This window comes from Argiope bruennichi, chromosome 2 (assembly GCF_947563725.1).
Source record: "Argiope bruennichi chromosome 2, qqArgBrue1.1, whole genome shotgun sequence".
NCBI classification, from domain to species: domain Eukaryota; kingdom Metazoa; phylum Arthropoda; class Arachnida; order Araneae; family Araneidae; genus Argiope; species Argiope bruennichi.
In genome coordinates, this window is record NC_079152.1 from 62,644,940 (window position 1) to 62,789,118 (window position 144,179).

The following is a 144,179-nucleotide window of genomic DNA, read 5'->3' on the forward strand; positions in this document are numbered from 1 at the left end:
TTATAGAGCCAAATTTAATTGAGGTTAAAGACAATCGATTGTCTAATTGGAAGAAAAAAAACTGACAAAAATGATACAAATTTTTTGGAAGAAATGATATATACAGTATCTAAATAATTTGGAACAGAGGTTCAAATGGATGGTAGAAAAAGATAATGTGAAAGTCAATGAGTTAGTGCTTCTTAAGAATGAAAACCTATCCCCCAAAAATGGGCATTAGGGAGAATAATTGAACTTTATTTTGGTGAAGACAGATGGGTCTTCACCAAAGTAGTTAAAGTGAAAACTCAAACTGGAATTTACAAACGACTCATTTCACAAGTCTGATTTTACCTAATAATGTATAATCTTATATTAGTATTTCTTTGTGAGTTACTTAACGTTATTGCATTGTGTTTATTTTTTATTTACATTTGAAATAACTGTTGAGAGATAGAGAGAGAAATTGGTATTTCAAGATACAAGCTCCACCATGCATGATTTTCTTTTTCTTTCAGCTAATAATTCAGATATAAATTTATTTCTCATTCGAAAACACAGAAAAAAGAATTAACTAAATTTTAAAAAATTGTAACAAACAAAGGCTGAAATATATGACATTGTTCAAACTATTAAAGAGCATTTCATTCTTATCCTTGATCTTATAAAGTATATGTTATGTTTAGCTACGGTTAGGGAATTGCTTGATTCGTCTTTCAGCTATTGAAGATTTCGAAAACAAAGGAGTGACGACTATGAACTTTTAGAGAGATTTATGTGATTTGTTAGTTTGCTTTCTTCTCCCGCATTTTGGAAAATTTATATATTCTAGTGCGTGTGCGATGTACTGTACTTAATTCAAAAGTATGTTTCTATCATTCCCGTGTAAATACACTCATGTCCATGAATTAAGGATAATGCAAGTTCAGGAAAAGAAAGAGTCCGAAGCAAAATAAATGTGACTTATTTGAATCTTGAAGAGAATAAAACTTTCAGCAGATAAAATATTGTAGAAAATGCTGCGTACGTATTTTATTTGTAATGACTGCAAATGAAACTTAAACTAATACCTAGAAGGATTTCCATATCTCATAAAATATAAATACTAATAAATGGAAAACAAAATTTATTTAAGTTCAAAGTTTAATGCACTTAAATTTGAGCTTAATTTGTAGATTTCATACAATTTTATTAAGACGAATGAAATTCAAGACTGGAATTTTGATTGATAATTTAATGAAAAATTTCATAATATGAAATATGAATGAATATTATTCATAATATGAAAAATATAAAAAAAAGCAAAGTAAAAAAAAAAGCAAAATATTGCATTTATTTCATAAATAAATATGCAGATACACTGTTAAATATATTGGAATTTATGAAGAAATGAAATTATATACATGCATACTGAAAATATTTATACTCAAAAATGACACTGAAGAAAATCTTACTAAGTATCATCATCCAAAAATATACAATCCATATCCACTCCTAAAGATGATAAAAGAAAATAATTACAATTGATTTACAAAATACAAGATATTAGAAAGAAACCATTATACACATACAGACAGGAAAGGAAAATTAATTTTAAGATTAAAACTGATAATCAATAGAAAAAAAATCAATTAGGCTGATATTTTATTAGTTTTTTTCTTCATAAAATAGTACAAATTAGATTAATGTTAATTAAGAAGGAATAAAACTACATAACTAGTATAATATATTTCTCAAAGAATTTTTACATTAAAGTAGAAAATAAAACAAAAATATCACTTATAGAAATGCATAATAAAGTAGGTACTAGTTCAAGGGTGGCAAACCTTTATGGATCAACGTGTCATCTTTTCCAAAGAAATGTCTAATGAGGTATAGACGTGCGTCAAATAATTTTGGCCAGTGATATTTCGGTAGATAATAAAACTAAATACCAACAACTCAAAACTCTTTATTTACTCTTTATTATTATTGAAAAATACATTTTGCACTGTATAGTAGTAAACATTTTAATTATATGAGTAATTCAAATTAAAGTAGCATGTGACTTATGTTGCTGCAGATTAGATGACAAATAATTTATATTAGGACTGTAAGATGTTCAGAACGCACGCTGAATTGGAGTCATCTGCCAAACGGTTTCTAAGCGAATCTTTAATGTTATTCTTCTCTGAAAATGACTTGCAGGCGTAGATGAAAATATGCTTAAAATAGAATGAGCCAGCTTCTTCAAATAGTTAAATGTTTGAATCAAATTCCATGTTTCCAAAATTTCGTTACTGGAATTTTTACTTATGTTGCTTGTTAACCTTTCTGTTTCAATCAATTCCAACTTTTTCCTCGTTTCAATAAATTTTTTAATCCACATTGAACTAGACTGGAAATCAATCAGTTGCGTTTCAAATTCTTCAATTTCCAACCAATCGAATTGGCACAAATTCAAGCAAGCAAACCGTTTTGATCGGCGGCGTGCCCAAAATATTAAGTGCCACTGGTTCGCCATCCCTGTACTAGTTTATAGCCATATAATTCAGACAACAGTCTCACCTGCTAATAGTTTCTGTTTTTCTTGATTACAAGCAGTTTTATATTTTTGAAATATCACATTAGGAATTTTGCCAATCCTATAATTCAAAATAGAATTTTTACTTATAATAGAATTAATATATATTTCTCTTTTAGTTTGGACAAAATGGATCAGAGGAGACACAAATTCAAAACCAGTTTGATTTTTACCTGTGCAATTCTTCAATGAACCTTTCTCTTACATCAGGAACTGTAGGGATCTGGAACAATAAAATAAAAATAGAAATGTAAAATGTTCAAACTGAATATCAAATCTATTATCTTTTGGTATAAAAGAAAACTTAGTAGCTTTGCATGCTGATGCTCACCAATTCTACCAGATTTCTTGCAGAAATCTTACTTTTTTCATCAGGATATGTGTCCAAACATAAACAATTACGACTGAGTTTAATAAATTTTGACACAAAATAAAATTTGTTGGCTTCAAAAAAAAATTTTTTTTTTATCCCTTTCATTTTTTAAAGTAATTAGGAAACAAATTCAATAATAATAATAAAACACAAGGGGAAAAGAAAAAAAAATTATGATACATAAAAAGATTCTTAAAAACAAATTAGTTATATTTATTAATAAAAAATTTCTGAAGTGATGCCTTTGCACAATAATCATAAAAAAGAGACAATTTTATGAATTAACAACAGTCCTAAATTGATTTCCTTTTAATATCTTTACTTCCATCAATTCAGAATGCCATTTTTTGGCTGTGTAAAAAAATGGCATTTTTGTGTTTCAAAAAAAACAAAAAAAAACATAGCTACCATGCAAATAAATTTAAAAGAAAAAATAGTAGAGTTACAAAAGTGTTGGAAGAAGAGTGATAAATATAGAAATTTAAGATGAATAACTTGCCCCAGATCAACATTCTGATTCTTTAAATATCTGATTTACATGAAGAATCAAGGGAAGAATCACAGACCATAAAGTAACATGCATACTGAAATATCTCATTAGGCTTATATTCACATTTATAGAACTTTTTGTAACACCTTGTTATATAGTATGTATACCAAAAAACTAGGTATTATATAAGTATATGAATACCTTGGAAACAAATTATTTCTACATCACTTTAAATCTTTTTGAATTGATTCTTTTGTACATTGAATTTATTTTGTACCATCATTTCAATAATGTATAAAATCACAGTTGAGATTCATGCTTAATTCATTAAAAAGAAAAATCACACCAAACTGCACTGTTTTTTTCTTTCTTTATTTTTGCATTTGAAAAAGGAAATGACATGATTCACCAATTGTCAAAATTCTGTAGTTAAATTGCTTTTCAAGAAATCTTATGAGAAAAATATTTTTACAGATTAACTTCATGTGAGTCAAATTTTTTTAAAAAAAATTAAGAAACCAATCACTAAGATTTTGAGAATAGATAGGAATTATAAATCATAAGTATTAGAAAAATTCTGTGATATTTATTTTGAAAAAAAATGTGAAAATAAATAGATATAAAGGAATAATGAATCAAATAAATATCATAATAGGCAATTAAAAAGTTTAAGTGGTATTATTAAACTAGAATACAAAATACTAATCTTGATTTATTTCCCCCTGCTTTAATTACAAGTATTATTGCATGCTTTTAGTAAAAATTTTCTTAGTTGTCACCAAATTACATATATTTTTTCTCATATATGTTTTTATTTTACTGATAAAAAAACATTTTAGGATAGAAATAAATTTTGTAACATGAATCCTAAATTGCACTTAAAGGTTGGCAAGATTTATTTGCAAGGAAGAATATATTCTCTAAACATTATCTCTTCACTTAGTGATATCGATTTGCCTTGTTACTTTCAGTAAGAATTTGAGAAACATTATACTTATCTTAATAATAATCTCTATATTATTAAGTTATTGCAAAAGTTCATATTGATTTTTTGACAACTTTCAAACAAAATTTAAATAATAAAACGTTATTAATCAAGAATATAAACTCCTTTATTCTGTAAGGCATAATAATAGAGATTATTCAAATAATTATAATGGATATTTCCTTCTATCTATAAATTTGTCAATTCCATTTTTGAAAAATAGGAGAAAAAAAATGTGAGATACTTTTCTACATTTTTCTCAGATTTTAAACCTTTATCACTTCAACTGACTTAAGATGGAAATAAGTAATAATCAGATAGCACAAGAGAGAGAGAGATAATATGTTGAACGCTGAAGTCTTTTCTATTTCAGTACTATTAGTTTTCAGAACTTTTCTTGAACAACAGGTAGTTCTGAAAACTACCTGTTGCAACATCATGGAAGAAAAATACAAATTTTCAGTTCGCCATGATTGGACATTTTTCTCCAATAGCAGAATCGATTTTAGCAAGTGGTTCATAATACTTGTCTAACAAAACAATTTCAAGCAATGCAGTCAGTTTATGTGAAAGATTCTGCTTTTTCAGTTGCTTTTTCCCACGTTCTTTTACACTGAACTTTGCTATATAAAATTTATTTCTCATAGTCTTTTACTGCACAGTCCAAACAAGGCTTCTTAATGTATTGCTGAAGAAGAAAATGGCAATATTCATGCAATTCACTATCTTTTTTATGCATTGAGCTTAAAAACATAACCAAGTTTTTTTTTTTTAAATGGTGAAACATAGGCAAATGATCAATATTCAGTAAAGTAAAATGAAAATGGCTTTTTTAAAAAATTTTTAAATTTAAATTTTAATGTAAATTTTTAAATTTTTTTTTTACCAATTTTAGTTTGGTTTGGTAATAATACATAAAAGTTGTCTTTTAGGTTCAAAAACAATATTTAAAAATTTGGTTGCAATATTACATTATCTTAAGGTGCCGCAAAAAGCATAAAATTTGCAAAATTTTTTTTTTTTAAATGGCCTTTAAAAATTTTTCTTACATTTTAGTTTGACAATAGTGGTGAAAAGTTAGCTTTTAGGTTCAAAAAGAATTTAAAAAAATTCTGGTTGCAATACAACAATATTTCAAGGTGCCGCAAAAAGCTTAAATTTTGTAAAAAAAAATTGAAAAATTATAAACTTTGATAAAATATTTTTATGAATTTTTCGTTCATATAATGCTACAAAATACGATTTTAAATACATATATAAGCATTACAATTGGAAAAAAATTATTAATTACAAAGTATAATAATAAAAACTATTTTTTATGTCCAATTTTGCATTTCTTAGTTAGTATCCTTAATGATTACAAATGTTACAGTTGCAAAATATTTTTTTCTACTTCATTGCCAAACACTAAATTTCCCCCAAAAAGAACACTCTGATATTTGTATTGTCTTCATTAACTTAGACTGAGCCATTTTCCCTCACAGCAAAGCACACAAGCACAAACTAACAAATCAGTTACACAATTGACGGAGGAGAGACATCCACTCAACTGAATGCAGCATTGCTACTAATTTGAAACCAGCTCTGTTCTTGCCACCGAAAGCAGTCAAATCTCCTCCTTACCCCAACAACAACCGCTCAAGGGATGACTCAGTGCCATGCCAGTGCAATAGTAAAACTATTTTTATACTTTTATTCATATGATATACTAATGAAAGCTTTTTATTTCATAATCAGGACATGCAAAAATCCATGGTTGCAAAAAGTAGGTTTTTAGGAAACTTTAATGTTCTTGCGGCCCCTCAAGATCTACTCCAATATTTTTCATATTTATAATTTATTTTATCTACACCAAAAGGCAACTTTTCCGTGCTATTAAAAATTAAAAATTGAATTTTTCATTCTACGATAGTATTTAGTTTCTCTGCAAATAGAGCTTTCTCAGAATGAAGTACCCACAATAATATCATCAATGCATGAAGACCATCCTGATCTTAGTTGATTCCCCCAGTGTAAAATTACAATTCCGAAATCTATCACATCCTTTTCTCGTAATCTGCAGGAATACGATTTAAATAAGCAGTTTATTTATTTTTAAAATTTTTTTGTTCAATTCCAACACTTATACCTTCTCGAAACTCATGATATATTATTTGTTAATAATTAATCTTTTCAATGTTAATTTAAAAAAAAAATTGTCATACTTAAAAATCAACCAATTTTATCAATATTTAAGATATAGGCACAAAACACACTTTTATCCCTCAAGCGCAAGCAACATAGAATTACCGCATCTCTATAACGTACACTCTGGCATCATCTTTGAAAATTAGGCAGAAACACATTGCAATGGCATGATAAATATAGAAATTACTATGGGTAAAAAACCTTTACATATTTCAGACCCTTTAACATATTTCAGAAAAAAATAGAGCCGAAATTTTTATTAAATATGTAAAACAATTTTTTTAATGTATGGAAAATTGATTTTATCTCTTTTAATGCAACAAAATAGAAATTAGAGCTTTTGCAGATATACTATCATAAATTTTTAGTAGGTATTTGCTATTATAAAACTAAAATTTTTAATTTACTTTCAACTACTAACAGGTTTGCTACTCAAATCTGAAGGGAAAAAAAAAAATTCCTCGTGTTTTCCTGTATATATGCAATGTTGGAGGAAATGTATGAACAACACTAAAGTGCTAATTGGAATAACAATACTCCATAGTTTTAATAAGTGGGAAAAGCATGATTCTTCAATAAATAGGGATTTAAATAAGATGCTGTTTTAAAACAGTAAAATTTTTGGACATGTATTCAAATATTTATTTTTTTACTAGCATTTTTTCACAAGAATAAATTACTTTGCTAAAAAGCTTCTTTTCCTTTCTTTCTTTTTTTCTTTTAGTAGCTTTACTAGAAATTAAGTAGCGCATAGTCACTATTCTAATACTGGTATTTCTTTCAGCCTTAGAATTTTAAGATCATCAAGTTTTATCAAAAATAAATATTAAATGTTTTTGGTCCTTCAATTATGTTTCTTTTGAAAAAGTTTTTTCATTAACTGTTTAACAAAAATGGAAAAATAATATATATATATATTATTAATAACCATTGGTTCAGATGTCTGCATTTTTTAAAGAAATGGTTGAAGAATATTAGCAATATAACAGAAGCTAATTTTAGAATAATTAATTTATCCAGACAGTATTTATAATATCACTTGTGGCAGATAGGGGAATATATTTTTTAAAATTGAAATCTATGCAAAAACTGACATTTTCTACCCAGTGGGAAAGAGTAAAACACAATGAAAATTCAGAAGAATTAATAACTTCCAAGAAATCAGCACATCTATCTGGATTAAACATTTTATACATTGATCTTAGAATAACATTCACTTTTCATTCAGTAGATTTATGTTCTACTGAAATACTCAATGGTAGTGAGTTATTCAGTATGAAGATTCTACTTAAGTGTAGTCCACAAGGACCTAGATCTAAAATTTTACAGTCATTTTTGAATGGAAGTTCTTTAGACATATTTAAAAAAATTTTAATTTACACTTGGTCCATCCATACTAATTTGTAAAAGTAACTGTATATTTAAATTTGATATAACTTTTTAAAAATTCTTAAGCAATGATATGCTATAAAAATATTGAAATCCAATCTTGTGGAAACCCTACTGATTGATTCACAACAATATCTTAATAAAAGATCCATTTGGTGTTTTTGAGAAATGCAGCACAAAGCTTTGTCAAAACGTATTACAATTTATTGTTGTTTAAAGATTTATTAAGAGATATTTTGAAAAATGGAGATAATCCAGATAATGTACAGCATTTCTTAAGACTTAAAGTACACTTTTGGGCTATTTCGTTATCAGTGAACATATGTGAAAATACTTCCGATATATCACTGAATGCATTAAAGAACATATGTGACACAACAATGCCCATAAAAGTTCAGCTAAAAATTATTGTTCTTGAATTAAAAAATTCAAAATCGGTTTATTTTCGGCCATCAAATGTCACATGTCCTCTTTTCCTGTATTCCTTTCAGATACAAAATCAAATATCAATTATGATTTTTTTGAACAGGCACACAATTTTGTATGTTCATATTTGGCAATGACTAAAATGTGACTATTTTTCTATATTATTTAAGCTTTTCATTTTCTTAAAAAACGAGTAGTATGCAGCAAACAGATTTTCCAACTCTTTCATCAAAGTGAATGCATATTTTTATCTGTCCAATTTGAATTAAATATGGATTTTGGAGAGCTCATTGATTTTAAAAATATTCTCTAATCTACTCTGAATATTTTATTTATCATTTCACAATTTCTCAAATAATAAACAAACTATTCAATAAATTCATGCATGAGTGATTAAACACTGTAGCAATGCTTCCGCAGATTAAATGTAACTGTTCCCATTAGAGAAATTTAATCTATTCTTTCATGCAGTTATAGTGTAGTCTTGCGCATCCTCATTAGCTGCAATTCAGGAATCTTATGGAAAGATTCTTTGATATGAAAAGTTTTGATTGTTAAAATCATAATTATTAAACTGAAGTTTTGTTATAATCTAATAAGAACATTAGTTTTAGTCAGCAGATTTAAAGCAGAAGGTTCTTGATTGAAACAATGATTTCTATTGAAATCACAATATTCAGAGTAGGTTAAATAAATAAAAAAATTGCCAGAAGGAGAAGAAACATTCAGAATTCTAAAAACACTTAAACTTATTTCATAGATTCTATACACTAAAATAAACAAACATAAATTGATTTAAATAAGTTATTTTCAAAAAATTAAAATTGTAATTAATTAGTAAAACTATGGTACAACTGATAAAATTGGAAAAAAAAAAAAAAAAAAAAAAAAAGAACAACGAAACTTACTACTCTTGGAATCAGAAGAACTGGCAAAAATACATTCAAGAAATAATTTTTCTGCATAAGACTGTAAAAAGAAAAACAGTTATTAATCATTATTATAGGACTCGTTAATTTCACCTTTTCCAATTGCCTCCAAAAACACATTTTTCCTTTGACCCTTTTTAAAAGAAAACAATCAATATGTCATTTCTTCATAGACAAAGACATTACATAGAACTATATAATTTTAAAACAAAAATTAAAGCAGCTAAGCCAATATTTTTGGATCTAATTATCAAAATCATTATAAAGTGAGAAGGATAGGAAATTTTTGATAGATTTAATTAATACTGTGTATCATAAGCAATTCATAGCTTCAATAGTATAATAATACATCCATACAATTAATTTGCTTAATTCTATAGTAGAAGAAACACGAATTTCTGTAATAAATTGTATGGATGTGCAAATTCAGTTCATTATTTTTAAGAAAATTTGAACACAAAAGTGAAAAAATATATTTTAAAAAAAAGCAGTTATTTTAATCTCTTAATTTTGCAAGCATTATTAAGTTATAGTATTAAATATTATTGATTGATTCAAATGTAATTTGAAAAAAAAAAAAGTTATAAGGAAATGTTTTAAAATATTATCTTGGCAGTATTCATTTCTATCTGATATCTCTGTGCAAATAAAAAATCTACATGACTAATTAGTGAAAAAATTTTGTGAAAAAGATATTTAATTCAAATAGATCTATAATTAGTTTTACCTTGCTTCCATGACATATGAAGGAATTTTTCCTGTTTCTTGGTAAGCTACCAAAAGTTTACTAATTATATCTTCAGGTTGTATTTGAGGCTGGAATAAAAAAAGAGGGGAAAAAGCTAATTCACTAAAAGTAAATATCTTGAAAACTGACAAAAGTTATTTCCATTCTACCTATTTCCAAAAATAGACAATTTCTAAATAAATGAGTAAATATCAATTAAAATTATTTAAAAATTTTAAATAAAAAATGTGTAGATATTAACATAAAGAAAAAACATATTGAACAACTTTGGTAGTATTCTTTAATCTTTTAGGTTTATTTCTATCTATTACATAAAAAATTGCATTGTGTTTTATTCACTTTGTGATTGGTAGATAGCGAGTCACCTTACTCATAATATTTTACATTTGTTTTGCGATAATTGTTGAAACATTTAATGAAAAATATTACTTAAATTATCTAACTAGAATAAATTATAGAAGTACATTATCACATTTCAACCAGCATAGTAGATACTAGAAAAGCATGCAAGCATCCTAAAAATAGAAACAAATAATAGTAACAAAAATTCTCACATTTCATTACGTATTGTAATGTACTAAGCATTTCTTTGCCTAGTGTTTTTTGGCTAAAGGAGGCCTCAGGGAAGCTGATTAAGGGGAAAAAATATCCAAGATAGCAAATTATTAGGCTAGATACCAAATAAATAAATTTGTGAAAATGTACATGTTGCGAGTTATAAAATTTTAGGAATAGTAATTATTTTTAAAGTATAAATACTAAAATCCATATTTGTTTTAATTTGTTTACTTTGTTCTTACAAAATCACAAACACTGAACATTTGCTGAAATAATATTGAGTAAAAACACAGATGGTGTGCAACCTCGAATCATTATGAATAAATAAATGATGACATATGCATTCAGCGTTCCATAAAGTTACAAAAGCGTTGAAAAGTGAAAATTAATGACGGTTTATTTGGAGCTTCATTGATGCATCTTGTCTAGGATCACAAAATGCTTAAATTTTGCATTGGTGGTAGTTGAGATTTTTAGTATAAATATTGGAAATTGGTTAATTAAGAAAAAAAAAAATTTGTTTTTGGTATCACAGATTTATTTACTAAAAAGAATAATAATCACATATAGAAATTTCAATTAAAGCATACTTCTAAATCTTTTATCCTTGTTTTCAGTAAAGCAGTATAGTCATTATAGATGGATTGACATTCAGAAGGAATAGTTAAAGGCCTTTCCAGAGACATCTAATAAAGAAAGGAAAGAATATAAGAAATGAAACATAAAAATAATAAAAGATACAATAATCCAGCACTAGAATATAATTAAAACTTAAATATTAATATGGTCAACAAACCTTTATGATTGCTATATTTCTTTCATAAGGCACTAACTCAGATAACACTTGAATAAAAAATGAAACATATTGTGGATTTTTAATATAAACAGAGTTTCCAAACTGATTCTGAAAATATAATAAATAGAAATAAATAATTTTAGTTGAAATGCAAAAATTAGTTAGAAAATGATTTGTACAAAAAGTGTGAAAAGATAAATTAAGAATATAAAATACAGAATTTAAATTCTTAAATAGGCTTTTATATCAATAGAATTAGAGCAAAAAGACACATGTGGTCTTTCTTGTTAAGATTACAGCAATAAGCAACATTAAATATCACAGCAATAACAGGGACTATTTTCAAGAAATCTAAAATTTTTAGATTTTACTATAGCATGAACAAAATTCTAAAATGAGACTAATACAATGAGTGCTATCAGCAAAAATATCACTAATGTTAGTGTCATGTGTGTTGTATTGTAAAGGATGAAAGGAAAATGCTGTATGATCTCGTATAACTATCAGAAAAAAACTACTATTAAAAAGTAATTCCACAAAGACTACATATTTAAGGGCAAATTTAAATTCTTCAATAAATTTTAAATCAATATCGATATAAATTTGAACACTTTATAAGTGTTCAAAAGAATTATTCAAATCCAAAATAAAATTAAAGATTTACTGTACCAGAAACCATTGCTTGTAAGCCATGGGAAATGCTTCTTTAGAATGTAAAGCTGTTTGGCGACCAATGATAATAGCTTTCTTCAAAGCATTTTGATTCAAATGCTGGAAAGATCTTTTTACAAGATCTTCATTATTTCCTAAGACAAAAGGAGAAATTTAGTTGAAGGAATTATAACAAATGCCTTATTGTAAAGTAATTGAGAAACTCCATATACAGAAATATATATAAAAAATTAAATTTTATTCAAATATTTCCTAATTTTAAAGAAAAAAGAAAAAGAAAATGCTCTAAATGTATGCTATCTTGCTGTTTACAGTAAAGTAATGAAATAATGTTAGGTATGTTGCAATTCTTTTGTACCACCAGAAATTCAAATAAAATGTCTAAAACTTGATTTGCTCATTAATTTAATATTTGATTTTTTTGTTTGATTTTATATTATCTTTTATTTCAAACTTCAATAGTCGTAATCTTTATATTAGGCACACTCAGGTCATACATAAAATATTCAGCTTAATTTTTAAGATCTAACCATTTAGATTAGATTAAACTAATAAAGATTATTAATATCAGCCATAGAGATTTGTCATATTGGGAAAACTGCAGATATTATGTAGATAATATTAGTTGCACAATAAAATCATGTATAACTACAGATATAACTGAATCCAAAATTATATGTAACTAAAATTATTCTGCAATCCTATTCTGTTTAAAGTAATAGCCAAATAAACAAACAAAAAAAATCACAATTTGCTTACATTGCTATAATGACAATGACTAATAAAACCAATCTTCAGCACTGTTTGGCCAGTATTAAATTGTTATTTCCATGCACTGGATAGCATCTGACATAGTTAATATTAAACTTTTTGGATCTGTTTATATCTATTCAATGTCTTATAAAATATACACTTTCAGAAACTTTTAAAAATACCATAAAGAGTTGATATTTTTTAAATTTTTAAATTATGTAGTCCAGCATTATCCAGTCTTAATCACAAGAACAACAATACAGCTACGAAAAAAAAAAAAACATTGATGTATGCTTAAAACACTTTACAGGAAATTATTCTTTCGTTCATTTTTCAAATGATAATAGGAGACTCCATCACAATAAAGTTACACAAACATTGGAAGGAAATAATGCAAAACAGCAGATGATAAAATAATTTATAGTCTACATTATAGTGTCCACAGAAGAAAAGAAGAGCATCATTTATAGAAATGAAGTCAAATCATTTTGAAATAAAGACATAAAATATGCAAAAAGAATCTGAGAAAATTTGTATCCTGATTGTATAACATTTCTTGTAGAATATTAAATAATTATTATAATGTGAATTTTGTATGATATCAACAGTTATGTACAAAATCAGCAAAATTAAACAGAATATAAATAAGAGTATTTATATTCTGTTAAATAGAATTTAAATTTAGAACAAATTAAGTAGAAGACAATGAAACATTTATATTTGAGATTGACTAAATGAAATTTTATTTTATATATGACCAAAAAGTAGCATCAAGATATTTTTATTTCACTTTTGGAAGGGCCTAAAGTTAAACTATAACACTATCAAAACCCTATGAAGCAGATTAAAAATTTTATTTAGTCAAAAGCAACCCAGTAATAACATTCAATTAATGGAAGTAATACAATACAACAACAACTTACAATACAAAAAGTTTGGATTGGTTCAAAGGAAGGATATAAAAATAATGCAAAAGTATTAAAAAACGCTGTTCAATAAAAACTTCACTTTGATATTTAAGTCTTGATAAACCACCTTACACTTACATACAAGTTTATGGTACCATTAAAAAAAATGTGCTTTGTATTATCAAACAGATAAAAGCTTTGACAGTTTTGGTAATTATTTTATAAATGATACCCAATATGTAATTTTGATAAAATTCATTAAATTTTGAAGTTTTGGTATCTATTAATATATGCTTAAAACAATACTATCAATGTAAATATTCAACTTTTCATATATATATATATATATATATATATATAAAAAGTAAACAGCAGTCTAAGCACTTTAAAATAGATGAATATAAACAATTAGTTCCTATGATATGGAAAAAAGATCTGATTCTATGAGAAAAATTATTTACTTAAAATTATTTTGGATTCACAATCATGTATTCTAATGAAAGCTTCAAGAATAACAATATAATTCTTCCAATTAATAGTGTTTTCTAAGTCAGCTTCAAATAAAATGCACACTACATCATCTGGCATCAAGTTTTTGATTATCTATAAAAGAAATATTTGATTTATTCAATTTATAATTTATAAAAGAGTATTTTATGCTAATAATGATAAAAAAAACAAGGTTTAGCTAATAAAAACTAAATGAATAAGTAAAAATTACTATTTAAACTTATGAAAAGAGGTATTTGTGTGCAGTATCCAGAATTTATTTCACTTACTTTGATCCACATGTTACAATGTGATTAAATGCACCACAAATCCCAAAAAATTGAATGCAGAAATTTTTTTATTTAATAGTTTGATTTGTTTTCAATACTTCTCACATATATTTCCCATAGCATAGGTAAATTATAAAAGAAAAAATATTGAACGGTTAGATAGTCAAAATAATGAAATTTGTTTTGATGTTTACCATAATTTACTGAACATTGAGAAATTTTAAAAAAATAACGAGTTTGTTAAACAGTTAAGAATTAAAACTGAAAAATCCTAAATCCTTCTGCTTTCATTACCTTTAAATTAAAAAATAATAATAACTATAATAATTTCCTTTAATTCAAAATAAGAGAGGTTAAAACATCTTTTTTAAATGAATTTTATAAATGATATCTAAGATTTTCTACCTGGATCTGTGAATTACAAATGAGAAAAGGTTCTTTTTTTGCTGAATTTTTATTGGTTAAAAACCTTTCCAATTTCAACATGATAAGCCAAATGAGAATAAGAGTTCAAATATCATAAGAATTAATTTAACAATTTAAATTCTAATAACATCATTGTAATAAATTTTCTCCATTACTTGCCACTTTCTTTTTAAATGTACTTTTCATTTGCTTTGATTATTATTATCTGCAGTTATCTGCTAATTTCATCACTGTTGATTCATTATGTCATGGGCAATGTCATGTAAGTATTATCACCAGTTCCTGGGAAAATGTATGATAATCAGCTGAAAAGGTATATCAGTGCTAGTATACCATATTTAGAGGATGCCATATTGATCAAATAAGGAAATCATAGTCATCAAATAAAGAAAAGTTAGCATAGCAAGATATTGGCACTTGAAAAATTAAATGCACTCAAATTATATTTATATTATATATAAATATTATAAAAATTACTGCATATTTATTGTTTTGCACTTGATTTAAGAATGGCAGAGTTCATTGCCATTCTGAAAATAATTGTAAATTACTTTTTATTAATTTTTGTCCATTAGAAATGTACATTTACATATAATACTCATTAGCTGTTTTTCAATAATTTTTACAACAATTAATCGAAAAAAATATCATAAGAATTAAAATTACTTAAAAAACAATGAAAATTAAAATAAAGTTACTGTGAGCCCACCATAAGAATTCTTGCTGCCAAGTATCGAGGTTTATAATGCTACAGATTTCGCTATATGAATAAGTTTTAATGGAAAATACATATTTCGAATAAAAGGAATCTATCAGTTTATATTATTCTTAGTGGCTGGAAAAGAGCCGTTGATCATTTGTCTTCCCAGTTTTATCAGATATGTATATCTGTATTGATTTCATTTAGCTGGATTCTTTAAATTTTTACTAACCTTTTTTCAGTTAATTTAAATGCATTTTGTTATTTATTGATTTATTTCTTATTTTATAAATCTTGGCATTTTTAAACACACCCTACAATTTAAGAGAGGAGACTTTAAAAACTGAAAGCATGTAAAATTGTGCATAAAGTTCAGTTTCTTCTGAGAACTATTCCTTTACTGTTATGTTGATAAAGACTATTAATAATCATTGAAAAGAAAAGCTAATTTTTCACATTACTATTTGAAGCAACAATTCACGAAAAAGAAAATATTCTTTGTAATTTTTTTCTTTTTCAAGTCTGGGAAAATGAATATCTGGAATATTATATAAAGTAAATTTTTGCATCTTTCACAGTACAAATAATATAAGGCGAAATTTAAAATAAAGATATTGAAAAGCCTTTAAAAAGGCTTTTAAAACCTAAAAAGGTCAAATAAGAGTGTGTTTTTTGCCAGACTGTGAAGTAGAATCCCTAAAATCAGAATATTTTTGCATATAAACTTTGAAAAAATTAGGCTTTAAAATGTGTGTGCTTACTAAAATTAAGTTACAAATCAAATTCAGATTAAAACAATTTTTAGATTTTTTTGGTATGATAGTTACTAATTTTGTGTATTAGAAAATATCTATTTCTGAGAAAGTAAATAAATATAGATTTCTAGAAATTTTTTTATAAAAAAATATGAAATAATTAGGATTTATTTTACTTTCATTTTTATATTTAACTAAATGAGTCAAGCTGTGTTTTGCAGATAATTTGATGTTAATTATTTGTTTGGTATGAACTGATTCGAATGTTACTTTATATTTCTTAATTGATTATTTTTCTTTCTTTTGCTTTATTATGCAGCTGTTAGACATACAATTAATTATTTAGTTTTTCAACTTGATTCGTGTCGTTCATTATATGCATATAGTAAGGATAATCAAAGTTTTCAAGACTCCAGGTATTCTAATAATTTGCCTCCAAAAATGAAATATAATAATTCTATATGAAACCAATTTAGTGTTAGCATGCCAATGTAAGAAACTGAATAAACTTCAATTTCTGAATTTAATAACATTCGAATTTTAGTCACAAACATATTGAAAATGCAATATCTTAAATATACAAAACCTGCTCTATCACAAATGTCATATGGAAAGGTTCATCATGACTTTTACAATGTTCTTGCACAATATAAGCTTCCAACACTATAAAGAGAAAATAAGAATATATATTTAATTGCTTTGTTATTTTCCATAGCAATAAAGACATTAAGAAATAAATAAATGCCATTTTGAATAAAATAAATTGAGGTAATCTCCATTTGTAAAATTAAATTGTTGAAAAATTAAAAGAATCTTGAAAACAGAGTTGAGCAAACAAAAAGATTATATATTACATACTTTATATTTCCATCGAAAAAATTCTGATATGAATATTTTAAATGTACATAACTATAACAGATGATAATGATAAAAACAGCACACATAATATATTCATTCATGTAAATCTTTACTATTAAGTTCATACTGTTCCATATTCAGATTCCATACTGTTAAAAGTCAGCAAGGAATCTGACTATTATTATGAATTATTTTTACTATTTCTACTCTTCTTGAAATAATATATATAGCAAAGATTACCAATTATCACAAAAAGCATTTATCAGGGGGATTGTGTTTATATCTGACTACAGAATTTGAACAAAAATATTTCTTATTATTAACTCCATTTCCCAGACAATTAAACATTAATATTAAACCAGAAACATATTGAATTTTCAGACTTATAATTTCAATGCAAGATATTAGGAAGAAATACCCGATATTCATGAAGGCACTCATTTTTTTCCAGTATGTATATATTATAATATAATACATTAGTAATTATTCCCATATTATGAATTGTTAAATTGTTTTAAGTATAAGAATCAAAATGACAGGAGATTGCTGATTTGATCGGTTAAAATTCCCTTTAAAAACTACAGAAAGGCTTAGAACACATTAAATGAGAGAAGCAATTATGATAAGCAGAAGAGCCCATTATATACTCCATAACATATCAAAAGATAATGGATACAAATTGATATTTAATTCATAAAAAAACATTATTATTAAAAATCAGTAAATTCATGCAAATCTTTTGCACATTTAGCATACTCCTTATATCAAAAATGATTTTTTTTTTATGTGAACAAATATCAGCAAAGTATAAAAATCAGCAAAAATATAAAATATCAACAAAGTGTTATAAAAAGCAAACAAAACAAAACAGCAAAGAAACTTTATTAATTTGGACATATTGATAATATCATTTTGTACACTATAACTAATATCAAAATACAATCACTTTTAATTTTTTATTATCAGATTTTAGTAAATAATACAAAAATATTGTTAAATTTAGTGACTCCTGAAAAGGCTACACAGAACTGTTCACAAATAAATATGTTATTTAACAAAACAATCAAACTATAAAATGCTTGTTCTAGAGATATTAAAAATCAATGCAACAGCAACTTTCATTAAGAATCGCCTTCTGATCAATGGAAAAGGTATAGTTTTATTAGTAAGGGTTAATTTAAGGCCCATGCTTAGCATTTAAAAGTTTGTCAATATGACAAGAAGAATGTCAAAGTGATTGGAGGATGTAAAAAGGATGGAGAAATTTGGGTGTCAAAACACCATGTATATGGTTCTTTAAACATCAAATGTAATGAGGGAACAAAAAAATAATATCAAGCCTGATACCATTTACATTTACTAAACTAATGATGATGACTCAGAAAGAAAAATTAGGTCATATCCCAGATACCACTAATGCTTGCTATGCCACTGGATAATAGTGGTTTCCTTTAAAATTAATAAATGTATTAGCAAGCATGATGGATTAAGCTAATTAAGAATTCTAAAGGATAGATGTCAGGATATTAGAATGCATGAAATTCCAACTGTAGCAAATTTTGCAATGTCCTTCCACTCTCTTCTGCATAATATGTTCGCTAATTTTTATGTGCTCGTCATTTTTTGCTTTTCAGTATGGTAATATTGTTAAAATATCAAGCAGTAATTTTTTTTTTCTAAATAAAGAATTATGCATTTATTCTTATTTAAGGATCACAATAAAGCAAAACTGGACATGGTTAATCCATGAGATGATGACAATTTAGAAGCACCATATTTTTCTTTAAATTTCAATTTGAAGCAAAATGTATTTTAACATAAATTGAATACAGTATATCAAGACAGTAAAAAAGAATTATATTCACAACTATCTTATTTATCGTAAGTTTTGTATTAGTTAAGAAAAGGAGATACTGAAAAACAAAAATATGTAGATCATGTAGCCAAAATAAATTTAGTAGCACTAGAATAGAACAAATAAATTTAGTAGCACTAGAATGACAAAAATAGAATTATTCAAAAAAATTTGTTAGAAAATCAAAATAAAACCATTCATTATTAGATCAACTGATACATTTACTACAATAAATTTACAGCATTTTTAAACATATTCAATGGCTTACTTGCTACAGTTTTATTTTTCAGAAATTGATGAAGAAAATAAGTACAGAACTCAAGTAAAGTTTTATTATCAATGAGTCCACACTTCCATAATGAAAAGAGAGCCTTCATTCTGAACAAAAACCAAAATTATCAATACATAAATGTTAAATTACAACACTAGAAAATAAATAGTATTAAAAAATTTACAGAGATTAATTGCTCCCCCCCCCTAATGAAATGTGAAATCACATTTTTATCCACTTAAAATGACTTTACCATTTTAGTAAATACCATCACTAATTAAAAACATATATGCATTGCAATAAAAATACAAGTCCAATGAAAAAAAAAAAAAAAACAAAAAAAAAACACCTCATTATATTGCAATGAAAATTTTATATTTGTAAAATAATTTTTTTTTATCATTTGAAATCCAATATAAAAACAATAATCTTCATCAAATAAGGAAAGGTTTATCTAAAAATCTTAAACTTCTTACAATGTAAGATAATTTTTTGAAATATATATATAGGGATAAAAGTAACTAACATATTGCATGCATGGTGTATATAAACTGTTGTCACACAATGCACATTTTAAATTATTTTATACTCTAGTAATTTGCATGTATTATTTTGTGTAAAAAACAACTAATTGAATTTTCCAATGAATTATACCAGCTAATTTACTATTCTTGTTATATTCTTAAATAAGAAACTTGGAAATGTCAAAATATATGACAAAATACCTCATGAACACACTCAAAATATCACTAATGATGATGTAAATATGAAATAATTTCTAAAGCCAGTCTTATTATCAGCGAATAAAACTAGCAGGAATATATTCCCCTCAACTTTTGCATATATTAAAACAAAATAGGCATTTTGTGTTTGATAGAACATTGCAAAAAATATGAGCATGTATTATGAATGTCTTTACTTCAACCACTGAGTTCAAAATTTGATACCTATCTACATTGTTGATGATAAGACCTCATACTTTTAATATTGTATAAGTCACTGCATTTTTAAGTAACTGCATTCACACACAAGTAAATATGAATATAAACAATTTATGACAATATATATTTGGACCCAATATGGCAATCCTTAGACATATTGGTTCTTAAATTTGATCTAGATCTACAGTTTTAACGATAAACCTATATATTTAATTTCAAACATCTAGCTAATTGAATTTTTGGGTGAATGAATAGAGAGACTTCCAATACATGGAATCCCCCCCCCCAAATGAAAGGAATCTGCAAAATTTAATGAAAAGGCCACATACAAAATTTCATCCTTGTTAATAATTGTATCTTGTTCATAAACTGATATAATTCAATTTTTTTCCTTCTCTTGTACTCGGAATTTGTCTGAAATATGACAATCATTAAAATTTCAAGACCAAGTTTTCTAATAAATATATTTTCTTTTTATATGTGAAAAGGTAATAATGCAGTATCTAATTCATCATAAATTTTTTAGATCAAAATATTAAAGCAATCAAGGTTTTCTTTTTTCCTTCCATTTACCAGTCTACTTCAAAAAATATAAAGGAAAATGAAGAAGTGTTTGAAAGTGGTAATGATGTGTTTCAAAGATGGTAATGAAATAGATCTTTCTGAATCTAGATATTTATGTAAGTACTAAATATATATTTATGTACTTCAAATAACAATTTAAAACAAGTAAAAGAATAATAATTAACAGCATCAGTAATTGAGATAGTGAAAAAAGCAAATAACAGGCTAAATACAATTCTAAACATCATTTTCGATTTTGAGTGATATATATTTTATATAGCAGACAATTATTTTTGTAATGAAGAGAAAACTGATTGAAATTAATAACCAAATATAAGTAGTTGATAGTACAAAATTGCATGCATTAATTCATTCAAATACCTATTTGTATGATTGATCCTTTATTCTAAAAAGAAACAACATTCCTACAAAAGTTGTTAAATAAATTTATCATATATCTTAAACTTTATTCACGAATTTCTTACATAAACTAGACATACTAGCCTTCAAACTTACTATTCCTGAAATATAATTATTGAGAAACATTTCAAATTTCTATAAACATTTTTAAAAATTCCACATTTAAATGAAAAAAAAAAATTTAAAGAATATTGTAAGATTAGCTCACTTCTCTTTTGTCATATCTTCTTTTCGCAAAGAGAAGAGTTCTATCAAGAAGGAAAAAATAAGTGATATTATACATATATGTATAATATTGATAAAGAAATTGTATATTATATAATATTAATATAAATGAAATATTATATATATATATATATAATCAGAGAAATTTACCTTTCAAAAAAACTTGTATTATAGATAAGCAAACCTAAAAGATAAATTATATAAATTATTCATTTAAATAGGATTATTGGATTCAGTAGATAAAAAGTTATACAAGAAACAATGCATGGTGACAAAACTTTTTCAATTTCTTCTCCAGTACCATTAAAAGCTTTATTCACAAGATAAGTAATCAAACCTAAAAAAACAGACAAAAAAAAAATCGATAGATGGAGATTTCAAAAATAAAATAAATAAAAAAATAGTTTTAAATTGCTGAAGGCATTGGGAAATAAAAATGGCACTACTTACCAAGTTGAATAAATTCCAAAGCTTCATTATTGGTAGTATCCATTAAACACAAGTTGCAACTACTCTGGAGAAATTTATCAAAAACTGCTTCAGATTTTAGCCTAATAAACAAAAAAATTGGAAGTGTGCAATTACAACTTACTTTATTCCATAAAATGTTCATTTTTACTAATTATGGAAGAAATGAAAGTGAGTTTATGTTGGCAAACTACTAGACAAACCAGTTGAAAAAGAGTAACCAATATTTGCATGAATGTATTTTAAAGAGTTAGAATGTGTAACTTGCAGCAATTTTTTTTTTTTTTTGAAATTGAAATTAAGTAAAAATTAATCTGGTCTCTTTTGTGTCATAACTTTCAAAGATATAATAGCACAAAAATGTTTTTTACATCACTTTACGATTTAAAAAATTGTCTTTTTAATGATATTAATTTAACAGCTCTCTCTCTCTCTCTATATATATATATATATATATATATATATACACACACACACCTATATGCCTGAATATTGACAATCGTTTAAAAATACTTGTTTGCATAGTATTCAAAATACTTTTCATTGCTGTAATAAATTTCAGACAGTTTCCACTGTTCCGTTAAATATTTATTACAGGAATTATAAAGGATTTCCTTCCGTTTTTGAAAGTTAAAGAAGATTTTGGCTTTTTATATGACCAGCTTACATACAGAATAAGAATACAAAGTTACAATATTGCAGAAGATAGATTACTCAGACAATTAAGCTTTTAATGGTTTTGTGATAGCCTGCCATTTGATTCTTGCTAAGAAAGTTCATGTACACTTAAGCAGAACAGGAGGAAGGCTCTAAAAATAACATAGCTTTAATGTCTATTTTAATTTGATGTGCTAAAACAATTCATTAAGGAAATCATGAACATCAAGTTATGCACAAGAGATTTATTTTTTAAAAATAGCCAATATGATAAAAATATGATCAGGTGACTGCCAATAATAGCTGTTAAATAATAAAATAGCAATATATATTTGACTTTTTTTAAAAAATCAACTTAACTTTAAAATAAAGTTTTAATGACAACTTATCCAGTCTGCAAGGCAAGGTTTTGCTAAGCACTTATCTAATTTTAGGTGCCAATAATAGCTGTTAAATAATAAAATAGCAACATATATGTGACTTTTTAAAAAAAAATCAACTTAACTATAAAATAAAGTTTTAATGACAACTTATTCAATTTGCAAGACATTTATTTGGTTTTGCTAAGCATTTATCCAATTTTAGGTGCCCTTAACATAGCATTTTTATATCTACATTAAATAATACTGATAATATAATTGCCCTTGTACTAGAAAACTTGAGGCAGGCAAGCTGAAGAAATTTTAATGTATCTAGTATATTTACAAAATTATACTATAAAATTATAACTTCACAGTAATAGGAATCTGTTAAACCACAACAAAGAAATCTAATTAAAACTTCGAATTTCAAAATTCATTATCATAGATGCAAAGTTAAAAGATAAACTCACTTTGTAAGAGAGACATCAAACGGCAAAACTTGCAAAACATGCAGATTCCATAAAATATCAATTTTAATATCAGGCTATAAAAGATTTTTTTAAAAAAAATTGTTTTAAAAATATGCTTAAGAAAAATAACAATGTTAAAGCACTATTATGAAAAAGATTTCTACACATCTGAATTTACCAAAAAGTAAAAAAGCTTTTCCATATTTATTTGTTTTTGAATAACTACTAAAGTATCAACTGATAAACTTTAACATAGTAAAAGGGTTACCACTTAAGCCTGGAAAAAAAAAAAAATGCCTGTGTTTTTCCTACATGCATATGCAGTATACATATGTGAGAACATATGCAAAAGTGAGATGTGTAGAGGAAATGCCCGAACATAAGTTAGGAACTAGTTATAATAATAATGATAGGAAGTGGGATTAAGTGGTGGCTCACTACTGCACCAAAAATGACGACTTCATCTGCCATAAAAATAACATAACTCTTTCCACTCATTTTTTTTCTTTTGTGTATAAAAATAAACACATAGCTTATTTACAACTGTAAAAACATGCGGTTAAATCTGACTAGTCATGTTGTTATCGACAATTATTATTAACCATGACATCATAGCTAAAAAATTTACATAAAACAATTCAACAATGAAAATAAACAATACATTTTTTTAGATGAGTTAAACAAAATAATTTTAAATCATAAAAAACTTATAAAAGATAACAAATAATAATACTCCTTGATTTTCAAATTAATTTCATTGGTGGAAAAAACAAGTGGAAGTAAGCACCAATTCAACATTATCAAAAATAATGTATATTAAATGAATGGTCATATTTACATATAGGGAAAAAAAGAAACAATTTCATTTTATTTATTTTCTAGATTTTTGCAAGATAAAATTCACATGTTATGTGTGTGTGTGGGGGGGGGGAGCTTTCTAATGTAATGTTTCTAATGTAAATTCACACAAAATTAAGGACTTGAGTGAAATAAAATATAAAATAACATTTTTGTTGTTATGATACAAACCATTTAATGATTATTTAACAACAATAAAAAAAATGTACAAAGATTTTTTTTTTAATTTATGTATTTGGGCATCAATTTTTGTAGATTTTCATTCATCAGTTTCATCTTTTCCTTTTGAAATAATTTAATCTGCAAAGTTTCTGCATGATTTTTTGACTTTTCTTCGTAAACTTTTTTCTGCTTTCCTAAAGCTTCACAATACAAAAGTAAGTATCTTGAAATCAGAATATTTAAGATATCTCCATAAAACTTTTTTTTTTTTTTCATCATTCACAGTTCCCTGACCAACTAAAGAACTTTATTTCAGATTTTCAACATGCAAATCTTTAATGATACTAAAACCACTTTCCACAGCCACAGTGCCATGTAATAATACTTAAAATTATTTTTATGGCTCTCCAAAATATAAAAAATTCTTTGACTTTAAAATGCTAGAAAAGAAATAATGAATTTGTTAATTAAATTAATCAGTGGTTTATTGCATTTATGCTGCAATTCTTTCAGGAAAATTTCAAATTGGATTTTTGCATTTTTTGTATTTTGGCATAACAGTTTAAAAAAATTCACCATTTGTTTTTCACATGATATTGCATTATTTTTTAATAAACATGGATTTAAACGAGATGCAGCTTTTAAAACTGCAAACTTTTAGACATGCAATCAAGCATTTTTTATGTAGTATTCTTCTCAAATATAAAACTCTCACCAGAAAAGTATATTTTTTTTTCAATTTCAGTAGCTCCATTAGTATTCAAGTAGCTTGCAGGTGTCATTTCAATTTTAGTATTATCTAAAAATTTTGGAAATTAGACTGATCTATGCAAAAGAAAAGGAGAGCAGGCAGAAAAGTGATGATCTTCCATAATTTAACAATTGCGAATGGTATCGTTTTGTTTTTAAAACAATGACAAACTTTTTTTATTCTCGTAATGCTTAAAGAGCTTTGCATTTCTTAAATGGGGGGAGAAACCCAAGGCACTCTTGGGCACCCAAGAAATTTAAAAGGACCAGTACTTTCCTGGTTTAAAAAAAAATGCTGAAATTAACCCTTTTTTTGAGATGATTTTAAAATTCCTTGTATTTTTCTGGTGTTGTGGCAACCTTGAATAAAATAATCAAAGACAATAATAATAATAAATTGATAAAAAAAATAATAAGTCAAAACAAGGAAACAAATTACATTATCAAGTAGAAAAATCTTCATTATTTATGAAAAATAAAACTTTAATTGTGCTATATGCATAATAAAGAGAAAATTTCCGGCAGATGCGTTACTGTAAAATTATTTTAATTTTTATTATAATATTACAAAAGCATTCATATAAATAAGATGTTTTAAAAGTTATAAGGAAAAAAATACTGTAATTAAATGTGTCACCAAATGATAATTTTTAATTTAAAAATGGAATCATCATATGGCATTGGATTTTCAGAAGACATAGCTGAAAAGAAATAAAGATATTGCTTATTCGTTATAATTTTAAGATTTATATTTTCAGATTTTGAAATGTTGATGGTGATCTTTCTCTTGTTTTGAAGAACATGAATGCAGAATCTCATTAAGATTGGACAAGAATTATAGATTTGCATAAACACAAAAAACACTCTGCTTTATCTATACAGATTATGGCAAGAATTATAGCATTTATATAAATCATCAATTTCTATGCATAATTGGATTGCTGTCTTACTTACAACTTCAAAAACAATGTCCATGAATTCTTTAAAGTTGAAATTCCAATTCATCATACTTCTAATATCCATGCAAACTTTAAACAGTGAATGCTAAACATAAGAAAAAGGAAAAATAAAAGAAATAAACTTTACCAAAAAGTAATTATTTAATAAATAAAAAGAAATACCAATTTTGAAAATAATCTGAAATTTGTTGGTTATAATAAAAACAACTACATTTAAATATTAATCAACTTAAGTAAAGAAATATATGAAATTCCAATTTTGCCAATTTCAAACAATATTGCTTGCACAAGAAAAAGCAAGATTTAATTTAATTAAAGGCAATGAATGATTCGCAATAATAAAATAAACATTTATTTACATTTTCAATACTGTTACATTTTTTTTTTTTGCACCTTTTAAAAAAGAGTAGCCTATTTTTTGCTCCAAATTAAAACAATTTTGCAAGTTTTAGGATCACTTTGGCAACTTCTAGACAACACAGAAGTAACATTTAACAGAAATCTCATGTTAAAAAAGCATCAATTATACAACAGAACAGTAATATTTAAAAAGGACAAAAAGTGTCTAAATTTGCAATCATAAAGAGATCCTAGATAGTATTTGAAAGTATGCAGATTATTCTGTAGCACACATCATGCACTAGATGATCAGATGATAACATCGAAATTATTTACAATATTAACCAGTATTTATATTCCTATTTTTAAAATTTTCCTATCATTTATAAAACATTTTGTTCGTCTTTTCAGAAATCAATCGTTCATCAAATAAATCTTATTGAAACCAACTCCAGACTTTATTACTTCCTCACTTACACATTTTTCGATAAAATTTTAGTTGAAGGAAAATTTATAATATAAATAAGACAAATCTTGGATTTTTGGAATTATTTCAATAATCATGAAAAACAAATTATAAATGAATAACCTTATTAAATAATATATAGAGGTTAAAAAATCACACACATGTAATCAATTACACAATAAATCAGATGTTTTAAATAAGAGATGGGGGGGGGGCTTATCTATACATAATTTAAACTTTTATTTTAAATTTAAGCAATAAGTGAAACAGACTTAGACAATAGCATTGAAAAGTGAAACTTATATTTCGATAAAATCATTGACGTTTTTGCCTTCAGAATAGTTAGTTATAATGAGGTGAGGAATTCTATATGAATGAATTTGAAAAGATATACAAATTATTTAACATATGATGACGTTTAATCATTAAATGCATTGGGCACTAATTTTAATACTTCGACATATTAATCTATGGGCTTTGCATTTAATATCTTCCACTTAAATTAAAATTAAAAAATTGGCCACTTCTTCCCCATTTGTTTAAGACATATTGAACAATAATAAGCAAGAATTTTATTATATAGTTTTATTATAAAGTTATTCAGGTATTAATAATAGAAAACTGCAAAAAGTAAATTATTTACATCTTCTTTTATATTTTCAATTGCATCAACCAACATTTTTGCAGCAACTAATGAATTCTGAAACGAAGTCATTTTTTTTTTTGGTTCGATTAAGTAACAATTATGATTAGCTATAATAAATGTGTTCTTTTTTTCCCCATTTGACCACAAGGAAGGATAAAACGAAAGTGTGTTCTCCGACGTATGCTCCAGAATCGTTTCAAATTTACACCAAAACATGTACTTTTTGTTGCCAAATATTTCTTGATAAGGTTTCATGAGATAAACTTAAAGCTAACGTTAATTACCACCAGTATAAGACATATACAATTAGCGTCTTTTCTTGAAACACAAAATTCTTATTTAGCTGTAGAAATATTACATAGAATTATTAGTTTATTGTTGAGAATCCGTTCGAAAATATCAAGTAACTTCTTTCAGCGCAATAAAATAGAAAACTTACATGAAAAATGAATGAATTGAAGTGAATTTATTTTATAGTAATGGCTGCGTGTTTGTGTTAATTGTCGAATATAATATTTTTTTTTTCTGAAAAAATGGCTGATTTAGATCCAGATTCACTTAATAAATTGCGAGTGATAGATTTGAGAGAGCATCTATCAAGTCGTGGTTTATCAACATCAGGTTTGAAAGCTGATCTAGTCAAACGACTCCGAGAAGCTATACTAAATTCTGATCAGAATGACGGTATGTTTACATTTGTTTCCGTAATTCGCCGGTAAATAATTGTTGAATTATTGCTAATTACATTGTATCCAGTCTGATGCTATTTACTTATAGATGAAGTTTGCTGTCGTGTGTAAATTATTACTATTTGTGTTAAACTTTTTCGTATAGTTTTATGCATATTTCATTATTATTTCTGATTCATGAATGATTGTTCATATTTTTCTTTCTGGATTATTTCGATGTATTATTTCAAACGAATCCATAGTGTTTTAAAAATATAAACAAATAGTCTCTTTTATAACCGTTGACTTGATTACTAAACTGATTATTCTCATTTTTAAAAAGTGAAGTAAAATGGAAGGGCACTCCAAAATTACTTGAAAACTAAAGAGATTTTGTAAAGCTCAAACATTTTATTATTAATCAAAATTATCTCATTTAAAAGAAATCATATTCACATCCTAAATAATTTTTAAAATCAGTTTTCATTCATTAATTTTTAAAAATTTTCAATTCTTTTGAAATTTCTCAGTTGAATGCCACTCAACAATGAAACATCTCCATGATTTTGTCTACCATTTCTTCTAAATATTGGTAGAATTATTTTGCTTGTTTGAGTTTATGTATTAGTGCAACTCAGAAGGCACCATGAAGTAGTTTTCCGCATATTATTATTATGTTAAATATATGTGGCAAATAGTGAAGTAAGAATTTGCCACACTTAGTTGTAGTATTAATAGTAATAATTCGAATTTGACAGCAGTAATGAACAAAACAAGGAGAATTTATAATTTCAAGCCTGAGTTACATTAATAATTTTTTTCCTTGTCAACTGAGGAGTTTTGATACTCTTCATTATTTTTGAAAAAAGTATTCAAAAGTTATGAAACTTATCAATTTTTTTCATTTAAATATCAAAATGTTTTTGTTTATAATAACAAGAGTATTGACATGTTTTTATACATATATTTTTTGTAACCATCTGTATTTTTTTAAACTAAAAAGGTCACAAATAATATTTAAAAGAGCCATGAACATATACAATAAAAAAATTTATAGGTCAGATATTTAAAAACTGACCCTAAGAGAAATTTGAGGATATTTTGCTTCACTAAGTTTAGCATCCTAAATAGTACTCAGGCTTGAGCCTTAAAAGTATTATATAATTTACTTGTATGAGTATTATATAATTTACTTGTTTAAGTATTATATGATTTTTTTAATTGTTTATGTTATCTACTTTTAGAATTATTTTTTAGGAATCAAAATAAAAGAAATTCAGCATTTAAAGAAACAATTGGAGAAAAAAATATAAATCTGCAATGGAGGTTCATAAGTATTCTCAGAAAACAGTAGCACAGCATTTATTTGTGTTTTAAACTTTCCATCACAAAATTACATTCCTATTTACTTCTTCCTATAAAAATGACTGTCACCTAAGTTTTAAAACAAACCTAAATAAATAGTTGTTAGAGGTTATAAGGTTTGGAGAGTAGAATGGATGAATGAAAACATCTCAGTCAATTTGTGTCTTGTAATCAAAAGCATATGTAGGTATGCAGACTAATTTTTATATTAATTAGCAGCCATCTTTATATTTTAATTCTGATCTCCTTTGCTTAACCTTAATACAATGTTCATTTTTCATAGCCTGTAATTATCCTTTTTAGGGAAAAAAAATATTTGTTTTATTTCAGCAGATTTGCAAATGTTAATTTGGACCCATGCTAATTATTTAAAATTGGCACAATCATATTTACACTGTCCACATATTAGATTCTGTATATTTATCCATAAAAAGATGTATTATCAAGATTATAATTGTTTTCATAAAACCTTCTGAATTATTTAAAGCATTAGCAGTACTCTCCCTGTGTTTGATTTTTTTATTATTTTCATGTATATGAAATTTATTAAGGGAAAGTATTGTCATAATAAAAAAATCAAATTTAAGATTTTGAAGAATTATGTCTTATCTGTCTGTGGACATGATAATTCACAAATGCTTTGAGCTAGTCCAATGAAATTTTATTTGTGGAATTTATAGATTCCTATTAAATTTTGAGTAAAATTCATTCATAAGAAATCTGTCTGTCTTTTTGTCCAAGTACTAGAAAATATAATACCTACATTCAAAACTTAGAGCTAGATTAATATAAATTTTTCCCCTTACCTATTAAATTGTGTATTTGTATTAAATTTTGATTGAGATCCATTGAGGGATTGACTGTATCTATATATGTAAATTCAATAACTCAAAAATTCTCATTTTACATAAGTAAAATATGGTATACAGTTTTAGTATCAAAGATAATTTGTATCAAATGCTGAATTAAACCCATCTAAGTGTTGCTGTCACCCATGTTTGTCTGTATATTCTTATATATGTAAATATGATAATTCAAAAATGCAATTTGCTATGTGATCTTATTACTACAAGTGAAGTTTTGTGTCAAATTTTAGTTTTAATAAGTGTGGGGGGGGGGGGGTTCAAAATGCTGATTAGTTTCCTTCACACATATATAGATATACAGTAGACTCTCGATTATCCGCGGAGCGGATTATCCGCGCCTGCCGCACAAAGTTTTTTTTTTACTTCCAAGCAAAGAGAAAATGCTTCCAAAGCAAGAAGCAAACACAAATGACTGATTTCTTCAAAAAGGTGTAGTTTTACAGTTATGCTTTTGTAATTACATAATACATTACAGTATTAAAACAGTACATATGTATTCATTTTTCTGTGTATCCTTGACGCCTCTCATAACTACAAAGCACTTTTCTGTTTTCATTAACAAAATGCATTTTAGGTTAGTTTTGAGTGATATACTAAAATGTTAAGCGTTAGTTAAACATTTCCTGCTGTTTATTTTACATTTTATTGTACATAAAACGATTTTTCAAAGCTGGAATGACTGTCTTCTCTTTTGCTATACCCGTTTTTAGCTTTTATCGGATTATCTGCAATTTTTGTTATCCGCGGCGGCTGCGCCACCCAATTCCGCGGATAATCGGGAGTGTACTGTACTCAGTTTTCCTCATATGCTGTCTTACAACAGAGCACGAAGTGTTCGAGTGCAGGATAAAATTCTGAGTACTCATGTATTCATGACTTAACACTGAAGGTCCACAGTTTTATACAAGAAAGATAAACTTTTATTAGTTAGTATATAAGAAGGTTTTATAGACGTTACAACTGCATTTCCCCCCTTCCATCTGCAAAAGACTTTACTTTCTAAAGATAAAATAGCCTGATATATCAAAATTGGCTTATTTTTAGCCAATATTTGAGGCTTTTATAAATTTTTAAAAAAATAATAAGCCTAACGATAATAGTTTTTTCCAATTACTCTCTGGAACTTTTTTTGGGGGGTGGGGGATTTGATGTCTTTTAATTCTAAAAATGGCACAGAATTTTGCAGCTTATGAATTTAATAATTATGCTGCCAAAAAGATATTTTGAATAACCCCAAGTAAATATGAAATATATAATAGAAATGGAGCTTAAAATTTTTAATTTTACAGTCTAATGTATGATAATTATATTATTTTTATTTTTTAATTGTGAATAAAACAAAGGAAGCCAAAGCTATGAAATTTATAGATTAGTATAGCTTATCTATTGAATAAAATTGAAGCATCTTCTGCATCTTTTTTTTTTTTTCAAAAATTTATCTTCCCTTGCCCCTTTTTTACCCTTTGTATCATTTTTGATTTTTCTATGAAAATGTGATGATCTAGTTCATATATAGTTGAAACTTTTAAATAATCACACAATTCAACTATTTTGTGCATAGAAATCTATTGTTGTTTTGCAAATCATCTGTGCAAGTTGGAAGTAAAAACAAAACATCTTGTTTTAAATTGTTTCTTATTCTAATTGAAAATTGTATATAATATTCACATAGTATTTTCAGAAAATACTATCTGGCCTGGTCTTATTTAGACATCTTAGTTGTTGAACCAACTTTTATAATTTTTCACGTTCATTTCAAAAGTAGGTCATTCATGTTCCCTTGAAGATTTCCTTAAAATTCCATGGATAAAATATTTTAAAGTTTCAGATATTTATCAATAAATACAAAAAAATGGGTTCATCCTAATTAAAAGTAAATGTTATATATCTTAAATTTATTACAGCAGAGAATTTAGGAACTTTACTGTGTGAACTCTACAGAGCTACTCTCTCTCTCTCCCTCTCCCTCTCCAATCAATTACCATTGTTTATTCAAACTTTTCTGAAACTGTTTTCTGTGACTTTTATTTTTTTTAATTATTTAAATTATTTTGTTTTATTATTTGGACAAACTCCAGGGAGAAAACACCTCCAAATTATCACACCACACTACATTTTATCTTTGTTTTTATTTCCTTTCTTACTTGTCAGTTTCTAACTAAAAATGAAATATAATCCATCAAGATAAATAAATTGCAGTTTTAAATGTATGCTTTAGAATTAAATATAAAAAAACTGCAGAAATTTGTTTACTCATGAATAAAAATCATATTACTTACCTAAATGTAATTCTTATATATATATATATATATATATATATATATATATATATATATATATATATATATATATATATATATATATATATATATAACTAAAAACAATAAACATAAAAAGCTGTTCATTTAATTCAGATAAAATCCAAAGATTTCATATTTTATAAAGCATATTTTTAGGACAGTTGTTGATGGTGAGGCAACTCTTTGAAAAATATGTTTAACTGCTTATTTATAGCTTGACGATTCACCAACGCTTTTCTTTTATTTCAATAATAACTTCTTAGGACATTCCATTATGACTAACATAACATTGGAAAGATTTTAACAAGCTATAATATAACAAAATATTCTTAAATAATCTCTGAGAAAACTTTTTATGCTGCATTAATTAAAATAATATATCTATGAAGAAATTATCTAAAAAGCTGATGATTTAAATAAATTAAATTTTTAGCTTTGTGACTAACATAACAATTTAGTTACCACATAAAAAATGGTTTAAGTTTTAGATAATTCATTTAGAGTAAAAAAAAAATTATAACAAAAAATTCTACAATTAATAAAATTGTAAACATGGGAATGTTAAGTTATAGTAAGAACAATTTGAGATTGATTAATAATCAACAATAATTATTTATTGATTTTATTATTTCAATGATGTGATTAATATAACAGTTAAACTATTAGTAATAAAATGTTTAAAAATGAAGAATTGATATAAAGCAATTTTAATACATATGGAACCCTTTTTTTAATTTTATTTTTATAAAGGTCAGTAATACTTTTCCTAGTTTCGTATCTGATGTATAATTGCAAATTTTTGCTTGATTCAATAGATCATGACAAATGTTTTCTGAACCATTTGAATATCATCAATACTTAGACATTTAAAGTCCTTTTTTTTTTTTTTTTTTTTGCAAAAAATTTATTTTGCTCACTTCTGAATTAAACATCGTATTTTATTATTCATCCTACATACTTTTTCCTTGGTTCTTTCACATGATTCAAAGCAGTGAAATTCACTCACAAAATCCTGCATTGGAAAACAGCAAAGATATGCTGTTTTCTAATGCTAAGATTCTTAAAATATGTTGATGCATCATTTGACTAAATTATTGTCTTTTTGACACTGAAAGGTGTTTTTAATATCTAGAATGATATGTTAACTGAACATTTTTATGTTGGCTAAAGTGTGCGGTAATCAAATATGTCTGCGTAGGCTTCCACTTTTAAATTTACACCAATAAGACATTCTAAAATATATTGTCATAGTGTATATTATCATTGGTCTGTCTTTCATGGGCATCTATCTCTTCATTTTGGTGTTTAATTTTATAGGCTTGGGAGAAATAAATGTCTGTCCACTTGTTACATAATTTTTAGTAGACAGATGCCAGTGGAAAGACGGCCCACTGGTGACCATCTTCAGTGGCCTGACAGGAAGCTATGTAAAAATAGTGTTGCATTCAACATGTTATTTGCTTAATACAATTTAAGCCATTCTCTATCACAAGGTGTCAAACTAAAATGTTAGCATGATCCAGATAAACAAGATCTAAATTAATGCGGATAGTAAAAAAACAACAACAAAGAAATAGATTAGTTTTAAAGCACTATGCAGAAAAGATTAACAGCAGAAAAAAATAATGTAAAATTAATGTTTTCTTTCTTTTCTGGACAATCCCCCCCCCCCGTTTCTCGGAAATCTTTTTGTTGAATTATGAATTATCGGACGTTATTGCTAATATTATCTTAAAATATTTTTTTAGTTTACTTTTAAACATTATGAATTTACTAAATTCTTTTTATTGGCGGATGTTATGAACGATATGGAATGGACGTTATTTCTAATGTTTTCATTTAACACTTTTTTTTTTTTTTAAATTTGTGCTATGCTTTTCCATACTTTCAACAAAACGCTCTGCAATTTTAAAATAATATTAAACACCAGAAATTAATTTGTTTAATACATTATAGGTAGTAATTTTCTTTAAAAAAATTTTTTAATGAAATAAAAGGGCAGCAAATTTTCTTATACATTTTGTGATGTATAAGAAAAATGTTACGCAAAATTTTCAAAATCCATTCATGCTGTCTTTTTTTATACTTCGCTAAAACATTTTTTTTTTATTAGTAACAAAAAAGTTGATGATAAGGACCAATTTTCCACTTTTTTCTCTATTTTAAGGTTAAACATTCAAGCCTTTTTTTACTATAGTTGATGGGCTAAAAATCCATGTAATTTTGCTGTCATTAAAGAATATAGTGATTTCTTTTTGCATTTGTGTATGAATTTATCTTTCTGCTAGTAAAATTATTGTTCAGCTCTGATTTGTATGTTGGTAAAAAGTGTGGAAAGGGGAGAACTCACTGGAAAAATACAGATCATTTCATTCTCAAGCACACTGGTAATGCCATGCGTTTTTGTATTGCATCTCGTAAGTGAATTTGACAAATAGACACAGTTATGGTGATTGGCTAAAAATCTGTCTAGTGATAGTTAATATATATATATATATATATATATATATATATATATATATATATATATATATATATATATATATATATATATATAAAGGGGGAGGGTTTTACATAATTGAATTTTATCTGAAATTCAGTCAGTGGAAATGGTGGGTGTTGAAATTTTCATTTCGCTATAACGTCTTTAATATTGAAGATAGAAAACTTAACCAAATTAGCGCCTCATTAAGACGAACAACTTTTGTATTTAAAGTTTTTCGATAGGCTGCAATTGCTTCGAAGTTAGGATCTAAAAAAGTGATTTTCAAGTCTCTAGTGAAATCTTCTACTTTTCTTTTATTTCTATAGTTTGAAACTATTTAAATGCACGTGGAGTCAAGATTAAAATCTTGAATGAAACTAAATAAAATAAAGGGGGGGGGAGATTGAATGGCAGCGTTATGAATAATGATCAGCTTTTTCAATTTTCATAAGCTGATGGTTTCTGATATATAAAATAAATCTCATTATTCTGGGGACTTTGTTAATTTGTTGGTCCTTAGATTTGATGCCTGTCGTATTATTGAGAGTATACCGCATTAAAATATATTGTAATAATAAAAGACAGCCATTAAAATTTCATACTAAATGCGTTTTCACCAAATTTTTAGATTCTATTAAATGGTGAGCAAAATCAATTCAAAGGAAATATGTTTGTCAGGCTGTTTGAGTGCAAATGTATTCAATAATTACAAAACACAAAGTAAATAAAATTTGATACACAGGTTTAATGTCTAAAATAGATAGATTTTCGTACGAAATTTTGAGCCAAATCTCTCAATCGGTTGACCATCTTTTGGTTCGTACATTCTCATGCGTGTAAACCCGATAATTAATAAACGCATTGATTTAAATAAATGAAATTCGTTATATATTTTGTCGCTACAATTGTAGTTGCGTGTCAAATTTTAGTGTGAATCGGCCTGAAAAAGAGCGTCCAAAAACACGTATTCAAATGTCAATACGTATTCACGTTTAAAAATGCTGGATTCATGTTTATGATCTGTATTTTGTAACTATAACTAGATCTGTAATTTGCAAGTATTTTCCATGGTGAACGCCATTCAAGGTATTCATGGCCTTATCCAAGGTTAAGGTCTATAATTTTATGCCGGGAGACAGGAGAAAATTAATTGGATGTTAGGCGAGAATGTTTCGGGAAGACCGTTCACATTGGATTTTGTATGAGGATTGAAAGAAATTAGAAAATGGTGAGTTAGATGAAAAAGAATCTACGAAAGCTTGCCGAGAGGATCCCTCCTCTCCCCATCTGAGCATTAAATTTTATTTTACATTGATTTTAGTTAAAAGAGTAGAACAATTTTTCAAATAAAGAACATTTTATGCAGCAATTAAAGAAAATAAAATAAAGTGACATCGTTTTGAGAATATTAGATACAACCGAAAGAAATCAGAGAAATTTCTTTAAAAACCTGGAAATGTCAGGGAAATTCAAAAATTCAAGCAGAAGAAATGATGGTCATCCTATAACTGCCTTCAGAACTTATCGAGTTGTAGCAAATTGATCTAAAATTTAGAAAATTGAGTATTAGTAGTTCTAAAAATTACTCAGTGATTCTGAATGATAATCAAATGAAAATTAGGTAATTATACTTTAGTTGATAGTGTTTCCTCCAACTGCCTTTTTTATAAAATGCTAATGGCTAGAGATACATTTTTTATTATTATTTTATGGAATTAATTTTAATTTAAACATTTGAGTAAGTAATATTCGTTTGCTCCTCTTAATTGAAGGTCTTGTATTGTGTGTTTATATTAGTTTTTCAATTTTTAATTATAAACGACATTTATTGATCTGATTGTAATTTTACATTTCTATTATCCCAAAAATTTTTGTTGAAATCTTTTGTTACTTCTATGCTTTTTATTTTTATTTTTCAGGAAATATTTCTGAAAATGTACAAAATTCTGATGAAGAACCTATGGATATAGATGAGCAATCTAATGAAAATGAAGATAATCAATCAACTGATGAGGGAGAACAATTGGACTCAACCGAAAATGATGGACAATTAGATGAAGAAGAAAATGCCAGATTAAGAGCAGAAGAGGAAGCAAAACTTAGGGCAGAGGAAGAAGCTAGACTCAGAGCTGAGGAAGAGGAAGCTAGGCTCAAAGCAGAAGAAGATAGGCTTAGAGTTGAAGAAGAAGCTAGGCTCAGAGCAGAAGAAGAAGCTAGGCTCAGAGCAGAAGAAGAAGAAGCTAGGCTCAGAGCAGAAGAAGAAGCTAGGCTCAGAGCAGAAGAAGAAGCTAGGCTCAGAGCAGAAGAAGAAGCTAGGATCAAAGCAGAAGAAGAAGCTAGACTCAGAGCTGAAGAAGAAACTAGACTCAGAGCAGAAGAAGAAGCTAGGCTCAGAGCACAGGAAGAAGCTAGACTCAGAGCAGAAGAAGCTAGGCTTAGGGCAGAGGAAGAAGCTAGACTTAAGGCAGAGGAAGAAGCTAGGCTCAAAGCAGAAGAGGAAGAAGCTAGACTCAGAGCAGAAGCTATGCTCAGAGCAGAAGAAGAAGCTACGCTCAGAGCAGAAGAAGAAGCTAGACTTAGAGCAGAAGAAGAAGCTAGACTTAGAGCAGAAGAAGAAGCTAGGCTCAGAGCAGAGGAGGAGGAAGCTAGGCTCAGAGCAGAGGAAGAAGCTAGGCTCAGAGCAGAGGAAGAAGCTAGGCTCAGAGCAGAGGAAGAAGCTAGGCTCAGAGCAGAAGAAGAAGCTAGGCTCAGAGAAGAAGAGGAAAAAGCTAGACTCAGAGCAGAGGAAGTAGCTAGGCTCCGAGCAGAAGAGGAAGAAGCTAAACTTCGAGCTGAAGAGGAAAAGGCTAGAATCCGAGCAGAAGAGGAAAAAGCTAGAATCCGAGCAGAAGAGGAAAAAGCTAGACTCCGAGCAGAAGAGGAGGAAGCCAGACTCAGAGCTGAAGAAGAGGCTCTACATGAAGCTCAGGAAGAAGCTAGATTAAAGATTGAGCAGGAAAAAATAAATGAAATGAAAAAACTTGCTGAGGCAGAAGAAAATAAAAAGGCAGCAGAGAGGAGAATGGAGGTAGAAGAAGAGATGAGATTAGAACAAGAGAAATGGCTTGTTGAAGAACAAATGCAGCGTGCTCAAGAAGAACACAGAATGCGAATGAAAGCAGAAGAGCAGAAACGTCTTTTAGAAGAAGAACGCCTCAGGAAAACTAGTGTTGCTGAAGATGAAGAAACACAGAAAAGTGCTGATGAACAAAAGCAGTTTCTAATTGACGAACAACCAAAATTATCTGAAGAAGACATAAAATTGCCTCAAGCTATTGAAAAAGTTCTTGCTCTTAAAAATGAAAGAGCTCAACTTCTTGGAATAGATCCAGATGCAGATGTGCAACCTGCTCCTACTGCAGATGATAAAGGTGCATCCCAAAAATCTGCTTCTGTAATGTTAATTCCTGTTGATGAAGAGGATGCTTATAATGAGGAAGAGGATTCTGTTATGAAAAACAAAGAATCTAAAAATAAACGTCGCAAAAAGAAAAAGAAGAAGAATCGTCATTCAAAAATTGAAGAAAAAAATGATATATTTATAGAAAAACATAATGATGCAAATAAAGATATTGATGTGGAATATGTACAAGAAGTCATAGATGTTTCAGATCCATTATATTCTCAGTTTATGAAAATATTTGAGAGATTTAAATTAACAGATGCTGAAAAAGATAAAGAAGAAACACCAGTAGATGTTGCTAAAGATCAGACTAAAGAAGAAAATATTAATCCTATGGCTCTAAGAAAAAAACCAGTTGATTTAGATGATGATGATGATGATGATGAAAGAGACGATGACGATAAAATAGAGGAAGAAAAACCAAAGTTATCTAAAAGGAAATTGAAAAAACTAAGTAGAATGACAGTTGCAGAATTAAAACAAAAAGTGAGCCGACCTGAGCTGGTGGAAATGCATGATGTCACTGCTAAAGATCCTGTTCTTTTATTGCATTTAAAAGCTTCTCGTAATACTGTGCCTGTACCTCGACATTGGTGTTTCAAACGAAAGTATTTGCAGGGGAAGCGGGGGATTGAAAAGCCTGCTTTTGAACTGCCAGATTTCATCAAACGAACAGGTATCATGGAAATGCGACAAGCGCTGCAAGAAAAAGAAGATCAGAAAACAATGAAAGCTAAGATGCGTGAAAGAGTAAGACCTAAATTAGGCAAAATTGATATTGATTATCAAAAGCTTCATGACGCATTTTTCAAATGGCAAACCAAACCTAAAATGACTATTCATGGAGATTTATATTATGAAGGAAAAGAATTTGAAACAAGATTAAAAGAAAAAAAGCCAGGAGATTTGAGTGATGATTTAAGAACGGCCTTGGGTATGCCCACTGGTCCTAATGCCCATAAATGTCCTCCACCATGGCTTATTGCCATGCAGCGTTATGGACCACCTCCATCCTATCCCAATCTAAAAATTCCTGGTCTCAATGCTCCAATACCTGAAGACTGTTCGTTTGGTTATCATGCTGGTGGTTGGGGTAAACCACCTGTTGATGAAACTGGCCGTCCATTGTATGGTGATGTATTTGGAACTCAAATTGCTGATAATCAACCTAATATCCAAGAAGAAGAAATCGATCATACTCTTTGGGGTGAACTTGAATCTGAGTCTTCTGAAGAAGAAGAAGATGAGGATGAAGAAGAAGATGAAGATGAAGAAGAAAAAGCTGAAGATGAATCTGGCTTAGTGACCCCTGCTGAAGGTCTTATTACTCCAAGTGGGTTTAGCTCAATCCCTGCTGGCATGGAGACTCCAGACATGATAGAACTGCGTAAAAGAAAAATAGAATCTGAAATTGAAGGTGGTGAAACACCAGCATTGTATACAATTCTGCCAGAAAAGAAAGGTGAACGTATTGGTGCTGCTATGATGGGATCCACACACATATATGATCTAGCTGGTGCCATTCCTGCAAACAAACTTAAAATGCCAGGAACTTCCTCTGTTCCTCCACAGGGAATAGAAGTTGCTTTAGATCCTAGTGAATTAGAAATGGACAGTGCTGCTATGGCTGCTCGCTATGAGCAAACCATGAGAGAACAACAATCGCAGTTAGAGAAGGAAGATTTAAGTGATATGGTTGCTGAACACGCTGCTCGTCAGAAAAATAAGAGAAAGAAGCAGCAACTTACAAGCACAAAGCCACCAAAGAAATACAAGGAGTTTAAATTTTAAAACTTTCATTTTGAATATTTCATCCTTTTTTTTATGGAATTCAGGATTGATCATCATATTGAATAGTTGTTTAATAAATAAAAAATCTTCCTGTTACTTTTATTTTTGATATAATTTTATTTTATTCATTTTATTACTAGGAAATTAAATTAAAAAGAATTTTCTTTAGCCCTATCTATTCATCAAACTGTAATAAGATTGGCATAAAAATAAAATGTAATGTGCCTTTTAAATTGAACATGGAGTTATATTTTTAAACAGTGTTTAATTATTAATACTTCCTGTCATTTGATTCATATTTGAACCCTCCTCCTTCTTTAAGCAAATGGTTATTTATCCTGTATTCTTTTTTCTCTCTCTTCATTTTTTCTCTCTGAAAATGTTACATTTTTTAAAAAGGAATGATGTATGAAATAGTTGCTTACATTTACTGATAAAAATATCTATTCATAAGTTAAAAATCTTAATAAGAAATAAGATATTTGAATTAAAAAAAAGATTTGAATAGCAAATATTTATTTTTGATCTCTATCCACAATACCAGTTATTGGTAAAAGACCATGTATTCTTTTTGTTATACATTGACAACTTAATTTTATTTATAAAAGGCAATGGTGTTCTAATTTTTTACTCTTGACTACTTTGTTTTTCTTTGACTACTCCTAATAATAATACATAAACTAACTTCAATTTGCATGGCTTTCTCAAATGAAGTATCAAAAATTTGTTTGGTTTTATGAATTAAAATTTAAAAGTAAATATCATTTTGTTTTTATAAAAATCAAAGGAATATGCAGTTAATATTTTTAAAATAATAAAATTGAATATTCATTAAATTCATTTACTGTTTTTATTTTACTTACATCACAAAAATTAGTATCACAAACTTGAGTAGTTAAGAAATCTCTTGTTTTATGTACTTTTTGATTTTTTTATTACACCATATAATATTAACTATTACTTTTTATGAAAACTACTTTACTATGTTTATATAAATATAAAATTTGTTTATTAATATCCATTCATATTGTTTATCATTTACAGAACATTTGTAATATTTGTACATATTCTGTATTAAATGTCATTCTGCTCCAGAGCATGAAATTGCTCGTAAAGAAGTTAATGAACTTTGAAAAATAAAATACTTTTCTAAATTGGCTCGTTCCATATTTATTTAATTTTTTTCCCTAATTCCTATTATTTTCTATCTAATTTTTATTAAAACTGATGAGAAGTTAACTATCATTCTTTATCAGAAGAAAATAATGCAATCTTTCCTTTATTTATTAAGAAATTAAATGCTGCACTGAAGTAAATAAGACATTGCTTGTTAATTTTTATTTTAAATTGTATAATTGCTTATTCATTTTTATTTTAAATTGTATATAAAATTTCTATTCTTAGTACTAAAAAGAAAAAGTTTACATTTTGTGAAATATTCTGATAAATTCATTGATGTGTGTAGACCAAGCTCGTTAAATTAAATTCAGTTCACTTTGACACTGAAAGGTTTGAAAAAACAGTGCATTATAGATTAGTTATTCTGAATGCAGTTCATTGGTTACTGGTTACTCATATTATTGGTTCATTGGTTACTCATATCTGGATACTTCCAAATTTAAATATTTTTCAGAATATCTCCAGAAAAGTTGGATGAATTGGCTTTGAACTTCAACCATGTAAAAATTGTACTTGAACTCTCGTTTTATCGAGAAGCTACGGTTAGGAGATTATTTAGAATACCGACCAGCAGTTGGTGAAAAAGAAAAGAATTTACTCTCTCCAACTCGCAAAAAGGAATAATGATTTGAAATTTCCAACATTCGTTTTATTTGTTGCAGGAGCACATATACATGTTTGTAAAAGTCATACATGTATTCGGAAAAGTATAAGAATATTTTTTTTTAAATCCACAAATTTCTTCATAAAAGGTACTTTCCCATATGAAATGCACAGTTTCAATCAAATTAAAAGGAACTTATAGAATATGTGACTAAGTAGTTTTAAAGTAATAAACTGAAGTATGAAGTGAATTTTTTAATCATCGGGATAAATAGGAGTATTTTTTGTGAATATGTTTTAGATGCGCATGTGTGAAATCTAGCACAATTTTCTTCTTGCAATTTCAAAGTCAGATATAGCCATTAACACTTCACGGATGAGTCGAATCTGCTCCTCTTGCTTTCCAAGTTTTTTTTTTTTTTTTTCCTTTGTACACCGGAAGAACCAGGAAAACGTTCTATTGACATTAATTTGCCTCGAAGATCCCATTCACTTGCATCTCGAGGTTCACATTCGCCATTCAAAAGCACTACTTACAAATTCATTTTCTGAATATAGTAACCTTCCGTTACTTTTATACATTTTTACGGTTACGAAATTACTTAATAAATACTACCAAAAATGCAAAACTTCACAATAGAATAAACGGAAAGGTCGAATTATAACTAAAATTATCATGAAAAAAATAATACAGTGTGCATAAAATGAAAAACTAACGCAGCGTACCAAAAATTAAGCAAAAATGTAAATCTACGTGATCCGTATTAAGGAAGTAACAGTGGGAAAACGTAAATTTAAGTGACCCATCAGTTAAGTGTTAAAATTCAATAAGATATCATTGTTCTGAGTTGAATTTATTTTTCTCTAAGAGAAACTAAATAATGTGAGCTTTTCCGGAAATAAATAGTTTTTAAATTTGAAACATTTAGCATAATATACTCTGGATGTGGAACAAATATAAAGCTTCTAGATTGATACTTAAAAGAAGGGAACCTAAAAGGTTTTTTGGTCTCTGGTATTTCGTACTTACGAAATATATGTAGATTTTTAATGTCAGTTGCTATTAAAAACAAAATTCTTATAATTAAAAAAAAATCAGATACGATGAAGAGAATAATTTTCATAGAACAAGCTGATAGAGCGTGTAATATATTAACTTATTGGTGAATTTGTTCAAAATTTGATAATGATTACGTTTCAGATGTTTGCATAGGAAATTCTAATTATCTGCACTTTGTAGTTACCGTGCTCAACTGTATTGAGACAGATGTACAGATAAGTTTTCTCTGAATGGATTTTGTGCAAAATTTAATAGAAATCTCTAAATTTGATGTAAACTGACATACCGAATTTCATCCGTCTTGCTTAGAAGCTTTCTTATGTTCACAGACGAATAGTCGGGCATAGTCCCAAAATTGTGCTTTCTGGACCCGTCGAGGTTTGAAACTTAACTCAGTTAATCAATGGGAATAGTCTCCTCGAAACTTTCTAATAAAAGTGTTATCCTCCTTCCTTAAAAAATTAAAAACATTGGGCAAGAGCCTGACAACTGTGAGCGCTCGTAATTTATTTTCATAACCCTGTCCAAAAGAATTGTGTGCTTCACAATACGGTAAAGTAAGTCGAATATTTATTTTGGGCGTCGTTTCTGATCGATTCAAACCAAAATTTGAATCGATCAGAACAATTTCAATAATACATTTACATATCAAATCTCATTCATCTAACTTGCTGCATTTTTCAGTTATCTTTACATGCATGCGGAAATAGAAACCGATGACGATCAACTCCTTGACGAATTTAGTTTAAAAGTTGATACGGAATTGCAATTTAGATGTTAAATCTATGTACAAAATTTTATTCAAACCAATATTTAATCAACTCCTTGAAGGATTTAGTTTAAATTTTGATACGGAACTGCAATTTAGATGTAAATCTATGTATAGTCCACCTCACGATTGTTGGCGTTCGACTTCAGACGAGTCCACTTCAAAACGGGTTGGAAACAAGACGAGCCAAGGTTGCTATAATCATGCGTTGGCGAAAGAAGTTTCCTTCGTGAAGCGTCATTATTTGTTTACGATCGGCTTTGCGAGTGCCTTGTGTTTATTGGTGCTTTTCCGACTTCTTATATTTCTAATCTAAATCCATCTAAATATCAGTGCCATAATGCCTGGGAATCGCATTGTTTCCAAAGAAAGAAAAATAATTATGAATGTTTTGAGGTATTTTGAAAATGAATGTTCTTAAAACGAATTAAGTATCCCACTTTGTCAACGGATCAAAAGAGCTGCAGAAGCGACCGGGGTTTCGACTAGAACACCGTAAAATTGAACATTCATCAACTTTGTGGCTTTTTTTTTTTTTTTTTTTTTTGCATCCTGGTTTTTTAGTATATATAGCTTTCTCTGTTGACGGTTCTTATGATGCTTAAATATTTTTGATGCTTAAATAGTATAGATTGTTAATATTCAAATTAGAAATTCTTTGTTTTTGATAGAATTAAGACAAAAATATCTCTGAAAAAATGATTTGGTTTGAAAGCTAATGCGTAATAACATGAAATTTCATCTGGCTAATGTAAAACTTGATTAAATAATATTGAATTTTATTATATAAGTCAATAAAGATTTTTCTAAAAATCAGAGAAGCAACAGCTTTTTCTTTCGATTAAATTATTTCAATAAAGTTGCAACACATTTTTTTTAAACCTTGAATTACTTTTCGGGAGGAAGTAGTTGAGTATTTCACGGAATACTCGAGTATTTTACTGTTTTCTCTTAACAATGTAATCGTATTTATCTAGATGTCATCGATATTGCAGAATAAAATATCACGTTCGAGTTCCTTTCAAATATTACCGATTTGAAGCCAAATCTAGGGGGAGCGGTGTACCCCTCATCCCCTCCTCTCACTAAGTTTCTGGGAATCTATATAAAGTCTGAAACTGCATATGCAAATACCAGCTATCTTGATTGATTATAGTAATGCTGAATTAACTTAATCATATGATAATTAATTAATTAGATAATAAGATAAATGATTGATTCAGCCATATAACTGTAGTATTATTTCATCCGCCACGACTTTTTATTTTCACAAATATCGTATCATAGAAGCTGAAAAAATAACTGAATGCTTGAGACAAATCCCCCCGCTAATGCGCCAACTATGGAAACCTTGATTTGCGGCTTGCTTTTATGGCCCTCCCCTTTCCTGCTAATTCGATGTTTTCGACTCAACCGTCGAGCGCCAACAATACTGAGGTGGACTATACAAAATGTTATTCAAACCAATAGACGCTCAACTCTTTGACGGATTTAGTTTAAATTTCGATACGGAACTGCAATTTAGATGTAAATCTATGTAAAAAATTTTTTCAAACCAATAGATGATCAACTCTTTGACGGATTTAGTTTAAATTTTGATACGGAACTGCAATTTAGATGTAAATCTTTGTACAAAATTTTATTCAACCAATAGACGATCCACTCCTAGACGGATTTAGTTTAAATTTTGATACGGAACTGCAATTTAGATGTAAATTTATGTACAAAATTTTATTTATCAAACTCGTACATTGTAGTTATCGAGTTTACTTATACTCTGGCTTTCGAGTTACTTATAGCTCTTTTGGAATAGATTTCGCTCAAAATTGGTAGATATCTACAAATGTGGTCCTAAGACCACATACTATATTCATCCTTCTAGTTCTGTTTTCAAGTTATCCCATGTTCACAAATAAATATCATTTCAAAAATATGTTTTTTTGGATTCAGAGAAGTCTTTATCAAAATCTCAAGTTCGAATTTTTCGACAATGACGATTCTTTCTCTTTGAATAATTAATATACGAGAAAGTAAAAATGCTTAAATTTAATATATATTTCGAAGATGACATTTAAATAATTAAAGATCTATCTTTCAAATTGTTGATATCATTCAACATCATTTTTTTTTTTTTATTTTCAGAAGTTTATGAAAGATAATTTAGTGCAATGAAATTGATTTTCAGCTGTATTTAAATGAACATAAATTATTAATGTTTCTCTTTTCACTAAAAGACATAGCGATAGACGTGTTTCATCATATTGTAAATAAATACTCTCAGTTAAAAGTTAGTAAAGTAAAGCTGTAGAGTAAAATTTGATTAAAATAGAAACTTCTTGAGAATATAGGGTGTTCATTAATTATTGTCGGGGTTTCCGTACCTCATAACTTTCGAATAAAAAATATTACGCGAAACCCGATTACATATTCGTAAATTACAATTCAAAGAATTTTATTAATGATAGTAAAAAGATTAATGAATTTGCACATGGCTGCCCTTCGTGGCTCGTAACACATTGAGACGAAATTCGATTTCCCTCCAAGTGTTCTCCATCATTTGTGGGGAAACATTTTGGATCGCAGTAACAATTCTGCGCTTCAATTCATCAAGAGAGTGCACAGGGGTCTTGTACACAATGTTCTTGACAACCCCCCCATAGAAAGAAGTCCAGCGGTGTTATATCTGGTGATCTCGGAGGCTACGGGATTGGTCCACCTCTTCGCATTGTTGCCACGTAAAATTCTTTGAGTTGTAATTTACGAATACATAATCGCTTTCAGCTGAATGCCTACAAAGTGCAAATTGTGCAAGCTTTACACTTTAATATCATTAATAAAATTCTTTGAGTTATAATTTACGAATACGTAATCGGTTTTTGCGTAATATTTTTTATTCGAAAGTTATGAGGTACGGAAACCCCGACAATAATTAATGAACACTCTGTATTATATAGTTCAAATTCATGAAATTCATTCAAGATAATTAAAGAAAATATGCTGCAACGATGTAATATTTTTATATAATCATTCATGAATTTTTATATCATTTCATCGAATATTCTTGAAGCTTTTTTAACCACTCCTCTCTCATTATTTTGAAATTTTTTTGATAATATATGATGCAGCAATAGACTTCGTAAAATATTTATCCAATTTTCAATCAAAATTATAATGATACCTCGCAATACGCGAGTACGATTATAAGGTAGACAATATGACAATATTTCCTTTTTAAGTCGAAAGCATTCATCACAAGAATCAGCATTTTTACTATTTCATTTCTCCCTCCTTAAAAAATGAGATGCTCGTCACACCCTCGTAAATAAGACCTGTTGTCTTCAGTGTGCAATGAATAAAACAGCGAATAAAAAAAATGCAACTTTTAAAAAATATCCTCCCACAAAAATAAATTTAACACTGCTTCTAAATTTAAAAAATCATCTTTTAAATTATGCCAATTTAATAGTTGTGTGAATTTTTACTGAATGTTGGCAATTTTTTTCGCTTGATTTCCAACAATGGATTACATTCTTCCATTGTTTAAAGTTAAGGAAAAAGGATTCTGTTTAATATCTGTGCAATTTACGAGACGTATAAAAAAACGAAGTTATAATATCGTAAAATTTAGGAGACAGATGACGCGGATATTTACATCTTTAACAGTGCCATGGAACTGATCTCCATAAGAATACAATAAACAGAGCATATGCAAGAAACAAAATAACACGGCTTTAATGCCTGATGATTTGGCGAAAGCATTGACAAAGTTAAATCTATGCGAATTAAAGAAAATTAAATATAACCAATATTTCTAGCGAATCAGCTGATCGTCAAAGATGAATAGTTTTAAATGAAAAGAAAGGTCCACTCTTTTGTGACTGAAATTGAGTAAGTTTAGAAAATTTGCATATTAACTGTCTTATAAAAAAGTCCGATCGATCATCTCAGAGAAGATATAACACCGTTTCCCCAAGTCTGAATTGGCCTAAGAAATGTTGATTGTTCTAAAATTACAATATTCAAAACTTAATAATTCAATTAGATTTTATCGCAGAAGACAGAAACGGTATTATATAATTTATTTAAAAGTTGGTGTATCGAGAATAGTTCACAGAATATGATTCCTTAAGACCAAATGACTGTATAGAATCTAAACTCCATAATTTGTTGACGCATATTGAATATTATATATATATAATTATTGATGTCATTAAAACCCTTTTGAAAGTAAAACCAAAAATTGAGTTTAATGGTGAATCAGTGAAATTGTTAATGATTAATTCTATGAGATATTGCATAGATTACAGAAATTATTCCATATTGCACGAGATTTTAATGCCGAATGATTCTGTTTTTTTTGTAGTTGTGTTAAAAGAAAAAAACTTGATTTTAACGTTTTCCCCCTCCAAAAAAAAAAAAAAAAAAAGTTTTTGCCTTAATTGAAATCCAAGTCTCTACTGTATTTCACACCAATAAATGAATCTCTTTGCTGGCTCTTCTATTTAAGGTTTCTAGAGAAAAGGAAATTCAATGATAAGCATCTAACCCATATTTTAATTAAGGTATCTTTCACCTGTTCTTATGTACATGTCTTTTTACAGATCTGTAATCCTAAAATATAAGCCTTAATGAGAAAGTCAAAAGAATTTCTTTAATTAGCTGTCTTGGTTAACCATAAAAGAACAGAAATATTTCATAATTTAGTTTAAAAAAAGTTTTGCTAACAAATAAAATCATAAAATTAATTTTTTATATTGTATTACTACAATTAGAATACAATATCAAAAGTGTAAAAGCAACAAATGGTTTTTATATATAAAATTAGATAATTTACATGAACAGTAAAGTCATAAAAATCAGATTATTAAAAAAAATACTATCTTACTTTTGAATAACTTAACAATATCAATTATTTAACAACCAAAAACTTGCCACTTCTTTTCTTAGTTTTCAAAATGAAAAAGTAAAATTAAACATGACAAAAGATATAGAAAAAGTTAGGATTAACTAAATGTAATAATTAACACAAAAAATAATTGATTTATTACTAGAGTAAATAGATTTTAAAGCATGCTAAGGTACATTTACAGCTAACACTTTAAATCCAGTTCCGGAAATGATAAATCAATTAATAATAATAATAATAAAAAAGATTTATGATGAAACAATTGGATCCATGAGGGAAATATGTATATATATACATAATCCAAATTCTAATCATTTAAGAAATTCAAATAGTATAAAAAATATATGACAGTGTATATATTTTAAAATAAAGTGAAATGTTTGGTTTGGATTTAATATTCTTAGAAAGCATTTTTCCCCCATTTTAACAACTGCAACATGTGATTAAAAATATGAAGAAGTAATAATAAAAGTGTTGTCAGAAATCATATTTTATTATTAAAAATTAAATTTTATTTTGAAAAAATTACTGATATTAAAAGAAAAATAGTTCAGGAATTAGATTGGTATCAAAGAAAAAATGTTTTGCATTTTAAAAGTGTGTTTAAGTTTCATTCAATTATTTTTTCAAAATTATAGCTAGGAAATGCCAAAATTCTCTTATTTTCTAGAAAATTTAAAACCTAATGAAAATGTCAATTTGAGACAATTAATTATCTATAAAATTATAAATTCTTAAAATTACTGCATTCAGAGTTTCCATGTTGAGGAAAACAATCGACAGTAATTGCTTTTTATATACATATTGAACATATTAAAAAAGATATATGGTATTTAGAGCAACATACTTTAAAATGGTTCTAGTGTTAAACAAATACAAAAAATAATGAACTGACAATTAACTAATTTGCTCATAAAATTAAGAGAAATTAACATTTTGTCCTTTAAGTAAATAAATTTTAGGTCAAAATAAATTCTTCAGAGAAAAAGACAGACTATTTGTATTTCAACACATTTTATTGACAAGCATTTTACCTTGAATAAGTTCTAATGATTGTATCACTCAAAGATTTTATTTCAATTATAATATATACAAAGACTACTCAAACTTTGAGCAAGATTGTTAATCATTGTGCACAATATTAAAGCCAGTCAAATTAATAAATTTAATAAATACAACAAATAAATACAGATGATTTTGTTCTAAATATTAGAAAATGTAATATTAAAAAATTTTTTTACAGGACAATTACTCAAGGTCAGATGAACAATGTATATTTGAGGTTTTAAGGCATTTTCATGAAAAATGAGTACAAATGAAATGATCCGGAACAATTTAATGATTTAACTTATGCACTAGTATCTTTTATCAGAATCCATCTTATGAACTGATTAATAGAAAACATTCAGACAAATAACATTGAATATATATGCAGTCAGTTAAGATTAATACTTTCTGATAATTTACAACATGTCAAGCCTTCAATACAAAAGAGAGGCTCCAATTCAAATATTGTGATCTTCAAAAAATATGTATGATTTTTCTTTTAATGCTGAATACCAAAAATAAACATCCAGGTCTATAATCTGAGCTATTAACAATCCTCAAATATTTTTTTTAAATATCTGATATTTCACTACAAATGCAAATAGTCTTTATGTACATTCTGCAGTTCATTCCATTGTCAGGTACAAAAGTTTTCAATGAAATGAATAATGAATTCCATAATAGCATCTGAAGTTAAATTGAGATCTTGAAATGAAATCAAACAAAAATTTCTGAAGTCACAGCCATTTTCCCTCCATATATATACCAACTTAACCAGCAAAATCCATTTTAATACTAACAACTACTGCATGACAAATTGATTCAGAAATCGTAAAATTAAAGAGACCAAAACTTTTTTATTATGGTACAAATTCTCATAAATCAATAATTATATAAATAATTTACAAAACCAATTAGAACGAGCTGATTTTACTTGATTACTAATTTAAAATGCATTAAAAATTTCATTTTGATATAATCTCTTTTGAATTTTTTAAAGATATGCAAATACACTTTAATAACAAAATTCAATTATAATATTTATGTCTTTACATTTCCTTTATAACATATATTTGAAATACAGATAAGATATAGATACAGATTCTCTCATCCCTCCCCTCCCTACCCATTATTTTTTAAACCCTATTCAGGGTATATTGTGCCACCATGGAAATGTAAAATATATTTTGGAAATATTAAAAAAAAAAAAAAAAAAAAAATCCTGAAAAAGTTTATTTAACAAATCAAATACTTTTAACACATTTTAATGAAATTAAAAATTATTTGGTGAATCAATCAATGATATAATGAAGTAAATCTTATTACCGAAGCTGTCAATAAACCAAAATACCATAATATGAAAAGCAAGCATAATCGCTTCACAACTTTGAAAGAATTTTTCTTAGTTTTTATTACCTTTAGAATTCTATTTGAAAACTACCAAATTTTAAAATAGTATATGACTAAGATACAACTGATTCTATAATACATTTATCCTCATAACCAATTTTCTTTTGAAAATTGTAACATAGCTGCAATTTTAGTACATTTTCAACAAAATCAGGGTTGCCACTCATCTGGAAAAAGAAAAAAAAAAATTCTTGTGTTTTCCCTGCACATATATTCCAGATATGAGGAAATGTGAGAACAGCACTCATGTACTATAATGCAATATGGTTTTAAGGAGTGGAAAAAGTAAGGAAAGGAAGCGAAAATTTAATATTATTCAAAACAATCGCATACTAAAAGAAGGTTTATTTTTACATACAAAAAAACATTTTATTTCTTATGTAGAATTTAGTAAGACAAAATTCATATAAGGGGGGGAAGGAAATATATTACCCCTCATGTTCTTTAATTGTAAGTCACTGAAAATTAAGGACTCGGGTAAAATAAAACAAAATATATTTTATCATGATATAAATCATTTAATGATTACTTAACAACAACAACAGCAACAGAAAAACATTATAAAGCAAGATTAACTTTTTAGTTTATTCATTTTTGTCAATTCATGTATTTGGGCATCAATTTTACCACCTCTGCAAATTTTTCAGCCTTCATTTTCATGGAACTAATCTAACAAATAAAAGCACTACATTTTTGCATGGCCTAGCATACATTTTTTAGCTATTTCACTTTCAGTGAACATATGTGAAAATATTTCCAATATATTATCAAATGCATTAAAAGAATGAATGTGATGCAACAAATTTCAATGCCTATAAAAATTTAGCTTTAAATTCAATAATTTTTGAACTAAAAAGTTTGAAATCAGTTTATTTTCAGAGATTCAATTTGACATTTTGGGATTTGATATGTTATCTTTTTCTGAGTTCCTTTCAGATACTTTCAACATCAATGATGATGTTTTTGACCTTTCAGGCAGTCTTGTATGTTTTTCTCTTTTGGCATGATTAGTAAGTGTTTGTTTTCTCATATTAAATAGGGTTAGTATCTTAAAAAGCGAACAGTATACAACAAAGGGATTTATGGAACTTCTCGGACCCATTCGGTCAAATCAAGATTGACTCAACTCAAATATGGTAGACTAAACACCACAGCAGATAGAATGTTCCTGCCAGAGAAATGTATTTGTTTCTTTCACACAGTTATAGAAGTCTCAAGCATGCTCATTAGCAGCAATTCAGGAATCTAATGAGAAGAGAACAACTATCTTGTAAATCAAAACTGGGCTGATCTAAATAGAAAAAAAGGGCAGAGAGTAGAAAAGGGACGAGTTTCCATATTACACAATCGCGAATGGTATTGTTTCATTTTTGGAAGCTATAACCACAATCTTTTATTCTTACAATCTTTAGAGATCTGCAATTTTTAGATGGGGGGGGGGGAAAGAAAAGAAACTTAAAAATTTTTTCAAATTTTCCAGCATTTTTTTAAAGACGATTTTTAAATTACCCGTGTTTTCCCAGTGGCGTGGCAACCCAGAAAATTGTCACTTATAGTAATAAGCAAGCTACTTTTAGATAAAATTAAATACAATTTTTAAAAATATTTATATTTTTAAAAAAAAAGAGGTTATGTGTATATTCTTGACTAATATAGTTATGTCAATTATTTAAATAAGTTTTATTGTTTTCTTCCAGACTATCCATTTTTGGTATTGATACAAACATAACATTTAAGTTCATATAAATAATATGTATGAAAAAAAACTTGCATATTCCTATTTGGCAGCCCAAGGGAACGAGAAGGATAACATACAAAATTATGAACAAATATAAAATTTTAAAATCCTTATAATGAAGCTATAAAACAAAATAATTGTAAATTCTTATATTCAAATACAGTAAAATCTCTGAAGCGCCCACTCCTGGAAAACAACAATACACAACCTTTTAATGCTTATTGTCTGTCTAGTATGAATTAGCAACTCTTAAAAGGCATGTAGTTTTTTTAAACAAATTACTTTGCAATATAATAATATAGAAAAACTTCTTTAAAAGACTCTCCTTCCATACACATACAAAAGTCACTTCTCTAAATAGCTACATTAGTTTGGCATGATATTTTTGGCCCACAGACACATAAAAATATTCTCTAGAAATGGCCACCAAAACTACCTAAACAGATGGAGTAAGTTCATCCATTCAACTTCAATGAAATTCATTCCTTGGGTCTTCTGTGATCAATTATTTAGAAAAAGAGGTGAAAAGAAAGGTGGGGAAGTACATGCACCCTTTTCCTCCAAAGAAAATATCATCAGAAATTAAAATAAAATAAATAATGCCTTTTACGATGAGGACAGAATATGAATTTCAGCCTCTACTGGTTCCCTCAATCACTCTCCAATTTATACTCTTCTGTGTAAGTCAGACCAGGATGGTAAATTCTAGTCTCTATTACGTTGCCAGATTCAAATGGTTGTTGTTATACTGAATACAGAGTAAAAAGCCTTTTTTGCTATAAATATTATCTCTGATCTTTAAAGAATGCTCAAACGTTCTTTTCTGAAGACAAATAAGTGTGCAAAAAAGATACATTAGTATGACAACAGGAACTTGGTTAAAAATCGGTTAGGGATTTTCTTTTCCAATTTAAGAATAAAATTGTGGGGGAAAAAAACTAAATGATGTTTTTCATATAAGTCTTAGAATTAATTGCATCAGAAACAATGAACTAAGTTTCGTTTTAACAAATATTTGGTTTTAAAAAATGAGACCCCCTGCTTGGAAAGGAGTATGGCTACTGCAGAGAGATTTCACTGTATTTCTAAAATGGTAAAAAATAGAATAAGATCAATATTATTAGCATTTCGATTATTAAAAGCACTGATAGATGCACAGGTACAAGAGAACAAATTTTAAAGAAATGATCTTTACAACTCGAAAGTATTTCCAAACATACTTTTTACATGTTGTTCATGCAGTTGTGATAACTTTTTTTTTTTTTTTTAACATTCCCAATTCTTTTGAATAACACAATTTATTAAATACAGAGAGCTTTTGTAGTTACTTTATATATAAAAAAAAATCTGATGATGCACTGATTTATTACTCCTTAGACCTGCTTTACACATTTGAAGGGGGGGAGGGGGGAACACCTTCAATAACAGCCCAATATAAAGTGATGGAAAGATGACACTGTATGAAATGAAATATGTAAATCTGTTAAGTTTTAAAATGAATGTCCTTAAAATAAAAACGACAATTTAATTCACAGCCATAATTATTCAAATATTTACAACTATGTAAGACCAAAGGTATTATTAAAAATTAAAACAGTCCCAGTTTAGTAACATTTCAAATCATTGAGGAACTACTGAAACTGTAATTTGAAAAATAAAATAATTAAGACACCATTTCAAAACAAATGGTGTACAAGCTCACAAATGTCATTGCAGATTTGAGTAACTATAATCTATCAGATTAAAAATGCTTCACCTGTTATGTTTTTTTCTTTTTGCAAAAATAAATTGATGAAATTGTTAAACAGCAATTATTATCTCAATGTTTATCATGATTCTAATCATGCAATTAAAATCTTCAATCTCATGCACATAATTACGAGTCCTCAATATATACAAACTTTAATAATAAAGGACCAGATAGTTAAAAATATAATTTCACTTTCATGTACAAGATACACACTGATTTATTTTTAAAAAAATGATCACTCTGCCAAGAGCCATGTATGTGAAGCATTCTGTATAGCTTCCTGACATGACCGAGAGAGCCACATTTTGGGAAGTAATTTCACTTCATTTTCCAGAACCATAAGAAGCTCCACATGAAGTCGCATTTTCGACATTGCTTTTGCAGTTTCCATTCCCTATAAAATGAAAAGGATAAAAAGAACCATAAGCACAAGCAGAAAACGAAGTTTAATATTAATTCATGCATACTAATAGACTTATAATGGATTAGAGCAACAGTTTTATACATTACAATTTTGCGTGAACTAAAAAACATAAGCAAACATAATTTACATAGATGAATAGTCAGTTCAAACAAATAACAATTATTGTTGCAATATCTTTATCAAAAATAGAAAATAATGAACTTTATCATCAATAAACTAGAAGGAGTATTCTCCACAAAAATGTTTTACATACTGCTCAACAAAAGCATTCTCCTTCCCTTGACAAAACTGTGAACTTTGGAGAAGTTTTGAATATCATGAGCACTCAGTTATTATTATTTTAAGAGGTGCATTTTATGTTTCACATACATGCAAAAGTAAAGACAGCAGACAATCAATTGTTTGAAAGTTTCAGCTTCATATAGATCTACATTTCAAATGCGTAAATAGTGTATTAAATTTCACTTATCTAAGTCATTGCATTTTTGAATTATCATGTATGTAAAAGTACTTACTAACAAAGGATCAACTACCAGATACATCTACACTGCAGACGTTAAACCTGTGCACAAAATTGTACGTATCTAGCTCTTGAAATTTTATAATTTTTATGTTTCTGTACAGTCAGACTTCCTGATGAAGAATTTTCCAAAATTTGACAGGAATCTGCAATTTAGTGTATATGCCAAACTATACCAAGACAGTATACCGAATTTCATCAATCTAGTCGAAAATGCTAGACGATGAAAGTTAGCGTAATTGTCACGTTCACAAACATGATAGACATACATAGTTCCAAAAATGAAATTTGTGGAATTGGGAAGGTTTGAAATTTAGAGATTTCTCAAAACAATAATAATTTTTCAATCTGAAACAAAAATATTTTTTTTATATACACACACTATATAAAATATTAAAGATTAAATTTGTTATAACTTTTTTTCACTAACTAAATTGATTAATTCCCTCAATCATGACAAAACAATAATTATTATTATAATCCTAAGATATTTTATTTTAAATATTTTGAAATCTGTAAAATAAACTGAGTGCCATCTACAATGTTAATCCAAATTTATATTTTAAATATAATGTTTTTAAATAAATTATCATGTATCATTTTTTTTTTTCACTTGCTGGTTTTTGGAGTTAATTGATTTGGTATGTGAGAGGCACATACATGTGCCATAGTTTTTCAGATAAAATTTCTAATCCAAGATTCACCAACAAGAACACTGTAATTCTTGGCTGAGAGCAGAGAGTCACTTTACTATTGGTAAACATTACTTCTAAAATTCTAATTTTCTACATTTAATCTTGTTTCATCTTTAATTTTAATCCATAAAGACAAACTCTTTATATTACTCAGGAATGTACTTGAAAATATCACACTTATGAGCAAATCCATACAAATGTAATGTTTTGCGAAGTGCAAATACAAAGAATTAGATTACTGAGCCATCAAATCACAGACTGTCCAGACTATTGTTACGAACATGTAATTTTGCTTTCCAGCACGAATAGTGTCATCATAAGAAAGACTGATTTACAGTCATCCGTATTGGATGCTGCCGGATGCCGAGCCAGTGATCTAAGATCTTGGCGATCATTTGGCGACAAAATGAATACTCGAAACAACGAGAATTTTGTCGAACCGTCCATTAGGAACTGAGATACGCCCGATTGGTCTAGAAGATTCTAAGCCCGTTCCCCAGGAACTATAAAAGGCCGGCACTCTCACGTCGTCGTCGTAAATTATAGTCGGAGTCGCTGACAAGTAACAAGTCTTCCAGAGGATAGCAAACAACAGCGGAGTGCCAACGTTGTGTGGAACGAGTGCTGAGCTGAGCTGAGAGTATCGAGTCCTGTTGTCTACTGTGGAGACAGCGTTGTATATTGTGTGTATAGCCCGTTGTGAGAAGTAGCGAGTCTGCAGCTAAAGAGAGAAAAGACAGTGAGAAGTTCAGCCGTTGGAGAGACCGTAGTTCGAAGCTCCAAGAATCCCCTCTCCTGCTGGATTCTGTCTGGTCGCTTCGAGTGCTGTGGACGATTACTACTTGTGGGCTACTATCGTCTGTAGTGTGCTACTATGAACTGTCCTGTGTTCGCCTCTGCTGCAAATATCTGTCGTCTGTGTATTCGTCTTCTTTGTGTTTGTCTCTTCGTGTAAATAAAAGTTGTTGTGTTCTACTGAGGTCTGCTGATTGTGTTCTCTTCACCATACACCCACTATCAAAAAGAACACGGCGGTGAGGAAAATCCGTACCACTATCATTCACCCTTTTAATTCTGAATATATTTTTGAAATTATAGGATACAAGACAGTTGAAATAAAACTGTAAATATATAAAATATTATTCTACGTATTATATTATATAGAAAAGTATCGACATTTAAATAAATAATAGTTATTAATCAAACCTGACAATCCCGAAACTTATCAAACAAATGGTCAAAGACATTTTCTTAAGTAGTTTCACAATTACCAAGACAGTTCCATTTGGGAAGATTAATTATATATATTTGTCATTTTCCCAGTTTAATATTCCAATTAATGATTAATAATTTACTACTATATACCTGCAAAATATATAAACTTTTTTACTATATAATTAACAATTATATAAAATCTTGAGTGACTTAAAGTTGTAAATTTATATATGATCATAAAATTATTCCTTTTGTTAATTTCCTAATTACATAATATTCAATAATTACTTTAAAAAAATCCTACAAGTATCTTATAATGATTTCATTAAAAAGCTGTTATGAAATCATTTCATCATATATCTCAACAACAAATTCAGAAATTTGCTAACATCAAGACACAATATTGAAAATGATATTTAGTCAGTTAAATGTTTCTAAAAAATTCAATTCAGATAAAATTGCTTAGTGCAATTTCTAGGATATTTAAGAAATTTTTTTGACAAAAGTGAACAACCAGAACATGTCTATTTAGTGAAGGTAAGCAGTACATAGTCCAAAATTTTATTTTTTAAAAAATATGTTCCAAATAAAAACAATTATTACTGCTAAATTTCAGGAGAAATTGTTTTTATTTATTTCTTTAATAGAAAAATCTGAGTATTTGATATGCATAATACATATATTAACATAATATTTAAAAACTAAATATTATCTATCAGATCATATTCCATTATACACTGCTTGACAATTGCTAAGGAACAGTTACATTTTTCGGAATAATTAAGTATAGACAATGATTGAAGAAATGAAACTAAGTACATATTTAGTAAGGAGGATGTGCATTTACTATAGTGGAAAATGTTGCAGATATCGACACATCAAAGAATTAAAAACTTAAAAATAAAAAAGATGCTCCTTGGATGATTTCCAAACAGCCCTACAAGAATTGATCTTCAGGTCAGAATGATGCAGACATGAGTACCTTAATAAGATGTGTGATGACCATGGACAGTGATGCACATTTTGCATCAGTTTTTCATGCTCTCCACTAAACTATCGAGGAGTTCTTGGGGGATATTGTACCACTCCTATCTCAAGGCGATTTTGAACTCTTGCACTGCTCGGGGAGGGATGGTTCTTTGTGAAACACGTCTGCCAAGAGCATCCCAGGCATGTTCAATGGGATTTAGGTCGGGAGAATAAGCAGGTGATTGCATACAGTCAATATTTTCACTTTGCAGTGTGTCCGATACCTCAACGCTTCTGTGTGGCCACGCATTAACGTGCATAAACGAAAAGTCTGGACCTACTGCACCCCTATAAAGACGGACATGATCCAGAATAACCTCTCTGCAATACCGATGTGATGTAACTATTCCTAGCCTAAAGATGTGAAGCAGTGTTCTGCCATTGTGCATGATGCCTGCCCACATCATCACGCCTGGGCTGTACCGATCACGTTCACTAACAAATTGTTGTGCATAACGTGTTCCTTCCACGCACTCGCCACAGTAAATGGTGGCCAGAATCACTTGTCACACTGAAATGAGATTCGTCTGAGAACATCACTTTAAATCAAGTTTGAATATTAAAGCCAATGTTCCTTACAACGGCGTAATCTCTTGCCACGATGGCGTGTTTGAAGTGGGATGCAACGAGCAGGCTTGCGTGCATACAAACCAACTTGATTTAATCGCCGTCAGATGGTTCTTATAGAAACATGCATATCAGTAGCGGTTGCAAGGTTTGCAGCTATCTGGCCAGGAGATAAATTTCTGTTCCTTTTGCCACGACTGCTACATAGCGATCCTCTAAAGGTGTGGTGTATCTACCACGACCCCCGGCGCGCTTTTGCAAAGTATTTCCACCTTCAGCGGCCTTCTTTAACCGCGAGATGACACTCTTTGATACAACCATTGCAACAGCTACAGTGGTGACACTTTCACCTGCTTCCAGTCGTCCAACTGCTCGTCCACGATTGCAGGCACTCAAATGATGTCTTGCTGACATTTTGCTCTTAATTATTGCAAGAACCAAACAGAATTTCAGAGTTCTGTTCAAACAGTTTTCTATAACATCCTGCCATACTTTGGGTCAAACATCAAATAGCATGAATTTTCGTATGAATCATGAGCGTGTATGTAATGTCTTTTATACAGATAACGGGTACTGGTATACCACAGGGGTGTTTGTGGGACCCCAAAAAATCCCCTGAAACTTTTACGGACTTACTACCGACATTTTGGAGTTTCGAGAAGGGGGGGGGGAGAGAAATGAAAAATTACAACTATGAAGTATTGAATGACCTAATTATAAAAGTTCAATGAATTACTTTTTTTGCAAAATTAATAACCATAAATTTTCAAACATATAAATTACTACATTTTATGTAAATATTTTAAATTACCTGAATTAATTCTTTAAAAAAAATTATCTAATTTCTGCTGCTTTTTTTTATTTTCTGATGTTTGTGGGCTTGTCTTTCTTTTGTGGTGAACTTCATAATTGCAGGACGGTTGACTTTTATTTTCCTCATTTACAGTTGAAGAAATTTTCTCGAGAACTGCACATGCAGAGGTACAAGCAGTTTGCTTTTCTGCTAATGTAGAAGGTTTTTCAGAGACTTTTATAGGTGACTCATCTGAAATACATGTTTTTAAGTCCTCTTGATATGTTTTCCTTCTGTTCATATTCAGTAAGAGATCTTTGTGAATTGGATCAGTCATTGGATTTTTTGAGCCATATTTTTCACATGAAGTTTCTTTAGAAGCCATTAAATCATATTTAATAGTCTGCACTGCATCTAGGGAATCAATCTTAAGAGAGGTTCTATAGTCAGTGACAAGTGTATCCATTAAGTTGAATGCACTTTCCACTAATGGGCCATGGAAGCAGCTAAGGCAGGCTTTGACCAATTTAGCCAATGTAGGATACTTATAATCATTTGTGAAATCATCTTTTAAATTAAAAACTTTAGACCAATATTTATCAATTGTACACTTGACTTGATTTCCACTTTCATCAGATGTGTAGAGCATTTCTTTGGTGATATCAATATCACTCTGGTATAACCTTATTTCAGCTTCTACTTTTGACTTTTCATTATCACTAAAAATATGGGACATAAAAGATGATAATTTTTCAAAAGCTAATATTGTATTGGTTTTACCTCTTAGCTCTGGATCTAATGCTGTAAAACTAATTAGATATGAATTTTTAAGGGGTAATTTCTGTTTCATATGCTGTGCTGTATTAGTATAAGCTTTCATCAGAGAAATTTGGAATTCTTTTGCTATTGGATGATTTTTTGATAATTTCTTCAGGAGAGTGGAAGCTTCTGCACCAGTTAATATTACTTTGCTAGGTAGATGGAATTCTGGATTTGTGACATCAACCTTTAATAAATCATTATAAGATGTGCACTCTATATTTTCTGGCTTCATAAAAAAAGAGAAAAATTTTGCCATCAATTTATAAATACTGGAATGTATTAAATGAAGCATTGGTTTTTTTGTTTCAAATAATTTAATATATGTGTTGAACTCTGGTAATACTGCTGAATATAATGCCATATGCAATAAAGTTTTGTTTTGCATAAGAAATAACCCATTTAGTATTCTTTTTTTCCGAGCTAAAGCATCCTTTGCGAGTTGTTGGGAATGCAAGCAAGAATACACCCCTTCAACAATTTTTTTCTGAGCTGCAGAAATATTTCTTTTATTGTATACAGTTTCAACATAAGAAAAATAATCCCCTTTATCAGTTTTATCCAAGTAGTGAAAATAAAATGCAATAAGAGCATCCCACAGATCTTTGATTCTTTCTAAAACACATAAAATGTACACCCACCTATGGTCTGGTCTCTTCAAGGGCTTAAGTTTTTTAATGGCAAGGGATTAACAGATTTTGAAAAAATTTTCTCTTTTACTGCAGCTTTTCATATCAAAATAGATGTCATCAAACAAATCTTCTAAGTATCTATCAAAACATGAAGCAAATTTTTTTTGCACAGTTATTAGCTGTGTGACATGTGTCACCATCAATATCTAATAAGTGGGGTGCTTTGTTTGATCGTAGTCTGGTTTCAACACCCTTTTTTTTTCCACGCATGGTGTTACATGAGTCCATTAATACACTAATTAAGTTTGCCCATGGAATATTATTATCTTCAATAGTATTAACAACTGCTTTAAAAACAGCTTCTGAATTGCAAGATTCCATCTTGAGAGATGCAAAATGATGAACTACAACTTCATTTTGATTGTTGTCATAAAACTGCACCAATATTGCCAGTATACTTTCTTGAGCATTGCTAGTACTTTCATCCAAATTTAGAGAAAATGGAGTCTCCTTTAAAGTTTTAATGATATTTTCCTTAATAGTTTTTGAGGGCCCATATTTCATCTTATAACATGCAGTAGTCCTGGACATTTCCAACGAGTTTCGTGCCGTCTGATCGCGGCTCAACTGTTTGCAGAGTTCAATTAAATTGGGAGCTACATTGAAAGAAAGAGAATTCTCGGCGATAAACGAAGTTATTAATACCTCTTGGCGTGCTTTTCTTGTCACTATATCGAATGGCCGAGCATCAGTCTCCAGTAAGTCATCAGTATTTTTTAAATTAGCATAATTACTTAAAGTCATTGAATGTCTAATGCACTTTGAATATTTTATGTGCGTCACAGTTTTAGAATGATTTGTGAAAGCCTTGAATCCTTCCTCACCATACTTCAGCAGTGAGTTACAAAAAACACAATATGCTTGTCCAGCAACATTTATTTTCTTGCACCATGTGCCGATGGTATCCCCATTACCATCTCTCCGTTCAATCCAATTCCACCTAAATGCATTCTGGACACCTTCTTCTAATTGTATAATATCACTATTTATATCGAGAAATTTCATAGTGAAATTCTCTTGCGTACATAAATAAAAAAATATTTCAATAAACGAAACGAAAAATTTACATGTGCATCAATAAATGAAACGAAAATTTTACACAGGGGAGAAAAAAAAGTTGCAAAGCGATCAATGACAATAGCTAATACGGCGAAAAATCCCACTTCTCTACTTATTGGCGCCACGCCAGGAGAGATAAGACCTTCGAACCTAGAGTCACGTGATCGCACATCTGGTCGAACGAAGTCTCTCTTTTTTTTCTGCCGCGCCTACTTGCCGAAAAGAATCCAGAAGAGAATGTCCGAGAACCGAGGGAATGAGTCATAACTCGCAATAAGGAAAGAACAAAAAAGAAGTTTTTTTCCCCCTTTTCACGCATTATCACTGCCTTTGGAGAAAGAAAGGAAAAGTTTTCACCACACACACTGACCTTGCGTTTTCTGCTTTCAAAGCAAACAAAATTACCCAGATCAAAATAAATAATTCATTATTATTCCTACTTCCTTTTGAACGACGATCCCCGGAATTTCCGGGTATCGAAGTTCAAAATCCCCGGAATTCCGGGGTTTCCCCGGAGCACAAACACCCCTGATACCATGCACTCTCAACTTGAATTTACTTTTATTGGTCAGCTGTCTGAGACATAATTTTGCATAAATCACTTGTTCCTTAGCAATTGTCAAGCAGTGTAATTTTTATTTGTTTTTTCTACTGCTAATTTTATGAATTTGTTGACAAATATTATGAGAATTTCCAGCATTATAGCTTATCGATAATAAAAATTTTAATAACTCTGCTTATGATATTTCAGTTTTTTATTAAAACTAACTGTAACATGTTGGATCAAATGCATAATGCAAGTGCACAAAGAAAAATCAACTTGATAACTATTAATACCTATAAATAGTTTAATGCATGCAATTTCCAAGCACACACTGAAAGCTGTTTTGAAATTTATATCTATTAAGATTTAATTCTCAAGACAGTTGTTTTTGATATTATCTTTAGATTATAACATGATTTCATTTATTTATAACTTGAACACATGGTAAGAAAATACATAAGGGAGACAGAAATAATAGGTTTTCAATTAAGTGTCTTAAAAAACATTTAATGTCTAATCATTTGAATCACCAGTATGTAAGCTACTAATTGCTATCTTTAATCAAATGCATATACTAACTGTTGTGGAATTTTTAGCTAATGTTTTCACCCGTGAGACAAGATTATAAGGAAGATATTTTGCTTCCATAACTTCAGACACTAGGCCAATGTTTTTTGCTTCATGGGCTGTTATAGTACGTCCTCTTAAAATCAGATCCATAGCCTAAAATAAATAAAAATTAATATATTAAACTTTGGTTCCAAGTATATTCAACTAAAAACAATGTTAATAAAAATTTTACCAAATTAAAACATAAAAGATATTGAATAACAAGAAATAAATTAAAACATTTCAAACAAAGACCAAAAAGCATGTTGAAAAATACATGTAACTTGTAGTTTTATAAAAACTTTGATTATAAAAAAAATAGAATAAATCTCATTTAAAAATTCTAAAAGGGCTATTTTGGGATGGACTGCATAATTTTGTAGTAAAAAAAAAAATTAATACATAACTGAGACAACACACTACTTTTCTAACTATAACAGTGTTAGGATATTTGATCCCAAGAAAGTGAGCATGAACCAAGCTACTACAACCCACCTACAAATCCTATTTACAATCACCATTCATACAATTAGTACAACCTGAATTCGATATATTTATCACAAAAATAAGGAAATATAATAGCAATAGAGAAAAAAATATTAAGCATCTTATAAATACAATAAAAAAGGGAAGTGAGGAATAAGGAAAAAATGCACAATAATTTCATATGTGTATGTGAGGCATACAATACGCATGTATGTTTAAAGATGCATATGATTTTTTCAAAAATGCATGTTTTGAAAAAATAGTATTAAATTATATTACAACGCATCTAATATTAAAACAAAATTCTGTCACTCATAAATGACCACTTAACTTTTAAACATTAAATAGCCTAAAAAAATAGATAAATTTGTTAGAAATTCTGTAATTTTTACTAAGCATAAAATTTTTTAGAAATTTAATACAAACATCGGAATTAAAGACTAATCATTACAGTTGCAGTAAAATATAATCTAAGCACACTCATTATAAAATAAATTTAAATGTTCATAAAAAGTCAAAACCAAATACAGGCATTTACACTTCTAAATAAATAAATAAGAATCAATTTTTCATTTTAGGCAGGATTATATAATATTTATGGAAGGGAAAGGGGGGGGGAATGCATGATTAACCAATAAAGATTTTAATTCTGTATTAAATACTATTTTATGAATATATTTTACAATTTAAGCAAAAAGCCATTTTTATCAGCTCTGAAAATACAATTTTACAAAATAAAAGGTGCAGATTTAAAATATAAACATCAGAAAGGAAACTAATATTTAGTTCACTTTATTTTAGATTAGATAAAAGATGCTTCTAGACAAAATTTTGCATATTACAATACTAAAAAAAAAAAAAAAATAATAACTAACCACAGTAGAACCCACAGCTTGTGGTAAGGTAAGAGTAGCCCCACCTTCAGGAAAGTAACCTAGATTTGTTTGTGGCAAGCAGAATTTAGCAGTATCACTTGCAATGCATACATCAGCATGATTTAAGATTGTCATGCCTAACCCAAAAGCAGATCCATTTGCAACTGCTACAAAAGCCTTTTTATAACTGGATAATACTTCCATAAATTCTCTAAAAAGAAAATATTTGTAAAAGTGAATTAAAAAACTTTTAATGAGAAAAATTCATCTTTCAGATGAAATACGAGTTTAAACAAAATAAGGAAAATTAGAATTAACATAAAAAAGAACCAAAACTTGTATTTCTGCAAAAAATATCTAATGTTAATTTTTATTTTACACATATTTTATATAAGTCATTTTTAGATTTCAAGGTGTTGCGCTTCCAAATAATTTATGAAAAACTGAAAAAAAAAATCTTAACTTTACTTTCTTTTTTTAACTACAGTCTAAATTCACATTCACGGGCAGGGAAAACTTGGAACAGTCGTTTTGGAAGTGATTACAGAAATAAGATCTCAATCAAAAAAAATTTTTTATTTGACCTATGCCTAGCTTGGTTAGATGCCATTTTCCCCACTTCTCCCCAAACCTGAAAAATTTTCTATAGTAGAATGTTGGATACTTTCAAGATTTCTCTTAAATAACATAAATAACGCTTTTGTAAAAAGTAATTTTTTTTTTCTGAAAAAAAAAAAAAGAAGCCAAAATTACAGGGCTATAACTGCATTTTGTAATTCAATGGTAATGTGGTTCCCATACTTCAAATAACATGATTTTTCATCAATTTGAAATACATCAATTCATTGCTAATTACTTTAATTTTAATTGCCATTTACTTAAATGTAATTTTTTGGAATGCATGTCTTAATCGTCTAAATAAATACAATGCAGCTTGTATATCTTTTCTGCCCTCCATTTTATATCACATGTTCTATGTTTTCTATTCTAGTAACACAATTGATTTTTTTTATTACCATTTGGAACAATTTCTAACATTTTTATAAACAGTTTTCATAATTTATAACATTTTTATAAACTAAGAAACTTTTGTAATAACAAGCAAGAAAAATACTTAAAACAGCAATCAGATATTAAGTCTTTTAATAAATTTGAAAAATGCTAAAAGGCTTATATACAAAAAATATCAAATAGAAAAAAATAATAATAATTTAAGAATGGATCTATCTTTTATCATGAAATAATGATTATATATGAATTTCAACAATTGACTTAACATTAAAAAATAAATATAAGAAGGCAAGTAAGAATTTGTATCTTTAAAAATAGAAAATTCTATAAGGCAACAAGAATATTCTTACTCAGAATAGCTTATGCCAGTAAATTAAAAAAATAAATGCATAAATAGGATATATGCAACAGATTTTTTAAAAATAAAATTAGGATATGAAATTAATTATTTAAAATGAGGGGTGGGAAGAATAAAAAAAATGATCAAATATATGCATTCAAAAGCAAGTTAAATAGCTTTAATGAATAATTTGTCCAGAAACGGTCTATCTGTATGTTCAAATCCCCCTCTCCCTGTCCATTTTCTTGAAAACTTTTAAAGATGAATTGTTTACTCTTTTTATTATTATTAGTATTATTATTATTATTATATATAAATGTGCACTACTTGTGAATGGAGAATAAAGAGATAAGATAAAAAGAATGTGGCAGTACAAATCTTAAGAGTGAATACAACTTCTTATCAGTATTTATATTTTCTTAATCAATTACGAATGTGATGAAAAAAAAGTCACACATGCTTGCAGTAAATAAATCTCACTTCATCTTGCCATTATGAATGTTTCTGAAGTTCAGGAAGAGAGAAAAAGCGAATTATCATCAAATTTATTTTAATATTTTGAATGATGTTGAAAATCATTTTCTTCATAGAAATTTTAGAAATGAGTATTGTGGACCACAGTAATAAAAACCAATGATACGATAAAATGTAAATGATGTACCTGAATTATTTACAATAGGATTTGTATGAAATTTTCTATAAATATCACTTCTCTTTTAAGCTAATATACATTATCTTGTCTCAACTGCAAGGAGGGGGCGGATGGGGGAGAGTATTTTAGTACTAAAGAGGATTAAAATAAAAACTCTTGAAATGAAGTCAGGGCAAAGATATTAGCAAATTTAACAATGACATTAATTAGATCTCATCTCTGAAAGCAATAAAAAGGATAAGCAACTTTGATAAAATAATTTCAGTATTTGGGTTTCAATATATATAGAGCTCTTGTTTCACAAAAAAAGATTTACAATTTTGATATCAGAACTTAGTAATTCTTTGAACTTAGTAATTCTTAAGAACTTAGAACTTCATACATTTAACAAAGGATTATGCAACATAAAATGCAACTTACAATTCTAAATTTGCAATAATATTCATTTATAATGAATGATATTGTCATCAGAATTATTTATTATTATAAGAAATATATGTATATAAATAATATGTTTAACCCCTGCACTAAAAATTCTGACTAGTTATTTAATTCTTCTCAAAATTGAAATAATTTGATGAGTCAGGACTAAAAAATACTTAAAAGTTTTGATAGGTGATTAATAAAAAAGTTGATTCTTTTTGCAGGAAAAACATATAGATTTAGCAAAACAAGGAATTAATTGTTTAGTTATTTAAAACAGCCTTTTAAAATCCTTTCTAAAATTGCAACAATTTTAAATACAGATGTAAATTATTTTCTTCTGTCAGAGTAAGATTCTTGAGGATTTATGAGTAATCATTTATTTGTTCCAAAAATTCATTTATGTTTTCTTCCAAAAATTCATAAATTATGTTTTCATAAAAACATAAATCTTTTCCCCATTAACCTGCGTCATTGACTACAACTAAACTGGTGATAAATGCATATATTTTATGAATGAAAAACCGAAACATTTTTATGGCCATAACAGTTTCTTACTTGTAGCTCACTTCCCTTGCTCCTAATTCAAAGGTCAAGAACTTACATTGAACTTATTTATATTTCTCTATGGACACAAAATAAATTTTCCCTTTTAGTAAATTGCTCTCCTTGTTTTCACACTTAGTATTTCATACATGTAATTATTAATGTCTCTCCTTTCTTTAAAATCTGCTAATTAATGCCATTAAAAAAAATTTTAGAGGTACTTTTTCCCTTATTTATTTGATCTGAGAATTTCTCAAAAATTTAATACCTGTATGAAACTTTCATAAATATTCCTCATTGATTTGAAATTTTTTAAAATTTTGTAGTGATTGGATTCTGAAGCGTTAGGAAATAAACCTTTATAGATGGCGCTAGACAACTAGTGCGAGTGTAATTAAAAGAGTGATGTCATTCGAATGTTTGCTCTTGGAGGAGAAGGAGTTACTGAGCAGAGTAACTTGAACGAATGTGCAATAAATTTGTTGCTAAGTTTTCTATTTGCCTATTTATTCAAAGTACTCACAAACAAACAACAAATAATTAGTTCAGATTAATTAGTACTTATAAAATAAAAATATTTTGCAGTTCATAACCTTTATTACACTTCCAAATAGCAAGAAGGGTAATAATTTTTCATATTTTTAAATATAAATCTTACTTCACTGCCACTGCAATCTCAGTTGATGCTTTAACCTTCTGGGGTCCTAAAAGAGGTAGTAAATCAAGACCTAAGCAGAAGGAATCACCAACACCATTTAAAATAAAAATACGACAATTTGGGTCTTGACTCGTTTTTTGCAATGCATCTTTTAATTCCGCTAATGTCTGAAAATGGGGGAAAAGCAGTCAGTACATGAAATATCAATAAAAACATCAACATGTATGTGAAATGGTTGTATATAATTAATTGAAATTTTTATAATAACTAAAATGTTTAAAAGCTTGAGTCAAAAAAATTGCAGTAATACATTAAAATTGTTAAAAATTACATTGATAAAAAAAACTTTAACTAAATCTGAATAATACATGTAAATAATAAGCTAAACCTATAATACATGTAAGCACTTCTGCAATTAAATAATTAATTTTGCAAAGAAATTAAACTTATCTGCCAATCTATAAGTAATAATGACTTGCATAAATCGATTTATTTGATTTACTAACATTAGCAATTATTGTTTCCTTTCCAATATCTTTTATTAGAAATAAAATTTGGATAGTTTCTATCAATGTTAAATAATAATAAAAAAGAAGAAAGTTGCTTTGGGAATTTTGGCTGAGATAGTGAAGAAGAAAGAAAATGTAATTAAAAAAAAGAATTGAAATATATTAAACCTCTCAGTTCAGAATGCTCATCAACTGATTATACAATTCTGCACATAAACATACAAATATTTTTTGAATAGCAATACAAATAATAAACAAATCTGATTATTATTTTCTATTCTCCATTTAATTTGCTGTTTGTTAATATGTTCCTATTGTTAGTTACTCCTTGTTCATATCAAAATGAAGCACTATCATGCACCTCAAGTCATCACAGAATTGGAAAAGATTCAAAATCATTACAAAATTAATCTGATGAACAGTGAGAACTTTGAAATGCGTACAACTCTGATTGTCAGTATGCACACAAGAAATTAGAATTACTAATATCAAATTTTATTGTAATTTGGAAGCTGAAAAAGGTTTTGCTTTATAAATTTTTTAAACAGAATTTATAAAAACAATTTTAAAATTACAAATAAAAAATAAATAAAAGCTCCAAAGTATTATCCATATATGGCCAGGAATAAGGAAAATCACAATTCTTTAGAATATGCAGGGTGTCCCACAAATACCACCCAAACTTTGCACAGCCAGATTCCTTGTTGGGAGTACATAAAAATTGCCCAAAGAACTGTACCTAAGTTTTCCAGAAAAATACGAAAACAAAGTACGATGTCACATCCAGTGCAAGAAAAACTTTAACTTTATTTGACACATCAACAGCACTATTTGCAAAATACCAAAGCAAATATTCAAAGTGCCCACAGTCCATATTAAGGCAGGCTTGAGAGCACCTTATAATGGATGCCTATAGTAACGAACAGGAGCACAGAAAGCATTGGAGCACTATCATGTTAGAACCCAAGCCTTATATTGCATCTAAGGGTATGTCATCAAGAAAATCAGGTAACATATCATAGAGAAATATCAAGTAGGAATGTCCCGAGACCCATTCAGGCAACAGATATGGTCAAAGATGGTGCTCTCTGAGTATGCCAGTCCACACATTTACAGACCAGCGCTCCTGATGTTTCTGTGGGCAGATTGAATGAGGATTGAACTGGGACTACATATGGTTTGTGTGACAGTTGCATACCACGTCACAAGTGAAACATGATTCATTAGTCCATAAGGTATGAGCAATGAAAGCACAATCTGTATTATATTGCAGAACAGCCATTCACAAAAATCCATGGGTTTCTGAGAGTCATTTAATTTTAGACCTTGCACAGTTGTGTATCGAAATCGACACATGCATGATATGATATAATCGCCGAAAATTTTGAATATCATCATCAGGAAAAATATGCAAATAGTGCTGCTGATGTGTCCACTACAGTGTTTCCCCCTTGCACCGGATGTGACATCATACTTTGTTCTTTATACTTTTCTCAAAAACTACGTGTTGTACAGATATAGTTCCTTGGGCATTTTTTATGTACTCCAAAACGAAGAATTTTGCTCTGCAAGGTTTGAATGGTATTTATAGGACACCCTATATATTATACTGATCATGACATGAAGATCACTTATCTTTTGTCTCGCATATTCTATTTCATATTTTAAAATTATTAAAATAAATTGCAAGTAAAAAAAGAGAAAAATGGATCATTTTCTATTAAGGAAAATATAATGGCAAATTAATTTATTAAAATAAATTTTAAAAATCAATCATAATAATTCATTAATTTAAATATCAAACACAAATCAAATTCAATTTCTACTAATACTAAGCTTCCATGAGAAAAATGTTTTGTCTTATTAAAAGTTTTAGAAACATTTTATGAATAAAAAAAAATTTCCACCATGTGATATAATAAAATAAAAATGCCATTTAGGTTAAAATATTAAAATCTTACGAAGTATAAAGAATGAAATTTTACCTCTACAGTAAGGAATATAGAACATCCTCTATTTAGTTTCAACTGTACTTGCAGACAACCGCTCAGGTGATACACTTTTATTGTCTTATAATGGCAAGTGAAAGTAGCACCAAGTAGCCTTGGAATTTCTTCTTTCACTGGCTTTTTTTCGTTTCCTGTAGCTAAATAATCATAAATATCTAAGTATTTACATTAAAAATAAACAAATTCACTTTTTTTTTTAATGACTAGACTATTACAAATGCTGTACACAAAAGAACATATATTTGAACCTACTTTTGGTAGACAATAATTTTGTCTTTCAGCATTTAAATTATTATGATACTTGCACAAGAAAGGTAAAGAGAGCAAAAGATAATGCAAAAAAAATGATACAGCTAGAATTTTTTTTCTATCTTTATTTCCATGTTTTATTTAAAATTTAGTAGTTTGCAATGGGAAATATATTAATTTCCAGAGGTATTGCCCTTCAAATATACCTCCAGGATGCTTTTCTCTTATCTTCCAAAATTGGAGAAAACAACTTAATAGAATTCATAGTCCATGTTTGAAAAATGGATCTGTTAATGCTCAGCATTCTATTTATAAGACAGTTTACATTTCACTCTTATGATTAATTTGAACCTATTTCGCCTCCCCCCCTTTTTTTAATACTTAACAAATCAATATGTATTCACAAATTCTTAAACAATTTCCAATTTCATATATCACCCATTAGCTCTCATTTAAAATTAAAGTCTTATCCTTTTGAATTTTTTCCCTTCTTTGAAATTTCCTAATAATTAACAGATTATATTTTCACTTCAGATAAAATGGAAACAATACTTAACATTCTGAATAAACATTGTAACGTTTCCCCTTTTTCCTCACATTGTTAAGCGCATCCAGACCAGATGCAACGTCTCCTGCTCCCACACATATTTAAATGCATACGGACTTTCAGATGTGGATTCTTTTCATTAGGAGTCATTATGTCTGTTCAATAATTACTATAACCAGGTGTGGGAAAACAGCTGTGCATCCCATCATTTCAAATAGATGCCTTCATCATGTCTTCAAAGAAGAGGAACGTTGAAACATCCAGATGCTAAACTTTTTTTCCTTTATGAAAAGAATCCTCAAGTCATCAAGAACCAATCAATCAATAACAACTACTTTCATTAAGTGTCAAACCCAAGTTCAATTCAGCCAGCGTTAGCTGCGAATTGCTTGTAATTGACATGTGCTCAGGAGGTGTTCGACCACTAAGATGGTACCTTAACAGACACTCCTTCGGTCAAATTTAGACCACTGAGGAAGCATTGCTGAGCAGCTACTGGGTGATAGGGATCTCAATGAGAAACTGGAAGCGGATATCTGATGAAAATAAAATGCGCCCCCCCCCCCAGAGAAAAAGAAGAGAAGGGCTTCGAAGGAGAGTTCGGAAAAGTTTCTAGTTTTTTTGGAAGCTCCGTGTGATTCAGGCTTCTGTGTTAGGGTCCAAATAATATTAACCTAGATGAGTACACGTTGTCCCTTGTAAATATATATGGCTGTAAATAAAAGTATTATTTTTTTAGGCTACTCTCTTATTTGGTCAGCCTCGGCCAAGATATTACAACATTAGTAGTATTTTAGACAAAAATTATAAATTTCTTAAACTCAAAGTTATTAATTAAAACCATACCATTAAAAATTAAAACCAATTAAATTAAAACCAATTAAATTAATTAAATTAAATTAAAACCATACCATTAAAAAAAATTTTTAACTTTTTGAACACTTAGGATTTTTATTTTGCTTTATATTTTGAGTCCCAGTATCACCTGAGATACTGATTTTGGTGTAACAGACTAAATCAAGTATCTCTAGAGATCAATTTTTAAGCACGTGAGGTAAAATATTACTTACTATGCTGTTAATAATTTTCTCAGATTTTATGGACTAAGATTTAAATTTAAAAAATTATATATGATACAAACAATATATACATTTCAGAAACAATTCTCAAGTACAGCTCTAAGCACTATGTCTCATCCATGATTTTCTTAAATTATCAAATCAGATGATTTAGTTCATTAAGTTTTTATTTAATTTTTAATTTTATTAAAAAAATTTCTTATGCAGAGCTTTTTGTTCCTTTAAAATACACTATTTTCAAAAATTCATTATTAAATAGTTATTCTTAACTCATTAATAGTTCCCGAGTTATGAATAAAAACAATTTGGAATTTTTGGTAAAATAATTTTCAAATTTTTTTTTAAATCATGAGAAGACCTTTTATGATCAAATTATAATTTAGATCAGAAAGTGTTAAAGAACGTTTTGGATAAACCAATGATATTTCCTAGAAAATTCAGTTTGCAACTGAATACATATTAAATGTTGACAATCACCAAAGAAAAGCATACTTCACTGTTACAAAGATCTTAATTAGCTAATGGCAATTAGCAATATAATGATGAAAATAAAACATGTGACTTTCTGATCCTAACTATAAATAAAAGCACAAAATTCTAATAAAATTTTCATTCAGCTTCATTAGTTATTTTCATGAATATTTTTTTATAATATATAAATATTTCCTCCTCTTTTATAAATAAAGAGTAGAAAAACAATAGAAATAATCACGTCAATTTGAAATGATTAAATAATAATTCTTTAATTAGCAAAAATAAAAAAAATACTTTTGAAAATTTGCTATAAAATTTATATAAGATGTTTTAGGTACAAGAGCATTACAAAATTTGCCATAAACATTTGCAAAGCTTGGATCTAACAGAGAACACAGTTATTCACTTGCTGCTATTCCAGCTGCAAAATACACCAATCATGTTGAAAACAGCAGTTTGTAATATTAATATCGATACCCATGACTTATCACACACGATGTAGCTTCAGTGAAATCTGATCTCAACCCCACAATCTTCCAATATAAAAGACAATTCTATCATCAGGCCTATCAAGCAAGATAGGAGCAAGACCCTAGTTCTAAGATTTTTTAAAAAGATAATACAAATACTTAACACAGTAGAAGTTCAAAAAAGTTTTTGCTTCAACAGGCATGGATATTAAAAGCAACTATATGAAATTAAAATTAACGAAAAAAAAAATGCATCAGTTTTTTTTTTCTTTTTCTTAATAACATTTTAAAAAATGACATTTCTATTTCTTGAAAGTTATTATTCTTAGAAATGACACATCTTTTTCATCAATACATTTAAAAAGAATATTCTAAAACACTTTCAATAATTCACAATGTAAAACAACTAAGATTCCTGAAATTAATAATGATTATTTGATAATGTGAACAATCAATTCAAACATTTAGCTCTTTAAATTTTTCAAAATATCAAATTAATTAAACCAATTTATCTTTGAATTTGAAGTTTCATCAAAAATAAATAAATAAATAAAATAAAATAATGAATCGTAAGTAAATATTACTTCTTTGCCCTCGACATTAAAAATTTCACTAATAAAATTACTGTAAAAAGAATTCTAAAGTTTCATTTGATGAAGACGAAGAAAGATACAATATATTAATAATACAAACAGAAACTAGAATAAATTTTTATATTTATAATGATATTAAGAATTTTATATCATTTAATTAAACATTAATCATAAAGTTACCATAATCAATAATGATAAATATTTCTACTATTTAATTTCCCTTGACTTTTTCTTGTTCTTTTCCTTTTCTTTTTTAATTTCCTTGACAATATTCGGAAACAGACAAAATGATTTAGCTTCAGTTTTGCCTTCATATATATTGCACAGTACATTCTTAATAGTATGTGAAAAAAAGTATTCTACTCTAGTTGTTTAAAATCAATACAGAATAAAAATTTAATACTCACAAAATAAAACAAAAATCAATATCAATCATTAAGTTCCAGATAAGCATTTTTGTAAACATTTCCCCAATGTTTGAAAACATATTAATCAATATATATAATGTAATAGAAAATATGTTCTAATCTAGTTAGGCTTTTCTCAGAACTGATTATCATAGCTTAACTCATGAAAGATGTAACATCACGCAATTTTATATTAACAAAGTTAACATAAAATCACATGCAAGTACTTGGGAGAGTGAGATAATCTATTTCCTTCTAGTGGGATCTCCTCAAATTATCCTAGATATCTCTATCAAGAATGAACCGGAATTTAACTAACAGAAGGAAGGGGTGGAAGCTGATCTATGAATTAAAAAAAAAAAAAAACTGAAAGACAATATTGGCAATAATAGCATGTACTTTTTAAGCTTAAAGGTGGTATTGAGTCAAAATAATAGAAATTCAGTGATGACAGAATTGCATTAATAATAATAAATAAAAATCTGCATATGGGCAGAATGCTTACCCATTAGTATCATACAAAAAAAAGTGTGAAATGTGGTTCTTATTACTAATTTTTTGTTATCGCATAAAAAATTATTTGCATCAATTTAAAAAAAAGATGGAATGAATGATTTTTGCAAATTTTTTTTTCATATATTTTCGATTCTCAGATATGGAAGGAGGTAATGATATTACCAAAATAGAGGAGTGATGAAAGAAGGAAGGATATATTTATATTTAACAATTAGTTGCCTCAGACAACCAGCTAGTTTGCCAGGAATAATAATTATATCCGATTTCAGATAAATCTTAATTCTCTAATTTAACAAAATGTCTGAGAAGGGAAAAAAATTATTTCTGTATCAAACTTATTTATTTACAATGATTATTTATTTTATGTTTAATTTAAAATAATTGGACATTAATAACATAAAACTTGCACTTCCATAATAAATAATAATCTGGTGGTTCAATGTCGAATTGAAGATAAAATGTCAGACACACTGTAACTGCCAACTCGCTTCTTGCAATTCAGGAATACAGAAAGCCTTACACTGTATAGTAGCTATCTTACTCACAACTGACATCAAAATGAAATGCTTGCATATTGGCAGAAACACTCTATACTCTGTTTCACCCTAATTTGGCAGTAGTGTATATTCTAGGCATGCCGAATCGCAGTCGCTGTGAGGGGAACTGGGTTACTTTAAACTATAAAGTTACTAAAAATGCAGATCGCTGGCGGAACTTTATCTCGCAAATTTTTCGCCAAATAGTAAATATTTATTAACTTTATTATATTATCATTTTAAACCAGAGAATTAATTTTTTCCTTATTTTCATTATTTTTTTCAATATTATTGATGCATTATTTTAATAAATCATTAAAGTTATTTCATTTCGTTTCATCGTTTCTCAAAAGAAAACCCTAAATCTTTCAATATTCTGTAAAGCTTAGTTCGGTTAATGTTTTTAGAAAAGATATCTGTATCATCGTTCACATCTTTTAAAACTTTATCTATTGCTGGGATCTCATTTCTACGAATAAATGCATGGATTTTTCGTCAGATACAGGATAATGTAAAATCATCATTTTTACATCATCATATTTACTTTTTCATAAGATGACCTGAATGTTTACCTACTGAGACAGGTTGCTTCTTTCCAGGGGTACTTAAAGGACTGGATGCCTTTATTTCTGTTTTCATGTTGCACTTTTTGTTGATTTCACTCGTCTTAAAGATGTACAAAGCGTATTAGGTGATAACACTTTTTCTTTTTCAGACATTTTAGAAGTGAATAGAAATGACGAATCGAATAAATATTCAACAATCAAAACTAATAACTACTAATGTGATTAATAGTATCAAAAATATCAGCTGGTAAAAAAGCGAGAATAAGAAAGTACGAAAGATGATAATGGTTGGGAACTAAATGAAGCTGAGTTGGCGGAGACGTAAAAGAAAAGCGCGCCAAATATTTGACCTTGAAGATCGGTTCTGGCCAAAGTGGAATTCATTATGTCAATCGTTTCGTTTTATTCGTTCGCTTTATTTACAAAATACTTAACAGATAAACACTTCTAACTTGAGAATAATTTTAAATACATACTGATAAAAAAAGGATTTCTGTAATTTATGATATTATTTGATAAATTTCTGAGCATTTTAACTATTTTAAAGTCGGAATTGATGGGGAACTCTTTTCCAACGCGGAGCGTCACATTTTCTGCCTTTTACAATACTGCCAAGTTAGGGTGAAACAGAGTATAGTGGTTATTTATGTAACCACCATAATAGTGGCCATACACTCAACTAATACCACCCAAGAAGCGGAAAATAAAACTTTGCAACTTCCTCTTTCCTTCAGTATGTAAACTGTTCATATTCAATGAATATTTCATGAAATACAAATTAATTAAATTGGATCCTTGTTTTCGAATAACCTTGTATATAAATAGATCAGGAAATAATTGTATCAATGTAAATTTCTTTTTTAAAATCACTTTTTGATAAAATTATTTTAAAAGGTCCCACATAAACCTTGAATTTTATTTCCTCTATTTGCCAACCTTACATTACAGAAATTAATGAAGTATAGAGATTAATATCTTGAAACTGTACAATGTACTGTACAAACCTTACAAACAAATTACAGATAACAACAACAACGTTAAATCACCATCAAATAACATACATATAGCTTCTTCTAATTAGAAAAATTATGTCCAATTGCTGATTTATTATGATACACTTCTTACATTATAAATTTGAATAATTGAATATAATATATTTAAGTATAAAAACATTTTAAATGGTATAATTTAAATTACTTAAAACTAAAAAAAAAAAAAAAAAATCTGAATTTATTTTATCACATTCTTTTGCTAACTACATTTTTATTTACAAACTACATAGTATTGTAAAATTAATACAAGAAAGGCTGAAGGGAGGTAAGGGAAAATGTATCATTTTTAGTTTAGCATCGAAATTATAAAGCCCACGTCTTTTCTTTTTTTATATACGCAACTAAGCTGTCTAAACCTATTTAATAATACAAGAAAATTAGAATAAGAGAAAATACAAAAGAAAATTATGTTGAATTGATTAGCAATTCACTTCAATATCATTCTAACACAATAAAATACATTTAAATAAACTTTTGATGTTAAATTTGATTTAAAGAATTATTTCTTACAATAAAATTTGATCGACAGAACACCAAGGAAATTTAAAATTATGAAATACTTTAAATAGTTGGAACTTACTTGCACTTTTAAATTCCACATAATTTATTGCTTGCGGAGGACGAGCATGTTTCACATGTAAAAAGTTAGTGCTACTTTCTTCAACAATTATTGACTGATTTCTTAAATTTTTGGTACTTGTACTAATATGACTGAATGATTTTTTGTCATTTGAAACTGTAAAAGAATTGGAGGTGCTCTGGTTAAAGGCTATCCTTTTAGGAAAATTGGAATAGGATACACTTTTATTTGATGTCTGTGAAATTGTAGTAGTTAGGGGCTTTTCACCACCAGTTCTAAAACTCAATTCTTTTGAGTCAAAAGGGATATGACAAATTGTAGATGAATTTGATGCAACACTGTTATCCTGGCACAAGGTTTTGTTCATGGTGATATTAGGGTCAACTGCCCTAGTTATAGATGAAATGGAAGAACTTTTCTCTTTTTTAATAGGTTCAGTTTTCTCAACAGACAAAGTTCGAGATTTAGAACGTAAAAGTTTTAAATACTTATTTGAAATCTTTTTACATGTATCTTTAACTACTGAATTATCTACATGGCTACTTACAGAATTCGTATGCACATTCTTAAGACCATTAATAGTTTGTTCTGGATTTTGGTCTTCATCACTGATTAAACTTTCTTGTAAGGAGTTCTGAGTAAAAATTATTTTCTCATGCTTCGGGGAACAATGTATATTTTTGTCATACCTATATTTGAGAGCAGAATCTGATTTGTCAGAAACTGGAAAATCAGATGCCACTTTACATTCAATATTCTGTAAGCGCACATGGTCTTGAAGAGACACACATGGTTCCAAAACAGGTGGTCCATCATCAATAGGTGAACATTTGTCTAACACATTATCTCTAATAGCAGTTAATCGAGGTAAATCATCATCTTCAAAACAAGTAGAAACAACAACTTCAGCTCCAACTTCTCTAAAACAAGCATCAATTGTACGTATTCCTTCTTCAGCTATGTCATAAAATGTAGAAGAATAATCAGACATTAAATTTGGACAATCAATTTCTATATCTGGATTTCCTTTTAAATTTAATACATAATTTATTGGCAAAGAAGATGATTCAGCTTTGGTAAATAATGGACATCCTTCATTCTCTCCTTTATCTAAGAGTTTCTGTTTTTTCTGTATAACAGAAGATGAACCTGAAGGATCAATACAATTTCTTAAAGAAATGCGTGCACTTTTAAGTGGAGAACAAATTATAGCTTCATCATTAGATTTAAGCATATTTGACATTTTAAGGCCTTTAGAAGATGATTGCTTACTAACATTTGTATCAATTGAAGAGTCTATTTCTTTTAAAGCAGCATTTTTTAAATGACTTCTGAGAGTAAGATTTGTTCGTACATGATTTTTAACAGTTCGATTAGATTTCTTTTTCACTGAAGAAGCTTTAGAATTAGATAGGCAAGCCAACTGATTATTAGATGGGCTTAGTGAATGTTCATTATCATATTTTGGTCTTTTAGATGGTTTAGAAACAGTAGAATTTGATTTTTTAGGGGAAGTTTTACCAAATACAGAACATGATGCTGCTTGCCTAATATTAAGCTGCCGTAAAATGTTATCAGGAGAAAAATTTTTGGCCCATTTAATCTCATGGAGAGAATCATATAATTTTTCAACCTCAGACCTACGTTTTCTGTTATTTTCAGTTTTTTCTGAGGAGAAATTTTTATCAAATGAAGCATTACGAATTCCTTGAGTGGCATTACTCTGAACACATGTCTGAACCTTTGTGCTTGATATGACAGTTTCTTCTTCTAAATTTTCTTCCTTATAACGTCTGACAACAAGGGTTGTGCATGTTGTAGTACAATCACAGCTGCAAGTTTTCTTACGTATCTTCCTCCTCAAATTATGCCTAAATGGCAAGATAGAACTTTTGGAACTTGAGCATGACAATAATGTCTCATGCTTAATGTTAAAACTGTTAGGACTTATTTCAGGACATGATAACCTTGACAAACTTTCACTCCGTATTTCAGTTTTGACAACTTTAGGAAGAGAAGTGGATGTTATGATGACAGAAGTGTTCTTCGTGCCTCCATCACTTGCAGATGAAACAGTACTAGATAGAGAAGAACCAGATGAATTACGATTTCTCTTAGACAAAAGCGAGGAGTGTTGCCCATCATTCATTAAGTGATTATCAGCTTGAAAAATTGAATTTTGTGAAGGACGATTGCTGCAAAACACTGATGAGTCATTAGAACAGGAGGAAAAAGAATTGCATCTAGTCCATTGAGATTGCTCATCAAGAATTGCATGACCAAGTGGAAGTGATGCAGAACCATGTATTTTTGTGAGATCCTGTGTTCTTTTATCCATGTTTATAAAGCAAACCAAGAGTTCAGAAGATTTTAAGCTGCTGAACAGAATTCTCAGTATCATAATGAATCAATATCTTCATTTTGAATGTAAATAGATATTAGAAAACAGAATCTGAAAAGAGAAGACATAAAATTATCTTAAATATCAAAGTATAATTTTAATACATACTATCAACTTACTACTGTTTAATACATACAGTCAACTTTTTAATACATACTAATAGAAAAAATACAGGCTTTAAGAAAATGAAATCTGAACTTCTAATTCAGCAATTCAAATACTACAAACATCTTATACCAGTGTTACAATTATATAATAACCATTTTAATTAACTTAAAATAAGAATACAATATTTGTATTAATAAAAATATCACAGTATTGAATTTGAAATAAAAATATCAGTAAATAGGTAAAAAGGGGAAAGCAAGTGAGTGAGAACGTCCAAATATTTTATTGTGTAATAACTAATAAGTGTTTTTCAATTTTTTTTTTTTGAACATATGACAAAGACATTAGATTAGTTTGCTCTTTAGTTATTATTTGTTTTTTTTTAAGAGCAATAATTAAAACTAAGTGGTATACTGAGGTACAACCAATACAATTAGTTTTATTGGTCTTAATATTTCAATTAAATACAAAAACAAATAATGTACTAAATGCTCATTTAGTGCACTCAATGTTTCATTTTAATGACCAACAAGAACATAAAAAATAAAGTTACAAATTTAAAATACACTCTCTTGAAGAACATATCTACATATCTTGACGTGCATACTAATATTAATAATATGTCAATTGTTACAAATTTTAAGAAATTATTTCATGACATTATGAAATTAATTGATTCCGAGTATGTTGGTATTTTTTATAATAGAAACATTTTTTCTTTTTAAGAAATAAGAGACAGCAAAGCCGAAAATCCTAATTGTATTATATTAAAAGGTATTTCTTCAATGTTGAAGGCAATGGTTTAACAAGGATGGAGCAGCTAAGACAAGTGCTTGTGGTAGCATTATCAAGAGGCACAGTATTAAAGAATCCGTTCATTGCAAGAGAAAACTATGCTGTTTTTTTTAAAATTCTTAATTCCCAAATTCTTTAAAATTAAAATGACTTCAGTCGCATATGGGAGTAAATTTAGGAAACAAATCTTAGAAATAGATGGAGAAATAATTAAAGATTTTTCATAATAATATAAAAAAAAATTATATTCACAGAAGACTGATAATCAAACCCCATTTGTGAAAGAGGTCTTTTTAAAGAGTTCTTTCTCACAATGGATTATAGCAGGCTACTCCCAGATCTTTTTAAAAGCCCTGCTCCCATGGTCAGTATTGTAATAAAACTGTCATCTTACCTGTTGTGGGATCACCCCTCACTAGTCTTTATCATACTATTCCACACACCCTCAGGAGTTTTCTGCAAATTGTCAGTAAAATGAATGGACATTAAAGGCCTGAGAATAAGTCATGCCATGAATCTGTTCCAAACATTGTGACATCCGGAATTGCTGCTCAATTTTCACGTCATAATTTTTAAGAAATCTTATATTTTCAAGAATTTCATTATGGAGCGGAATAATGAGATAAATCTGAAGTTTTGGGTGCCTTCATATGGAATTCAAATTAATGCCATAAAAATTGAATCCAGGTTTATAATGCATAGTGATGCATTCAAAAACAGCTTAAGTATCGAGTGCTCTTTGAATGTACTAAAGAAGAAAGAAAATATGATGTCTACTTCATGGAGTTGCTGATGAAAGTGGGAAACAGTATAAGAACTGGGGCTGAAATCAATGAAATATAGAACCAGAAAGGTTTCACATTAGAAAAAAAATGACCTTTTTTTCTTTTTAATTTTATTAAACACCAAGGGGGAACTAAAATATTTGAGGCTTTCTAAACTTACGGTTTTTTCTGATTAACTTATCCCAAATTTTTAAATGTTTGAAATGGCTTTAATTTAATAATGTATAAAAATGATTAATTGTTGCAGCAAATGAGAAGTTTTAAACTTAAATAAAAAATTTTAAAATATTTCTTGTTGACATGAACATTTCTTAGAGCTAAGTTATTAAAACTAGAGAAAAAAAATGTGCAACTTTGGCATAATAGATAGAACAAAAGGAATGTTCTTTCACTATAGATTTTTCTAGTGGGTATTCATTGAAATTGCAAGAATATTAACATAAATTTATGTCAAAAAAAGATATTGTAATTTAAAGCAAAAGTATATGTGCAAGAAAAAAAATTCTCATCCATGTCAAAAATAATGTTTTATTTAAAGAACCAGTAACAGTGTTTTCTTTTTAAAGTGTTACATTTTCGTTAACAATACTTGTAACGAATAGAATAACAATAATTAGGAATAAAGGTATTATTCTATTTTTACAGAGCAGAATAAAATAGAGAAAGAAATATTTACACTTGTTTGGTTAAGTGTTATAAAAATCCATTCCAGTATTTAACAGTGTTTAAAAATTAATCAGTAATGTATATAATTTTTAATTATTTACATTTGTCAGTTGTTTGTTCTTTTATTATAAAATTAATGGAAAGCATATTTGATTTTATGTTTTTCTAAAAGATTAAATTTTTCACACAAGAATTCATTTTTTTTCTATTTCTTAATCGAGATATTTTTTTATAAGATTAAAGTTATATTGTATTAAATTTCCTAATTAAGCCTACAAAGTTTCAAGCAATACTTCATAAAATTTGTTTCCAAAATATTTTTGTGATATATCTTCATGATGCCTTTTAGAAGAAAGACTAATTCATATTTAATGTTCTGAAGTTTATATTATTAATAATAAAAGTGCATGCATGTACTGGTGCATTGCATAGCAAATGACAAGACTTTAAATTAAAATCTAGCACAAATATATTTTTAATTTTACTGAAAAAAAAAAGGAAATTTTCAATGTTTTTTTTTTTGGTGTTACCCTCTTCTAATGTTAACAAAAATAATTTTTACAACATCTAAACATTCAAAATGTATTCTTTTAAATGCCAGAAGTTAATAAACACATATTTTCTATAATTTTGACAAATTTCCAAAGTTAATTGCAATAATAGGTCTCATTATTGTCAAACCCATTTATTTACAACTTCATCAAGGTTCTAAATTGGTTCTTCTTTTATAGAAAAGATCATTGCATGGAAAATTTATTCAATCAATTTCTTTGATCTTCATTTCTAAGCAAAGAAAATGTGTTAAGTGATTTTATAGCCTATGAATATTAATTTTCCTTCTTTTATTTAATATGATTTTAAGCATAAGATGAATTTTATTTCAGGATTGGATTTGCCCTGTCATATTTATCAAGAAAACAAAAGGTTAATTTTCACAACTCAAAAATCTATAAATATTTTTAATTATATTTATGTGTGTGTGTATATATATATATATATATATATATATATATATATATATATATATATATATAATGTAATTTTGTAATTACCTAATAAACATAATTGCAATAATCATCAGAATTATCTAGTAATGTGATTTTTTATAAATTTTTTAACAATAATTTTTTTAGAAATTTTGCTGTTACATGTACTAGAGTTCTTTTCCAACATGTGTTATCATAATTAGCATTATATTTATAATTATTAGAATGAAAAATTTACATTTTAAAATTATATTTAGCAAGGAATGCATTTTTTAAAGTAGATGAATTATTCAGATGATTATTATGATTATTTATTTATTTATTTTACTTACTAGATATATTTGAGTATTTCAAAAACAGCAATTTAATTTAACTGCTGCAGTTAAGTCAAATATAAGAAATAAATTCAAATGATATGTGTTCAATGAACAATATTAGCAGTTTGTCATTACAGCTGTGAAGTTAAAAAACTTATAAAATCACAAGAACAGAAATTATATAATCTCCAAATTAGTTACTTAAGAAAAATTCTTAAACCATATTGGTCAAATAAAATTTCTCCCAAACCTATTTCCAACGAAATAAAAAAAAAAATCACTGAACATGAATTGGACATATACTTAAAATGCCAACAAATGACATAATTGCATTTATATAGACATTGGATGAAAAAAAAAAAAAAAAAAAAAAAAAAGGGGGGGGGGGAGAAATAGAAAAAAAGGACACATAGTTATAGAAGAGAGAACTTGCTTTGAATCAGAGATGTGCTTGGGAGACAGCATTAAACCAGGTTAAATGATATACAGCTGTTGTGGCTTCACACACCAACTTGATGTAACAAGAAATAATGTTGACACATAGCAATTGTAATATTATAATAACTAGTGGGAAATGACATAGTTATAAATGAATAAGTAATTTTTTTTTAAAGCTTTGTAAATAGAATTCCATGATTTACAGAACCTAGGTTTTGCTCCAACTCTAATGAAATATCAATTCATTTAGCTTAAGTCAATTTTTCAGTCAAGTTTATCTCATTTATTTTGAAAACTTTAAGTAGAGTCAATGCATTATCTAAAAGAATAGTATCTATAAATACACGATGCTCAAAATTAACTATACAAAACAAATATCTAATAAATTATGGAATATATCCTTACATTAATTACTTACTTTTTTGCATTTGTATATATTAATGATCTCATAATTACAGTGGCAGTATTCATTCTTTTATTCAGTATTAATTGCTGTAGGTGGTAGCTAGTTAACTAAGTTTAAAAATGTGCATTAAAATATTACCTTAACTAAATATGTCTGCCAATTTAATAAATATATCTTAGATATTTTACTTATAGATAGAATTTAAAAATTCAATTAAAGATAATAAGTAGGGAAACATCAAACAAAGTGCAATTAAATTTCCTAGATATCACATTCATTAACATTATAATATATTAAGTAAATGCTAAGAAAGGATAGGTGCTTTTCATTAATAAGGTAATGTAGTCAAAAAGGGTGAAAAAAATGCTTAATGTCAAACCTTGTTATTTACAAATACATTTATTTAGGAAACAAAAGATGTATTACACAGTTCCTAATTTTAATAATGTAAAAAATAAAACTCAGTTTATAAAAAAAACATATAGTTACGACTGTTTGATATTATGGGAGCTTCCTCCCCCCCATATAAACATAACATATATTTTCAAACATATATAATTTTAAAGGTTAATCTTTTTAACATGAAGTTCAACAAAATGCTGTATGAAATGTAACCTGAAAGCCATCAGCCAGAATTCACTATAACAAAATGAAAGTTCAATATTTTTTTGTAGTATAACAATGCTAGGTTGACAAATATCAAGAGAATTTTATCTACAGTTATTTCAATAAATGAAAGTATTTGAAGATAAGTGGAAAAAAGAAGAATTTGCAAAAGACATTTTATTCACTAACCCTAAATCTTAAAAATAATATATTTTGACTAAAATTGTTTGAAATTTAACTGACTTCACTACATGCTTATTTTTTGCAAAAGACATTTTATTCACTAACCCTAAATCTTAAAAATAATATATTTTGACTAAAACTGTTTGAAATTTAACTGACTTCACTACATACTTATTTTAAAGAAACTGATGAAATATAATTTGAGGAACCGTTTTTGAGCAATACTTTTAAAAGAATTAAGAAAGAATTTAGAAACTTCCCAAATCAAAAAATATGTCAAACCCTCAACAAAGATCATATTATGACATTTGCTAAGCAAAAAGACAGGATTAAAAAATAAAATTGATTAAATATAATATAATTGGACATATTTTATGACTATTATGGAGCAATTATAAAATGTATCCTTTGTATTCTTACAAAGTAAACTCTCTCTAATCTCACACATACAAGATCAGACACCTTGCTGCAATATATATATCACTAAATTACATGAAGATACATTTTCCCAAGATTACAAAACAAGCTAATATATCAAACAGAAAATATGTTATGACACTAAATAAGAGCACTTTAAAACAGACAAATCATGTGCTGAAATGGGAAAGGTTTCAAGTTTTATCATGAAAGAATGGCTCACCAATTGGTGTAGGTACAATGTTTGAATAGAAAAACTCTACTATTTCAAAATAAGAATGTATGATGATAAACTGACATCTGTGCATGCTGAATATATTGATTTAAGACACAAATCAATGTACAAATATTTGTGAGTAATATAGCATATTTATAAGATACAAATCAATGTATATATATTTTTGAACAAAATAGCATATTTATAAGATATAAATCAATGTATACATATATTTGTGAACAAAATAGCATATTTATAAGATATAAATCAATGTATACATATATTTGTGAACAAAATAGCATATTTGTAAGATATTAACCAAAGTATATATGTATACAAAATAGCATATATATAAGATACAAATCAAAGTGCATATATTTGTAAACAAAATAACATATTTATAAGATATAAATCAATGTATTTATATTTGTGTACAAAATAGCATATTTATAAGATATAAATCGTATTTATATTTGTGTACGAAATAGCATATTTATAAGTATAAATCAATGTATTTATATTTGTGTACAAAATAGCACATTTATAAGATACAAATCAAATTACATATATTTGTGAACAAATATAGCACACTTACCTATGAGTGTATAAACAAACAATCACCATCTTAAATTAATGATGAATCTTATTCAAACCCAACATGGTAAATTCAAAATCTGCAGAGCAAAAAATTAACTTAATAATCATTTTGTTATAACACACATGTTTTAATGACCAAAATATACAAGTAAGTAATCAACAACATTTTGCTTTGAAGTAATTAGTTGGAGGGGGAAAAATATACATCAACGTACAATGAAAGTATTCAGCACTAAAAAAAAATTGCAAGACGCGATTAGAAGCAAAATAAAATATTTGAAATAATAATTTACAAAAACACAATCTGTTATCTAAAAAAAATCTAATAAAAAGCTTTTAAAAATTAAAAACATTAAAAAAGAAATCCTCAAAATGAAAATCGTTTCAGAAATGTTTATTTTTGTCTTACCCAATCTCGATTAAAATCGAAAGTGTACGGGACAAAGTAGATGGCTTTGAGTATCAATTAAGAGATAAATACCAAACTGACATTCAATTTGATTGGAAAAATTATTGTTACAACTCAATTAAAAGCATATTAATTTATAAAATCATTACCTATAGTGATCAGAACTTTTTACATACTACAATTTCCTTACAAATTTCATTTATTATAATGTACGTACATACATAAGTCAGATGATGCCAACCCAGCTGTTAAACTACTAGTAAACATATTGATTTACTTTTTTTTTAATACTTCGCTCATTAAAAACAATATAAGATTGATAGGATTCACAATTTGAAATATTTACAACCGTGAAGACTTAAAATTTTGAATTCTCACAATGGCACATTTCAGACAAGATGTGGGTAACAGACTGAAGGATAACTGATTGACATCGTAATATAATAAATTGTTACGTTCTTATCATATTTTGATAAGTTCACAAAACGGGAGTGGCAAACGAAAGGAATATCAGAGAACAGAAAAAACTTTAATGATAAGAGTTAATATCAAGCACTGCCTCATTTAAAATTATATTGGATAGATACCTAAAATCGTGCACAACATGAAAATCAGTATGGTGCTATTCTTCCTGCAGATGAATTCCTATAAAACATCATCTTTATTTTAACCATGCACCTCTATTCGTCTCAATAATAAGCAATTAGCAAACAATAATTACGTAGTTAAGTGTGTGATTAAAAAAATGATCATCGATTTAAAAATTATAACATGAGGAGCAAATAAATGTAGTGATATAGTGGAGGTGTGGTGGAAAATCTATTCAAAAACACATGAGTTCCATGTAAGTCTACAACAGTGGTGGATTTGTTAGGTTGCTGCCTGCCACAAGAAGGAACTTTTCAAATAAGATAAAATAAGATCCCTTGGGAATGGTGTGTGAATGAGAGAGAGAGAGCAAGAAAAGGAAAAACATGCTTTACCAGAGCATTTATTTGATCATGTTTACAATGTTTCGAGAAGGCAAAAGCTTCAATTTTATTGAACAGATTTCTGGATATCTTTCCAGGAGGAACAGTTGGAGAAAAATGTGCTTTGTGAGTAGAAATTAATCATATGGGTAGTTTCATTCTACGTATAAAACTCTCTAATAAACAAAGTTGATGACACCAGTAATCTGCAGTGAAACCACATCAGTTTTACAACAGAGATGCACTGAAAATGCGAGCGGCATTTTTAAAATTTCTCCTCGATGTCATGGATAGTCAACAATCTCCAGGGTAGGCACAAATTAATGGAAATGAAACATACATTAATTTTGAAATGTATCAAAGTTATGTTCTTGTTATTTAAATTTTTATCACAAGAGAAAAATTGATAGTTTTGATAAATAAAAATGTAAATGTTCTTTTGTTCAAAATCTTAAATCCCCAAAAGTTCTTTACTGATTGTTTTGAAAAATTGACACAACGCTGCATTCAAATATCTGCATATTTTTATATACTATCATATAAATGCCGCACCTATATAGGGATGAAGAATATTTTACGACCCAATATTACGTAACCAATATAAAAAAAAGTCACAAATACCAGTAAACATTACTAGAGATGCATAACTCATAATTTTTTTTAATAACAAATACTTTTACTATTGTTATTTTTAAATATTTGTTCCAAACAACTGTTTTATTTTAGTCACACTTTTAATTATATTTTTAAAAATTAATGTTAATACTAAAATTCCGTATTTCTAATTGATAATTAATTTATTATGTTAAATAACATTTGATTGACTTTTTTGCGATATGTTATGCGCGAGGATAGAACCTGGCACCTTGTGGTTCGCAGTCCAGTAACTAAACCACTATGCAAAAACAAATAATCGCGCGAGTCAGTTGTTAACTAACTTATATGATATTTACCACAACTTAATTTATCTATTTGACCTAAAGTTTTAATTTCGATTTTTTTTTCGAAACCATTTATTTAATTTATTCAATGAAATAAAGCATTTTCTGAAAAAATTGAAATAAAAAAGTGTCCTTTTTAAAAATTTTAACTTTAGTTCTGTATTCTACCAATAGATGGCGCCAACAGAATAAATATCAATTGAAGTTTGCGCTACAGGCAATTAGAAATTATCTTCATGCGATACTGGTATAGAGATGCATAATCCACGATTTTTTGAATAAAAAATAATTTTGCTTTTGTTATTTTTAAATATTTGTTCCAAATATCTGTTATTTCAATCATATTATTAATTTAAAATTATTATTTAATATTAAATATAAAATTTATTAATTGTAATTAATACTGATTTACTAATTTAAGTAACGTGTGATTGAATTAATTTATCTATTTCAGCTTACTTCTTAAATTTTTTTTCGAAACTATTTACTTAATTTCTGTATTGGAGTAAACAATTTTCTGAAAAATTTGAATTAAATATAAAAGTCATTTCTTTAAATTGTTTACTTTAGTTCTATATTCTACCAATAGATGGCTCCAGCAGTAAATGGAATATATGCAAAGTCAAATCAGAAGCAATTAAGAACGATTTGTATGGAACAGTGCATCAACACATACGAATACCAGTAAGACCGGTTACTCTCATGAAGTGGAGCGGCGACTTTACACTTCACTGTGAAGTCACCGCTCCGATAAATTTCAGTGATATGCAATTCAGTGATACGATGATTCCAATAACCGGTCAGTTTCACTTTTCAATCCGTTCACAGATTTCTCCTTTTCTGTTATGTTCGAGAGCTTCCATTGGACAGATCATATGGATTGTTACCTTCCAGTGAAGTCACCGCTCCGGTAAATTTCAGTGATATCGTATCGATTGTTAGTTTCTATCCTGATCCAATACCTGTAATCGAAATATCACCAGTAAGATCGTATCAAGGATTTGAATCACACCCCTCTTTGAAAAGTATTGATCAATTGTATTTGTGACTTTTTGATATTGGTTACGTAATAACCGCTCGTAAAATATTCGTCATCCCTATACTGGTATTGTTCAGTAGAGATGCATAATCCACGATTTTTTGAATAACATATAATTCTGCTATTGTTATTTTTAAGTATTTGTTCCAAATATCTGTTATTTCAATCACATTATTAATTAAAAAATATTAATAAGCATTAATTAAAAATTATTAATTAGTATTAATCATGAAATTTATTAATTGTAATTAATACTTAATTTACTAATTTAAGTAACGCTTGATTGAATTAATTTATCTATTTCAGTTTACTTTTTAAATTTGATTTTTTCAAAATTATTTTTTTAATTTATTTATGGGAGTATTATCGGAGTATTAATATATTTATTAATTTAACCCTTTTCTGAAAAAGTTGAATTAAAAATATACATATGTCATTTCTTTAAAATGTTTACTTTAGTTCTATATTCTACCAATAGATGACACCAGCAGTGAAAAGAATATATGCAATCAAATAGTCATGTCACAAGCAATTAAAAATTATCTTTATGGAATATTGCATTACCAAATGCGAATATCGGAAAATCAAGGTCACTACCATTAAACGGAGCGGTGACTTCACTGGAAAGTGTGAAGTCACCGCTCCGATAAATTTCAGTGATATACAATTCAATGATACGATAATTCCAAGAATAAGCGGTCCGTTCACTTTTCAACCCATTCATAGATTTCTTTTTTTCTTTTCATTCGCGTTAAGGGAATGGGACCCTCAGGACACAACAGAAGAATGTTTTGTGTTTCTGGGATTTCCTTTCCTCTCTCTGGAGGGTCGGGGATCAGCTGATACCCTTTCTTGTCTTTCAGAGATGACGGCTCTGGCCACTTAAGTTTTGATAGCGTAATGTCAATATGGGGAGTTCTTCATATTGACATTACGCTATTAGATAGAAGGGACGAATTACGCTTTAGATTGAAGGGACTCCACGACTCTTTTTATTCCTTTTCCACTTGCAATATATTTGCCTATTGCCGACTTTAAGATTTTACATTAATATCGTACATAATAACGCATTATGAATAAAATATTTTTTTTTCAATACATTTTTCAGTATTTCAAGGTAAAAATATCAATACTGAGGAAACTTGAAATTCATTTTACTTGAATTTGTAATTGCAGTTTTTGATAATTCTAGTATATATATATATTGTTACGAATTTCCGGGGTTCGTTTGGATAGTGGAAGTTATATGGTGTGAAGAACGCTCAATCACCAGGCGGCAGTAGAAAATAAAGCAACGACGTTTATTTACACGAAGACACACGGGACAGCACAAAGACGACAACTATATACAGCACAGAAGACGATTATCTTCAACCGAGACGTGCAGCAACAACAGCATACACAGCAGCATATAACAAGACTCTACTGCAGAACAGTAGTGCACAGCTTAGTTCAGCACTGGCTTCACTCCGTCGCTGCTCCGCTTATCTCTGGAAGACCAGTTCTTTACCGTCGATTCCGACTACTCTTCTCTGTCCCCCACTCCCCGGCAGCTACGGATAGTCAAAATCGAAAGGGTCAATTTCAACAAACGCGGTTAAAAGGGGAAGCCATTTTTGAATTTTTCTCGTTGAGGGCCCGCAGTCAGAGAAATTTTTCTGACTTTGGTTCCAGTAAGCTAAAGATTAAGGATGACGAATATTTTGTGAACAGTTATTATGCAAGCAATATCAAAAAATCACAAATACCAGCGATCAATACTTTTCAAAGAGAGGTGCAATATATATATATGTATAATTTTTGCTTTGATAAGGTTCTAGTTCTTAATAATTAAATGTGTCCGATCTCATGAATTTTTTAAAAGTGTTTAAACTTATTAAAACATTTTTATAACATTGAATTGTAAAATTATTTCTCGAAATTAGGGAGAAAGATTTAATTCCTAAAACAAACAAAAAAATATGTATATATTTGTATAATTTTTATATGGGATGAATTTATTTCTTGTTCTGCTATTAAAATATTTGTATCTGCTTGTTTGTTTTGTGTGTGTGTGCATTTTTAAGAATACAGAACTGATTTGATTTCATGGTATAGAAAAAATAGAATTGTTTGAATATTTTATAACCATTAATGAATTAAAATCTTAATTATTTACTTTGCTTTTTTATTATTTTTTATTATACCACATTTCTTCATAGTATTCACTAAAATGTTGCGAATACTATGTTTGCTTTTCGTAACCTCCAGAAAAATAAAATTTTTACTGTCTTAAAATTTTTTAATTTTTTTCTTCATTAATAGTCTTATTCTACTACACTATTCTGCAAGTTTACCGTAGAAGGAATTAGGCTTTGAACTTTTTTCACAATTTTTCTGTGGATTAAATTTCCTGCTGCATTGCCCTTAAATGAATGTATATATTCTTTTGTGTTCATAAACATAAAGAAGAGATTAATTTGATTTTACAATAAAATAATAATTAAATAAGAATGTTATACGATATACAGTTGCATTAAAATTCAAATTATAACAAATAAGCGACAAGCAAACAAATAAACAAATAAGCAATTATACAATAAGCGACAAATTTAATAATATTATTTATATCACTACTTAGAATGAAATTTTCAAGCAAATAAAAAACCCTATGTCCATCCAAATGTCATTTAAACACATTTATTCATAATGCTTTATTAACTTTCTTTTTTACATAAAATCGCATAATTTCCAGCGATCTTGCATTTTAGCTTTTCTTTTTTTATATTAAGTCAGCTAAATTATATTTTGAGAACATTTTGAATTGAAATCTACAATAATCACAATCAAGATTAGTGAATCAAATATATTCGGCATCGGCTTTCAAAAGAGATTCATAAAAACTATCAATTTAAAATTTGGTGAACAATAAAATAAAATTTTTCTGATTACAATTTTTTTTAATTTAAAACTAAAGCTTTTAAAGATGCAAGAAGCCGAAAATAAAATAAAACTGCAAATATCAGAAAGAGTGGTGTAGAAAAAAACATATTCAAGTCTCCATATGTGTTTAGAAATTGACGATTTAAATGAAAGATATTGATCCTCTTTTGCAGATAGAGTTTTTTTCCCCAGAATAAATATTTTTCTGTGGAGACTTGAGTGCGAAAGAAAATTTGTTTTCGAACAATGAAACAACCGTGTGTAGTTTCCAGCGATAGTCGTTATTATACGATGGGATAGGGAGAGCTCGGATCTGACTCTTTGTGAAATAGGAAGCTGTCTGCTGGTGATCAATAGGCCCCACCACCCTCCACAACTGTTTGTGGGAGGTCTGTTCGTGAAAAGTTAATCAGTAGGTAAGGGACTTTCCCTTTGCATGATTGAACTCTTGTTCGAAAGTTTCCATTGGATGGATTGTATCGATTGTTACTTTCTATCGTGATCCAAGACCTGTAATCGAAATATCACCAGTAAGATCGTATCAAGGAATTAAATCACACCACTCTTTGAAAAGTATTGATCACTGGTATTTGTGGCTTTTTGATATTGGTTACGTAATAACCGCTCTTAAAATATTCATCATCCCTATTGTTCAGTGGAAAATCATTGAAGTCAAGAAATCACTGTTTCCACTGACAAAACAATGACTTTGTAGCGGCTCACCACTAGCGCGGAAAAAATACCAAAGCGGCGAGAAGAAGAGAAACCGGTTCCAGCGGAGATAAGGGGAAGAACACGATCTTCGACCATTCACTTGATCTCTGGAAAGCGAGCGGTGTGCTACTTCCTGCATCCCGATATTGGTGACCTTTGGACTTGAACGAACCATGTGCTCCTTGTGAAAATCTATCTCCATCGGAACGATTTTAACCGAAAAGTGACTAAAGTTTCATGTAGCGATATCCTGGAACTGTGCTCGTACAAAATTCCACGTTATTTTTATTGCTTATCGTGATTAAGGGTGCAGAACGAAGCAAGTGGAAATATAGCACGTGTCGCCATCAAAGCCCCTCCATTTTGGCGTGCTAATTCGGAACTGTGGTTCAAACAAATGGACAGCCAATCCATCCTCACCGGTGTGACAACTGAAAGTACGAAATTTCACCCTATTGTGTCGGTTTTGCAACCGGAAGAATTGGAGATCGTCGGCGACATTATGCAAGATCCGCAAACAGAAAGACCCTACGAAGCACTGCGAAGGAGATTGTGTTCTCAGTACTTGCAAAGCGAGGAGCAAAAGTTAACCCTCCTGGCGGCGGCTTTCAGATTGCTATCCTTACCGAAAGCGGCACGCCGGAATAACAGGTTCAACCTTAAAAATGTCGCGGTTTGGTCAAGAGGATTGCTTTCCCCTTTTGCGGTCAGTTCAGCGCTGCAGGTGGGAAGTGATTAGCAAATTTCATGCTGTGAGTAGCAGGTGTTTCTTATCGTAGTCTTTCGATTTCTAAGAGCATTTTTCTTTCAGTGCTTAGGAAGAGATTGACAATAACATCGATTGAAAATGCGAAAATGTGATTGGTTTTTTTAGAGGTTTTTCGATTATTTTATAAAACAATACATAAAATTTATGTTAGGAATAAGTTACTATCATGTTTATTTTGATACTAGTCTAGTTTTTATAAATTGAAAGTCCTCGTCTAATATTTTTTCATTGCAATATGTTTCGCAAATTATTTTATTCCGTAGTACTGTGAAATTATTTCTCGACATTACCTGCAAGTGATTTAATTTAAAAAAAAAAACCCTTTCAGTGCATTGCCAATTTATTTTAATATTTTAAAATGCTTGTTTAAAACATTAATTGCGATAAGTAACACTACGTTATAACTTTGTTTCTTCAGTATTCAAAAAAATAATTGTGTAATTAGGGAATTTCATGCAATGTTTCACTTTCAAGTGTATCGATTTTCAGTATTTATCTGCATGATTAAAATTTTATAATTAAATATACTTTACAATATTTAATTGGCAAAGCTAATTGGCCAGTTATTCAGTAATGCTGAAATAACTGGTCGATGCGCCTTATGACTGTAACAAATAAAAATAATTGTCAAAATATTTCTTTGTAATATTCATGATACAAATTTGGCCTGGAAAAATGACTCAAATAATACATATTATTTAGACTCATAATTAACCATTTGCAACTGGAATATTTTGAATACCTTCAAATCAAGTTCCTACAGAATATTAAGTACTGTTTTAAAATAAATTACAATTTTTGAAAAATCTCAGTTTTAAGTTTTTCGGGTTAGAATCAAAGCTCTTACTATTTTGCAATCGGATAACGACAAACCGTGGGGTAAACGAATCATTAAAAAGAAAAATCTGAATTTAAAAGCTTTGAAAATACAATTGCATTGATCTTTTTTACTTATTACTTTTACATTATTTATTGCTTTCGGTGATCAGCACATGTGTTACGTCGAGGTTACTAGCCAATATAAAATTTTTAATTAAATGTTTTCTTCAGCAAAACATCTTGAAATTTCAAATTTTGATAGTCATATAATTCATACTATTGCAGACTCATTGTACCATTCTGTATTGCAGATTTTTTGAATTTTCTGTCAGCTCCTTGACAGTAATTCCTTAATTTAAATCGGGAGTGAATAAACTTCAATTAATGCAAAACCTGTTTTGTTGAAACCAATCAGGCTTATTAAATTTCTAAATACAGGGAATAGAATCATTCAGCAATAAAGTTTTATGTATATACTGAATATTTCTTTTTAATTTTTGAAATGACTCAGATGATTTCTCATATCTCTTATTCAATAAAAATTTCCAAAAATTCCTTCTTATTCTGTAATAATTTTGAAAGTTATGATGGAATACACTTCAAAATCTCATTTTATTTTTAATTCATAATTTTTAAAAATTTTCAGAAAAAAAAACATTTTACATATTTTCATTTTCTAAGATGCATATTCCACTAAGATATATATGGAAGCTCTAATATACGCCACGCACAAACATTCGTCTAAGTTAATAATAAAGATGGACAAGTGTGTGTGTCATTATTTGTCTGGTTGCATTGGTACTTTTCAGACCAGACAATTTGAAATAGAATTACCAAGATCTGCACCTACATACTTTGGACAGTGGGAATCATTTCTTTAAAATTTTAATTAACCCTTTCAAGGGACAAAGGAAGTATGCTCATCACCAAATTCAACAATTTTTGAATAAAATTATGTAAGTTGGCATAAATTCTTACGAATTTTTCAATAAGGTTTCAATTGTAGGTTAGAGGTTTCAATTGTTTATCTCAAATAAAATGAAGTGTCTTGATTTATTTCTTAGTTATTAATTGGAAATATTAATTAATAAATCAGATTAAATTGATCTAATAAGTTGAATGAATTACTTTTCCTAGGCCAATCTTAATTTTAAAAACATTTTACTCCAACATGACTAGGAAAAAAAGGCCCTTTAAAGGGTTAATAAAAATTATTAAAATTTTAAAGTTCATTCGAAAATATCACAGTAGAAAAATAATTTGTACATTAATTGTGAATTCAAATTTTTTTCCCACTTTTAATTAAATTAAAATATTTTAGCATATTTTAAAAATATATTTTATTTTTGAATTGAAACTAAATGTTTTCATTGTTATCCTTATATTTCATTCCTGCTTTTTACCCATTGATGATGATTTAGTTAAAAGGTTAAAAAGATCTAAGCTAAAAGCAAAGGGGTAAAAATTTCTTTACTGAAATACAAATAAACCATGTGGCTGAAGAGAATGCTCTATAATTAGCATCTCAATAAATAAGACACTAAAAGTTCAAGATCTTGATTTTACCTCAAAGTATGAATTTTCTTGGTGATACATTCAAATATATAAATGACACATTCTATAAATTATATTAGAATAATTTCGTATTTTATCACTCATAAATGGTAAAATTTTAAATAATTTTTAATTAATAGAAGTTTTAATTAAAATTTTGAAAATTTCCTCTCGAGGTGAACATTAACAGTTTTCTAATTATTTAATGGCGAAGTGTGTTCGCTCTAAGTCAAACAGTTTGATCTGGAGATCGCCAATACGAACATTCATATTCATTATAATTAGAGATATTCGCTACTTTAATAGAAATATTCGCAAGCGACCTTCATGTCTGACACCCTTGTTCAAACTAGTTCTGTTTTTAAAAAATGAAAATGTGAGGCTAAAGGATATTAAGAATAAAGAATTTCAAATTACATGGAAGTGGGAGTTTCCGAATTTTTTTTACTCTCGTGATCAAAAAGAAAATAAAACAAAGATCATATCCCGTCTTGTTTGTTAAAAATCACATCCAGTGAACTCGAACTGACCAAACAGGAGAAGAAAATAGTCTAAATGCCAGTTGTACGCATTAAAAATTATTTAAATGCTAACATATGAGATAAAATTAGATCAAGGAGTTAAAATAATGGCAACAGTTTTAAAATTATTAATTCTCACATTTAACTCACACATTCACTCACTTTCAAATGGATTAAAATTCGTGGATTAAATTACTCAGCATTAAGAGTAAAAATGTCAGTATAAACCAGTTTCATATAAACAGAATCGTGCGATGTATATATAAGATTGTACAGTGAAATAAAATTAATATTTCGATACAAAAAATAGAACCTGTAAAAACTGCATTTATATTAACTTTGAAAATATTATTAAAAACCAGAGGAAAAATATAAAAACAATGAAACTTATATCTCTACAATGCTTACATTTTTGTTCGAATTCGTCAAAGAGTGTGAACTTTTATAAGGTTTAAAGAATGAAACAAATATTCAATTTTCATATATAGTTTATTACGTTATAAAAATAAGGATTTAATGTAACGAATACTACTCTTTCCGAAAAATCGCACTTTAATATATTGGTTCTATATATCTCCCCGTTTTGAAATACACTTATTAATGAATACTTAAAAAAATAATTCATTAAAAGTTAAAAAGTTTCGTTAGTTAAGTAAATTCTGTAAATAAGTTTAGAGTCTTATTTTCAAAAATAAGTTGCATAAGCAATGTCAATTCTAAAATCCTTAAATGAAAGCACGCTATAAAAAAGAAACTTGTCAAATTTTAATTTTATATTTTTTTATTTATTTTTTACATTAACTATTTTCTTATGCTAGAAAGCTTTAAAATCTTATGTTTCAAATTATTAATAATAATACATTTATGTATGTATTCATTCCAGGTATATATTTTCATACGTTCAATTTTATTCTCGTTATTTAAATTTCATTTTGGATACGTAATTATTATCAAAATCTCAAAAGTAACGCCTCAGAACGTAAGCGAGATTTTAAAATGCTTAAAAGGGCGCGAGCAGGAAGACATCAATCATATCGTCCACTGATAACGATTCACTTTTCCTTATCTCACATTCCCTTCTCATTATCTCACAGCTTGAGATTGGGGGTAGGGAAAAACTGGAACCCGTAAAAATACGGGCAGTGACAGTTTTAAGGGAGTTTTTGTTTCCGTCTATAGACGGGTCCGCCGTTTTGAAGGGAGAAAATATTCCGTCTTTTTCCGGGTTTGTCGCTTGGAGGGTTAAAGGACGTTATTTCTGGGATGCAGCTCGGGAATAGAAAACCTTCCCGATTGTTGGTAGAAATGAGGAATAAGATCAGCGAAGATGTATTGAAGTTCTTGTTTCTTCAACGGCTGCCTACCCACGTGCAGCAGATCTTGGCTATCACCAACGACAAATTGGAACGATTAGCGGAGTTGGCCGACGGCATCATGGCAGCAGCAACATATACTATTTCGATCCAGGCTGTGACATCAGAGGACGCATCCATGCAAGCCACTCTGATGGAGATTTCATCCCGCCTATCTCGCCTAGAGGCACGTTCTAGGTCCCGTTTCCCAGAATCTGGTAGACGATTTCGCCAGAGAGAGGCTGGTATCACCAGCGTTTCAAGCGGAGAGCTCAACAGTGCAGACCACCTTGCTCTTTCTCGGCTGAAAACTAAAACGGCCGTCCCTCGGACCATCGGGTGACGGCTCAACTGAAATTCCTCGTTTGTACCTGTGTGATAGATCAACATCTTCAAATTTCCTGATTGATACAAGTGTGGATATATCAGTTATTCCACCCTCATCGTCCAAACAACGCTCTGAAAAGGTGAAACTTCAACTTTTTGCAGCAAATGGCACTGAAATACCTACCTTTGGTCAGCTTCTCCTCTAGTTAGATTTAGGCCTGTGTAGAGCTTTCCATTGGCCTTTTGTAATTGCAGCAGTTTCACAAACAATTATTGGTGCAGATTTTCTTCGCCACTTTGGACTGTTAGTCGACGTTCGCCAAGGATGCTTAATCGACCCTCTTACAAAACTTCAGTCACGAGGAATAGTGAAGAGTGGTCAGAGTGCCAGCATCAAAACAATCAAGGGAGATACAGAGTTCCATCAACTGCTGTTTGAGTTTCCTTCGCTCACTGAAGCTAGTTCGATGCAGCAGGCTAAACACGATGTCAAGCACTGCATTCAAACTACGGGACCCCGAGTATTCTCAAGACCGCGAAGACTCCCCCCTGACAAGCTAAGGGCTGCGAAGCAGGAGTTTGAATTTCTGGTGGTAACAGGGATTTGTAGGCCTTCCAAAAGCTGCTGGGCCTCACCTCTTCACATGTTTCCCAAAAGCAATGGAGACTGTCGTCCATGTTGAGATTTCAGAAAACTGAATTGTGTGACAATTCCAGATCGCTATCCAGTGCCACATATCCAAGACTGCTTGCAGGTGCTCGAGGGAAAGAAGATTTTCTCAACTCTGAACCTTGCAAAGGCCTATCATCAGATTCCAGTGCAAGAAAAGGACGTTCCAAAGACAGCCGTTGCTACGCCCTTTGGACTTTTTGAATTTTTGTACATGACGTTTGGACTTTCCAACGCTGCTGCCACGTTCCAAAGATTCATTCATCATGTCTTGAGTGGTATGGACTTTTGTGTGCCATATTTCGACGACGTCCTGGTCGCATCAGAAAGTAACAGCCAGCATTTGGAACACCTGAAGAAAGTATTCCGGCGCTTAGAAGAGTACGGCGTACGGCTAAATGCTTCCAAGTGTGTCCTGGGGAAATCATCCGTGAAATTTCTGGGCCATATTGTTACGCCTGATGGCATTATCCCACTCCCAGAAAAGGTATCAGCTATTACTGAATTCCCTGAACCAAGTACGGTGAAAGAGCTCTGGAGATTCCTGGCACTCATTAATTTATATCGGCGTTTCGTACCACAGGCAGCTAGAACGCAGGCGGTTCTGAATGTCTTCTTAAAGGGAGCCAAGAAGAATGACAAAACACCCATCCTCTGGACTGAGGAAGCCAGAAATGCATTTGAAAAGTGTAAACAGGATTTGGCACAGTCTACGGTTTTGTTCTACCCTTCTGCTAATACCACGCCTGCTATAGTAGGGGATGCCTCAGATAATGCCGTGGGTGCTGCTCTCCAACAGAAGGTTAGTACTGGCTGGCAACCCGATTTTATTCGAAATCACTTTCTCCTGCCCAACAGAAATACAACGCGTACGACAGAAAACTTTTAGCAGTCTACATGGCCATTAAATATTTTCGTCACATGGTGGAAGGTCGAAATTTCATCCTATTTACCGACCACAAACCGTTGACGTTTGCCTTTCGGCAAAAAGAAGACAAATGCTCACCTCGACAGCTGAGGCAGCTCGGTTTCATTGGCCAATTCACAACGGATGTCCGTCTCTTAAAAGGAGCTGACAATGTGGTTGCAGATGCGCTTTCAAGGATGAACATCTCTACAATTGAAATGCCAACTGCAACTGATTTCCGAAAGATGGCTGAGGAGCAACAGACGGATTCCTAGCTGCGAGAGATTCTGTCTTCAGACGCAACTTCATTGGTGTTGCAACCTCTTCCTGTAGGTGAGCCTCCAGTAACCTTGCATTGTGATGTGTCCCTTGGTCGTATCAGCCCATTCGTACCAGAGAATTTTAGGCGTGAGATTTTAGATATTTACTGGCATTGTCACATCCAGGTATACGCGCATCGGTAAAGATGATCAGCGAAAGATATGTTTGGCCTTCCATGAGAGCCGACGTGAAGCTATGAGCTCGTACGTGCTTACAGTGTCAGCAAGCAAAAGTGTCACTCCATACTAAAAGCAAACATGGTAGTTTTGTACCTCCTAGCGCTAGATTTGAGCATATTCACATTGATATAGTGGGACCACTTCCCCCTTCTGAAAACTTTAGATATTGCCTTACCTGCGTCGATCGCTTTTCTAAATGGCCAGAAGTATTCCCTTTGGTGGATATATCGGCTCACACGATAGCAACAGCTTTTTACTCGGGATGGATAGCCAGATATGGACCACCATTCAAACTAACAACGGACCAAGGTACACAATTTGAGTCTGCACTTTTTCAAGCCCTAACCAAGTTCCTGGGTACTTCTCGTCAGCGCACAACACCATACCATCCAGCGGCGAATGGACAAGTCGAAAGATTCCACCGGCCACTAAAAGCAGCCATCATGGCACATAGAAAAGTGCAATGTCCTTAGCATTACCGACAATCCTCTTGGGATTCAGAGCAACATGGAAGGAGAATCTGGAAGCGACAACTGCAGAGATGTTATATGCTGCAGAGATGCTTCCATTAGACTTTCAGGGGAATTTTTAAGTCCAACAGTAGACAGTCCCAATCCATCTACCTTTGCGGGGAAACTGAGAGAGGTAATGCAGCGACTATTGCCTCCTAAACCACAGCTACATGGTCCTCAGACAGTGTTTGTAAGCAAGGATCTTGGATCGTGCACGCATGTGTTCCTCCGGACGGATGCACTCAGGAAAAGCCTCCAACCTCCTTATGAGAGTCTATTCCGTGTTCTCCATAGGACCGAGAAAAGCTTCAAAACCGACAAACATGGGAAAGGACTCACAGTGAACATCGACCGTCTGAAACTGCATATGTTTTGCACGATTGCGACAGTACTCGACATCCAGCTTCAGAGTCCCCGGCTCAGCAAAGTACATCAGCAGAGATACCAGAGAGTGTTACCCGACCAGAGACTGTCACCCGCTCCGGGCGGTGTGTTCGGTTCAATCGTCGATACTCCTAAAATCTCACTGTCGCTAGGGGGGGGGGGCTCCTGTAGCGGCTCACCACTAGCGCGGAAAAAATACCAAAGCGGCGAGAAGAAGAGAAACCGGTTCCAGAGGAGATAACGGGAAGAACACCATCTTCGACCCTTCACTTGATCTCTGGAAAACGAGCGTTGAGCTACTTCCTGCATCCCGATAACTTCATATTTTCAAATACTATTTGCGAATAGCCCCTATTACTATGAAATGTGGTTTCGAATGATTTTAAAGATCCTGCAATTCTAAGAATAACTGGTCCGTTCACTTTTCAACCCATTCTCATAATTCTCTCTTTTCCTTTATGGCCTGAATTAAGAGGATGGGAGAAGAATTTCCCCGAAGTTGAAAGGACAGATCGTTACTTTCAGTTCTGATATCCAAGACATATAATCAAATCTGAACCAGTAAAATCATATCAAGGACTTCAATCGCACCTCTCTTTGAAAAGTATTGATCGCTGGTATTTGTGATTTTTTGATATTGCTTGCATAATAACTGTTCGCAAAATATTCGTCATCCTTAACCTTTAGCTTACGGGAACCAAAGTCAGAAAAATTTCTCTGACTGCGGGCCCTCAACGAGAAAAATTCAAAAATGGCTTCCCCTTTTAGCCGCGTTTGTTGAAAATGACCCTTCCGATTTTGACTATCCGTAGAGTTAATGCATTATCTTTTCCCACGTAGTAAACAGGTTGTTATTTTGGGGTTTTGTATTTAACAGACTCTAATTATGGCTTTGTATCAGTTTTGCTTCATTTTCTCCCTAAAATGGTAATTCACTAAGTTTGCAAAAGACATTATAAAATTAAATATTACGATACTGAATAAATTAAATGAAATTTTCTGCTGCATAATTATTTGACTAATAAAAATAGACTTCATCAATTTTATGCTCACTTATTTATAGAGATAATATGAATAGAAACTTTCACTGCGATTATTTTGGATTGTGAAAAAATAATTGAGATTTATTATATTTCAAAACTATTGCTGAAACTATGAATTTAGTTCATTTAAAGTTTGAAAATTGCAATGTTAATTTCATTTTATTTTTATATTTATAGTAAATAAATTTTTTATAAACAAGGTACAATTTATGTATAGTATTTTAAGATTGCATTTTCTATTTAAAAGTGCTCACTTCTTTTCTTGTGTATCACACTGTTCTTCTATTCCATAGACTAAAAGCATTATTGAAAATTTTAATATTTATATACTGTGCGTAACATCGATTATGTTTTTTATTTAACGTAGTTCGAAACTTTTGTAATATAAATAAATAGTAGCATTCAGCATTTCTCACTACGTTTAAAGAGCTTAGTTATGACCACTAAAAATTCTATTTTTTGATGAGAATTTCAATTTATAACATGTATCGCTGTTTTGAAAAATATACTTAGAATTTAAAGTAATCTGGAATTGAATTTAAAAATGTATTTTCTACGCAAAAATTTTCTAAGATGCAAATAATTTTCAAATTTTTAAAATTAATAATCACCTATAACTTAATTCAAGCGTACGAGCCGATGTAAATGATAATTTGTCTATAAATTACTACTTTTCAATACAATATTATAATTGTGATTATATTATGTTGCAAAATAAATTGCTTTATTTCTGAAAGGCTTTCAGCTTTTTGTCTAAAAACATCGCTATAAAGTTTGAACCTGCAGGAGTTCTTGATATAGAACATCATTCGCTATTAAAGATTAGAACTAGGAAGAGGAAAGTGACAGCACAAAATTATGGAATAAATAATAAAAAAAAGCAATACGATTCCGTCTAGTATAATTCATGAATGAAATTAAGATTACTCATTATTGCGGAAAAACATTCACCAAGACCTGGTTCTGAAAGATCCCCAACGTCTACTCTAATTTTAAACTCTTACTGGCGTAAATCTCCTGACTCTATGGGGTACCAATATAGGTATATGTATATAATGTATATACATATACCAATATATCAATATGGAGAGGATTTTATGGGGAGTATTTCTGGAAAGTTTACCCGAGGGTACAGTTACTGGTACAGCAGTTGTACCGGTGCCCGTAAGCAAAGATAAAAATGATTCTGGTACAGCAATTGTACCACTCATAAGCTAAATGTTAATCAACACTTTTAAAAGAGGGGTGGGAATCAAACCCTTAATATGATCTTACTGGTAATATTTCGATTACAAGTCTTGGATCACAACAGAAAGTAACAATCGATATGATTTGCCTGATGGAAGGTCTCGAATAAGAATTCAATCATGCATATAGGGAAAGTCCCTTACGCACTGAAGCACGTTCCAGGAAAGGACCTCCCACAAATAGTTGTGGTGGGTTGGCCTGACTTATTAATCACATACAGAGGGCCTCTCATTTCACAAATAATTAGATCGAAGCTCACCCAATCCTGTCACATGATAATGACCATCGCTAGTAGTAATGTTGTTGGGTTGTCTCATTGTAAGAAAGCGAGATTTCTTTAGCACTCAAGTCTCCAAAGAAAAATATTTATTTGTTTTTTTTAAGGACGTTTCTGCTGATATTCAATGTTCGAAACAAATTTCATATATGATATTCTTAATTGGACATAAACACCATTTTTTCCATCGTATATTTAATATTTTTCCATAATGGAAGCATTTTGAAATTCTCATTTTCTCTGTGCCCGGTTAGCATGCTGCTAAGAGATAGCTCAAAAAAAAAAAAAAAAAAAAAAAAAAAACAGATTTATGGCTTATTTTCAAATTCTTTTAAAAATAAAAATGATACTTTAAATAAATTGTCAACGATAAATTTCTCTTCATAAATTTTTAAAAACTTCTTGGGTGATGCACAGAAATTCATTCAAATGTAAATATTTTTTTAAATGTATAACAGAAAATCTAAATGCTGGCATAACGTTTGTATCAATACCTTTGTTTATATATCATCAATATTATGGATGGCAATCTGGTAACGAAAAAATTCTTCGTTTATTAAAATTTTGTGGATTTTGGAATTTGATGGGAAAAAATTATAATGTTCGGTTTCAAAATATTTATTTATTGTATTTGCAATAAACTGAATTTCTTTAAAATATTATAATTGAAATGAAATTAATTGAATTTCCACTTTGAAATAAATTTTCTTCTGCTTTTTTTTTTTTTTCCTTCGACAAAGTGTTCTAGAGATATATAAAAGAGAAATGAAATCATTAGACTCGAAAACATTATCTCGTAAATTTTCAAAATAGGTGCTTCAAGAAAATACCAGTATTGTTTATTGAGTCTCAGCATCTAAACTAAAGATTATTTAAAAAAAAAAAAAAAAATTCGAATCGAAATTTCTGAAAATAAAGAAAGATGAGTTGATGATAGAAAAAGAGTTGCAATCCGCCTTTTGATCGTCTGTCATATGTATTCCAGAGCGTAATGTTTACATATTATTTTTATTGGAATTGTATTTTATTTTTTCAGATAAAGTTTTAATAAGAGAAACACACATAAAGTATATTAAACATCGCAAAATTCCATTAATTATAAAATATTTATTAGCAAAACTCAAATACATTCAAATTAATAAATTAATTATCTTATATATTAAAATAAGTGCTACGTTTTTTAAAAATGTCTATTGTAAAATTTTTAGCCATGTTTCATAGAAAATGTTTAACAAATCGGTATCGTATAGGGCATATCTAATTGCGGTGTTGGTACCGCTCAAAACTATATAGTTTTAAGGAATAAAGAAAATTTAGCAGTAAAATTAATACATTATTTCGCTAATATAAATATTATAATTATAAAAAATAACATTAATAATTTCATAGTTAAAAATAAATCGATAATTTCAAAATACTTTTCATCAAAGTCATAAAAAGGTTTTGAAGATTGTAATTTATAAAACTTTCCTCTTATCTTTGTGTATTATATCCTTTAACAAGGTAATCCATTTAAGATCCCCTTGATTCTCAGAGCATAATTTTCAAAAAAGTCACTTTAACTAATAACCAGGTGACTTTGACTAATAACCAGGTGATCATTTTTAAACAGCTATTTTAAGGATATTATGCTCAAAATCGAGTCAAGGTTGTTAAAATCCCATGATTTTGAAAATTTGGGGACTCTGAAAATATACACTTATTATTTTTTTCAGCTTGTTATTCAAAACGTTTCAAAATGATATAAATGAATTTGCATTGTTTCTCTCTTTGTATCTCTATTTCTATTAATAATAAATAGATTTTATAAATAGTTTATTATTTGCTATCAATTAATTTTATTAATTTTTGCTGAACAAGTCAAAGTCTTTGAATTCTATCATTTAAAATTTAAAGTAATGAATTTAATACATTCTAATGAAATTAAGATAAATATTATTTTTAAATTCTGAAATGTGAAAATATTCTCTTTTTAAACATAGCTTTCTAAGAATTATTTTTTCACTTTTTTCAAATCCCTATTTTATAGCACACTTTGTATATAATGTTCCTTCACCATTTCTCGAAAATAAAATATTATAATTGCTTTTAAAGGAATATTACGCAAAACAAAAATCTACTTTTCTCTGGATTTTCTTTACAAATTATTCAATGTTTTTAGATGCTTTTAAATTTTATTAGGTATTATTACAGGAATAATAGTACCATGCTATTATCTATTAACTATTTAACATAAATCTATTTTCCAAGAAATTATAGTCCACTAATTTTGCTTATAATTAAGCATGCCTGCCCATTAAGGGTTTCTAAAAAGTTCTAACAATATTATTTTTTCGATACTATGAAATCAAAAAATGCAAAAAAAAAAAAAAAAAGATGCAAATATTTTAATAGCAGAGCAGGAAATAAATTCATGCATATAAAAATTAGACAAATATTTTTGTTCCAGCAATTAAATCTTTCTAGCTAATTTCGAGAAATAATTTTACAATTCAAAATAAAAATGTTCACATAAGTCTAAACATTAAAAAAAAAAAGAATCAAACGATCGGATACATTTAATTCGTAGCAAGTAGATCCATATCAAAGCAAAAACTATAAACATTTTTTAAGTAAGTTTTTTGAAAAGAGATTACAAAAACTATAAACATTTTTTTAAAAGTAAGTTCTTTGAAAAGCGATTACTAATTCCCACACAGATTTGCTGTGTTTTGAAACTACAAGGGAATTTCAATTTTTCTCAGAAATCGGAAAAAAAGAAGGATCTATTCTTCTCACAAAGCAAAAATTCGACGCGATAAGCAACCAGTGTCCTGACATTGCTTTCAAGTGGCCGGGGTTAATTAGCATTCCTGCCGGACTGAAAATCGGCAGAAAGGAAAAGCAACATGTTTTCCCAATCTGTGATATTTAAAAGTTGTAAACAATATAGAAAATGTTAAAGAATTTAGAAAATGGAGAAATTCTGTTCTAAAAGAGGCGCATTTCAGAGCAATACGTAAATATATTACGTCATCCATCTTTAAAAATTAGATTTAAAACAATTATTATAAATAAAGAAAATTATATTTTTCTAAAATATAGTTCCAAGATTACAAGAAGCCTATAAAATGAATGTAAAATTAATTATGATTAGAAAAATCCATTTAATGATTCTAATAATTTAACCCTCTGGGTGGTTTCATTTTACATGTGAAACTTCTGAAAAGCGAGAGACACCAGACTAGTAATCTATCGTAAAAGCGCATCGGTTTTCCAAACGAGATGCACTGAAAGCGTTAGCCGAATTTTTGCTTTCCCCCAAACGTCATGTGGGGTCAAGAGTCCCTAAGGGTAGGAAAAAGTTACCGCTCATTCAAGTCAAATTTTGTTGCTTTCCTTTATTTTGTACGGCTACAAAAATCAGAGGGTTTCTAAGAATAGTGAATGGGAAGACTTCTGGTTATTTTTAACCCCGATCGCTGAAATAACACTTTGCCAATCGTTGCAATCCGATGGCGCGGGTCGAAACTGCGTCAACTAGTTTGAAGGCCGACACTCGGACACACAAGGAAGCATACGACCTGTCGGAGACCGAATTTAAAGCCACATGTTTATTTATTTTAATTCTATAATGGTGTATAGCCATGCGTGAAAGCCATGTGTATAAGAGAAGGGATAAGTCTGCGCTTGCCCAGAATCTCTAACCAAACTGAGACTTTTATTTGCACAATTTCTTTATTTTGGAAGTATTTTTAAATAATATATTGAAATCATTGTAAATTCTTGTCAAAATTTTACTACTTGAAAAGAAAAATAATAATTTTCTCTATACTGAAAATTAAAAAAATAAATAAATAATATAAAAAAAAGTGAAAATAAAAAGAAATCCGATGGCGCGGATCGAACCTGTGGCAACTAGTTTGCAGGCCGACACTGGGACCACAAGGCAGCATACGACCTGTTGGAGACCGAATTTAAAGGCACATGTTTATTTATTTATTTTTATTCTATAATGGTGCATATCCATGCATGAAAGACATGTGTATAAGAGAAGGGATAAGTCTGCGCATGCCCAGAATCTCTAACCAAACTGAGACTTTTATTTGCATAATTTCTTTATTTTGGAAGTTTTTTTAAATAATATATTGAGATCTTTGTAAATTTTGGTCAAAATTTTACTACTTGAAAAGAAAAATAATAATTTTCTCTATACTGAAAAGTAAACAAATAAATAAATAATATGAAGAATAGTAAAAATAAAAAGGAACCCGATGGCGCGGATCGAACCGGCGTCAACTAGTTTGCAGAAAGACACTCGGACCACAAGGCAGCATACGACCTGTCGGACACCGAATTTAAAGCCACATGTTTTTTTATTTATTTTTATTCCATAATGGTGCATATCCATGCATGAAATCCATGTGTATAAGAGAAGGGATAAGTCTGCGCATGCCCAGAATCACTTTGACTTTTATTTGCACAATTTCTTTATTTTGGAAGTTTTTTTAAATAATATATTGAAATCTTTGTAAATTCTGGTCAAAATTTTACTACTTGAAAAGAAAAATAATAATTTTCTCTATACTGAAAATTAAAAAAATAAATAAATAATACGAAGAAAAATGAAAATTAAAAGGAATCCGATGGCGCGGATCGAACCTGTGTCCACTAGTTTGCACGCCGACACTCGGACCACAAGGCAGCATACGGCCTGTCGGAGACCGAATTTAAAGCCACATGTTTATTTATTTATTTTTATTCTATAATGGTGCATATCCATGCATGAAAGCCATGTGTATAAGAGAAGGGATAAGTCTGCGCATGTCCAGAATCACTAACCAAACTGAGACTTTTATTTGCACAATTTCTTTATTTTGGAAGTTTTTTTAAATAATATATTTAAATCTTTGTAAATTCTGGTCAAAATTTTACTACTTGAAAAGAAAAACAATAATTTTCTCTTTACTGAAAATTAAAAAAAAATATATAAATAATATGAAGAAAAGTGAAAATATAAAGGATTCCGATGGCGCGGATCGAACCTGCGTCAACTAGTTTGCAGGCCGACACTCGGACCACCAGGCAGCATACGACCTGCCGGAGACCGAATTTAAAGCACATGTTTATTTATTTATTTTTATTCTATAATGGTGCATATCCATGCATGAAAGCCATGTGTATAAGAGAAGGGATAAGTCTGCGCATGTCCAGAATCTCTAACCAAACTGAGACTTTTATTTGCACAATTTCTTTATTTTGGAAGTTTTTTTAAATAATATATTGAAATCTTTGTAAATTCTGGTCAAAATTTTACTACTTGAAGAGATAAACAATAATTTTCTCTATACTGAAAATTAAAAAAATAAATAAAAAATATGAAGAAAAGTGAAAGTAAAAACGATTCCGATGGCGCGGATCGAACCTGCGTCAACTAGTTTGTAGACCGACACTAGGACTACAAGGAGCATACGACCTGTCGGAGACCGAATTTAAAGCCACATGTTTATTTGTTTAATTTTATTCTATAATGGTGCATATCCATGCATGCAAGCCATGTGTATAAGAGAAGGGATAAGTCTGCGCATGCCCAGAATCTCTAACCAAACTGAGACTTTTATTTGCACAACTTCTTTATTTTAGAAGTTTTTTTAAAGAATATATTGAAATCATTGTAAATTCTGGTGAAAATTTTACTACTTGAAAAGAAAAATAATAATTTTCTCTATACAGAAAATTAAAAAAATAAATAAAAAATATGAAGAAAAGTGAAAATAAAAAGGAATCCGATGGCGCGGATCGAAACTGCGTCCATTACTTTGAAGGTCGACACTCGGACACACAAGGCAGCATACGACCTGTCGGAGACCGAATTTAAAGCCACATGTTTATTTATTTAATTTTATTCTATAATGGTGCATATCCATGCATGAAAGCCATGTGTATAAGAGAAGGGATAAGTCTGCGCATGCCCAGAATCTCTAACCAAACTGAGATTTTTATTTGCATAATTTCTTTATTTTGGAAGTTTTTTTAAATAATATATTTAAATCTTTGTAAATTCTGGTCAAAATTTTACTACTTGAAAAGAAAAATAATAATTTTCTCTATACTGAAAAGTAAACAAATAAATAAATAATATGAAGAATAGTAAAAATAAAAAGGAACCCGATGGTGCGGATCGAACTGACGTCAACTAGTTTGCAGGCCGACACTCGGACCACAAGGCAGCATACGACCTGTCGGAGACCGAATTTAAAGATACATGTTTATTTATTTATTTTTGTTCTATAATGGTGCATATCCATGCATGAAAGCCATGTGTATAAGAGAAGGGATAAGTCTGCGCATGCCCAGAATCTCGAACCAAAATGAGACTTTTATTTGCACAATTTCTTTACTTTGGAAGTTTTTTTTTTATAATATATTGAAATCTTTGTAAATTCTGGTGAAAATTTTACTACTTGAAAAGAAAAATAATAATTTTCTCTATACTGAAAATTAAAAAAATAAATAAATAATACGAAGAAAAATGAAAATTAAGAGGAATCCGATGGCGCGGATCGAACCTGTGTCCACTAGTTTGCACGCCGACACTCTGACCACAAGGCAGCATACGGCCTGTCGGAGACCGAATTTAAAGCCACATGTTTATTTATTTATTTTTATTCTATAATGGTGCATATCCATGCATGAAAGCCATGTGTATAAGAGAAGGGATAAGTCTGCGCATGTCCAGAATCACTAACCAAACTAAAACTTTTATTTGCACAATTTCTTTATTTTGGAAGTTTTTTTAAATAATATATTGAAATCTTTGTAAATTCTGGTCAAAATTTTACTACTTGAAAAGAAAGATAATAATTTTCTCTTTACTAAAAATTAAAAAAAGAAATAAATAATATGGAGAAAAGTGAAAATAAAAAGGATTCCGACTGCGTGAATCGAACCTGCGTCAACTAGTTTGCAGGCCGAATCGCGGACCACCAGGCACCATGCGACCTGTTTGAGACCGTATTTAAAGCCGCATGTTTATTTATTTATTTTTATTTTATAATGGCGCATATCCATGCATGAAAGCCATGTGTATAAGAGAAGGGATAAGTCTGCGCATGCCCAGAATCTCTAACCAAAATTAGACTCTTATTTGCACAATTTCTTTATTTTGGAAGTTTTTTTCAATAATATATTGAAATCTTTGTAAATTCTTTTCAAAATTTTACTACTTGAAAAGAAAAATAATAATTTTCTCTATACCGAAAATTAAAAAAATAAATAAATAATATGAAGAAAAGTGAAAATAAAAAGGAATCCGATGGCGCTTATCGAAAATGCGTCAACTAGTTTGCAGGCCGACACTCAGACCACAAGGCAGCATACGACCTGTCGTAGAACGAATTTAAAGCCACATGTTTTTTTTATTTATTTTTATTCCATAATGGTACATATCCATGCATGAAATCCATGTGTATAAGAGAAGGGATAAGTCTGCGCATGCCCAGAATCACTTTGACTTTTATTTGCACAATTTCTTTATTTTGGAAGTTTTTTTAAATAATATATTGAAATCTTTGTAAATTCTGGTCAAAATTTTACTACTTGAAAAGAAAAATAATAATTTTCTCTATACTGAAAATTAAAAAAATAAATAAATAATACGAAGAAAAATGAAAATTAAAAGGAATCCGATGGCGCGGATCGAACCTGTGTCCACTAGTTTGCAGGCCGACACTCGGACCACAAGGCAGCATACGACCTCCCGGAGACCGAATTTAAAGGCACATGTTTATTTATTTATTTTTACTCTATAATGGTGCATATCCATGCATGAAAGCCATGTGTATAAGAGAAGGGATAAGTCTGCGCATGTCCAGAATCTCTAACCAAACTGAGACTTTTATTTGCACAATTTCTTTATTTTGGAAGTTTTTTTAAATAATATATTGAAATCTTTGTAAATTCTGGTCAAAATTTTACTACTTGAAAAGAAAAATAATAATTTTCTCTATACCGAAAATTAAAAAAATAAATAAATAATATGAAGAAAAGTGAAAATAAAAAGGAATCCGATGGCGCGGATCGAACCTGCGTCAACTAGTTTGTAGACCGACACTAGGACTACAAGGAGCATACGACCTGTCGGAGACCGAATTTAAAGCCACATGTTTATTTGTTTAATTTTATTCTATAATGGTGCATATCCATGCATGCAAGCCATGTGTATAAGAGAAGGGATAAGTCTGCGCATGCCCAGAATCTCTAACCAAACTGAGACTTTTATTTGCACAACTTCTTTATTTTAGAAGTTTTTTTAAAGAATATATTGAAATCATTGTAAATTCTGGTGAAAATTTTACTACTTCAAAAGAAAAATAATAATTTTCTCTATACAGAAAATTAAAAAAATAAATAAAAAATATGAAGAAAAGTGAAAATAAAAAGGAATCCGATGGCGCGGATCGAAACTGCGTCCATTACTTTGAAGGTCGACACTCGGACACACAAGGCAGCATACGACCTGTCGGAGACCGAATTTAAAGCCACATGTTTATTTATTTAATTTTATTCTATAATGGTGCATATCCATGCATGAAAGCCATGTGTATAAGAGAAGGGATAAGTCTGCGCATGCCCAGAATCTCTAACCAAACTGAGATTTTTATTTGCATAATTTCTTTATTTTGGAAGTTTTTTTAAATAATATATTTAAATCTTTGTAAATTCTGGTCAAAATTTTACTACTTGAAAAGAAAAATAATAATTTTCTCTATACTGAAAAGTAAACAAATAAATAAATAATATGAAGAATAGTAAAAATAAAAAGGAACCCGATGGTGCGGATCGAACTGACGTCAACTAGTTTGCAGGCCGACACTCGGACCACAAGGCAGCATACGACCTGTCGGAGACCGAATTTAAAGATACATGTTTATTTATTTATTTTTGTTCTATAATGGTGCATATCCATGCATGAAAGCCATGTGTATAAGAGAAGGGATAAGTCTGCGCATGCCCAGAATCTCGAACCAAAATGAGACTTTTATTTGCACAATTTCTTTACTTTGGAAGTTTTTTTTTTATAATATATTGAAATCTTTGTAAATTCTGGTGAAAATTTTACTACTTGAAAAGAAAAATAATAATTTTCTCTATACTGAAAATTAAAAAAATAAATAAATAATACGAAGAAAAATGAAAATTAAGAGGAATCCGATGGCGCGGATCGAACCTGTGTCCACTAGTTTGCACGCCGACACTCTGACCACAAGGCAGCATACGGCCTGTCGGAGACCGAATTTAAAGCCACATGTTTATTTATTTATTTTTATTCTATAATGGTGCATATCCATGCATGAAAGCCATGTGTATAAGAGAAGGGATAAGTCTGCGCATGTCCAGAATCACTAACCAAACTAAAACTTTTATTTGCACAATTTCTTTATTTTGGAAGTTTTTTTAAATAATATATTGAAATCTTTGTAAATTCTGGTCAAAATTTTACTACTTGAAAAGAAAGATAATAATTTTCTCTTTACTAAAAATTAAAAAAAGAAATAAATAATATGGAGAAAAGTGAAAATAAAAAGGATTCCGACTGCGTGAATCGAACCTGCGTCAACTAGTTTGCAGGCCGAATCGCGGACCACCAGGCACCATGCGACCTGTTTGAGACCGTATTTAAAGCCGCATGTTTATTTATTTATTTTTATTTTATAATGGCGCATATCCATGCATGAAAGCCATGTGTATAAGAGAAGGGATAAGTCTGCGCATGCCCAGAATCTCTAACCAAAATTAGACTCTTATTTGCACAATTTCTTTATTTTGGAAGTTTTTTTCAATAATATATTGAAATCTTTGTAAATTCTTTTCAAAATTTTACTACTTGAAAAGAAAAATAATAATTTTCTCTATACCGAAAATTAAAAAAATAAATAAATAATATGAAGAAAAGTGAAAATAAAAAGGAATCCGATGGCGCTTATCGAAAATGCGTCAACTAGTTTGCAGGCCGACACTCAGACCACAAGGCAGCATACGACCTGTCGTAGAACGAATTTAAAGCCACATGTTTTTTTTATTTATTTTTATTCCATAATGGTACATATCCATGCATGAAATCCATGTGTATAAGAGAAGGGATAAGTCTGCGCATGCCCAGAATCACTTTGACTTTTATTTGCACAATTTCTTTATTTTGGAAGTTTTTTTAAATAATATATTGAAATCTTTGTAAATTCTGGTCAAAATTTTACTACTTGAAAAGAAAAATAATAATTTTCTCTATACTGAAAATTAAAAAAATAAATAAATAATACGAAGAAAAATGAAAATTAAAAGGAATCCGATGGCGCGGATCGAACCTGTGTCCACTAGTTTGCAGGCCGACACTCGGACCACAAGGCAGCATACGACCTCCCGGAGACCGAATTTAAAGGCACATGTTTATTTATTTATTTTTACTCTATAATGGTGCATATCCATGCATGAAAGCCATGTGTATAAGAGAAGGGATAAGTCTGCGCATGTCCAGAATCTCTAACCAAACTGAGACTTTTATTTGCACAATTTCTTTATTTTGGAAGTTTTTTTAAATAATATATTGAAATCTTTGTAAATTCTGGTCAAAATTTTACTACTTGAAGAGAAAAACAATAATTTTCTGTTTACTGAAAATTAAAAAAATAAATAAATAATATGAAGAAAAGTGAAAATAAAAACGATTCCGATGGCGCGGATCGAACCCTCGTCAACTACTTTGTAGGCTGACACTCGAATTACAAGGCAGCACACGACCTGCCGGAGACCGAATTTAAAGGCACATGTTTATTTATTTATTTTTATTCTATAATGGTGCATATCCATGCATGAAAGCCATGTGTATAAGAGAAGGGATAAGTCTGCGCATGTCCAGAATCTCTAACCAAACTGAGACTTTTATTTGCACAATTTCTTTATTTTGGAAGTTTTTTTAAATAATATATTGAAATCTTTGTAAATTCTGGTCAAAATTTTACTACTTGAAGAGAAAAAAAATAATTTTCTCTTTACTGAAAATTAAAAAAATAAATAAATAATATGAAGAAAAGTGAAAATAAAAACGATTCCGATGGCGCGGATCGAACCCTCGTCAACTACTTTGTAGGCTGACACTCGGATTACAAGGCAGCATACGACCTGTCGGAGACGGAATTTAAAGCCACATGTTTATTTGTTTAATTTTATTCTATAATGGTGCATATCCATGCATGAAAGCCATGTGTATAAGAGAAGGGATAAGTCTGCGCATGCCCAGAATCTATAAGTAAAATGAAACTTTTATTTGTACAATTTCTTTATTTTGGAAGTTTTTTTAAATAATATATTGAAATCTTTGTAAATTCTGGTCAAAATGTTACTACTTGAAAAGAAAAACAATAATTTTCTCTTTACTGAAAATTAAAAAAAATAAATAAAAAATATGAAGAAAAGTGAAAATAAAAACGATTCCGATGGCGCGGATCGAACCTGCGTCAACTAGTTTGTAGACCGACACTAGGACTACAAGGAGCATACGACCTGTCGTAGACCGAATTTAAAGCCACATGTTTATTTGTTTAATTTTATTCTATAATGGTGCATATCCATGCATGCAAGCCATGTGTATAAGAGAAGGGATAAGTCTGCGCATGCCCAGAATCTCTAACCAAACTGAGACTTTTATTTGCACAACTTCTTTATTTTAGAAGTTTTTTTAAAGAATATATTGAAATCATTGTAAATTCTGGTGAAAATTTTACTACTTGAAAAGAAAAATAATAATTTTCTCTATACAGAAAATTAAAAAAATAAATAAAAAATATGAAGAAAAGTGAAAATAAAAAGGAATCCGATGGCGCGGATCGAACCGACGTCAACTATTTTGCAGGCCGACACTCGGACCACAAGGCAGCATACGACCTGTCGGAGACCGAATTTAAAGATACATGTTTATTTATTTATTTTTGTTCTATAATGGTGCATATCCATGCATGAAAGCCATGTGTATAAGAGAAGGGATAAGTCTGCGCATGCCCAGAATCTCGAACCAAAATGAGACTTTTATTTGCACAATTTCTTTACTTTGGAAGTTTTTTTTTTATAATATATTGAAATCTTTGTAAATTCTGGTGAAAATTTTACTACTTGAAAAGAAAGATAATAATTTTCTCTATACTGAAAATTAAAAAAAGAAATAAATAATATGGAGAAAAGTGAAAATAAAAAGGATTCCGACTGCGTGAATCGAACCTGCGTCAACTAGTTTGCAGGCCGAATCGCGGACCACCAGGCACCATACGACCTGTTTGAGACCGTATTTAAAGCCGCATGTTTATTTATTTATTTTTATTCTATAATGGCGCATATCCATGCATGAAAGCCATGTGTATAAGAGAAGGGATAAGTCTGCGCATGCCCAGAATCTCTAACCAAAATTAGACTCTTATTTGCACAATTTCTTTATTTTGGAAGTTTTTTTAAATAATATATTGAAATCTTTGTAAATTCTTTTCAAAATTTAACTACTTGAAAAGAAAAATAATAATTTTCTCTATACTGAAAATTAAAAAAATAAATAAATAATATGAAGAAAAGTGAAAATAAAAAGGAATAAGATGGCGCTTATCGAAAATGCGTCAACTAGTTTGCAGGCCGACACTCAGACCACAAGGCAGCATACGACCTGTCGTAGAACGAAATTAAAGCCACATGTTTTTTTATTTATTTTTATTCCATAATGGTGCATATCCATGCATGAAATCCATGTGTATAAGAGAAGGGATAAGTCTGCGCATGCCCAGAATCACTTTGACTTTTATTTGCACAATTTCTTTATTTTGGAAGTTTTTTAAAATAATATATTGAAATCTTTGTAAATTCTGGTCAAAATTTTACTACTTGAAAAGAAAAATAATAATTTTCTCTATACTGAAAATTAAAAAAATAAATAAATAATACGAAGAAAAATGAAAATTAAAAGGAATCCGATGGCGCGGATCGAACCTGTGTCCACTAGTTTGCAGGCCGACACTCGGACCACAAGGCAGCATACGACCTGCCGGAGACCGAATTTAAAGGCACATGTTTATTTATTTATTTTTATTCTATAATGGTGCATATCCATGCATGAAAGCCATGTGTATAAGAGAAGGGATAAGTCTGCGCATGTCCAGAATCTCTAACCAAACTGAGACTTTTATTTGCACAATTTCTTTATTTTGGAAGTTTTTTTAAATAATATATTGAAATCTTTGTAAATTCTGGTCAAAATTTTACTACTTGAAGAGAAAAACAATAATTTTCTCTTTACTGAAAATTAAAAAAATAAATAAATAATATGAAGAAAAGTGAAAATAAAAACGATTCCGATGGCGCGGATCGAACCCTCGTCAACTAGTTTGTAGGCTGACACTCGGATTACAAGGCAGCATACGACCTGTCGGAGACCGAATTTAAAGCCACATGTTTATTTATTTAATTTTATTCTATAATGGTGCATATCCATGCATGAAAGCTATGTGTATAAGAGAAGGGATAAGTCTGCGCATGCCCAGAATCTCTAAGTAAAATGAGACTTTTATTTGTACAATTTCTTTATTTTGGAATTTTTTTAAATAATAAAATTAAATTCTGGTCAAAATTTTACTACTTGAAAAGAAAAACAATAATTTTCTCTTTACTGAAAATTAAAAAAAATATATAAATAATATGAAGAAAAGTGAAAATATAAAGGATTCCGCTGGCGCGGATCGAACCTGCGTCAACTAGTTTGCAGGCCGACACTCGGACCACAAGGCAGCATACGACCTGCCGGAGACCGAATTTAAAGGCACATGTTTATTTATTTATTTTTATTCTATAATGGTGCATATCCATGCATGAAAGCCATGTGTATAAGAGAAGGGATAAGTCTGCGCATGCCCAGAATCTCTAAGTAAAATGAGACTTTTATTTGTACAATTTCTTTATTTTAGAAGTTTTTTTAAATAATATATTGAAATCTTTGTAAATTCTGGTCAAAATTTTACTACTTGAAAAGAAAAACAATAATTTTCTCTTTACTGAAAATTAAAAAAAATATATAAATAATATGAAGAAAAGTGAAAATATAAAGGATTCCGATGGCGCGGATCGAACCTGCGTCAACTAGTTTGCAGGCCGACACTCGGACCACAAGGCAGCATACGACCTGCCGGAGACCGAATTTAAAGACACATGTTTATTTATTTATTTTTATTCTATAATGGTGCATATCCATGCATGAAAGCCATGTGTATAAGAGAAGGGATAAGTCTGCGCATGTCCAGAATCTCTAACCAAACTGAGACTTTTATTTGCACAATTTCTTTATTTTGGAAGTTTATTTAAATAATATATTGAAATCTTTGTAAATTCTGGTCAAAATTTTACTACTTGAAGAGAAAAACAATAATTTTCTGTTTACTGAAAATTAAAAAAATAAATAAATAATATGAAGAAAAATGAAAATAAAAACGATTCCGATGGCGCGGATCGAACCCTCGTCAACTACATTGTAGGCTGACACTCGGATTACAAGGCAGCATACGACCTGCCGGAGACCGAATTTAAAGGCACATGTTTATTTATTTGTTTTTATTCTATAATGGTGCATATCCATGCATGAAAGCCATGTGTATAAGAGAAGGGATAAGTCTGCGCATGCCCAGAATCACTTTGACTTTTATTTGCACAATTTCTTTATTTTGGAAGTTTTTTTAAATAATATATTGAAATCTTTGTAAATTCTGGTCAAAATTTTACTACTTGAAAAGAAAAATAATAATTTTCTCTATACTGAAAATTAAAAAAATAAATAAATAATACGAAGAAAAATGAAAATTAAAAGGAATCCGATGGCGCGGATCGAACCTGTGTCCACTAGTTTGCAGGCCGACACTCGGACCACAAGGCAGCATACGACCTGCCGGAGACCGAATTTAAAGGCACATGTTTATTTATTTATTTTTATTCTATAATGGTGCATATCCATGCATGAAAGCCATGTGTATAAGAGAAGGGATAAGTCTGCGCATGTCCAGAATCTCTAACCAAACTGAGACTTTTATTTGCACAATTTCTTTTTTTTGGAAGTTTTTTTAAATAATATATTGAAATCTTTGTAAATTCTGGTCAAAATTTTACTACTTGAAGAGAAAAACAATAATTTTCTCCTTACTGAAAATTAAAAAAATAAATAAATAATATGAAGAAAAGTGAAAATATAAAGGATTCCGATGGCGCGGATCGAACCTGCGTCAACTAGTTTGCAGGCCGACACTCGGACCACAAGGCAGCATACGACCTGCCGGAGACCGAATTTAAAGGCACATGTTTATTTATTTATTTTTATTCTATAATTATGCATATCCATGCATGAAAGCCATGTGTATAAGAGAAGGGATAAGTCTGCGCATGCCCAGAATCTCTAAGTAAAATGAGACTTTTATTTGTACAATTTCTTTATTTTAGAAGTTTTTTTAAATAATATATTGAAATCTTTGTAAATTCTGGTCAAAATTTTACTACTTGAAAAGAAAAACAATAATTTTCTCTTTACTGAAAATTAAAAAAATAAATAAATAATATGAAGAAAAGTGAAAATATAAAAGATTCCGATGGCGCGGATCGAACCTACGTCAACTAGTTTGCAGGCCGACACTCGGACCACAAGGCAGCATACGACCTGTCGGAGACCGAATTTAAAGCCACATCTTTATTTATTTATTTTTATTCTATAATGGTGCATATATATGCATGAAAGCCATGTGTATAAGAGAAGGGATAAGTCTGCGCATGTCCAGAATCTCTAACCAAACTAAGACTTTTATTTGCACAATTTCTTTATTTTGGAAGTTTATTTAAATAATATATTGAAATCTTTGTAAATTCTGGTCAAAATTTTACTACTTGAAGAGAAAAACAATAATTTTCTGTTTACTGAAAATTAAAAAAATAAATAAATAATATGAAGAAAAATGAAAAAAAAAAACGATTCCGATGGCGCGGATCGAACCCTCGTCAACTACTTTGTAGGCTGACACTCGGATTACAAGGCAGCATACGACCTGCCGGAGACCGAATTTAAAGGCACATGTTTATTTATTTATTTTTATTCTATAATGGTGCATATCCATGCATGAAAGCCATGTGTATAAGAGAAGGGATAAGTCTGCGCATGTCCAGAATCTCTAACCAAACTGAGACTTTTATTTGCACAATTTCTTTATTTTGGAAGTTTTTTTTAAATAATATATTGAAATCTTTGTAAATTCTGGTCAAAATTTTACTACTTGAAGAGAAGAACAATAATTTTCTCTTTACTGAAAATTAAAAAAATAAATAAATAATATGAAGAAAAGTGAAAATAAAAACGATTCCGATGGCGCGGATCGCACCCTCGTCAACTAGTTTGTAGGCTGACACTCGGATTACAAGGCAGTATACGACCTGTCGGAGACCGAATTTAAAGCCACATGTTTATTTATTTAATTTTATTCTATAATGGTGCATATCCATGCATGAAAGCCATGTGTATAAGAGAAGGGATAAGTCTGCGCATGCCCAGAATCTCTAAGTAAAATGAAACTTTTATTTGTACAATTTCTTTATTTTGGAAGTTTTTTTAAATAATATATTGAAATCTTTGTAAATTCTGGTCAAAATTTTACTACTTGAAAAGAAAAACAATAATTTTCTCTTTACTGAAAATTAAAAAAAAAAAAAAAATAAATAATATGAAGAAAAGTGAAAATATAAAGGATTCCGATGGCGCGGATCGAACCTGCGTCAACTAGTTTGCAGGCCGACACTCGGACCACAAGGCAGCATACGACCTGTCGGAGACCGAATTTAAAGCCACATCTTTATTTATTTATTTTTATTCTATAATGGTGCATATATATGCATGAAAGCCATGTGTATAAGAGAAGGGATAAGTCTGCGCATGTCCAGAATCTCTAACCAAACTGAGACTTTTATTTGCACAATTTCTTTATTTTGGAAGTTTTTTTAAATAATATATTGAAATCTTTGTAATTTCTGGTCAAAATTTTACTACTTGAAGAGAAAAACAATAATTTTCTCTATACTGAAAATTAAAAAAATAAATAAAAAATATGAAGAGAAGTGAAAATAAAAACGATTCCGATGGCGCGGATCGAACCTGCGTCTACTAGTTTGTAGGCCGACACTCGGACTACAAGGCAGCATACGACCTGTCGGAGACCGAATTTAAAGCCACATGTTTATTTATTTAATTTTATTCTATAATGGTGCATATCCATGCATGAAAGCCATGTGTATAAGAGAAGGGATAAGTCTGCGCATGCCCAGAATCTCTAAGTAAAATGAAACTTTTATTTGTACAATTTCTTTATTTTGGAAGTTTTTTTAAATAATATATTGAAATCTTTGTAAATTCTGGTCAAAATTTTACTACTTGAAAAGAAAAACAATAATTTTCTCTTTACTGAAAATTAAAAAAATAAATAAATAATATGAAGAAAAGTGAAAATATAAAAGATTCCGATGGCGCGGATCGAACCTACGTCAACTAGTTTGCAGGCCGACACTCGGACCACAAGGCAGCATACGACCTGTCGGAGACCGAATTTAAAGCCACATCTTTATTTATTTATTTTTATTCTATAATGGTGCATATATATGCATGAAAGCCATGTGTATAAGAGAAGGGATAAGTCTGCGCATGTCCAGAATCTCTAACCAAACTAAGACTTTTATTTGCACAATTTCTTTATTTTGGAAGTTTATTTAAATAATATATTGAAATCTTTGTAAATTCTGGTCAAAATTTTACTACTTGAAGAGAAAAACAATAATTTTCTGTTTACTGAAAATTAAAAAAATAAATAAATAATATGAAGAAAAATGAAAAAAAAAAACGATTCCGATGGCGCGGATCGAACCCTCGTCAACTACTTTGTAGGCTGACACTCGGATTACAAGGCAGCATACGACCTGCCGGAGACCGAATTTAAAGGCACATGTTTATTTATTTATTTTTATTCTATAATGGTGCATATCCATGCATGAAAGCCATGTGTATAAGAGAAGGGATAAGTCTGCGCATGTCCAGAATCTCTAACCAAACTGAGACTTTTATTTGCACAATTTCTTTATTTTGGAAGTTTTTTTTAAATAATATATTGAAATCTTTGTAAATTCTGGTCAAAATTTTACTACTTGAAGAGAAGAACAATAATTTTCTCTTTACTGAAAATTAAAAAAATAAATAAATAATATGAAGAAAAGTGAAAATAAAAACGATTCCGATGGCGCGGATCGCACCCTCGTCAACTAGTTTGTAGGCTGACACTCGGATTACAAGGCAGTATACGACCTGTCGGAGACCGAATTTAAAGCCACATGTTTATTTATTTAATTTTATTCTATAATGGTGCATATATATGCATGAAAGCCATGTGTATAAGAGAAGGGATAAGTCTGCGCATGTCCAGAATCTCTAACCAAACTGAGACTTTTATTTGCACAATTTCTTTATTTTGGAAGTTTTTTTAAATAATATATTGAAATCTTTGTAATTTCTGGTCAAAATTTTACTACTTGAAGAGAAAAACAATAATTTTCTCTATACTGAAAATTAAAAAAATAAATAAAAAATATGAAGAGAAGTGAAAATAAAAACGATTCCGATGGCGCGGATCGAACCTGCGTCTACTAGTTTGTAGGCCGACACTCGGACTACAAGGCAGCATACGACCTGTCGGAGACCGAATTTAAAGCCACATGTTTATTTATTTAATTTTATTCTATAATGGTGCATATCCATGCATGAAAGCCATGTGTATAAGAGAAGGGATAAGTCTGCGCATGCCCAGAATCTCTAACCAAACTGAGATTTTTATTTGCACAATTTTTTTATTTTGGAAGTTTTTTTAAATAATATATTTAAATCTTTGTAAATTCTGGTCAAAATTTTACTACTTGAAAAGAAAAACAATAATTTTCTCTTTACTGAAAATTAAAAAAAATATATAAATAATATGAAGAAAAGTGAAAATACAAAGGATTCCGATGGCGCGGATCGAACCTGCGTCAACTAGTTTGCAGGCCGACACTCGGACCACAAGGCAGCATACGACCTGTCGGAGACCGAATTTAAAGCCACATGTTTATTTATTTATTTTTATTCTATAATGGTGCATATCCATGCATGAAAGCCATGTGTATAAGAGAAGGGATAAGTCTGCGCATGTCCAGAATCTCTAACCAAACTGAGACTTTTATTTGCACAATTTCTTTATTTTGGAAGTTTTTTTAAATAATATATTGAAATCTTTGTAAATTCTGGTCAAAATTTTACTACTTGAAAAGAAAAACAATAATTTTCTCTTTACTGAAAATTAAAAAAATAAATAAATAATATGAAGAAAAGTGAAAATATAAAGGATTCCGATGGCGCGGATCGAACCTACGTCAACTAGTTTGCAGGCCGACACTCGGACCACAAGGCAGCATACGACCTGTCGGAGACCGAATTTAAATCACATGTTTATTTATTTATTTTTATTCTATAATGGCGCATATCCATGCATGAAAGCCATGTGTATAAGAGAAGGGATAAGTCTGCGCATGCCCAGAATCTCTAACCAAAATTAGACTCTTATTTGCACAATTTCTTTATTTTGGAAGTTTTTTTAAATAATATATTGAAATCTTTGTAAATTCTTTTCAAAATTTAACTACTTGAAAAGAAAAATAATAATTTTCTCTATACTGAAAATTAAAAAAATAAATAAATAATATGAAGAAAAGTGAAAATAAAAAGGAATCCGATGGCGCTTATCGAAAATGCGTCAACTAGTTTGCAGGCCGACACTCAGACCACAAGGCAGCATACGACCTGCCGGAGACCGAATTTAAAGGCACATGTTTATTTATTTATTTTTATTCTATAATGGTGCATATCCATGCATGAAAGCCATGTGTATAAGAGAAGGGATAAGTCTGCGCATGCCCAGAATCTCTAAGTAAAATGAGACTTTTATTTGTACAATTTCTTTATTTTAGAAGTTTTTTTAAATAATATATTGAAATCTTTGTAAATTCTGGTCAAAATTTTACTACTTGAAAAGAAAAACAATAATTTTCTCTTTACTGAAAATTAAAAAAAATATATAAATAATATGAAGAAAAGTGAAAATATAAAGGATTCCGATGGCGCGGATCGAACCTGCGTCAACTAGTTTGCAGGCCGACACTCGGACCACAAGGCAGCATACGACCTGCCGGAGACCGAATTTAAAGACACATGTTTATTTATTTATTTTTATTCTATAATGGTGCATATCCATGCATGAAAGCCATGTGTATAAGAGAAGGGATAAGTCTGCGCATGTCCAGAATCTCAAACCAAACTGAGACTTTTATTTGCACAATTTCTTTATTTTGGAAATTTATTTAAATAATATATTGAAATCTTTGTAAATTCTGGTCAAAATTTTACTACTTGAAGAGAAAAACAATAATTTTCTGTTTACTGAAAATTAAAAAAATAAATAAATAATATGAAGAAAAATGAAAATAAAAACGATTCCGATGGCGCGGTTCGAACCCTCGTCAACTACTTTGTAGGCTGACACTCGGATTACAAGGCAGCATACGACCTGCCGGAGACCGAATTTAAAGGCACATGTTTATTTATTTATTTTTATTCTATAATGGTGCATATCCATGCATGAAAGCCATGTGTATAAGAGAAGGGATAAGTCTGCGCATGTCCAGAATCTCTAACCAAACTGAGACTTTTATTTGCACAATTTCTTTATTTTGGAAGTTTTTTTTAAATAATATATTGAAATCTTTGTAAATTCTGGTCAAAATTTTACTACTTGAAGAGAAAAACAATAATTTTCTCTTTACTGAAAATTAAAAAAATAAATAAATAATATGAAGAAAAGTGAAAATAAAAACGATTCCGATGGCGCGGATCGAACCCTCGTCAACTAGTTTGTAGGCTGACACTCGGATTACAAGGCAGTATACGACCTGTCGGAGACCGAATTTAAAGCCACATGTTTATTTATTTAATTTTATTCTATAATGGTGCATATCCATGCATGAAAGCCATGTGTATAAGAGAAGGGATAAGTCTGCGCATGCCCAGAATCTCTAAGTAAAATGAAACTTTTATTTGTACAATTTCTTTATTTTGGAAGTTTTTTTAAATAATATATTGAAATCTTTGTAAATTCTGGTCAAAATTTTACTACTTGAAAAGAAAAACAATAATTTTCTCTTTACTGAAAATTAAAAAAATAAATAAATAATATGAAGAAAAGTGAAAATATAAAAGATTCCGATGGCGCGGATCGAACCTACGTCAACTAGTTTGCAGGCCGACACTCGGAACACAAGGCAGCATACGACCTGCCGGAGACCGAATTTAAAGGCACATGTTTATTTATTTATTTTTATTCTATAATGGTGCATATCCATGCATGCAAGCCATGTGTATAAGAGAAGGGATAAGTCTGCGCATGTCCAGAATCTCTAACCAAGCTAAGACTTTTATTTGCACAATTTCTTTATTTTGGAAGTTTTTTTAAATAATATATTGAAATCTTTGTAAATTCTGGTCAAAATTTTACTACTTGAAAAGAAAAACAATAATTTTCTCTTTACTGAAAATTAAAAAAAAAAAATAAATAATATGAAGAAAAGTGAAAATATAAAGGATTCCGATGGCGCGGATCGAACCTGCGTCAACTAGTTTGCAGGCCGACACTCGGACCACAAGGCAGCATACGACCTGTCGGAGACCGAATTTAAAGCCACATCTTTATTTATTTATTTTTATTCTATAATGGTGCATATATATGCATGAAAGCCATGTGTATAAGAGAAGGGATAAGTCTGCGCATGTCCAGAATCTCTAACCAAACTGAGACTTTTATTTGCACAATTTCTTTATTTTGGAAGTTTTTTTAAATAATATATTGAAATCTTTGTAATTTCTGGTCAAAATTTTACTACTTGAAGAGAAAAACAATAATTTTCTCTATACTGAAAATTAAAAAAATAAATAAAAAATATGAAGAGAAGTGAAAATAAAAACGATTCCGATGGCGCGGATCGAACCTGCGTCTACTAGTTTGTAGGCCGACACTCGGACTACAAGGCAGCATACGACCTGTCGGAGACCGAATTTAAAGCCACATGTTTATTTATTTAATTTTATTCTATAATGGTGCATATCCATGCATGAAAGCCATGTGTATAAGAGAAGGGATAAGTCTGCGCATGCCCAGAATCTTGAACCAAACTGAGATTTTTATTTGCACAATTTCTTTATTTTGGAAGTTTTTTTAAATAATATATTTAACACCTTGTAAATTCTGGTCAAAATTTTACTACTTGAAAAGAAAAACAATAATTTTCTCTTTACTGAAAATAAAAAAAAATATATAAATAATATGAAGAAAAGTGAAAATACAAAGGATTCCGATGGCGCGGATCGAACCTGCGTCAACTAGTTTGCAGGCCGACACTCGGACCACAAGGCAGCATACGACCTGCCGGAGACCGAATTTAAAGCCACATGTTTATTTATTTATTTTTATTCTATAATGGTGCATATCTATGCATGAAAGCCATGTGTATAAGAGAAGGGATAAGTCTGCGCATGCCCAGAATCTCTAAGTAAAATGAGACTTTTATTTGTACAATTTCTTTATTTTAGAAGTTTTTTTAAATAATATATTGAAATCTTTGTAAATTCTGGTCAAAATTTTACTACTTGAAAAGAAAAACAATAATTTTCTCTTTACTGAAAATTAAAAAAATAAGTAAATAATATGAAGAAAAGTGAAAATATAAAGGATTCCGATGGCGCGGATCGAACCTACGTCAACTAGTTTGCAGGCCGACACTCGGACCACAAGGCAGCATACGACCTGTCGGAGACCGAATTTAAATCACATGTTGATTTATTTATTTTTATTCTATAATGGTGCATATCCATGCATGCAAGCCATGTGTATAAGAGAAGGGATAAGTCTGCGCATGTCCAGAATCTCTAACCAAACTGAGACTTTTATTTGCACAATTTCTTTATTTTGGAAATTTTTTTAAATAATATATTGAAATCTTTGTAAATTCTGGTCAAAATTTTACTACTTGAAAAGAAAAACAATAATTTTCTCTTTACTGAAAATTAAAAAAATAAATAAATAATATGAAGAAAAGTGAAAATATAAAGGATTCCGATGGCGCGGATCGAACCTGCGTCAACTAGTTTGTAGGCCGACACTCGGACTACAAGGCAGCATACGACCTGTCGGAGACAGAATTTAAAGCCACATGTTTATTTATTTAATTTTATTCTATAATGGCGCATATCCATGCATGAAAGCCATGTGTATAAGAGAAGGGATAAGTCTGCGCATGCCCAGAATCTCGAAACAAAATTAGACTCTTATTTGCACAATTTCTTTATTTTGGAAGTTTTTTTAAATAATATATTGAAATCTTTGTAAATTCTTTTCAAAATTTTACTACTTGAAAAGAAAAATAATAATTTTCTCTATACTGAAAATTAAAAAAATAAATAAATAATATGAAGAAAAGTGAAAATAAAAAGGAATCCGATGGCGCTTATCGAAAATGCGTCAACTAGTTTGCAGGCCGACACTCAGACCACAAGGCAGCATACGACCTGTCGTAGAACGAAATTAAAGCCACATGTTTTTTTATTTATTTTTATTCCATAATGGTGCATATCCATGCATGAAATCCATGTGTATAAGAGAAGGGATAAGTCTGCGCATGCCCAGAATCACTTTGACTTTTATTTGCACAATTTCTTTATTTTGGAAGTTTTTTTAAATAATATATTGAAATCTTTGTAAATTCTGGTCAAAATTTTACTACTTGAAAAGAAAAATAATAATTTTCTCTATACTGAAAATTAAAAAAATAAATAAATAATACGAAGAAAAATGAAAATTAAAAGGAATCCGATGGCGCGGATCGAACCTGTGTCCACTAGTTTGCAGGCCGACACTCGGACCACAAGGCAGCATACGACCTGCCGGAGACCGAATTTAAAGGCACATGTTTATTTATTTATTTTTATTCTATAATGGTGCATATCCATGCATGAAAGCCATGTGTATAAGAGAAGGGATAAGTCTGCGCATGTCCAGAATCTCTAACCAAACTGAGACTTTTATTTGCACAATTTCTTTATTTTGGAAGTTTTTTTAAATAATATATTGAAATCTTTGTAAATTCTGGTCAAAATTTTATTACTTGAAAAGAAAAACAATAATTTTCTGTTTACTGAAAATTAAAAAAAATATATAAATAATATGAAGAAAAGTGAAAATATAAAGGATTCCGATGGCGCGGATCGAACCTGCGTCAACTAGTTTGCAGGCCGACACTCGGACCACAAGGCAGCATACGACCCGCCGGAGACCGAATTTAAAGGCACATGTTTATTTATTTATTTTTATTCTATAATGGTGCATATCCATGCATGAAAGCCATGTGTATAAGAGAAGGGATAAGTCTGCGCATGTCCAGAATCTCTAACCAAACTGAGACTTTTATTTGCACAATTTCTTTATTTTGGAAGTTTTTTTAAATAATATATTGAAATCTTTGTAAATTCTGGTCAAAATTTTATTACTTGAAAAGAAAAACAATAATTTTCTCTTTACTGAAAATTAAAAAAAATATATAAATAATATGAAGAAAAGTGAAAATATAAAGGATTCCGATGGCGCGGATCGAACCTGCGTCAACTAGTTTGCAGGCCGACACTCGGACCACAAGGCAGCATACGACCTGCCGGAGACCGAATTTAAAGGCACATGTTTATTTATTTATTTTTATTCTATAATGGTGCATATCCATGCATGAAAGCCATGTGTATAAGAGAAGGGATAAGTCTGCGCATGTCCAGAATCTCTAACCAAACTGAGACTTTTATTTGCACAATTTCTTTATTTTGGAAGTTTTTTTAAATAATATATTGAAATCTTTGTAAATTCTGGTCAAAATTTTACTACTTGAAAAGAAAAACAATAATTTTCTCTTTACTGAAAATTAAAAAAAATATATAAATAATATGAAGAAAAGTGAAAATATAAAGGATTCCAATGGCGCGGATCGAACCTGCGTCAACTAGTTTGCAGGCCGACACTCGGACCACAAGGCAGCATACGACCTGCCGGAGACCGAATTTAAAGACACATGTTTATTTATTTATTTTTATTCTATAATGGTGCATATCCATGCATGAAAGCCATGTGTATAAGAGAAGGGATAAGTCTGCGCATGTCCAGAATCTCTAACCAAACTGAGACTTTTATTTGCACAATTTCTTTATTTTGGAAGTTTTTTTAAATAATATATTGAAATCTTTGTAAATTCTGGTCATAATTTTACTACTTGAAGAGAAAAACAATAATTTTCTGTTTACTGAAAATTAAAAAAATAAATAAATAATATGAAGAAAAGTGAAAATAAAAACGATTCCGATGGCGCGCATCGAACCCTCGTCAACTACTTTGTAGGCTGACACTCGGATTACAAGGCAGCATACGACCTGCCGGAGACCGAATTTAAAGGCACATGTTTATTTATTTATTTTTATTCTATAATGGTGCATATCCATGCATGAAAGCCATGTGTATAAGAGAAGGGATAAGTCTGCGCATGTCCAGAATCTCTAACCAAACTGAGACTTTTATTTGCACAATTTCTTTATTTTGGAAGTTTTTTTAAATAATATATTGAAATCTTTGTAAATTCTGGTCAAAATTTTACTACTTGAAGAGAAAAACAATAATTTTCTGTTTACTGAAAATTAAAAAAATAAATAAATAATGTGAAGAAAAGTGAAAATAAAAACGATTCCGATGGCGCGGATCGAACCCTCGTCAACTACTTTGTAGGCTGACACTCGGATTACAAGGCAGCATACGACCTGCCGGAGACCGAATTTAAAGACACATGTTTATTTATTTATTTTTATTCTATAATGGTGCATATCCATGCATGAAAGCCATGTGTATAAGAGAAGGGATAAGTCTGCGCATGCCCAGAATCTCTAAGTAAAATGAAACTTTTATTTGTACAATTTCTTTATTTTGGAAGTTTTTTTAAATAATATATTGAAATCTTTGTAAATTCTGGTCAAAATTTTACTACTTGAAAAGAAAAACAATAATTTTCTCTTTACTGAAAATTAAAAAAATAAATAAATAATATGAAGAAAAGTGAAAATATAAAAGATTCCGATGGCGCGGATCGAACCTACGTCAACTAGTTTGCAGGCCGACACTCGGACCACAAGGCAGCATACGACCTGCCGGAGACCGAATTTAAAGGCACATGTTTATTTATTTATTTTTATTCTATAATGGTGCATATCCATGCATGCAAGCCATGTGTATAAGAGAAGGGATAAGTCTGCGCATGTCCAGAATCTCTAACCAAACTAAGACTTTTATTTGCACAATTTCTTTATTTTGGAAGTTTTTTTAAATAATATATTGAAATCTTTGTAAATTCTGGTCAAAATTTTACTACTTGAAAAGAAAAACAATAATTTTCTCTTTACTGAAAATTAAAAAAAAAAATAAATAATATGAAGAAAAGTGAAAATATAAAGGATTCCGATGGCGCGGATCGAACCTGCGTCAACTAGTTTGCAGGCCGACACTCGGACCACAAGGCAGCATACGACCTGTCGGAGACCGAATTTAAAGCCACATCTTTATTTATTTATTTTTATTCTATAATGGTGCATATATATGCATGAAAGCCATGTGTATAAGAGAAGGGATAAGTCTGCGCATGTCCAGAATCTCTAACCAAACGGAGACTTTTATTTGCACAATTTCTTTATTTTGGAAGTTTTTTAAAATAATATATTGAAATCTTTGTAAATTCTGGTCAAAATTTTACTACTTGAAGAGAAAAACAATAATTTTCTCTATACTGAAAATTAAAAAAATAAATAAAAAATATGAAGAGAAGTGAAAATAAAAACGATTCCGATGGCGCGGATCGAACCTGAGTCTACTAGTTTGTAGTCCGACACTCGGACTACAAGGCAGCATACGACCTGTCGGAGACCGAATTTAAAGCCACATGTTTATTTATTTAATTTTATTCTATAATGGTGCATATCCATGCATGAAAGCCATGTGTATAAGAGAAGGGATAAGTCTGCGCATGTCCAGAATCTCTAACCAAACTGAGACTTTTATTTGCACAATTTCTTTATTTTGGAAGTTTTTTTAAATAATATATTGAAATCTTTGTAAATTCTGGTCAAAATTTTACTACTTGAAAAGAAAAACAATAATTTTCTCTTTACTGAAAATTAAAAAAATAAATAAATAATATGAAGAAAAGTGAAAATATAAAGGTTTCCGATGGCGCGGATCGAACCTACGTCAACTAGTTTGCAGGCCGACACTCGGACCACAAGGCAGCATACGACCTGTCGGAGACCGAATTTAAAGCCACATGTTTATTTATTTAATTTTATTCTATAATGGCGCATATCCATGCATGAAAGCCATGTGTATAAGAGAAGGGATAAGTCTGCGCATGCCCAGAATCTCGAACCAAAATTAGACTCTTATTTGCACAATTTCTTTATTTTGGAAGTTTTTTTAAATAATATATTGAAATCTTTGTAAATTCTTTTCAAAATTTTACTACTTGAAAAGAAAAATAATAATTTTCTCTATACTGAAAATTAAAAAAATAAATAAAAAATATGAAGAAAAGTGAAAATAAAAAGGAATCCGATGGCGCGTATCGAAACTGCGTCCATTACTTTGAAGGCCGACACTCGGACCACAAGGCAGCATACGACCTGCCGGAGACCGAATTTAAAGCCACATGTTTATTTATTTATTTTTATTCTATAATGGTGCATATCCATGCATGAAAGCCATGTGTATAAGAGAAGGGATAAGTCTGCGCATGTCCAGAATCTCTAACCAAACTGAGACTTTTATTTGCACAATTTCTTTATTTTGGAAGTTTTTTTAAATAATATATTGAAATCTTTGTAAATTCTGGTCAAACTTTTACTACTTGAAAAGAAAAACAATAATTTTCTCTTTACTGAAAATTAAAAAAATAAATAAATAATATGAAGAAAAGTGAAAATATAAAGGATTCCGATGGCGCGGATCGAACCTACGTCAACTAGTTTGCAGGCCGACACTCGGACCACAAGGCAGCATACGACCTGTCGGAGACCGAATTTAAAGGCACATGTTTATTTATTTATTTTTATTCTATAATGGTGCATATCCATGCATGCAAGCCATGTGTATAAGAGAAGGGATAAGTCTGCGCATGTCCAGAATCTCTAACCAAACTGAGACTTTTATTTGCACAATTTCTTTATTTTGGAAGTTTGTTTAAATAATATATTGAAATCTTTGTAAATTCTGGTCAAAATTTTACTACTTGAAAAGAAAAACAATAATTTTCTCTTTACTGAAAATTAAAAAAATAAATAAATAATATGAAGAAAAGTGAAAATAAAAACGATTCCGATGGCGCGGATCGAACCCTCGTCAACTAGTTTGTAGGCTGACACTCGGATTACAAGGCAGCATACGACCTGTCGGAGACCGAATTTAAAGCCACATGTTTATTTATTTAATTTTATTCTATAATGGCGCATATCCATGCATGAAAGCCATGTGTATAAGAGAAGGGATAAGTCTGCGCATGCCCAGAATCTCGAACCAAAATTAGACTCTTATTTGCACAATTTCTTTATTTTGGAAGTTTTTTTAAATAATATATTGAAATCTTTGTAAATTCTTTTCAAAATTTTACTACTTGAAAAGAAAAATAATAATTTTCTCTATACTGAAAATTAAAAAAATAAATAAATAATATGAAGAAAAGTGAAAATAAAAAGGAATCCGATGGCGCTTATCGAAAATGCGTCAACTAGTTTGCAGGCCGACACTCAGACCACAAGGCAGCATACGATCTGTCGTAGAACGAATTTAAAGCCACATGTTTTTTTATTTATTTTTATTCCATAATGGTGCATATCCATGCATGAAATCCATGTGTATAAGAGAAGGGATAAGTCTGCGCATGCCCAGAATCTCTAACCAAACTGAGACTTTTATTTGCACAACTTCTTTATTTTGGAAGTTTTTTTAAAGAATATATTGAAATCATTGTAAATTCTGGTGAAAATTTTACTACTTGAAAAGAAAAACAATAATTTTCTCTATACAGAAAATTTAAAAAATAAATAAAAAATATGAAGAAAAGTGAAAATAAAAAGGAATCCGATGGCGCGGATCGAAACTGCGTCCATTACTTTGAAGGCCGACACTCGGACCACAAGGCAGCATACGACCTGCCGGAGACCGAATTTAAAGACACATGTTTATTTATTTATTTTTATTCTATAATGGTGCATATCCATGCATGAAAGCCATGTGTATAAGAGAAGGGATAAGTCTGCGCATGTCCAGAATCTCTAACCAAACTGAGACTTTTATTTGCACAATTTCTTTATTTTGGAAGTTTTTTTAAATAATATATTGAAATCTTTGTAAATTCTGGTCAAAATTTTACTACTTGAAGAGAAAAACAATAATTTTCGGTTTACTGAAAATTAAAAAAATAAATAAATAATATGAAGAAAAGTGAAAATAAAAACGATTCCGATGGCGCGGATCGAACCCTCGTCAACTACTTTGTAGGCTGACACTCAGATTACAAGGCAGCATACGACCTGCCGGAGACCGAATTTAAAGGCATATGTTTATTTATTTATTTTTATTCTATAATGGTGCATATCCATGCATGCAAGCCATGTGTATAAGAGAAGGGATAAGTCTGCGCATGTCCAGAATCTCTAACCAAACTAAGACTTTTATTTGCACAATTTCTTTATTTTGGAAGTTTTTTTAAATAATATATTGAAATCTTTGTAAATTCTGGTCAAAATTTTACTACTTGAAAAGAAAAACAATAATTTTCTCTTTACTGAAAATTAAAAAAAATATATAAATAATATGAAGAAAAGTGAAAATACAAAGGATTCCGATGGCGCGGATCGAACCTGCGTCAACTAGTTTGCAGGCCGACACTCGGACCACAAGGCATCATACGACCTGTCGGAGACCGAATTTAAAGCCACATGTTTATTTATTTATTTTTATTCTATAATGGTGCATATCCATGCATGAAAGCCATGTGTATAAGAGAAGGGATAAGTCTGCGCATGCCCAGAATCTCTAAGTAAAATGAAACTTTTATTTGTACAATTTCTTTATTTTGGAAGTTTTTTTAAATAATATATTGAAATCTTTGTAAATTCTGGTCAAAATTTTACTACTTGAAAAGAAAAACAATAATTTTCTCTTTACTGAAAATTAAAAAAATAAATAAATAATATGAAGAAAAGTGAAAATATAAAAGATTCCGATGGCGCGGATCGAACCTACGTCAACTAGTTTGCAGGCCGACACTCGGACCACAAGGCAGCATACGACCTGCTGGAGACCGAATTTAAAGGCACATGTTTATTTATTTATTTTTATTCTATAATGGTGCATATCCATGCATGCAAGCCATGTGTATAAGAGAAGGGATAAGTCTGCGCATGTCCAGAATCTCTAACCAAACTAAGACTTTTATTTGCACAATTTCTTTATTTTGGAAGTTTTTTTAAATAATATATTGAAATCTTTGTAAATTCTGGTCAAAATTTTACTACTTGAAAAGAAAAACAATAATTTTCTCTTTACTGAAAATTAAAAAAATAAATAAATAATATGAAGAAAAGTGAAAATATAAAGGATTCCGATGGCGCGGATCGAACCTGCGTCAACTAGTTTGCAGGCCGACACTCGGACCACAAGGCAGCATACGACCTGTCGGAGACCGAATTTAAAGCCACATCTTTATTTATTTATTTTTATTCTATAATGGTGCATATATATGCATGAAAGCCATGTGTATAAGAGAAGGGATAAGTCTGCGCATGTCCAGAATCTCTAACCAAACGGAGACTTTTATTTGCACAATTTCTTTATTTTGGAAGTTTTTTAAAATAATATATTGAAATCTTTGTAAATTCTGGTCAAAATTTTACTACTTGAAGAGAAAAACAATAATTTTCTCTATACTGAAAATTAAAAAAATAAATAAAAAATATGAAGAGAAGTGAAAATAAAAACGATTCCGATGGCGCGGATCGAACCTGAGTCTACTAGTTTGTAGTCCGACACTCGGACTACAAGGCAGCATACGACCTGTCGGAGACCGAATTTAAAGCCACATGTTTATTTATTTAATTTTATTCTATAATGGTGCATATCCATGCATGAAAGCCATGTGTATAAGAGAAGGGATAAGTCTGCGCATGTCCAGAATCTCTAACCAAACTGAGACTTTTATTTGCACAATTTCTTTATTTTGGAAGTTTTTTTAAATAATATATTGAAATCTTTGTAAATTCTGGTCAAAATTTTACTACTTGAAAAGAAAAACAATAATTTTCTCTTTACTGAAAATTAAAAAAATAAATAAATAATATGAAGAAAAGTGAAAATATAAAGGATTCCGATGGCGCGGATCGAACCTACGTCAACTAGTTTGCAGGCCGACACTCGGACCACAAGGCAGCATACGACCTGTCGGAGACCGAATTTAAAGCCACATGTTTATTTATTTAATTTTATTCTATAATGGCGCATATCCATGCATGAAAGCCATGTGTATAAGAGAAGGGATAAGTCTGCGCATGCCCAGAATCTCGAACCAAAATTAGACTCTTATTTGCACAATTTCTTTATTTTGGAAGTTTTTTTAAATAATATATTGAAATCTTTGTAAATTCTTTTCAAAATTTTACTACTTGAAAAGAAAAATAATAATTTTCTCTATACTGAAAATTAAAAAAATAAATAAAAAATATGAAGAAAAGTGAAAATAAAAAGGAATCCGATGTCGCGTATCGAAACTGCGTCCATTACTTTGAAGGCCGACACTCGGACCACAAGGCAGCATACGACCTGCCGGAGACCGAATTTAAAGCCACATGTTTATTTATTTATTTTTATTCTATAATGGTGCATATCCATGCATGAAAGCCATGTGTATAAGAGAAGGGATAAGTCTGCGCATGTCCAGAATCTCTAACCAAACTGAGACTTTTATTTGCACAATTTCTTTATTTTGGAAGTTTTTTTAAATAATATATTGAAATCTTTGTAAATTCTGGTCAAACTTTTACTACTTGAAAAGAAAAACAATAATTTTCTCTTTACTGAAAATTAAAAAAATAAATAAATAATATGAAGAAAAGTGAAAATATAAAGGATTCCGATGGCGCGGATCGAACCTACGTCAACTAGTTTGCAGGCCGACACTCGGACCACAAGGCAGCATACGACCTGTCGGAGTCCGAATTTAAAGGCACATGTTTATTTATTTATTTTTATTCTATAATGGTGCATATCCATGCATGCAAGCCATGTGTATAAGAGAAGGGATAAGTCTGCGCATGTCCAGAATCTCTAACCAAACTGAGACTTTTATTTGCACAATTTCTTTATTTTGGAAGTTTGTTTAAATAATATATTGAAATCTTTGTAAATTCTGGTCAAAATTTTACTACTTGAAAAGAAAAACAATAATTTTCTCTTTACTGAAAATTAAAAAAATAAATAAATAATATGAAGAAAAGTGAAAATAAAAACGATTCCGATGGCGCGGATCGAACCCTCGTCAACTAGTTTGTAGGCTGACACTCGGATTACAAGGCAGCATACGACCTGTCGGAGACCGAATTTAAAGCCACATGTTTATTTATTTAATTTTATTCTATAATGGCGCATATCCATGCATGAAAGCCATGTGTATAAGAGAAGGGATAAGTCTGCGCATGCCCAGAATCTCGAACCAAAATTAGACTCTTATTTGCACAATTTCTTTATTTTGGAAGTTTTTTTAAATAATATATTGAAATCTTTGTAAATTCTTTTCAAAATTTTACTACTTGAAAAGAAAAATAATAATTTTCTCTATACTGAAAATTAAAAAAATAAATAAATAATATGAAGAAAAGTGAAAATAAAAAGGAATCCGATGGCGCTTATCGAAAATGCGTCAACTAGTTTGCAGGCCGACACTCAGACCACAAGGCAGCATACGATCTGTCGTAGAACGAATTTAAAGCCACATGTTTTTTTATTTATTTTTATTCCATAATGGTGCATATCCATGCATGAAATCCATGTGTATAAGAGAAGGGATAAGTCTGCGCATGCCCAGAATCTCTAACCAAACTGAGACTTTTATTTGCACAACTTCTTTATTTTGGAAGTTTTTTTAAAGAATATATTGAAATCATTGTAAATTCTGGTGAAAATTTTACTACTTGAAAAGAAAAACAATAATTTTCTCTATACAGAAAATTTAAAAAATAAATAAAAAATATGAAGAAAAGTGAAAATAAAAAGGAATCCGATGGCGCGGATCGAAACTGCGTCCATTACTTTGAAGGCCGACACTCGGACCACAAGGCAGCATACGACCTGCCGGAGACCGAATTTAAAGACACATGTTTATTTATTTATTTTTATTCTATAATGGTGCATATCCATGCATGAAAGCCATGTGTATAAGAGAAGGGATAAGTCTGCGCATGTCCAGAATCTCTAACCAAACTGAGACTTTTATTTGCACAATTTCTTTATTTTGGAAGTTTTTTTAAATAATATATTGAAATCTTTGTAAATTCTGGTCAAAATTTTACTACTTGAAGAGAAAAACAATAATTTTCGGTTTACTGAAAATTAAAAAAATAAATAAATAATATGAAGAAAAGTGAAAATAAAAACGATTCCGATGGCGCGGATCGAACCCTCGTCAACTACTTTGTAGGCTGACACTCAGATTACAAGGCAGCATACGACCTGCCGGAGACCGAATTTAAAGGCATATGTTTATTTATTTATTTTTATTCTATAATGGTGCATATCCATGCATGCAAGCCATGTGTATAAGAGAAGGGATAAGTCTGCGCATGTCCAGAATCTCTAACCAAACTAAGACTTTTATTTGCACAATTTCTTTATTTTGGAAGTTTTTTTAAATAATATATTGAAATCTTTGTAAATTCTGGTCAAAATTTTACTACTTGAAAAGAAAAACAATAATTTTCTCTTTACTGAAAATTAAAAAAAATATATAAATAATATGAAGAAAAGTGAAAATACAAAGGATTCCGATGGCGCGGATCGAACCTGCGTCAACTAGTTTGCAGGCCGACACTCGGACCACAAGGCATCATACGACCTGTCGGAGACCGAATTTAAAGCCACATGTTTATTTATTTATTTTTATTCTATAATGGTGCATATCCATGCATGAAAGCCATGTGTATAAGAGAAGGGATAAGTCTGCGCATGTCCAGAATCTCTAACCAAACTGAGACTTTTATTTGCACAATTTCTTTATTTTGGAAGTTTTTTTAAATAATATATTGAAATCTTTGTAAATTCTGGTCAAAGTTTTACTACTTGAAAAGAAAAACAATAATTTTCTCTTTACTGAAAATTAAAAAAATAAATAAATAATATGAAGAAAAGTGAAAATATAAAGGATTCCGATGGCGCGGATCGAACCTACGTCAACTAGTTTGCAGGCCGACACTCGGACCACAAGGCAGCATACGACCTGTCGGAGACCGAATTTAAAGGCACATGTTTATTTATTTATTTTTATTCTATAATGGTGCATATCCATGCATGCAAGCCATGTGTATAAGAGAAGGGATAAGTCTGCGCATGTCCAGAATCTCTAACCAAACTGAGACTTTTATTTGCACAATTTCTTTATTTTGGAAGTTTTTTTAAATAATATATTGAAATCTTTGTAAATTCTGGTCAAAATTTTACTACTTGAAAAGAAAAACAATAATTTTCTCTTTACTGAAAATTAAAAAAATAAATAAATAATATGAAGAAAAGTGAAAATATAAAGGATTCCGATGGCGCGGATCGAACCTGCGTCAACTAGTTTGTAGGCCGACACTCGGACTACAAGGCAGCATACGACCTGTCGGAGACCGAATTTAAAGCCACATGTTTATTTATTTAATTTTATTCTATAATTCCGCATATCCATGCATGAAAGCCATGTGTATAAGAGAAGGGATAAGTCTGCGCATGCCCAGAATCTCGAACCAAAATTAGACTCTTATTTGCACAATTTCTTTATTTTGGAAGTTTTTTTAAATAATATATTGAAATCTTTGTAAATTCTTTTCAAAATTTTACTACTTGAAAAGAAAAATAATAATTTTCTCTATACTGAAAATTAAAAAAAATAAATAAATAATATGAAGAAAAGTGAAAATAAAAAGGAATCCGATGGCGCGGATCGAAACTGCGTCCATTACTTTGAAGGTCGACACTCGGACACACAAGGCAGCATACGACCTGTCGGAGACCGAATTTAAAGCCACATGTTTATTTATTTAATTTTATTCTATAATGGTGCATATCCATGCATGAAAGCCATGTGTATAAGAGAAGGGATAAGTCTGCGCATGTCCAGAATCTCTAACCAAACTGAGACTTTTATTTGCACAATTTCTTTATTTTGGAAGTTTTTTTAAATAATATATTGAAATCTTTGTAAATTCTGGTCAAAATTTTACTACTTGAAAAGAAAAACAATAATTTTCTCTTTACTGAAAATTAAAAAAATAAATAAATAATATGAAGGAAAGTGAAAATATAAAGGATTCCGATGGCGCGGATCGAAACTGCGTCCATTACTTTGAAGGTCGACACTCGGACACACAAGGCAGCATACGACCTGTCGGAGACCGAATTTAAAGATACATGTTTATTTATTTATTTTTGTTCTATAATGGTGCATATCCATGCATGAAAGCCATGTGTATAAGAGAAGGGATAAGTCTGCGCATGCCCAGAATCTATAACCAAAATGAGACTTTTATTTGCACAATTTCTTTACTTTGGAAGTTTTTTTTTTATAATATATTGAAATCTTTGTAAATTCTGGTGAAAATTTTACTACTTGAAAAGAAAAATAATAATTTTCTCTATACTGAAAATTAAAAAATAAATAAAAAATATGAAGAAAAGTGAAAATAAAAAGGAATCCAATGGCGCGGATCGAAACTGCGTCCATTACTTTGAAGGCCGACACTCGGACCACAAGGCCGCATATGACCTGTCGGAGTCCGAATTTAAAGCCACATGTTTTTTTATTTATTTTTATTCCATAATGGTGCATATCCATGCATGAAATCCATGTGTATAAGAGAAGGGATAAGTCTGCGCATGCCCAGAATCACTTTGACTTTTATTTGCACAATTTCTTTATTTTGGAAGTTTTTTTAAATAATATATTGAAATCTTTGTAAATTCTGGTCAAAATTTTACTACTTGAAAAGAAAGATAATAATTTTCTCTTTACTGAAAATTAAAAAAATAAATAAATAATATGAAGAAAAGTGAAAATAAAAAGGATTCCGACTGCGTGAATCGAACCTGCGTCAACTAGTTTGCAAGCCGAATCGCGGATCACCAGGCACCATACGACCTATTTGAGACCGTATTTAAAGCGCATGTTTATTTATTTATTTTTATTCTATAATGGCGCATATCCATGCATGAAAGCCATGTGTATAAGAGAAGGGATAAGTCTGCGCATGCCCAGAATCTCTAACCAAAATTAGACTCTTATTTGCACAATTTCTTTATTTTGGAAGTTTTTTTAAATAATATATTGAAATCTTTGTAAATTCTTTTCAAAATTTTGCTACTTGAAAAGAAAAATAATAATTTTCTCTATACTGAAAATTAAAAAAATAAATAAATAATGTGAAGAAGAGTGAAAATAAAAAGGAATCCGATGGCGCTTATCGAAAATGCATCAACTAGTTTGCAGGCCGACACTCAGACCACAAGGCAGCATACGACCTGTCGTAGAACGAATTTAAAGCCACATGTTTTTTTATTTATTTTTATTCCATAATGGTGCATATCCATGCATGAAAGCCATGTGTATAAGAGAAGGGATAAGTCTGCGCATGCCCAGAATCTCTAACCAAACTGAGATTTTTATTTGCACAATTTCTTTATTTTGGAAGTTTTTTTAAATAATATATTTAAATCTTTGTAAATTCTGGTCAAAATTTTACTACTTGAAGAGAAAAACAATAATGTTCTCTTTACTGAAAATTAAAAAAATAAATAAATAATATGAAGAAAAGTGAAAATAAAAACGATTCCGATGGCGCGGATCGAACCTGCGTCAACTAGTTTGTAGGCCGACACTCGGACTACAAGGCAGCATACGACCTGCCGGAGACCGAATTTAAAGGCACATGTTTATTTATTTAATTTTATTCTATAATGGTGCATATCCATGCATGAAAGCCATGTGTATAAGAGAAGGGATAAGTCTGCGCATGCCCAGAATCTCTAACCAAACTGAGACTTTTATTTGCACAATTTCTTTATTTTGGAAGTTTTTTTAAATAATATATTGAAATCTTTGTAAATACTGGTCAAAATTTTACTACTTGAAGAGAAAAACAATAATTTTCTCTTTACTGAAAATTAAAAAAATAAATAAATAATATGAAGAAAAGTGAAAATATAAAGGATTCCGAAGGCGCGGATCGAACCTGCGTCAACTAGTTTGCAGGCCGACACTCGGACCACAAGGAAGCATACGACCTGTCGGACACCGAATTTAAAGCCACATGTTTATTTATTTATTTTTATTCTATAATGGTGCATATATATGCATGAAAGCCACTTGTATAAGAGAAGGGATAAGTCTGCGCATGTCCAGAATCTCTAACCAAACTGAGACTTTTATTTGCACAATTTCTTTATTTTGGAAGTTTTTTTAAATAATATATTGAAATCTTTGTAAATTCTGGTCAAAATTTTACTACTTGAAAAGAAAAACAATAATTTTCTCTTTACTGAAAATTAAAAAAAATATATAAATAATATGAAGAAAAGTGAAAATATAAAGGATTCCGATGGCGCGGATCGAACCTGCGTCAACTAGTTTGGAGGCCGACACTCGGACCACAAGGCAGCATACGACCTGCCGGAGACCGAATTTAAAAACACATGTTTATTTATTTATTTTTATTCTATAATGGTGCATATCCATGCATGAAAGCCATGTGAATAAGAGAAGGGATAAGTCTGCGCATGTCCAGAATCTCTAACCAAACTAAGACTTTTATTTGCACAATTTCTTTATTTTGGAAGTTTTTTTAAATAATATATTGAAATCTTTGTAAATTCTGGTCAAAATTTTACTACTTGAAAAGAAAAACAATAATTTTCTCTTTACTGAAAATTAAAAAAATAAATAAATAATATGAAGAAAAGTGAAAATATAAAGGATTCCGATGGCGCGGATCGAACCTGCGTCAACTAGTTTGCAGGCCGACACTCGGACCACAAGGCAGCATACGACCTGTCGGAGACCGAATTTAAAGCCACATCTTTATTTATTTATTTTTATTCTATAATGGTGCATATATATGCATGAAAGCCATGTGTATAAGAGAAGGGATAAGTCTGCGCATGTCCAGAATCTCTAACCAAACTGAGACTTTTATTTGCAAAATTTCTTTATTTTGGAAGTTTTTTTAAATAATATATTGAAATCTTTGTAAA

General features: G+C 29.6%; 3 protein-coding genes across 8 annotated transcripts; 1 reads left to right on the forward strand and 2 right to left on the reverse strand.

The window, feature by feature from the left end:
• Positions 1–1,321: 1,321 nt before the first annotated feature.
• LOC129962026 (Fanconi anemia group A protein homolog) lies at positions 1,322–27,889 on the reverse strand. Of its 2 annotated transcripts, XM_056075701.1 has the most exons (18): positions 27,685–27,889; positions 26,232–26,321; positions 23,508–23,581; positions 22,001–22,101; positions 21,829–21,887; positions 21,701–21,734; positions 21,534–21,573; positions 19,398–19,507; positions 17,003–17,079; positions 14,218–14,359; positions 12,093–12,229; positions 11,424–11,531; positions 11,218–11,313; positions 10,049–10,137; positions 9,301–9,361; positions 2,716–2,765; positions 2,527–2,603; positions 1,322–1,473 (listed from the first exon to the last, which is right to left on the reverse strand). In XM_056075701.1, the coding sequence occupies exons 1-18, from the start codon at positions 27,754–27,756 to the stop codon at positions 1,433–1,435; spliced, it is 1,458 nt and encodes a 485-aa protein (XP_055931676.1). In that variant the 5' UTR covers positions 27,757–27,889; the 3' UTR covers positions 1,322–1,432. The 2 variants fall into 2 exon arrangements, with proteins under 2 accessions (XP_055931676.1, XP_055931677.1); XM_056075702.1 differs by lacking the exon at positions 2,527–2,603.
• A 254-nt stretch (positions 27,890–28,143) lies between these two features.
• On the forward strand, positions 28,144–41,740 carry LOC129959729 (splicing factor 3B subunit 2-like). 2 transcript variants are annotated; one of them, XM_056072630.1, is made up of 3 exons: positions 28,144–28,371; positions 37,291–37,759; positions 37,805–41,740. In XM_056072630.1, exons 1-3 carry the CDS (start codon positions 28,221–28,223, stop codon positions 40,602–40,604), a joined length of 3,420 nt encoding a protein of 1,139 aa, XP_055928605.1. In that variant the 5' UTR covers positions 28,144–28,220; the 3' UTR covers positions 40,605–41,740. The 2 variants fall into 2 exon arrangements, with proteins under 2 accessions (XP_055928605.1, XP_055928598.1); XM_056072623.1 differs by having other exon boundaries at positions 28,145–28,371; positions 37,291–41,740.
• An 8,406-nt stretch (positions 41,741–50,146) lies between these two features.
• LOC129991918 (uncharacterized) lies at positions 50,147–88,340 on the reverse strand. 4 transcript variants are annotated; one of them, XM_056068129.1, is made up of 8 exons: positions 88,159–88,340; positions 87,531–87,609; positions 78,611–81,062; positions 71,518–71,678; positions 69,024–69,190; positions 65,394–65,604; positions 64,003–64,146; positions 50,147–55,460 (listed from the first exon to the last, which is right to left on the reverse strand). In XM_056068129.1, exons 3-8 carry the CDS (start codon positions 81,009–81,011, stop codon positions 55,302–55,304), a joined length of 3,243 nt encoding a protein of 1,080 aa, XP_055924104.1. In that variant the 5' UTR covers positions 81,012–81,062; positions 87,531–87,609; positions 88,159–88,340; the 3' UTR covers positions 50,147–55,301. The 4 variants fall into 4 exon arrangements, with proteins under 4 accessions (XP_055924104.1, XP_055954242.1, XP_055924105.1 ...); XM_056098267.1 differs by having other exon boundaries at positions 88,091–88,340; XM_056068130.1 differs by having other exon boundaries at positions 64,033–64,146; positions 87,942–88,340.
• Positions 88,341–144,179: the final 55,839 nt, after the last annotated feature.

Coding starts and splice junctions, on each gene's coding strand:
- LOC129959729 (XM_056072623.1), top strand. CDS start 28,221: ATGGCTGATTTAGATCCAGATTCACTTAATAAATTGCGAGTGATAGAT. Junction 28,372..37,290: donor AAATTCTGATCAGAATGACG/GTATGTTTACAT, acceptor TTTATTTTTCAG/GAAATATTTCTGAAAATGTA.
- LOC129962026 (XM_056075701.1), bottom strand. CDS start 27,756: ATGACTTCGTTTCAGAATTCATTAGTTGCTGCAAAAATGTTGGTTGAT. Junction 11,314..11,423: donor GAAATATAGCAATCATAAAG/GTTTGTTGACCA, acceptor TTTCTTTATTAG/ATGTCTCTGGAAAGGCCTTT. Junction 1,474..2,526: donor AAAACAGAAACTATTAGCAG/GTGAGACTGTTG, acceptor TATCATCTTTAG/GAGTGGATATGGATTGTATA.
- LOC129991918 (XM_056068129.1), bottom strand. CDS start 81,011: ATGATACTGAGAATTCTGTTCAGCAGCTTAAAATCTTCTGAACTCTTG. Junction 65,605..69,023: donor GAGATTGCAGTGGCAGTGAA/GTAAGATTTATA, acceptor TTTTCTTTTTAG/AGAATTTATGGAAGTATTAT. Junction 55,461..64,002: donor TAGCTAAAAATTCCACAACA/GTTAGTATATGC, acceptor TTCATTTTATAG/GGAATGGAAACTGCAAAAGC.